This window comes from Aedes aegypti, chromosome 1, assembly GCF_002204515.2.
Source record: "Aedes aegypti strain LVP_AGWG chromosome 1, AaegL5.0 Primary Assembly, whole genome shotgun sequence".
Lineage (NCBI taxonomy): Eukaryota > Metazoa > Arthropoda > Insecta > Diptera > Culicidae > Aedes > Aedes aegypti.
In genome coordinates, this window is record NC_035107.1 from 75247780 (window position 1) to 75387107 (window position 139328).

At 38.2% G+C, this 139328-nt stretch overlaps 1 protein-coding gene across 1 annotated transcript; it reads left to right on the plus strand.

Moving 5' to 3' along the window:
• Window positions 1-2083: 2083 nt before the first annotated feature.
• LOC5569922 (EF-hand calcium-binding domain-containing protein 1) lies at window positions 2084-108816 on the plus strand. Its single transcript, XM_001658771.2, has 5 exons — window positions 2084-2323; window positions 27673-28230; window positions 64053-64533; window positions 64877-64992; window positions 108269-108816. Exons 2-5 carry the CDS (start codon window positions 27812-27814, stop codon window positions 108285-108287), a joined length of 1035 nt encoding a protein of 344 aa, XP_001658821.2. The 5' UTR covers window positions 2084-2323; window positions 27673-27811; the 3' UTR covers window positions 108288-108816.
• Window positions 108817-139328: the final 30512 nt, after the last annotated feature.

The window sequence follows — 139328 nt, forward strand, 5'->3', positions numbered from 1 at the left end:
TTCCTGGAGAAACTCCGATTAAATTCTTGGAGGAACAATTTCGAAAACCCAAAGGAATTCCCAAACGAGCTTCATAGAAATTTCCGGACAAGCTCCCAGTGGAGCTGGAAAGGAATTTCTGGTAGAGCCGCACAGAAATTACTAAATCCAATTCCTCCTGCGATTTCGTCCAGGATTGTCTCTGAGGATTTTTTCCGGAAATTCTTTCGGGGATTTTTTCAGAGAATTTAAACCAGCTCTTTGGGGATTTGCAGCAGGAATTTCTCCGAAAATTTCATCCAATAATTTCCCCAGGGAATTCAAGGAATCCTCCAGGGATATCCCCCAACATTTACTCAGGGGATTTTATCTTCAGGAATTCCTCAGGGGATCTCTTTCAGGCATTTATCCGGGGATTTGCAGCAGTAATTTCTCCGGGGTTTCGCTCCAGGAATCCCTTCGGGTATGTATTTCCTTCAGAATTTTTTTCGTGGATTTCGTCTAGAAGGTTTTTTTTCCAGAAATTTCTTTGGGGATTGGCACCAGGATTCTTTCCAAAGATTTCGTTCAGGAATTCCTCCGGGGATTTTTCCGAGAGCTATGGATTTAGTCCAGAAATTCATTAAGAAATTCCACTGAAGATTTTCTTCATAAAATCTTTCGGAGATTTTTTCAGAGAATTTTTCCGGAGATTTTCTCTAGGAATTTATTTGAGATTTAACTCCATGATTTTGTCCTAGAATTTCTTCAGGGATTTCAAGGATTCCTCCGGCGATTTCCCCAGAAACTCCTCCTGGAGTTTTCTCCAAGAATTTCTCAGGGGATTTTCAGTAGCTATTACTCTGTGGATTTCGTCCAGAAATTCTTTCAGGGATTTCTACCTGGAATTGCTCCGGGTATTTCCTCAAGGGGCCTTTCTTAGCCGAGCGGTTAGAGTCCGCGGCTACAAAGCAGAGCCATGCTGAAGGTGTCTGGGTTCGATTCTCGGTCGGTCCAGGATCTTTTCGTAATGGAAATGTCCTTGACTTCCCTGGGCATAGAGTATCATCGTACCTGCCACACGATATACGAATGCAAAAATGGCAATTTAGGCAAAGAACGCTCTAAGTTAATAACTGTAGAAGTGCTCTTAGAACACTACGCTGAGTAGCCGGCTCTGTCCCAGTGGGGACGTAAATTCCAAGAAGAAGAAGAAGAATTTCCTCAAGAAGCCACTCCGAGATTTTTCTCCCAAAACTCCTCCTAGGATTTCCTCCAGGAATTCTTCTGGAGATTTCGTCCAGAAATTCCTCCAGGGATTTTGTCCAGGAATTTCAACGGCGATTTTCTTCAGAAATTCCTTCGGAAATATTTTCTTAGAGTTCCCTCAAAAATTCCTCCGGGAATATCAAGGATTCCTCCGGAGGTATTCCTCAAAACCCCCTTGGAAATTTTTTTTCCAGGAATTCATCAGTGGATTTCACATAGAAATTCCTCCCGGGATTTTGTCGAAAAATTAATCCGGGCTTTCCTCCAGGAATTTCTTCCAGGAATTCCTCCGGGGATTTCTCCATGAATTCCTCAGTGAATTTCCTTCATGCAATTCCTCTGGAGATTTCATCCAGGATTTTTTTCTGGGGATTTCATCCATATATTCATTAATAAAAATCCTCTGAGGATTTTCTTCAAAAAATCTTTCTGGGATTTTTTTTATTAGATTTTTATCCTTCCGAAACATTTTCGGTGAATCCTCCAAGAGTTCTTCTGGGAATTTCGTCGTGTTGGTTTCCTATTGTAGGGCTATCATTGTATACTAGAATATGCTTATCTTATTTGGAAATCTAAAGGCAGGATTTCAGCTAAACTCAATACTAGGATTTATTGATTATACACTTTCTCTGTATTCTGTTTCTTTTGTTTCCCTTCGCTGATATTCATCTTTCATCGTCAAAGCTCCAATGGTTTCGCGCGAGGGCGAAGAAAGTTCTTTCCCACATCAAATCAATTTGCTTCTACCCCTCAAATCCCTCACCCAGTCACCACATTCCATCACTCACATTCGGCCCCGTATGTCGGACCGAGTTTGTTTGTATCAATAAACTATAAAATTTTCTTCTTTACAGCGGTCGGGTCGGGAATCCTCGAATCCTTGCGTAGCCTAGTTCTGTTTTACGAAGTATCCGAACCGGCAAATAAATCCCACTCAGTTGTGTGGGACCTTGGTGGCAAACTCGGACCTACTCCAGAACCGTTCCGACCGGGATCGGAACGGTAAGGTGTTTTTTTGGACCAGTGACCTTCGGCGTGAAAGATTTTCTCCATTTTTGAACGAACAGTGAAAAGTGTGTTCCGTGAGTTTTTGTGGGTGAGTGTTGGGTGATGGGAAAGTACGTGCCATGGGAAAACTAAGAAAGGGGAAACAATTCGCGTGAAACACGCGCTTTTCCTCCGAATTTAGAGTTTTGTACGAAAAGTTCTCAGATATTCGCTCGATGATAACGAATTTATTGTTTGTTTCCATAAAGCTTTGAACTGGTTCACGGTTTGTATGTTGTTGCTAATTAAAAAATTTTTCGATTCAGCACCGAAAAACTTCGTTTGCTTAGGTATGTAGTGCTAAGAAGAGTCAGCTGGAACCAGTTTCATAATTCATTATAGTTAAAAACTTTAGTAATTAACGTGACGGTTGCTTTCCAATGAAGACATTCAGTTGGTCGGTGTCGAATGGTGTTAACTCTTAGTGCGCCTTTTGCTATGCAATTCATTGTCGCAGCAGTGACGGGCGCGAGTTGTACAGCTTATTCACGTTTGGTTTGTAGCGTGACAATGTGGTGAATGAAACAGTTTGTTAATGGTGAGGAGAGGTGTAAAGAAGGCCCTTCTCGTCTGTTTGGTGTGAAAGCAGTAGTGCGGAACGAAAAGATTGTTTGTTGCATATCATGTTCGCAAAACAAAATTTGCCGCAAGGTAATACGACCAATAATGATCATATTAGAATATCGTTGACGATATCTTTTGTTCTTTGTAAAGTTTCATCATTTTTAAGGTATCACTTCAAAAATTACATTTATTTGATGGGGAGGAACTGAAATTACCTGCGACGACGTTTGTATAGGAGCTTCCGAAATTAAAAGATTCTAGGTTACTCGAATGTGCATTTATCAGTCATGAATTGTGACAAAATTTTCCGCTCATATCCACTCATTGAGTGGAGATCATCGCGTCCCTATAATTCAGGTATTATTACTCTTTTCCGCCCACTTCTACTTCCGAATTTAAATCATATAATTGAAGTTGCGCCACTATGATTCAAGAATTCTTCGATTGTTTTATTCACCACTCAATCATTTACGCCCACCTGAATAATATAATATATTGAAAATTGTGCCCCTTTTATCAGGAATTGTTTCATTCTTTTCATTCGCTTCTCATGAGGGTTTATTTACGTAATGAAAATTGCACCCCTATTATTCAGAAATTGTTACATTTTTTTTCCGACCACCTACTTTTATTGAAATGTATCGTATAATGAAAATTGAGCGCTTATGATTTTGTAATTATTCCATTTTATTTTATCCTCTATTAAAAATGGCAGCGCTATGATCCAGGAATTATGACATTTTTTTCGCGCATCAATTCAGTTATTGATATCCTGCAATAAAATTGCATCACTATGTTCATCTCTCTAGTTCAGGAATCATGAATAGAAATTTTCCTTGCAACTAGTATTATTAATAACATTTTATTACAACCACTTTTTGAAATGGAGGCCGTAAAATCTTTTGTTATGGCCCACCTACTCATTAAAAAATATAATGTTTTAAAATTTCACCCCTATAATTCAGGAATTGTGTTATATTTTTCATCCATTACTCAAGCATGTTAAACAAAACTATGTGCCCTGATTATCTTGGATCTATGACCATTTTTCCGCTCATCGCTTTATTGTATAAAATTATGACGCTTAACGTCACTCACTTCCCAAAAACGTACCGTAATCCAGTGTAACATTGATCAGTTTTTTGGATTTTCATTAAAAAGTTTATTTCAAAATACAAATGTTGAAGGTTTCATATTTTTAAATTTGATCTTCTACCAAATTGCAAAAAGTGAAATTCGTTTTCACAGCACTCGTCGTAATTATCCAACTCGACAAGCCTCCATGAATAAAAGTACGACTTGATCATTCTTCAACTTGTTGCGTAAACTTTTATTTTGCCCACCTTCCCCATCGAATGATATCATGTAATTAAAATTGCGCCCATTTGATTCATTAACAATGACAATTTGTTTAATCAACTAATCAAAAGGTTCCTATCTATCAATTACATCGTTATAATCCCATCCACTACTCAAGGCCAATACAAATATTTTTATAACTTTTTGTCTCATCGACTTTTGGGCTGGTTTAAAAAAAAAAGAATTTTAAAAAAATATTTTAAAACTTATTGATTTGTTAAGAAATTTTCAGAAAATTTACGAATTATTGTAATTTTACGGCTTTCTTAGCCTTATTAATTAAAACGGCTTGTTTGGCTAAGCCCGAGGTTTTGGTGCCATGTATTGAACCATTTTCAAGAGATAACTAAAATTTTATACATAACTTTAGAAACATAGACACATTTTGCATGACACAATAAACATACGCAACCGTCTCTCGTAACATTACGTAGAAAAAAAATGAAGGGGAGAGGTAAAGGGACAATAGGTATATTTGTATCGGCCAAAATGTTATCATATTTTTAATAATACCAATTGAAAATGTGGAATTCGGCAATAATAAATTATTTCCGCCTACTTCCCTTTAAATTTTTTTTATCATACAATGGAAATTATGCCCTTTATTATGATTCTGGTGTTCTGACATTATCTTTATCAAAAACTTATAAATTTTCGCCCATCTTCTCACTGAATAATATCGTGAAATGATAATTTCGCCTTTCTTCATTCACTACTTCCCGAGGAGGAAAGAATAACTCGAAATAACTTATGCTTAGCATATATTGGTATCATACCACAATTATGTATTGTTCAGTTATCAATACCTCATTTTGGTACAGGTCGGACTCGATTATCCGGAATTTTATACTCGATTATCCGGAATTTGTTTTTTGATGTTCTTGTTTTTCAATTTTTATACATAAATCTGAGATAATTTGGCAATGCAATATACAATATGAATGGTTTTGCAGTTTTGAACGTATTTAAGAAAAGGGGGGTTTGAAAAAGTGGTTTTTTGTGTATGCTGATCAATTTATTTTTGTTCTTGTGAAGATCTCTACTGTTCCTAGAAATAATTTCTGGCTACAGCACCCCATCATATAAATAAAAAACAACCAAAATAGATAATATTTAAGTTCTTTTATCGAAAATTTCATTTATTTTTCTCAGCGATTCGATTATCCGGAGGGAAAAAAATCGATAAGGTACCCCGGGGCAAGTGAGAATCCGGGGTAAGTGGGGCGTTTCGTCATAGCTCAACTAGGAAAAGTGGGGGTATTCTTCTAGAAAGTTGAAGATACAATGACAAGGAATGTATTTAGTACTAAACATATTGTTATTTTTATTACCATGTGGTTCATGTAACAGTTGTCAGTTCAGCGCTATTTTCAACTTGCATGACAAATTGTGACACGTTTCACGTCTTGCATTGATTTGCAAAAAAAAAAAATGTGTTTTAAATCGAATTTCCATCAGTAAGCTATATTTTTTAGTATTATTACAAGCTGCTAACGATTTACCAGTATTTTGTTTTCATTTCATATGAAATTTTCGATGGTCTATCTTACCCCAATACATATGTGTACCTGGGGTAAGTGGGACCTATCAAAACAAAAACCAGAATCAAAACTTTTCGTACACGTTTCATACATTTTGCTAGAGAGTAGCACTAAAACATTCAAACAAGTGATTTTTATCAAAAAAGATCAACCTCAAATCACATAATTGCATAAGAGGGAGAAGAAAAGTGTTATTATTCTTATTTTTTAATTAATTGTTTAATTGTTTAATTGTTTGAAATACGACTTCAAAATTGAACAAACACACAGCTGAAATTTGAAATGCATCATGAGAACGATTATTTTTCTATGGTATTTGAACTTTATTTGTTATTTCTACCAAATTAAGTAGTGGTGGAAAACAATTCCATCTCATAAGGTGGTTTTCTGCCATGCATTTAAATAATAACAAAACATATTTATAATTTCGTCAATTATTGATTGTTTATGTGCTACATTTTAATTAACAACTTATAAATGATATATTTTGAACATGTTTAATTCCTCTTTACGCTTTTATTGAGGAATTTTCAGTTTATATTAAATGTGAGGTGACATACTATTAAATAAAGGGTTTCTTCCTAAAACGTAACGTATTTTATGGTTGATCCCTTATGTACATCAAAAATCTACTTAAAATTAAAAATCTATGATTTATCAATCCTATTATTGTAATGGTTGACTTACTGATGTGGATTGACGCATGAAACTGGATGCGTCCCACTTGCCCCGCTTAGCGAGGTAACTGCGTCCATTGGCTCATTCTAAAACATTCTTCCAAGGTTTTCACAATTTCGAAATTATTCGATTAGTTTCATGCACACATCAGCAAATATGTTGCCAAAACGTGATTGTGTTATTGGATTTGAAAAATATTGACATTTGTAAATATGATTGAACAATTCGTTAGAACTATCGTTTTTTTCGTTCCCACTTGCCCCGCGGTACCTTACTCCGGATAATCGAGTCCGACCTGTATTTTAATGGTATTTGGAAAAAAATGTGTAAAACAATTAAAAATACTTCATTTTGGTATTCTATAAGTATTGAGAACTGCTAGAGGAATTGAACTACTATCAGCTTAGTATTTGTAGAATATGCAGAAGGTATTATTTGAAGTATTTTACCTCTTATGCAGGGTTCATTCATACCTCATTCAGGTTGTAAGCAGTGTTGATAGACTCACACTCAAAATCTCAATCAATACGCTCTCCCGTGAGAGCAAACTCATTAGAGATCTGCTGCGCAAATCTCACGCTTGAGATTTTGATGCGAAATCAACTCAATCAAATCAAACCGTAAAAAATGATTCAGTCGCAAAACCCGGCAAAAACTCGTGAAACCCGAATGTTGTTGTTTACGTTAGAAAGGATTAACATAATTTTACCAGACTAACAAGAAATTATTGCCGTGTGCGAGTAAACTATGGAAATACGAGACAATGAGTTAAAAAGGTGAGCCAACTCATCCATGATTTTTTGACTGCTGAGTTGCATGATTGACAACTCACGCATGTAAAATCTCAAGCGTGAGTTGTGAGAAATTGAGTTTTTCACAACACTGGTTGTAAGTATTGGAAATTATCTGGTATGGAATACCTTAATTTGGAATTCATCAGTTAATAAAAATTGACCTATTATGATTATGTAATTATTCTGGAATTAACTGCTAACAACGGTTCTAGAATCCAATGTGAAAATGCCAGGAATTATGACAATTTTTGCAGGCTCCTAGTTGTACAAAATCATACAAACAAAAGTTGGTATATTTGTACCACTTCTGAAACTTTATATGGAAATTAATAGCAACAAAGATAGTGACATTTATCTGAATGAAATAAGTATATTTGATAAATGGTGTAGCAAAAGCTTACTTCAATTAAACGTCAAAAAATGTAATTTAATCTCATATAGCAGAAAACGGAATACACCACAGATTACTGTCTCTTTAGGAAATCAACTTGTTCAAAAATGCGATAAGATTAGAGATTTAGGTGTCATATCAGATTCTAAACTTACCTTTACTGATCATTATATTACGATTATCCATAAAGTAAACAATATGTTGAGCTTTATTAAGCGTTTTAGCTACAATTTTCGGGATCTATATACGATTAAAACCTTATGTAAGATCAGTTCTAGAATATTGTAGTATTGTGTGGTCTCCGCATATAAAAACGCATGATGATAGAATCGAATCAGTACAGAAGCAATTTCTTTTATATGCTTACGCAAATTAGGCTGGACAACGTTTCCACTGCCATCATACGAGGCTCGATGCATGCTTATCGATATTCAAACCTTAAATTAGCGTCGCGAAATAGCCATGATTTCATTTATCAATGATATTGTATCGCAGCGTATTGATTCCACCAATCTTTTATCATGTTTGAATTTCTACACGCCCACTAGACAGTTGAGAAATCAGAATTTGTTTGTATCAAATAATCATCGAACTACCTATGCAAATTTCGGCCCAATGAATCGAATGATGTCTCTTCATAATCAGCATTGCACAGAAATTGATCTGACCATGTCGCGAACAAAGCGAAGACAATATTTTAATTCCTTAAGATATAATACAACATAGAATTAAGCAAATGTGTAGTCTACTATTGATTGACAAAATAAATAAATAAAGTATGTTCTTCTCAGAAGGACACTCTCTTCTAAAGAAAATTGCGTTCCGTCCATTGCACAACAGAATACGGTCATTGAATATGAACTGCGCCTCCTTGAATAGGAATAATAACACTTTGATCCAAAACGAATTCATTTTTTTACTTCTCATCTCATTGAATAATATCGTGTTATGAAAGTTGCGTCCCTTTGGTTAAGCAATTATTACATTTTTTCCTAATTCTACAATCAAAAGATTTCCATCTTCTAATGGAAATTGCGCCTGTGATCCAGATTTTATGAAAGTTTTTCCAACAACCATTCTAAAATATCATCTTATGAAAATTTGGCCCCATGTATTTAAATGCGCCCCTACGGCTCATGAACTGTGACAATTTTTCCGCCAATCTCCACTCATTGAGTAGTATCATCCAAAACAAATTCGCTCGATTCTCCTAAATTTTTATTGTTTAATGAAATGATTCTGAAATCCTGACTTATTTTTATGCAACTCCAAATTCCTCGCCTACATCCTCATGTAATGAAAACTGCTCCCTATATGGCACCATTGTTCACGAATTGTTTCAAATTCAACATTCTTTTCTCATAACATTTTTATCATGGAATGAAAATGGCCCTTATTATTCAGGAATAGTGAAAGTTATTCCGCCTGAATACTCTAATTGAATAGTATCGCATAACGCTCAATGGAGCCCACATGATTCTGGAAATAACTTCTCAAATAACTAGCAAGTAAAATTGCGCTCCTAGGAATGAGGAGTGAGAGATGATTTGTAACACTCACGTCTCAAAAAAGTAGTACTCTCTTCTAATGAAATTTGCGCTTTATTCTTGTGTAATGAACGGACAAAATATTGTCCTGAAATGAAAAGTGCATTCCCTTATTAACTTGGATTACATTATTGAATTCCAATTCAAAATGATCCAGGTATTAGTCGAACCTAGTACACGTCTTCAGTGTGACGGCCTTACAAATGAGGTAGAAATACGCGTATTTGTCAAAGGCAGTGTTGATAGACTCACACTCAAATCTCAATCAAAACGCTCTCCCGTGAGAGCAAACTCATTAGAGATCTACTTCGTAAATCTCACGCTTGAGATTTTGATGCAAAATCAACTCAATCAACTCAAACCGTAAAAAATGATTCAATCGCAAAACCCGGCAAAAACTCGTGAAACCCGAATGTTGTTGTTTACGTTAGAAAGGATTACTATAATTTTATCAGACTAACAACAAAATATTGCCGTGTGTGAGTAAACTGTGGAAATACGAGACAATGAGCCAAAAACGTGAGCCAACTGATCCATGATTTTTTGACTGCTGAGTTGCGTGATTGACAACTCACGCATGAAAAATCTCAAGCGTGAGTTGTGAGAAATTGAGTTTATCACAACACTGGTCAAAGGATACAAACTCTAGTGAAATTAAATGGTATAGTACTAAATTCGGTTTTTCATCTATTTATTGTAACATGTTTTTTCGTCCACTTCATCATTGAAAAATTCCATGTAACGAAAATAATGGCCAAATAAATTCAGGAATCAATTTCATCATCCATTACTTTGAAGGGTTATTTTTTGTAATAAAATAAAAACCGTCCCTGTGTTTCAAGAATTATGAATCTATTTTTTCTTCACTTCCTTCATTGAATTACACTCCCGTGCAAAAGTTTAGGTTCACCCCTTCAAAAACATACAAAAGTGTTCAGTTCATATCTCTGTGATTACACGTCCAATCTTTAAGCCGCATTCGAAAGGCAAAGAGTTATTCTTGCTTCGTATGTAATTTTTAAAAACCTTTTTTGAATTTTATATACTAAGTTTTTACCTAAAGTTGTGACATTTTTCAAAAATCACACTGAACAAACATTTGTAATTTCCTCATCATTGGATCGACTAAAATTTTAAAACAAGGTGTCATTAGAATCGTATTCTTATATTCTCTAAAGAGCGCTCACGAATTTTTTGCGGAAAAATCTGAAAACTATTCAAAATCAATGAAACAGTCATCCAAGTCATCGTGCAAAAGTTTGGGTTCACCCCTCAGTATGGTGTATCGTGCAAAAGTTTGGGTACACCTGAACTTACTTAATGCACGAAAAAATTGAGAAATATCAAACCAATCATGCACGAGACATTATTTGTGTTTGAAAAAGCTATGAATTATTAAAATCGGTTGAAAAATGGCTGAGATATTGACAAAAATGATTTGCGTGCGGTTCAGGTGAACCCAAACTTTTGCACGATTTGCCTCATATTGAGGAGTGAACCCAAACTTTTGCACGATGACTTGAATTACTGTTTCAATGATTTTGATTTTTCCGCCAAAATTACGTGAGTGCTCTTCAAAGTATATAAGATTATGATTATAATGACACCTCGTTTTAAAATTTTGGTCGGTCCAATGCTGAGGAAATTACAAATGTTTTTTCAGTGTGTTTTTCGAAAAATGTCACAACTTTAAGTTAAAACTAAGTATACAAAATTCAAAAAATGTTTTTGGAAAAATACATACGAAGTAATTATAACTCTTTGCCTTTCGAATGCAGTTCAGAGAGTTTCAATTGGACGCGTAATCACAGAGATATGGACAGAATACTTTTGTATGTTTTTGAGGGGGTGAACCCAAACTTTCGCACGGGAGTGTCTATCATGTTATAAAAATTGCGCTTCTTTGGTTAAGTAATTATGATTTTTTTTTAATCAACAACTATAATAACTTCTATAATCTAATGGAAATTGCGCCCCTATGATCCCATCCACTAGCTATTTAGTCACGGTAGTCTTATGAAAATTTTGCCCCTATTATCTAGGAATTTTGAAATGATTTCGCTAACCTCCTTATTGTAAAATATAATGCAATGAAAATTGTGCCCCTACGCTTCAGAAGCTATGGAAATTTTATCTATTCACTACTCAACATGTCCTTCTATCAAAAAAAATCTCGCATTGAGTATCATACAGGCGTATCTGCAGTGATTGATTTCTCTTCATCGATTTTTTCTTTGCATTAGAACGTGTATATCAAACGATTTTCGTAACATTAAACGATGTAGCATGACGAAGGACGACGAGTACTTTCTACTAAATCAAAAATAGCAGACGAAAACTGTTGCCAGCCTGAGAAATTATTTAAAGAGAAAATCGATGAAGAGAAATCATTGCAGCTACGTCATTATGATAATGAACGCAAGAAATTTCGCCTCAAATATATTAGAATTATATGAAAAAATGTTAAAAGTTGCGCCCATACCATTCATGACTTGTTATAATTTTTCCGCCTATCTCCACTCATTGTTACATAAACAAATAACTAACTAATAACTAAAAACTAATAAAAATTACGCCCTTTTGATTCACGAAATATAACTTTTCAACGCTCGCTTTCCCTTTAAAATTTAAATTATATAATGGATACTGCGCCCTTATGATTCACGAATTCTGAGGATATTTTACCCACTGCTCAAAACTCTTCGCCCACCCACTTATTGAACACTCATGCAATCAAAATTGGTCCCAATAGGGCATCAAAATTTCGATTTTGTTTTTTTGAAATTTTCCGTTCACTTCTCATAAGGGTTTTTTCGCGTTTTAAAAAATACGCCCCTATTATTCAGGAATTATGACATTTTTTCCGCCCACCTTCCCTTATTAATGTATGCACGTAATCGTGCCCTTTTGATAATGTATTAATGACCTTTAATATTATCAATTATACAAAATGCTGCACCGATGATCCAGCTATTCTTCTTCTTCTTGGCATTACGTCTCCACTGGGACAAAGCCTGCTTCTCAGCTTAGTGTTCTTATGAGCACTTATACAGTTATTAACTGAAAGCTTTCTTTGCCAAAGTTGCCATTTTAGCATTCGTATATCGTGTGGCAGGTACGATGATACTTTATGCCCAGGGAAGTCAGGGAAATGTTTATTACGAAAAGATCCTGGACTGACCGGGAATCGAACTCAGACACCTTCAGCATGGTTGTGCTTTGTAGCCGCGGACTCTAGCCACTCGGCTAAGGAAGGCCCCTCCAGCTATTATAATAAGTAATTTTCATCCACCTTTCCATTGCATATTTTTATATTACTACAATTGCAACCATATAATCCAGTACAGTGGCGTAGCTAGAGTTTTGAGGGCCCAGTGCGGAGGTGGACCTCAAATAGAGGTTTGCAAAATATTCCTTGCATTACTCACACGAAGCTTCAAAATTTTTTCAAAAACATGTACAATTTGGGAGAAAATTTCGTGATTTAAGGGTAAAAAATATTCTGCCAAAAAAATCCACCCAAACTAGGACGTACCCAGAACTTTCACTAGGAAATAGTTTTTGATGCAACGTTTTATGGAATCGAAAAATATAAATCGAGCAATTGCTTCAGAAGTTTCTAGATGTATGGATCTTCTTGGATCTTCGTATTCTTGAATTATTTTCTGTATTGTAAGAGGTGAACCAGCTGGCAGCTGCGGAAGATGTAAACCTATATAAAATAGAGACACACAAAACTTTCTGTATGCTGTATGATATATAGTAATAAACTTACAATTATACCTAGTTAAACTCTTGAAAGACTCGTGAAAAATATCAAGAAACGATTCACCAGATATTTTGATAATTTCGCAGGACATATTCTTGAAATTGTTTGTTGTGGTTTTCAATGTGAATCGAGGAGACATTCAAGATAAAATAGGTATCCTTAGATAAAATTTTGGAATATACCTTAGACGATTTCTTGGAAAAACTGTTAGAATTGCAAAGGAGTTTCTGGGGAAATCAGAGCTTTAATTACTTGAAGAATTTTTTATAATAATGGACAAATCCAAGAAGGTCTTTCTGCTTTAAAAATTAAGGAAGAATTCAAAAGGATTTCCTATTATCTGAAGTATTAAAACTTCTAAAATGAACACCAGAAAAAAAATTATCAGATAAATCTCAAGATCTATATTTGAATAAGTAAAATAATTCGTAGAAGAATCTCTAGAGTTATTGGAAAAAGAATTCTTAAGAAAACCACGGGATTTCCCTATATAGCTGGAACCACTATGCATCGGTTCAAACGCCGGTTCGAAAACCGGCCCATTTGTACCACTATTGCTAACGCGGTTCATATTTTGGTGCAAATCGTCAATTGCATCCGAGGTTCAGAACCAGTGGCGAGGGAAGTGGGTAGGACAGGTAGGACATGTACTACGCACCAAAACCCTTGGGTAGGACAGTCAAAGTATTTTCCACGATTCACTAAAACAAAAACAAGATCAGAGAGCTTTAAAAATTGAATGAAGGTCTCTAAAGTATCTATTTCATTATTCGGCTTGCATTGAATCCTGATGCAAAATTGTACAGGTTTTAAAGAAAGCTTCAGAAACTATAACGTGTACAACGGGCTCTTCAAGAATTTCGTCTCAGAATCCGCGAAGAAAAGCTTTAGGAATTATCTTCTTCTTCTTCTTCTTTCTGGCGTTACGTCCCCGCTGGAACAGAGCCTGCTTCTCAGCTTAGTGTTCTTATGAGCACTTCCACAGTTATTAACTGAGAGCTTACTATGCCAAATGACCTTTTTTGCATGTGTATATCGTGTGGCAGGTACGAAGATACTCTATGCCCTGGGAAGTCGAGAAAATTTCCAACCCGAAAAGATCCTCGATCGTTGGGATTCGAACCCACGACCCTCAGCTTGGTCTTGCTGAATAGCTATCATAGTGATGTTTTTAGAATACTTTCAGGGTCTCCTACAGGGATCTCTACAGAATTTCTCTATCAATTCTCCCTTGAGGGGTTCTTCGAAGAAATCTTTTTTTTTTTTAGAAATATTTCAAGCAATTCATCCTAGTAGTACTTCTGCAGTTTTACCGAACGTTTATTTAAAAATTCCCATACAATCTTGAAACGTTTATTTAAGTTTTCACACCAGTTCATACTACAGCAATTTTTCCAATAACTCCTCCGATCAATTATGCACAAATTTCTATAGCGATTCTGTTCAATGTTTTTTGAGATTCGATTGATTATCTTTCGATTATCTTAGCAATCGTTGTAGGAAATCTTCTTTGCTTTGGAAATTTGCTCAAGGGTCCAGGAGTTATTAAAGAGATACTTGTTCATTAAGGGGGACTTTAAAAATAACCAAAGTTTTATCGGAGAGTTTTCAAGATTTTCATTTAAAATACCTCACGGATATATTTTTAAGAAAAACCGCCTTGGTAGTTCTCTGGAAACACTCACTTGAGAAAGTCTCGAGATACTATTGGAGGAATTTTTGTAGAAATCTTAGAGGTAATCTCTGCAGCAACTGTTTAAGGCATCTTTGATGAAATCCTTAGTGAAGTCTTATACGAATCCTGAAAGACAATTTTAAAGGAAATTCCTAAACATTTCTGGAGAAGTTATTGATTGAATTTTGGAAGACGTTTTGGCCGCGAATCTCGAAGTAGGTCCCAGGGAAATAGATGGCTGAATCACTGGATAAAATCTCACAGGAGTTAAGACTTTCTTGAAAAAAATCTTAAAGTATATTTTGACGAATTAATATTATTTATGTAATAATCATTGAAAAAAATCCATTTCTATGGCTCTTCTTGAGAAAATCCAGGGAGAAATGCTTGGGAAAAAATCACTAAATGAACTATTTTAAAAATTTACAGAGTAAAATATAAAAATTTAGGCAAATTCCAGAAGAAAATTTGTGTAAATTTCTGATGAAACTCCTAGAGAACGTCATGAAAAACACATACTTCATATCACTTTGTTTTAATGAAACGAGGAGTTTTCAAAAAAATCTTAGATGTTAGAAAAATTTCTGCTTCAATGCTATGGAAAATCAAAATCTTATCTCCTATAAGGTTTCATTTTTGTTCTTGGTTGCTATTTGGTCTCTTTTCAGCCTGCTTCTGGTGCCTTTCTGGGCTCTTTTTTGGTCTCTTTTTACTGGCAATTGATCTTAAGCTTCCTATTTTTAAAACGCCCAGTCACTACAAGCTCTGTAAAAACAATAAGCTATCTTAGTCTTGTGTTAACAACTGGTTTGAAAATGAGAAGACAAATATACAAATTATATGGGAGTCAAAAAAAAAAAAAAAAACAAGCCGGTCTTCTAACAATAACATTTTTTTTATGTTGCGCGGAATAATCGTTAGAACGCTTGAAAACAGTACAATTTTCACAACTCAACTAAACTCAACTCAAAACAGACCACAATGTCACTTTCACCTCTTTGTATTTGAGCCCCTAAAATTTCCAGTCCAGGATTAAAATTTTTCTTAGCTTCACTGTGCATAAAAATTTTGCCAACGTTTGTCCTACCCACACTGAAAAAAATCCACACGCTTGATCCGTGTGTTTAAAATTATGGATCGATTCATGAACGTCTATATCGATTTGTTGTGATTTTCTTACAAACTTCGTGTGTATTACACATTCAATTCTTTAGTTTTGCTTCATGAACTGATTCATCAACCGACAACATGAATTCCATAGTTTTCCACATAAGTTCCTAAAGCTTTCCATTTCAAATTCGTATGCGTCAACCTATGGGTGCTATGGATCATCACCCAACACGGATTCAGTGTGTTTAACTTATGATTATCTTGTGTCATGATCATCATGTTCAAGTTGGTCGATTTGAAATCGATGAGCTTGATGTCGATTTTCGTGTTCCAAATTTCTAAATTATTAGTGATCAACCCATAGCGAACTAAATTGCGGATGGACCTCGTGTCGAACGACAGTCATCATCATGTTCCAACGAGAAGAAGCAAATTCTGAAGCTGAAAGTGTTAGAGGAAAATTTGCGGATTCGTTTTTCTTTCTATTAGTGAAGATGTCCGAGTGAATATGAGGAGTTAGTTCTAATTTTCTATAAATAAAATGCATAACTTCCAGCGTTGGATATAATGTATGGTGTTAAAGAAAAATCGGATTCCACTAACAGATTTTCCTAGCTTTCAGCTTCGAATAAATTGAAATATGCTAATCCCGGGCTTCTCAAATTATGGATTTGCGGCGCCCCGCTTGTTGCTGACTCACTTGTTTGGAAAAAAAAACATTCAAGTGAGCTTGCGACAAGCAGAGGAGCCTCGAAACCATATTTTGGGGAGCAAGATTTCTTCTATCAAATTTCTCCTTTCAGTCTCATGACATTCATGTTCTATCACACATGACTATCTCAAGCCACTACATTTCGAATTCAATAAGCAAATCAGTTGATTTTCATGATTTAATATTTAGACATTCATGTTTGTTTCTCATGACAACCTAATGTTGATACACATGTTATTATACCGTGAAGACAATGACGAAATCCATATGGCTACCACACTCAAGTCATGTGGTTTTCCTCATTGCGCAAATCAATAAGTAAAACACACGACCTTGGCGTGTAGATTTTTCTCAGTGCATGGTTTCGAACGTGGACGCGCCTCTGTACGGAACGAAGGCACAAACGGACAGACAGAAAACAGTTGATATCCACGCTTACAGATTTCTACTTACCGTCAAACAGGGTAACTTGCAACAGGGGTGAAACTTGCAACACAACGACATGTAACTGAATTGACGTTTTCTAAAGCATTAAGTTAAATTGTTCTAATTTGTTACACCGGTCAATAACCTGAGGTATAAAAAAAGAGGTTTTGGTGAGGATTTTGGTATTATTTCTACTTTGGTTGGTTTGCTGGAGGAGAAATTCATATCACACGTTTGATCGTATAAAAACAAGGCGGAAAATCGTTCCTAGTACCATGCAAACGGGTTATAAATATTAGTCTAGGTATTTGCTTTTTGCTACAGTATTTAATAGTGTATAAAATCACTATAAAAAAGTATTGTTAATTTCACGTTTATATACTGAAAATAATTGAAAACGTTTTTGACTACCCTTGTGGGGTAACTTGCAACAGCAACTTTAATCTCAATGGCAAGATGTTTACTGCCGCTTGTTATCAAAAACACATGAAAAAGCAAGATTGACCATTTGTTTGTAGAATTATATTAAAGTTGTTAAACCTCAACCAACTTATTACACCTTTAGTAGAAAAAAGTAACATTAATCGCATTATTATTGGGATTTATTAATTTTTATTCGTGAAAACTATGATTAATTTTAAAAATATGTTTCAAATGTAACTTGCAGATCTGTCAATATGAACTTTTTGCATGAAATATAAATATAGCTATTTTCAATGACCAACAGAGGCCATTTCAATACATGCGATCAATATATGATACGTTGAATTGAATGAAAAATATCTTATGTGATGCAAAACCTCAAAACCATTGCAGTTGAATAAAAAAGTAGCACTAAAAGTTTTAAATGGCTTTCTACTAGCCGTCAAGACTTTTGATTTGCTAAAAATTTCCACTTTTGGAACAAATAAAATACAAAATCAATCGATTTTTTAATCGTATATGGTCAATACTCATAGTTCAATCAAATATAATGATTTTTCAAAAATGGTGGTACCTAGTTTCTGTTTATTGTCATGTTTTTACTGTAGTTAATTATTTAATGATTTAAAAAACGGTATTGATAATATTTTTGATAGTAAACTTCAGTCTGTATTGTGTGTTGCATGTTACCCCACATCAGGGGTAGCATGAAAAAAGCATATTTTCAGCCTCTCCTGATCCCAGGAAAACAAATTTTAATAGAATAAATACCGCATGGCATTCTTTTCGTAGCGATTAGGATACCAGATTGTATTTGGTTCATCTAAGTCCTTTAAATTTTCGTCCAAATAGATTTGAAGTTGAAAAGTGTTGCAAGTTACCCCGTTTGACGGTACCGTTTCTTGTTGTATGGTATAGTAAAACCTTAATTTGTTTTCATAAAGTTACCGCTAAATATTACTAAATGATCTTAGTTGATCTGCTTAAATGAAACTTTTATTCAAGCCTCAGGGGTCTTGCGATTTGAACCAAAAAGTTTCATATATGATCGTAGAAATTTATCCGCGTGGATTTCAACCGTTCTTTGTCTGCCTGCTTTGTGCCATTATTTGAACCTACCCCATTAAACATTTGACAGTTCAACAGCCAACTAAATTGGTTGAAAAATCGGTCGAATGTTGCACCGACGCTTATGGAAGATTAACACAGGGATCAACCGAATATCAACCGATTTAATAGGGTGGGCCGACGCAATCCTACTAAATAGGTGGATAAATCGGTATTTTAAGTAAAATCCAAGCAAGTTGACATACTAAACATCAGATTTCCTCGGTCACCCGATTTAATCTAGCGATTAGTTAGTTGATCGCTGTGTTAAACTTCCATAAGCGTCGGTGCAACAATCGACCGATTTTTCAACCAATTTAGGGCGTGAACCATTTGGGGTCTTCGTTTAACTTTTGGTTAAAATTTGACAGTTCGGTACCCGGATAAAAAATACAATACAAAAACAATATAACGTATTGAAACAGTACCATTCAATATATTGGAAATACAATACAGTATATTGTAAAATGACAATACAATTACAGTACAATATATTGTTTTGAACAGTTCACTGTATGGTATATGAGATTTTTGCAATATAATGTATGGGTGGTTAAGTATCGTAACAATACAAATATAGATATTTTCTCATACAAACATTTTGAAAATACAATACGATATATTGTTCATGTATTGTCTTGATAAGCAATTCGTGTATTGTTGTACAATACAAAAACAATTCAACGAACTGTATCATGGTTGCATTCGTCGTTACAGCTAATGTCAAGTGACTTCTAAAAAACTACTTATTTTTACTTTTTGAATATTTTTCACCCAACATTTCTTGCTTTCTGAACTTGTTTTGTTTATTTCTTTCAGCAAAGCTACATAGAAAAAAGCAACAGTTGTTTTACGCGAAAATAGGAATTTGACCAAAATTGTAAGGTATAAAACCAATTAAAAACAATACAATGTTCTGTTACAATATATTATATTGGTTTTGAATTGTATATTCAAACAAGAATAATATTGCTTCGACATTCAATTACAATACGCTGTATTGTATCCTATACGTTATATGGTACATTAATGGTTTATTCCATTCACTGAATGATACGTTTTTATCCGGGTAGTTATTTCCCCTCCGATTGAAAATAACCCTGCTGTTGAGCATGGTTGATTTTGACCAACCCCCCCGCGAAGTGACAGATAACGCAATTTTCACGTACCTACTCTCAACGTAAACAATGGGGCCATCCACCGCTGCCGGCACAATTTTTCACTATGGCAGATCGGGATTTTGTTTCGTTGTTGACGGATGTAAAACAATGAATGGAATGATATGAAATAAGGGCGAGTCTGATATTTTCTTCTTCAAACGAAAACAAAATTAAATAAAATATTCAAGTTTTTGCACCTAACGAACTAAACAACGCACCAATTCGTTCGGTGAAAGGATTAAATGACTTATTGGTATTATGTTTATCGGGATATAATTCTTTGTGAAGTGTAGTTTCATAAAAAGTAATAAGAAGTAGTACATTTGTTTTTCGTGGACATGTTTCATGACTTGACGGAGTAAAATTCTTGCCGACAGATATAAAACTAAGCAACTAACAAAAAATCCGTAAGATTGACGCTCCGGAGGTGTAACAAGAGCTATTAAATTTTATCAATTTATTCAATTGTTCGCGGAACTTGGTACATCTTAAAGAGAACTTTTTTTTTCTTTCACATTATGGGCTGTTTGTTTCTCTACAGAACATTTTTTCAAGGATACCAGTAAAATATTGCAAGTTTTTTATATTGCGCCATGTAATTTTGATCTCGCAGCACTTTTTTCCAATCAAATAAGCCCATTGAATAAACTATCCTGCTTTTCCAAGTGGTAATGGCCGCGAAAAGTTTACCCACTTTCTGGTAGGGTTTGACGTTTGGCTTGGGTTCGTTCAATAATCCAGTTTATGAGACGTTTCGAATCATATGGTATCCGTTTGTTTACCAGCTTAGAAAGATTCTGGCGGGCCGAGTTATTTACGTTTCTTCTAGTGCTACATTTGGAAGGAGCATATTCAACAATGGCACTGGTGGCAATACAACAAAGTTTTTAATTTTCGCATGTAAAATTTAGTTCAGTAGGCAGGGTAGATATTTTTGATCTACGTTAACTGTAATACATGTAAACCGGGCAGAAACATGCGCTGAAAGAGACGGGGACGTCAACGCCAACAAAAATGTGACCAGCGCCATTCAGATATCATGCTAGTTCTTTGAACAACAACAATGAGCGGCCCGCCAGAAAACGTCATTCGAACGTCTCGTAAAATGGCTTATATCAAACGACTCAATTCAAACATCAGATCCATAGACATCAACATGAAAGTGAGCTAATTTTTAGTGGTGGTATGAACGCTCATAAAAAGCTGGATATGTTCTCAGACTGAATTCAAGCTGATAAATACAGTCAATATCCTAAAAATTACTGACAATCATCAATATCTTACACAGAAAAACGCAGACAAATTTGCTTTGTTTTGAATGACTAAATATTCAAAAAATTATTTCAAAAACCCCTCGAGACGAACCAACCAAGGGCTGAAAGTCTCGTTAATAAAGACAATAACAATAATAATAATATTTCAAAAACAAATGATCGGTTCCCGGATAAAAAATACAATACAAAAACAATATAACGTATTGTAACAGTACCATTCAATATATTGGAAATACAATACTGTATATTGCAAAATGACAATACAATTGCAGTACAATATATTGTTTTGAACAGTTCACTGTATGGTATATGAGATTTTTGCAATATAATGAAGGTATAAAACCAATAAAAAAACAATAAAGTGTTCTGTTAGAATATATTACATTGTTTTTGAATTGTATATTCAAACAAGAATTGTGTTGCTTCGACATTCAATTACAATACGCAGTATTGAATCCAATACGTTATATTGTACATTTATGGTTTACTCAATTCACTGAATCGTACGTTTTTATCCGAGTCACTATAAGGAACATCATGCGGACCACATCACATCACTATTCAAAACCCGCTCGCGGATTGTACAAAATCTTCCCGATGATCGCAAATTGGTGACCACTGGTTTATTTTGATATTTCAAATGCTAAACAAAAATTGTAAAACTTTTTTTTTTTTTTGTTTCATCAAGTTTAATTCTAATCCACGCCCTATTTCGAGCGCACTCCATGATTTCATTGAGTTTGACAGTACCACGGACCAAATTTTTTCGGTACATTGACGTTGTACTGCAGCTGTCATGATGCTCCCGGGTTGATTTTGACACTTCGATAGTTATTTCATTTTCTGCACAGTAGGCGGCCAGAAGTGAGACAGGAAAAATATTTTGTTTTTGTTTTTATAAGTTTCGCGAATATTAGAACGATGGAAGGCAAGCATCAGAAAGCGAAAAAAAGTATTATTAAAATTACTGTTGTCTAGGTATGCTTTTATAACTAATTTTACACTTGCAGTGAGTGACATTGAAGTTTCGTACTTGATCAGTGGCCGCATAAAACACAGCCATTTGTTCACGAGCAAAAATTACGATAAAAAGGAGGCCTGGCGGTAAGTGTTCATATGGTAGCGTTTACACATATTACCTAATATTATTAACATTCAGCACCATACAAGAAACATCAGGACTCCAAAACTATTCCATAGAGCAAATTAAGTTCAAATGGAACAACCTGGCCAAAAAGTACAAGGTAATCTGAATGTCATGGCTGGTGAATAAGTCAGCATTAATTATTACCTTTTTTCTAGAAACTTATCGCACCCCCAACAGGAGGCTCAACAGAGAACGGTGAGCTGAGAGCGGATCAGTGGGTACATTTTAGTAAAATGCATCAGTTCATGTCCACTCAGCATACATGCTATCCTCCGTTGGTTGTCAACAGTAACGGCGATGTAATCAGAAACTCACAGAGAAAACCGAAGGCGGAAGTAAGTGAAGGAATCGACAATTTAAGTGATTGCATTGTTTTTGAACCAGAGCCGGAAGTCGATGACCTGAACGGAGATGCGCAGGAGACAGCTGGCAATGATGAAAACTTCAACATAAGTGAGTACATTATGTTTGATCCGGAAATATCGTCTTCCGATGAGCCGGTACCAATGGCAACGTCTTCGTCTGTAGCTGGTCCTTCAGGATACCGACGAACCCGTGATAGCCCTGGTACAGAAGAGCCGGAAAATATGATGCAGTCGCAGAAAAAACGAAAGAAGCGTTACTCCCAACAGGACATGTTTGAGTTTTTCCGCAGAGAGTCGAAACGAAAGCGTAAAGAAACCAAAAATTGTCTTATGTTGCTAAAGTCGATAGCAGAATCACAGAACATCTCCGTTCCTTCATTCGACAACTCCAGTTCCTGGGAATCGGAATAAGTCTTTAATATTCGAACTTTTAAACTGTTTTTCTAAATGAATTATTGGAAATAAACGAATCGAACTGTATACTTTTTATTTCTTTATTATCAACTAAAAAGTCCGCTTACATCAATATCAATTATTCATAGAGTTGTACAATACTATGTTTTCCAGTTTGTTTAAAAGCTCTAAACGAAAAGCTATCCCTTCACCTGTGTCGGAAACGGGTTGAAAGTCCGCTTCATTCCGAATGTTTTGTGTTTGTTCTTCTACGTCCAGATCAGCTTCCATTATGTCATTCATATCCACACAGATATTATGTAGAACGCAACATGCAACGATTGTTCTTATGCTATTTTCTATTTTCAGTTCTAATTCTTTATTAAAAATACTTCTCCATCTGTTTTTCATCTGTCCAAAAACACATTCGACAATATTGCGCGCTTTACTGCGGAGATTATTAAATCGCTTTTTCATCGCAGGAAGTCTTTGTCCACCTGTTTCTTTGAATGGAGTTATTATAGCAATTGGGCTCAAGCTGCATGGATAACCGCTGTCCCCTAGCAGGTAGTATCCAGGAGGAGGATACAATCTCTTATAGTATAACGAACTGTTATACAGTACTCGTGTATCATGAACACTACCTGGGTAACCTACGCAAATATCTAGAAATTTGTAATTACTGTCACAAACTGCCAGACACTGGATCGAATAGGTCAATTTGCGATTGATGTACTGGTCATGTAAAGCAGCCGGACACTGAATACGAATTTGGGAACCATCAATCGCCCCTACAGCTTTGTCGAAGATCGGTGTTCTGGCTCAATTACAAAATTTATAGGCAATGTTTGCTAATACCTCTTCTCGCGGATTTCTCAATTTTGCTTTTTCTGGATTGAACTTTATTTGTCGAGTAACATTCAGAAATGACTTATCTATATTCGTTTATACAGGGTAAATATTTTGAGTTTTACGAAATTTATATTAATTAATTTAGGCAAATCAATTATATTAATAATTTTTTGAAGCACCGCCCACCTGAAGAAGTAATATCTTATCGTAAAATTTGCGCCCCTTTGATTGAGGGATAGTGACAAAGTTTTATTTGTTTTCTACTATTTCCTTACTTGATATCCAGATTTTGTACACATTTATTTCATTTTGGCAAGGGCCATGCTTTCAAAAATTCACACAAAAATGAAATTGCTTATATACGCCAAAAACCGCATTATCACTATTACTGGACAGACACACATTATTTCTACATCAGCCACTCTACTAGGTTTCCTGTAGAAGGTTTAAAAATATACCCCAAATGTTTAACAAACTACACTTTTTTATATTAAATTTAGGAGAGGGATTATAAGAGTATGTTTAAAACTACTAATTGAACTTTAACATTTACTTTTTGCAAAAAATAAAATACTGAAATCACTAGTAAGGCGAGCAAATACCTTTAAACTCAAATATGTGTTGCTTATCTTGACAGATAGGCCTATTTCGTCTGCGACTTACAGACTTCTTGCAAAAAGTGAAGTGTTTAACAAAGTTTGCTCATCACTTTGAAACACGTATATATTGCCCATAAAAGCATAACTGTCCCATATGGATTTTCGAACCAACACCTTTTTTCGTCGCAACATCCATGTTTCAACATGTATTTAACTATGCACATGAAAATTTACAAACTTTGTTTGAAAATGTTGTGGAATAATATGAAGTTGGTGTAGTCCCATATTGAAAAATAAAGGCATAACAGTCTCTATATGAACTTTTAACCGAAATAGCAACTGCGAAACATGAATTGTGTTCAAGTTTTTATTTTTTGATGATCAATAGAAGCAAAATGAGTTACCTGTGAGGTTGTGCTGAATTAATATGGCAAGAAGAAATGTACTAGAAAATCATGAACTGTAGCACGTAAAATACGGCTAAAGGTTTTCCGTCTCCTGTTCCGTTCCCTGGCTCAAAAAACAGACGGCTTTAGCGCCACCTCCGAAGAGGACCGTCTGTCGAGTTATGTTTGCCCGGCAAGAAACCCAACCTCAGGGCGGGTTTGTTTTATAAGAGTCCAAATAGCAATTTAGGAAACGATACAGAAAACTCAAAAGGTATAGTGGATCGAGATTTCTCAGTTGTAGAGGTCGCCTTAAGCGATTCTCAAAAAATAGTTGATACTGACCGTCGTTCTACCGACACAAAAAGACACCACTCACGAGTATCATCACTGGAAGAACTCACTAATTCAAATTTCCCTGTCCGCTTCAGACACGTGAGTGGAGAGACTGATTTCCCAGGCAGTCTATCCTGGCGTACAAAAAACAGAAAAAGAAACAGGTAGAACGACGCGAAACGTGAGAAATCTCGAAGACCAAAAAAACTGTTACAGGGAAAGCACTAACATATTACAAAAATACATAATCTGGTTGAGAACAGCAAAAACATTTAGAAATTTATTCTAATTTGATAACCTAGGTTTTATTCATAATTGTGTGTTCCTTTCCTCTTCTACTTCTTCTTCCTACTGTCCCTAATGTGTGTGCGGATTTGCTAAACTAATTCTATCGACATTTATCGATCATTTTCTTCTTATCTTCGAGCTCGGTTATTGTGTGGAGTTTTAACGCATGCGCATGGTTAGTTTGTTTTGGCTTATACTCACGGACCCTTTTAGATGCTGCGATGAATGCCGCCGGCAAAGCAGAAGCGACGGCCGTTCAATGGGCTGGCAAAGCAGAAGTGCTGGACGAAGAATGGGACGGCAAAGCAGGATTCCGAAATTAGCACATCGACGATGGTGGTATTGCGGCTACTACTCCAAATACGGCAACGAACTGCGACTTTTTGGATTTACTCCTTGATGAAGTGTCGCACGCCGGAAATCACGTGCGTCGGTGACGTAGGACGCAGTTGACGACGGTGGGGATCGTCGGGGGCTTCACACGTGGCCTGTCCACGAGGTAATAGAAATGGTGGTGGCCGCTCTGTCGGAACGGTTTGTTCCCTTCCGGCTTTCCCCTCAAACCGGGACTTTTGAACGCTGAAGCGTGGGGTCGAGAGCAGCGTTTAGCGAGTAGATGCGGTGTGCCGAGCTTGGGCCGTTGATCGCTAGATTTAAATTCTGGATGAAAAGCCGTCGAACGGCTGTTCGACGCATTAGCAAAAAAAATTCTCCACACAAAAAAAAAACCACAATTACCTTTTCTTATTCACAAACGCACACACAAACTAACTTGACCGCACGTAACCTTTGAACTTGGTTAACGAACTTTACTATACTACAGAAAGGAACAAAAAGTAACATTAATTTTAATCTAAAAGACTTCTCACATTTTGAAACTATTACCAATTTAAACACACCGCGACACTAAAAATATTCACGCACTCTCGCCTCTTCCACGGTCCAGGTCAAAATGGACGAGTAGAAATTCTGAAAGTCCTCAGATAAGGTGTGATTTTACATCTTCGTGGACGGAAGTACGTAAAATCACCGAAGCAATTTCACGACCTTTTCAAACGACGATCCTCATCAACTACGAATGAGAACCGATTGAAGCGCTATCTCTTTCGCTACCATTCCATCTGAATGACCTGTATCGTTCCGTCTATTTTTGGACTCCGATCTATTTATAACGATCGTTAACGTTCGGGCTTGAACTTTGAACCTTAGGCTTAATCGTGTTTCGTGGTGTAGTGTGTAAGGCGACAGGGACTTTTATAGTATTGGTAGATGGCGACTTGTACACGCAAAAAAATTGTGCGGTAAAAACTACCATTTTAGGGGGTTAACTTAAGCGCTCGCACCGGCAATTTTCAGCAGACCAGAAATGCGCTTGATTTTACCATGTCTGTAGTTGGAATCAGATTGTTGTAAATTATTTCTGTCAAATGTACCAGTAATGCGGTGGGGTGTACCGTAAACATAGTAAATTGGTCTGAATTTCCATGGTAGTTTTAAGAATGGGCGTAGTCAGCTAAAATTGTTATTTTTACTATAGAATTTTTTCCCGTGTATGCAAGTTTTGTATGCGGTTTTGGAAAAGTGCATTTCATTTTGAACTGTGATATTATATATCGCATATATTTAAGTGAACTATTGAATTTGTTAAATTTGACAATGAAATAATATATGATTAAATGAAAAATAATTTAACACGAATAATAAATTAACATTGAAGAACATGAAAAAACAATATAATTATTTAACAATTTATGTACATCTATATACATGTTGAATAAATCTTAAAATAATATTTACAAAAAAGTGACCATGCTACAGAACATTTGTATGAGAAGTCAAACTTCAAACTTTGAGCGGTGTTTTCTCAATGCCTACTTTTTCAATATGGGACAGTTATGCCTTTATAGAGGCAGTATAGAGAAGCCCAAAAAATGGTTTTGGAGCAAATGTTACAAATACTACAATGATCTTACATAAATATGTTCTCATTTTATTCGTCAATTATTAACTTGATGTGATACGGATAATCTGTAGAACACAAAATGATAGGCATACACTGATTGAAATATTCTATAGTTAAACAAACATTTCTTCAATTTTTTTGTAAGACATACAAAATTATGAGTAGGACGATGAATCGCCTGTTATAAGCAGGTATTTTTATGGGTTGAACATGTCCTACCCACTTCTAATAATACAATACAATCGGAGCGTTTTGCGTAGAAGAAATCATTTCGTCCTGATTGCCGCTGGGACTGAAAGCCGATAAAAAGCTCCCCGGAGCAAATGGAACAATATTCAACAAAATGTATTGCAAGTCATATAAAATTATCTTCCTTTGCTATCTTCCACAAAAACTATTCATTGGAAATGTCGCTGGTGTTCACATATAGTTATCCTTTACATCTCTACAAGTCCTGTTTACTCACCTTCAAACATTTCAAAATTCTTCGTATCTTCGAAGGCCATCTAAATACTCCAAATCCAACCTGTTCCTTTCAGGTCGCACGTGTCCCAACCAACTGGTACCAGTACCTAGCTCTCGCTCGTTCAAACCCCCGAAAAATTCCGTCCGACTCAACGGTTCCGGGTTTCCATAACAATCTCGACCCAACGCGAAAACAATCCGAGCAGCGTCGAAATGAATCGTTCCCGTTCGGTTCCCCCGGGCGGCAGCGGAGGCGGAGGTCAAGCGCAACAATCGGCCGTTACCAAATTGGCCTTTTTGGCTGGGGGTGGCGGCGGAACTGGCAAGGGTTCCGGTGGCCTAGCGACGGTTCTAAACACCCGCGGCGGAGCAATGATAATGAAGAGCGTTAGCATTTTTCTGGCCAGTGGCAGACGAGCCTCGGCCGTGCCCAGAGATCGGACCAAATCGGGTGAACGGGGACAATCGTTGGATAGACGAGGGCAGCAGCAACAGCAACAGCAGCAGCAACAAGGTGGACGGTTGCGAGATTCTCGTCGCAATCGGAAGATTTTGGCCAGGATGGACGAGCTTAACGGGAAGCTCAACCCGAAGATGCTGGAGATGTACAAGCGGAGGACACATTTTTCCAAGTGAGTGATTTGAAACAAACGGTTTTGAAAATTTAAAAGCTTATTTGAAATCATTCTTCTAAAAGATTATTAAAAGATTTTGGTTCTGAACCATTCATGATTTTGAGTAATTCATCAGATTCAAACGTGATGAGTTTATTTTCTTTCAGTGATTTGCATATATCGATATCTATACCATAGCATAGCATATATCGAAATCTATACCATAACTTCATAACTTGACTCATGTTCTTGCTTTTATTTGTTTCTTTGCATTGCCAGCTGTTTTATTACACTGGATGACAAAATCAAAACTGTTTGTAAGCACTTTTATCTGTTTGCAATAAATTCAATAGGGTTTAATAAACTGCTTTCAAATCGTTTCGCAGAATGTTTGTAAGTCGCACAGATTTTGAGGAACGTGTTTTTTTATTTAATTTTTGTATAGTCTTGGAAATTTATATCCTTCAAAACTTCATATAACGTGAAATTTTCGAAAAGAAAAAGATTTTAATTGTAACGCAACGTAACTGTTTTTGGCATGTTCCATTAGTGGCACTTATCGCAGCCCATAACGAGAGTAATAATGAAATAATTGTGTGAATCTGTTGACTTTTTTTCATGCCATTTCGTGACATGTAAACACAATTCCATACTTATTTATTTAGAAGACAGATATCAACATGTTTTTTTGCATCCTTCCTTTCAAAAACAGTTCACCTTCACATTAGTGTAACACAGTATTGTAAACGTTCGACATTTCTCGCGACGTGCGTTTCGCTTCCATGATCAGCAGTCAAATGATTTTTTGAACACTCATCTGCGGCTGATTTGGAGCTGCCGAACTGATTCGCCTGCAGTTCTTATAGCTGCCGAAGAAAATAAGGCTGCCGATAATGTTCGAAGCGGTTTAAAAACGTTACCTAAGAGCTTTGAACAGTTCTGACCGTATGAATCGATAGAAATGAAAACAAACAAACCCATAATTTGTCCGAGATTAATACGAGAAAATTACAAAAGAAGCGCGGCATCGGCTTAGACTGCCGAGAATACATAAATTTCCCCAATTCTTCAAGACAAATAAGAAAACATGGCTTTTTTGCGAGACAACTGCAGAAATACGAGGCAATAATTCTAATAGATGGGCTAACTCATCGATGATTTCTCGCATAACTTTTCAAAAGGATTTATTTGATATTTAGAGACTTTCTTTGTTCACTTTATCTGTAATCAATAACTGAGCCACATTAACCTCTTCTGTTACTGTTTGTGCGAAGTGCTAGCCAAAGACATCTATTGTGAAAAACTTCTCAAAAGCATTAGTTTTGCACTCATTTCAGTCCAGTTCGAAATCGTAACTATGTAAATCATCAGCGATATTAGTATCAAATTTTCAAAACTTACATCGGTAGGGGTCTTGGTTTTCTATTTACACTTGATTTCTGATCTACATGAGGCTAGGCCAGACTCTGAGGTTACTATTCTGAAAAAAAGCTTATTTACGTAACTATGAGTGGCCTGGAATTTGTTTCGAAAATATGTTGTTTACCACAAAAAATTCGGTTCAAAATTCCATCCTGACTAGCTGAAACTATCAAAATTCTAACTTGATGTGATATTTAAGTAATAATCATAACACCGGTTGTTATAAATCAGATGCAGGATGTTGTTGAAATAACTAAAATTTTGCACTGCAGCATATCAAAATTGTAACATATTTTATTACAAAAACCACTTTGGGTGAAAACCAATTAGGGTTAAAACTATATCTTTTTACTCAATTTTTGGGTAAATGTTTTTAAATGTGTAAGTCTATTTTTAGATAATGACAAATGATAATGATAATGATAATTAAATAAAATTGTTTTTATATTGTTTTTAAAAGACCGTCCATATTTAGAGACACAACAAACTTACTCGTTGTTGATTAATGTTTTACATATAATAAAGCACACTTCTATCATGTTTTTTTTTTTCATGCATCTCTAGGAGTTAAAAAAATCTTCTTAAGACTGGCCTGTATTTGTTCAAGCTCATGCCACAGTGTATGGTTTGGCACTGTGTGGGATTCGCAATGGGGCGCCTACCCACTAAAAAACAGTCTCCTAGGTACACCGTCACCGTAAAGAATTCTTCTCCGGCACCACCTTGCGGTATTACTTCGAAGAAGAGGCGACACATGCTACGCGCACCCTTCATTAAGCCCTTCGGCTCCATCATTAATTTGTTAGTTCCATTGTTAATTTGTTTCGCTTTCAGCGAATGCCATGCCATGCTGAGCCCTTCGGCTCCCATTAATAATTTGTTAGTATTCCTAGTTTGTGATCTAAACATGCCATATTCAGCCATTCGGCTCACGATACCATGGGTGCCAGAAACTCCCTGACGAAGGAAGTTCTCTCGGTGCTGGACGCGTGCCATTTAGCACTCCAGGTTCTCGCGCACTACTCGGATAGTCCCCGGCGGTGAATCTACCCTACCCCGACGAAGAGTTCCCCGGAGGTGGAAGTTCTTCCGGTACCGATGCTGCCCGGATAGGTGCCAAGGTCGATCCTGCGATTCCGGTTGGTGGATGACTTCCGGTTCACAGGTGCCCTGACGACCAATTTGGCAAGACAATTCACACCGTCTTCAGCTCAAGGCTGCACAGACTGAACAATCACAAACATTAGGCAACGGACAACACGAAACACCCAGTAGCCCAATGATGAATTTTTCGTTTGACGAAAAGTTTCTACCGACTGGAGTGGGAATCGAACCCACACTTCATGGCACAATATGCCTAAACGACTGACGCCGCTAACCGCACGGCCACGAAGCCTACAACTTCCGGTGCTTTTCCACGATCTACTCGGTCCGGTCCCCGATCATGCATACCTACCGGTTGGGTGCCGAGGTCGGTTCGGCGATTCCGGTTGGAGACTGACTTCCGGTTTACCGGCACCTCAACGACCCAGAACCAGTACTACGTCGCGTTATGCTCGGTCTAGTCCCTGGCGGTGGATCTAGCCATTTAGCTCTCCAGCATTTGTGCGCGGCTCGGGCAGTATACGACCGGGCTACGAAACCCGACCCGAGTTGTCGCCGCGCGCACTTGCTTGTTCCTCCCCGAGTAACACACATGTTATAATTGATACATATTAACTCTTATATAACAAAATCTAGTCATATAAGAGTTAATATGCATCAATTATAACATGTGTGTTCCTTGGGTCCCTCCACTTCCGCTGAAGCAATGACATTATTTTCGTCACCGCCATGTTCACCGCGTTCCACATCACCTCATCGCTACACATTCTATCCACTACGTTGTCTACGGTTACGTCAACACCGCAGACCGCTGTCATCTCGCTACGTTCCGCAGCAAAACGTGGACACTCGAAAATGACGTGTTCCGGCGACTCCTCTACGACTGGGCACTCAGCGCAGAGCGGCGACTCTGCGTGGCCGAACCTGTGCAGATATTTCTTGAAGCAGCCGTGACCTGACAAGAACTGCGTCAAGTGGAAGTTGACTTCTCCATGGGATCTGCTCACCCATTTCGCCAGATTTGGAATAAGGCGATAAGTCCACCTTCCCTTCTCAGCGGTATCCCACTCGCGTTGCCATTTCACCATCGTGTCGGCTCGGGCAATCTTCAGGGCTCCTCTAGTATTACTAGCTTCGTAGCACTCCTTATCCTCTTCCAAAACGTAGCCGATAGGGACCATTCCGGCAATCACGCATACTGCCTCCGAAGATATGGTTCGGTAGGCACTCGCTACCCGCATGGCCATCAGCCTATACGTGCTACTAAGCTTAACTTGGTTCCTCTTCGTCTTCATTGCGGTTCCCCACGCCGGGCTAGCGTACCTCAGGATCGACGTAGCCACGCTAGACAATAGCCTCCGCTTACTGCTGCAAATCGCCGAGTTATTCGGCATGATCCTGGACAGCGCCGTGACTGCCCTTGCTGCTTTCTCGCACGCATAATCGACATGGCAGTTGAAGTTCAGCCGATCGTCGATCATTACGCCGAGGTGTTTTAGCTCCCGCTTTGAGGCTATGGTGTGTTCTCCCACTGTAATCTCAGCCTTCTGCACCACTTTTCGGTTGCTGATAAGCAACAGCTCCGTTTTTTGGTGGGCTATCACCAGTTTCTTCTCGTACATCCAGTTTTCGACTGCGTCCACTGCTTCTGTAGCGAGAACCTCCACCCTTTCCAGTGAGTCACCAATGACCACAAGCGTGATGTCGTCTGCAAATCCAACGATTTTGACGCCTGTTGGCAGCCTAAGCGTCAGCACTCCGTCGTACATAGCATTCCACAACGTTGGACCCAGGATAGAGCCCTGTGGAACTCCCGCATTTACCGACCTCGACTTCTGTCCTTCGCTAGTGCTGTAGCTCAAGACCCGGTTTTCGAAGTAGCTTCCTAGTATCTTGCACAGATAATCCGGAACCTTCATTTTATGTAACGCCACAGCAATGGCTTGCCAGCTTGCACTGTTAAAGGCGTTTCTCACATCTATCGTCACGACAGCACAGTAACGGTTACCTCTTGGTTTTTTTGTCCTTGCTTTGTCGGCTGTGTCAATCACTGTTTTGATGGCATCTACCGTTGACCTTCCTTTCCGGAATCCAAACTGCCACTCCGACAGTCCACGCTCTCCCTCAGTGAACGCCATCAGTCTATTGAGGATGATCCTCTCCAACAGCTTTCCGAGTGTGTCGAGCAAACATATCGGCCGAAACGAGCCTGGATCACCGGGGGGCTTACCCTGTTTCGGAAGCAGAACCAGTTTTTGCCTTTTCCACTGTGCTGGGAAATGTCCCTCATCTAAGCAGATCTGGAGTGATGTCCGGAACATATCTGGGTTGGCCGTGATAGCTGCTTTCAACGCTACGTTGGGAATACCATCTGGGCCAGGCGCTTTCTTCGGCTTCATTTTTTTGGCCGCCTCTATGAGCTCCTCATTGGTAATGATTGCTCTTTCTTCACCTTCCTGGCCATACGGTGTCGGTGGCCAGACCGTTGGCGCGTGTTGTGGGAACAACCCGTCGACGATAATCTGCAACTTCTCTGGGCATGTTTCAGCGGGTACGGCTGGACCACTGATCTTGGCCATCGCCACCCTGTATGCATCTCCCCACGGATTTGCATTGGCATCGCGACACAACTCCTTGAAGCACGTTCTCTTGCTCAGCGAAATTTCTCTTTTCAGATCGGCTTTCGCCACCCTCAATGTTACTCTTCGCTCTTCCCTCTCGCCATCGGTTTTGGCTCTTTGCATCCGTCTCCTGGCTTGGAGACATCTTTTGCGGAGGTTGCCAAGTGTCTCATTCTACCAGTATACCGGACGACGTCTGTATTTCGGCTCGACCTTCCGTGGCATGGCAATGTCGCATGCTCGTACCATCGCAGCCGTTAACTCCTCCGATCTCAAGTTCAGAACCTGCTCTTCTCTTCTGAGGGCTTCTACGAAAAGCTCTTCGTTAAAACGTTTCGTTTTCCACATCTGCTCATGAGGTGTACTCGCTCTCTGTGAGCATTGTGTTCTTCCACCAATTCTATACCGGACCTCCTGATGATCGCTATGAGTGTACCCATCGCAGACTCTCCAGTTCAGGCTTCCCGTCAACACAGGACTACAGAAAGTGATGTCGATTATTGATTCCCGGCCATCTCTACGGTAGGTGCTGGTTGTTCCTTCGTTACCCAAGTCTACGTCCAGCCTTGCCAGCGCTTCTAGTAGACTACGCCCTCTTGGGTTGGTGAGACGGAGGATACCTCCCCATCGTCCAGATTGCCGCTGTCTTCGCCTTATCAGCGATCCAGTTACCGTTTCCAGCTGGTACTCGATACGGCTCGGTAAGGATAGCTACGTCGCACTTCGATTCCGATACGGACTTCCACAGCAGCTGTTGCGCTGTGTCACAGTGGTTGAGGTTTAGCTGAGTTACCTCCACTGCGGTTTAGAATTTCTCGCTCGCTTGAAGGCCGGGCACTTAGGGCCTCCCGTCGCGTGTCTGTTGCGACTTTTGTCCTTGCAGATCAGGCACCTTTGCTTATTGTTGCAATCCTGCGCCTTGTGACCTTCGTCGCCACACCATCTACAGAGCTTACTTCTGTCTGGTCCTTCGCAGTTTCGTGCCAGGTGGCCGTATTCCAGGCACCTGTAGCATCCCTCCGGTCTCTGGGAGATCTTCAGTGGACATACTGAACAACCGACCCGAATTTTCCCGACTTCCAGCGCTTTGTTGGCTGCGTCTACTGGGAGCTTTATCGACGCCGCCTGTGTTCCAAGCGGTGCTCTTCTTAGCCGTACTGTCATCTGCACCGTTTCCAGATCGCACTGTTCCTTTATGGCGGTCCTCACTTCCTCTTCGGTGGTGATCCAATCCAGATCCCGCAATTGGAGTGTCACTTCAGGGCACATGGCTTTCACCTGCACCTTTTCGCCCATGACTCTCTCGGTTAGCTCTTTGTATGTTGAGCTTTTGTTCACCGAGTCTTTTTTTAGCTCGATGAGCATGTCTCCCGTCTGGGTGCGTCTGATCTTCTGAACGTCGGCACCAAACTCCTTTAGTTGAGGGTCCGTCCTCATGGCCCGCAAGACTTCAGCATATGTGTCCTCGCTAGTTTTGACGACAACAGCTTCGCATTTTGCCTTCTTCCTGATTGGCCTTTGCTTTCTGGCACTCTCCTGTTTGCCTCTCTTCTTCTTGTTCCGGACCTCTTGCCATGGGATATCGCCAGGTCCCCCACTGAGCACTTCATCCGCCGGTTTTGGATTTGCATTTTTCGGCTTCTTGGGTACAGCCTGTCTTTCGTCTCCTGGTGACGACCTATGTCTTTTAGGGGTGAAACTTGGCGTAATTCCTATTCCCGCTGACCTTTCTTTCCCCTTGCTGTCTTTCCGAGGGGCTATGCCGGTTTTTGCCGGCTGCACTACCGCAGCTGCCAGGGCCTTTTTGGTCGCCGCTAACTCGGTTTCAACAGCATCAATCCTCTGCATCACTTTCCTCCAGTCCTTGACGGCGGATCCGAGGGTTCCTTGAATCCTTGCCACGAGGTCCTTAATGTCTTTGTGCACGTTGTGCCTCTTATCGACGAATTCCCGAAGCTCATCTACGACGGTTTTCGCCGCTTCCACCTTCGATTGGCTCGGGGGTAACTTCCACGCACTTTGCAGCTGATGTTGCTGCTGTCTCTCACGCTGCTCCGGCTCACTTTGCGACTTATCCCGCCGCTTCTGTTCACGTGTTCGCTGCTCGTGCAGCTCATCTTCGCCATGCTGGTGTTCCAGCTGCTGCTGTTTCAGCTCCTGCTGTTGGCCTTGCTTCGGTGGCGACCTCGGCAAGCCACTTTTTGCGAACGGATTCGCTGCTTCACCTACGTTGATGTTATTCACTTCCATGCTTAAGGGTCCCCCCTCCAAGCCGCTATCTCCACCCGTCGTAAGTAGTCGTCCTTGTGATCCCGTGGGTATCTTTGCTTGCAGTGAGGTCCACGCGAGGGCTGACACGGTCCTTCATGGGGTACCGGGTTCAGAGCCAGATCGACGCTAGTCAGGAATATCCATCTGAGCCTACTTCCACCAGCTAAGGTGGCGAGCTTTGAACGTACTAGGAGGCCTGCCACGGTTTTAACGGGACGGGGGCAACCGTTCCATTAGCCCACCTACCGTTTCAGAATAGTGTCACCCATTCTTACTAAGGAAGTGGAATAGAGCGATTGTCAGCTCTATAGCGTCGTGTTGATACAGTCCTTGACCTTGTCCTTGTCCTTGCAGCCAGTATGCCGTAATTAGGATCTTACTGGCATCGATCCTAATGTGCCGGTTGGCACTCCAATGGTTGGGCTAAGGCACTTTGAAAGCGGTACCAGGTCGCTTGTTCAGGGTTACTTGCAGATATGTGGTTTTTTGTAGAGATTCACCAGAGCCCACTGATGAACCCCCGCCACATCCTAGGTAGACCGTGCTTGAGCCCCTGGTCAGATGGACCAGACGCTCGGCCACCTCCCGAAGGAAGTACTAAAGGTGGTATTCCATACGGCTGTATGTACAAGTTTCGCTTGGGAAGGGTAAAAATCCCAAGCTCCCACCTGGCACCTCCTCGAGACGTTCGTTTGGCTTCCATGGTCGGCAGTCAATTGATTTTTCTACATTCTACCGCAATCGTCACCTTCCACACACAGCACGAGTGGTAGAATGAACATCGCCAAACACAGAAACTGTGGAATGAATGTCGTCTGACACGATGACATTTTCATAAATTTTGCACAGATTTCAGATATGTCTGATTTGAAACAACAAAAATAGTTTATGCTTACATGTTATGTCGAATGTGACACACATACAATGAAAGTAGATCTTGCTACCGAAAATGATAGAAATAAAAAAGGTACCGTTTTCTAGTGACGCCATCGTGATCAGCTGCATTTAATTGACATTTTTCTTTCGTACGTTCGTTTGACTGCTCATGTTGTGAATGCTGAAGGCAAAAGCTGCCAATTGTCAATGAAAACGTGTGATTGCTACAGTGTTGTTTGGGTATTTCTAATAACTCGAGAGGGAAATGGTACATCTGAGAAATTGTCGTATAAGATGAGTCTGTCTATTAGACCTTAAGTACATGTTGCAGAGCACTATAAACTAATGTTTGTTTTCCGTCTTCGCCACCATCTGCATAATTTTATTTTGGCATTTTAGCTTGAACTCTGGATCCTCTGAATAAATCTTGAGATTATACCAACCATACTGAGTATTATTTAATTTCTAGCCTAAGCTCGTTGAGATTATAGAAGAATTACTAAAATACTGGAAAAAAATTACCTACTACATTCGTCAACAGCATGTTGAATTTCGGTGATACATGTGGGATTCAAGGTATTTCGATAGGACTCCAGAAAATCTGGTAGTATGCCTGAATGTGAAATTTTAAAGAAGATGGTTGGAAGGTTGATAAAGTTACTTGGAATTCTGGTAGGAATTCTAAGATTTCAGTCGAAATATTTTTTGGAATTCTGTGATATTCTTTGGGATTTCGATAAAAACAATCTCAGGATTCTGGAAAGTTATTTTGAAGGAATCTTGAAATTACTAGATTTCATATGAATACCCAGATATTTCAATGAGATTCTTTGAGATTTTGATGAGAACCATACAGGTGACTATATACTGACAATTTGGTGTAAGTCGTGGAATTTAGGTTAGAACGTTGAGACTTCAATGTGAGGTAAGGTGACTGGTGAAAATTGTTTGAATTCTATGAAGATCCCCTCTGATTCCCCGTAATTCCTGATGAGCTTCTAAAAATTCTTAGTGGTATCGCAAAGATTCTAATCAGAATCCAGAAGCTCCTACCAAAAAGTTTTCTTGTAGAAAATTTGAAAATTTGCTCTCTGCTCGGTTAGTTTATCGAGAATAAAGTTACAGCTCGATGGTTGGAAGCTGTAAATGTGTACCGTTGTATACCGCGCGTTTTATTATGCGCACTTATGGGCATCCCAAAGGAAACTTCGCACGGAATTGTAGTTTTCGCATGAAGATGTTCCTGGGTTCGGCTCAAGTTAGGTAAGGTAAGTTTCATGGCCAACCATGATGTGCCAACCACACTGAAATGCAACGTCATCAATTTCAAATTGGACTTCGGGCGAGCGACCATTTGGTGAATGTGAAGACGTTTTTTGACGCGGTGGAAAAGCTGCTGTGCCCGGTGGTGATAAATGTGGTCAAGGACGGCGCAGGTGTGATCGCAAAGGAAGAAGGCATGATTAACGACATGAGCAATCGCGGTGTCCCCCTGAACATGCGTAAGGTGCTCTACGTGTCGGACCTTCGAGACAACGCTGACTGCTGCTGGTGTTGTGGTGCTGTTCCTCAAGAAAGAAGCGAGGCTCAAGAAGGATCGTTATGATGAGGATGAGGGGCAACCTGTACGAGATCGAAATCAAGGTGAGTGACTAAACTGCTAACGTTTGTCAGGTAGAACGAAACGATTTGTAGCACCGTCGCCTGGAACATCTCGGTCAAGATGGCATGGCCAAAATCGTGCAGAATCAGTTAACAACTGGCGTGGACTTCAAGCCGGGACAGAATCGATTCTGCGATGCCTGTGCCCAGGCTAAGTAGTGTCGAGAACCTTTCGATGGCTCAGGTCAAAGTGGCCCCTTGTGCGCATTAATTCGGACGTTAGCGGCCCCATCGATATTTCATTTCGTTCATCGACGACAAAACGCACTTCGCCATGATCTACCTGATGAAGCGGAAGTTGGAAGTCTTCGAAAAGTTCCAGGAGTACGAAGCCCTTGTGATCGCGCAGATGGGATTGAAGATCTCGATGCTCACTGTGGACCAAGGCCGTGAGTATGGTTCTACAGTGCAGAAAGGCTTCTACAAGAAGAAGGGTATCCAAATCGAGGATCATGCTGATAGATTCGTCGATGCCGAAAGCCATGTGGTGTGAAGCGGCACTAACGGTGAACCGCAGCCCAACAGCAGCATTGCTGGGAGACACCACACTGGCGGAATGATGGATCGGATCCAAACCGAATTTGTCGAATATACGCGTATTCGGATGCAGGTAATACGCGTGTGTCCCATCCAAACTCCGGAAGAAATTGAACGCCAAGAGTCAGGAAACCATCATGATCGAATCTATGACAAAAGGTCCTTTCGACCTTTTGTCCATAAGCCATCATGATCGGTTACGCCCCCAACGGATACCGCCTTTGGAACAGAAAATCCAGAAAGGTGGTGATTGCTCGTGACGTTCGTTTCAACGAGAACTGTTCCTCATACGCTTCTGAAATGAGGAAAAATGAGAAGCCGTTAGTAGTGTTACCATCTTACGAGTAAGAGGAGGATGCAGAACCAGCAGACGAGCTGGTGATTAAGGTTGGACCAGCAGATGAACCGGTGCCAGAAGAGCCTGCCGGTGATAAAAGCTATCACGAAAATACCGACGATCTCTTGCAGTATGAGCTTACTGACCCCGCTCCTTTCGCTAACAGATAGACGCGAATCGGTTCAGGGAGAGTCATCGAGGTGCAGCCAACGGGAGCGCAAGTTACCAGGTAAGTTGCTTGACTTTTCCACTGGTTTTTGAACCACCTCTGCCGCATTTTCCTCTGCTGTAGATGTTCCTGAGACTTACCAGGAGGCGCTGAGTCATGACGACCGTGAAGAGTGGTTGAAAGTCAATCAGGACGAGCTGCAGTCGATGGAGAAGAATCAGGTGTGGCAGCTCATGCCATGCCATGCCAACGTGAAGCCGTTGAAAACCAAATGGGTTTTTCACATCAAGGACGATGAGGACGGGCGTGCGGTGCGACACAAGGCTCGAATCGTCGCCAAAGGTTTTGAGCAGAAACCGGTTGCCAAGCTTGCGATGGGCGTCCGTGATGGCTTCTTCTTCAACCAGGTGGACGTAAAAATCGCATTTTTCATGGCGAGCTGTAGGAACATATCTACATATGCGTCCCCGACGGTGTGAAGGCAGCACTGGGAATGGCGTGTTAGCTGCAAAAGTCCCTATAAGGTCTGAAACAGTCGCTACGATGTTGAAAATAGAAGAAACTGGGCTTTGTACGGTCGAAGAGGGACTGCTGCCTGCACGTGCGGCATCGCGACGGTGATGAGGTGTTCATAAGTTTGTACGTTGACAGTCTGCTGATTGTCGGAAAAAAACCTGAGCACCATCAGGTTGATCGAGAAGAAGCTTGCGGCTGAGTTCCAAAATACCGACTGCCGTGAGTTGCGGCATTTTCTCAGGATACGGATCGACTACAACCGTAGTGAAGGGTTCCTTCGGCTGTCACAGGAATCGAGCATCGAAAAGGTACTGAATCGCTTCGTGATGAACGGATGCAGACCGACTAGGACTACGATGGAGAAGGTTCTCCAATTATCACGCGATTGCCCTGCTGCCTGTAGACCCTATCGAGAACTGCTCGGTAGCATGATGTACATCATGCTTTGTATCTGGTCGGATCTGTGCAACCCTGTCGGCTATATTGGATGGTTCCAGCAGGATTCTTCGACTACGCACTAGAATGCTCTAAAGCGAGTGGTGTGCTACTTGAGCGGGACCAAATCGCCAGGTCTCGAGAAGCGCTAGTCAGCTATGCTGATGCCGGCTAGGCGGCCAACCTTGAGGATCGAAAATCGGTAAACGGATCCATCTTCAAGGTGTACGAGTGCACCGTTTCGTGGAGCAGCAAGAAGCAATCTACCGTGTCGTTGTCTTCTAGCGAAGCTGAGTACGTTGCTCTCAGTGCAGCGGCAGCAGAGGCCGAGTGGATCAGCGGCATTCTGGAGGACCTGCACGTTGTTGCCAATCCAGTGACAAAATTGCGACTATTCGTGCATGGCCAAGAAGCTGGAAAGCAAAAGGATAATACACATCGATGTGAAGCATCACTTCATCCGGGACCTGGTCGAGAGAGGTACGTTGAATATCGAACCCATTGGCACTCATTATCAACTGGCTGACCTGTTCATGAAATCCCTGGATGTCACCCAAGTCCAACGGCTGGAAACCAAACTAGGTATGTCGGATTGAGAGGTGGTGAAATCAAAGCAATTTGATGTCGTAGTCAAGGAAAGCTTGGCAACCAAATCAACAACCGAAAGGGCTATACATTGCAAATTTTCTCTCATGCTCATTTCAAACCAACCATCAAGCTGTAACCTTATCTGCAATAAACTAGTTATACCGCTGTAAAACGCGAGTTTCTCTGCTACCTACAAGAAGAATTATAAAATTGCCATCGTAATTTACAAGATTTGGCAGGGATCCTATCGGAATCTCAAAAATTCCCACAGGATTACTGCAGATTCACAACCCGAAGCCCGTAGATTCCACCCAAAATTTCGAAACTGTCTATTGAAGTCCTAGAATTTGTAAAAAGGAACCCACGCAAATTCTGAAACAACTACTGGACTGCTAGAATTCCTACAGGGATTCCAGGATTTCCAAAATTCCTACAAGCAGGCCATATCCCCACAAATCGTGAGTGGACATATTTACGATTAAAGCCTGATTTGCTGCTGAACAGGAATCGCTAAAGAAATTTCTCACCGATTCCTTGCAGAAATTTTCTACTGCGACTCCCGTTTGAACTGACATCTCTTTTCAACTGCGTACTGCGATCAGAAAAAAGTGCTTTCTTGATCGATTCCTTACAGGAATTTTCAATGCATCAAGATAGGCCAAGAAATTACTTGTCAGCAGCGAATCAGGCTTAAATTTCTAAAAATATTTGGAGTCATATAAAAAAAACAGATTTTTCGAAAACGCAAAGAAGACATTGAAACACTGAATTCAATTGTTTATGTTCAGGGCTGGAGGATCAATGAATAAGGGAAAGACAAGTATTAAGCCTGTAATTTGAAACAAACCGATTATGCCATTTAATGCTGAATTTAAAGTAATAAATGAGAAGTAAATATTCGGACCAATGAAAAACTAACAGCAAGAAAAAAATTTCTAAAAATATAGCAGTTATTACTGAGATTTTTTTTCAATCTGGATCCGAACTTTTTTGTTAATCTTAATTAACAATTTGATGGAGCATGTGGTGGAGTTGCTATCATCATACATAGGCGTATAAAACACTAATTAATTTTCGTCATTTGAAACTAAAGTATTTGCAACCTTGGGTAATTCTGTTGAAACATAGCTTAGAAAATACACTTTCATAGCTTGCCTTTTCAATACACTGGGCAGCAAGTTCATTTGTTTCAAACTGACTTGCAGAAATTGATTCGTAATAAGTCAAAATTTATTGTCATTGATGACGTTTATGCCAAACATCACTCATGGAATAACTTGCAAAGCAATTCCAACGGCAGAATTTTATTTGATGAGTGCTTAACCGACTCTAGTCATCTTTGTAGCCAATTAGTAACTCATGCTGTTTTTGAGTCTGATCATGTCCCTGTTACATTTCAAATATCCCATGAAGCGATTCTCAATCCTATCAGCTCCACTTTCAATCATTTTCGAGCTGACTGGAATATATATATGAAACATATAGTCACGACATGAACCAGCCACCACAGGTGCAACGTCACATGCACCGTCATCACCTTTGGATCGGACCACTGCCACGTGCTATGCAACGTCAACACCTTTATGCCCAACAGCCGGAATTGCTAGGTCAGCAGTTCAATTCTACAAAACCACCGGACTGACCGTGACCGGTGTTCAGTTTATTTTTATCCGTGTTTCATTGCGTTTCGGCTTAAGTAATAAAGTGATTTAGTGAGGAAAATCTGTTAAGTGTTTTTTAAAAAGCCCGAACCGCCAGCAAACCCAGGATTGGCGCAGCCGTGCAGTGCTCGAAAAACAATTTCGCGAAAAACAGTGTAGTGACTCTGGTCTACCAGCCAGAATCGAAGTGAACCCGCGAAAGCATTCGCTAACATCGAGGGTGCAGCGGAGTTGAGGTTCCACCGCGTGAAGTTGGACGTCGAGAGAACCCACGCACAACGATTGCAAGGTGAGTGTTTTTTTTTTTCTTTATCCTCTATTCCACACCGAAATACGAGTGAAAGTGAAAACATCGCCTAGGTTGGCGTTTTATTTTTCCGTGAGTTTGAAGCCCGTTCTAAGAGAAAGGCTCGAACTCATTAAGAAATTAAAATTTGCTAAACCCCTGGAGTGAGAAGAGTTCTAAGAGAGCTTCCCCTCCAACCGAAATTGTGAAGTTCTAAGAGAATTACATTTCGGGAGTCATACGAGTTCCGAGAGATCGTACGGCTCAAAACAAACAAAACTATAGCTTGCTTTTATCTTCTAAGTGCATGTCATGCCAAAGGAGCATAAAGTAAGAAACAGTCTGAAGCAAACTCACCACTTGTTATCTAAAATTAGAAACAGCGCGTGCGTGTCTTCAGATTCAGACAGCTCTGAGTCTACCGATTCGGGAGACTTAGCACATATTCCAATAAAGAACATCCCTTCACTAGAAATCCTTTCTCTAAACGACAACAACAATATGGAAGAAGTCAATGCCAAACTGCAAACGATGATGCAGATGATGGAGGCACTGGCAAAACAACAAACAGAACATGCCACGTATTTCAGTCAAATTCAAACGCAAACAAATCAAACTCAAGAAAACGTTATCGCACATCAACCTGTAAGTAACATCGACCAGCTATTCAAAATTCCAGACCCGATCAAAATGATCCCCATATTTGACGGCAATAGAAAACAATTAAGTTCATGGCTGGAAACAGCAGAAGAAACCCTTAATGTATTAAAACCACATGTATCAGCTCAGCAGTTTAGAATGTACTTTACTGCGGTATCTAATAAAGTCCAAGGCAAAGCAAAGGACATTCTTTGCTTAGCCGGAAATCCGGACAAATTTGAAGATTTAAAGGAAATATTGACGAATGCTTTGGGAGATAGACACGAATTGTCAACATACAAGAGCCAATTATGGCATTGTAAAATGACCGAAGACATGTCTATCCATATTTACTACAAAAAATCCAAAGAAATAATTCAAAATATTAAGACTCTAGCAAAACAAAAAGATACATACAAAAATCATTGGGACGCCATTAACGAGTTCATTGAAGAGGATGCGCTAGCAGCCTTTATATCTGGACTCTCAGAACCGTACTTTGGTTATGCACAAGCTGCACGACCAAAGGATATTGAGGATGCATACGCATTCTTATGCAAATTCAAATCTAAACAAGTTGTAGCTCGAAACCTGAATCAAGACCAAAAATTCAACAAAAACAAAATATTTGAAAATAAATCCCAAGGATCATCAAATTTCAATCAAAATAAGAAACCTTTTATAAAAACCGAACATAAAGATACAACTGAACCAATGGACACAAAAACTACTCGGAGTCGGTTAACCATAAATAATCATGTAACGGAAGAAGAGGAAACTCAATCACATTTAAATTCAGAAACTGAATCTGATGAAGAAGTAGATCTAGATCTAAATTTTCACTTGGTCAACCCCACACAAAAAACAACCTAAATTACCTCCCATATTTGAAACTGAATCATCCTAAAACAAAAAAGCAGTTAAAAATATTAATCGATACTGGGGCAAACAAAAATATTATTTCACCAAACATAATAGAATCCGTTAAAACCGTACCGAATACACAAATCAGTAATGTTTGCGGAGTCAACAACGTCACTTCGAAAGGAGAACTCGATCTTTTCGGAAATACGTTTAAACCTTTGCAATTTTACGTAATGAAATTTCATTATTTCTTTGATGGAATTCTGGGGTCAGAATCCCTTGCAAAACTTAAAGCACAAATCAACTATGAGAATGAAACCATTACGTTAAGGGATAAACAATTTTCATATTCAAAATTCTACCCTGCAAAAAAACTTTACAATCATTTCATAACTATCGATACAATGAACAACGGAGACTGGTTGGTACCCACATACCAAAAACTTCATAAAAAAGTTTTCATTCAACCAGGACTATATAAAGCACATAATAATAAATCGACCATCCATGTTATTTCTGCAACCAAAAACATAGAAAATCTTCCAAAACTTCAACTGACAGTAAACAATTTTGAAACAATTCTCCCAGAAAAGATTGACTCTCAACATATTTCCAAAAATGATATAGAGTCTATAATTAGAACAAATCATCTTTCGAAACTAGAGAAACAAGAACTGCTTTGCACTCTCTTCAAACACCAAGAAGTGATCCAAAAGAAAGGAGAAAAACTTTCATGTACGTCAGCTACAAAACATAAAATTATAACAACAAACGATTCTCCCATTTATACAAAAAACTATCGCTACCCACACCACTTTAAAGGCGATATCCAACAGCAAATTGAAGAAATGCTAGACAATGGCATCATTAGGCCTTCGAAAAGCCCATACTCTTCACCGATATGGGTAGTACCGAAAAAACTTGACGCGTCAGGCAAAAGAAAGGTACGCGTCGTAATAGATTATAGGAAGCTGAACGAGCTCACTATTGACGACAGATACCCTATGCCTCAAATAGAGGATATTCTGGATAGCCTCGGAAAGTCATCGTACTTCACAACGATCGACTTAAAGTCTGGTTTCCATCAAATCCCGATGGATCCTGCCCACATAGAAAAAACAGCTTTTTCAACGGACAAAGGACATTTTGAATTCACGAGAATGCCCTTTGGCCTAAAGAATGCTCCTGCTACATTCCAGAGAGCAATGAACAATATCCTAGGAGATTATATCGGCACCAAATGTTATGTCTATCTTGATGACATAATTATTATCGGATATAATCTAAAAGACCATTTAGAAAATCTTAGCCTTATCCTGAAACGCTTATCGGATTTCAACTTAAAAATCCAACTCGATAAGTGTGAATTTCTCAAGCGAGAGACCGAATTTCTAGGGCATATAATTTCAAATGAAGGTGTCAAACCTAACCCCGAAAAAATAGATAAAATTCTGAAGTGGCCTCTACCAAAAACGCAGAAAGAGATTAAACAGTTTCTGGGTTTAGTAGGTTATTACAGAAGATTTATTAAGGATTTTTCAAAAATAACTAGACCTATGACCAAATATCTCAAGAAAGATTCATCAATCAATATAAATGATTCATCGTATCACACAGCATTTGATACGCTCAAAGGGATAATTGCCACAGATCAAGTTTTAGTCTATCCCCAGTTTGATAAGCCTTTCATCGTAACAACAGATGCTTCAGGATATGCATTAGGTGCAGTTCTATCTCAGATACAAGACAATATAGAACGCCCAATCGCCTTTGCATCCAGAACACTAAACGATGCAGAAACCAGATACGCTACCAACGAAAAGGAAGCGCTGGCAATCATATGGGCCGTGAATAAATTCAGACCATATCTTTACGGGACTAAATTTACTTTAGTAACTGACCATAAACCTCTGACTTTTATTAAAAGTTCAGAGAAAAATCAAAAAATTTTGCGATGGCGCCTAGATCTGGAAGATTATGACTACGAAGTCAAGTACAGAGAAGGCAAATCAAATGTAGTAGCAGATGCACTAAGCAGAATGCCTGTTGAAGTAAATATTAATGAAACCAATAATGATGAAATTCCTTATTTTTCAGGTTCCGAAGATCTTGAAGATGATGCAGATTCCATTGCCAATAACTCCCCTGAATCCCATGATTCCCTTGATTCCCAAACTGTTCACTCAGCTGATGATTCAGCTAATAACTATATTCATTTCACGGAACGCCCTTTAAATTATTTCAAAAATCAGATAATATTCCGTATTTCCCGTATAGATACTATTATCCAAGAAACCCTTTTCCAGAACTACCATAGAACAATAGTATCTCAGAAAACCTACACAAAAGAAAATATCACACATCTTTTGAAAACCTTCCACAATGGTAGACAAACAGCCCTTATGGCACCAGAAAATCTTATCCAGACGGTACAGGAGTCCTTTAAAGAAAACTTCAATCAAAAAGGTCATTTCGTTTTTACTAACAATATGGTCGAAGACGTGCAAAATGAAGAAAGACAGAATCAAATAATAATAAATGAACACAATAGAGCTCACCGAGGTATAACTGAAGTCGAAGCCAAAATTAAAAGATCATATTTTTTCCCAAATATTTACTCAAAAATCAGAACCTTTATAAACTCATGTGAAATATGCAATACCCACAAATATGAACGCAGACCATTTAACATAAAAATTTCACCCAGGCCAATAACAGAAAAACCATTAGATAGAGTCCACATGGACATATTCATCATGGATAAATGCAGCTTCTTATCTCTAATAGATTCATTCTCTAAACATTTACAGTTAATAGTTTTGAAATCGAAAAATCTTGTACATGTGCAGAAAGCACTAGGAAAATATTTCAGCTCCTTTGGAGTACCCAGAGAAATTGTCACCGACCATGAAACCACTTTTCAATCAATTCAACTAAGAAATTTCCTTAGCCAGCTAGGGGCACAAATTCATTACGCCGCTTCGTCAGAATCGAATGGACAAATAGAGCGTACACATTCTACTATAATAGAAATTTTTAATACCAACAAGCACAAATTCAGAGGAATGGGTACAAAATCAATTGTAAAATTATCCGTTGCATTATATAACAACTCTGTACACTCTTCAACTAAATATACTCCAAATGAAATATTGTTCAACCAGAATAATATTGTTAACCCGGAAGAAATTATAAGAGACGCCCAAGAGCTATTCCTTAAAGCAAAATTGAACATGGGTAAAGCACAAAAACAAATGATTTCTCAAAATTCTAATAAGGAAGACCCTCCAATTATAAATGATGGGCAAGAAGTTTATGTTATTCCAAATATTCGCACAAAGACTCAACCCAGAGCCAATAAAACAAATGCAAATGAAGTCACAGACAGAACATTCAAAAACAACCGTCACATTAAAAGACATAAAAACAAAATCAAAAGACCGAAAAAAATGTAACACCATTTACTTTTATAACTTTTTGCTTCCAGATGCTTCACTACTTTATCACATTCACCCTCATTCTCACAAACATCTCATGTCAAGACCTAACTATCAGGAATCTTCATAATGATTTGATAATGATGCAAAAAAACAGCCTATGTAGAATTCAGACAGGAAATATCCGAGTTGTACACCCGATCAACCTAACAGACATAGAAATTACTATCAATCAACTCACAAATTTGGTGTATCGTAAACAAAATAATAACGCTTTATTTGAAATTAGTAAATACAAGATACGAGAATTGTACTCTAATTTTATGCAAATCAAACCAATATCGCACAAACGGTCCAAAAGATGGGACATCATCGGCACAGCGTGGAAGTGGATAGCGGGCAGCCCAGATGCTCAAGACCTACGGATAATCGACAGAAGCCTCAATGAACTTGTCAACGAAAATAATCATCAAGTAAAAATTAATCACCAAATCGGCAAAAGAATTTCGGAACTTACAACCACCATCAACGAACTAATCGAAAAACAACAAATCAATCAAATCATTCTCGATGAACTTGACGTCATCACCACCATACTGAACATAGATACACTCAACAAAATTCTAACAAGCGTTCAAGAAGCGATACTCTTTTCTAAAATGCACGTCACAAACAGCAGAATGTTATCTGGCAAAGAAATTCATCTGATCAAGGATATACTCAGAAATCAAGGAGTCCAGCTAGACATCCCGGAAGAAGCACTCAATTTTGTTACACCAAAAATGGCAACTAGCGAAAATACTTTACTCTACATATTACATGTTCCAGAATTGGAGACAGAAGAATCGACAATCATGCGAATCCACCCATTGAGTCAAAATGATTCGATTATTAAGACTTACCCTCAATTCCTTATCAAACAAGCAAAACAACTCTTCACCACTGCAAAACCAGACGACTACGTCCAAAGACACAGTTTTATCAAAGAATTCAAGGATCTGTGTATTTATCCACTCATCATGGGAACTGAGCCACAATGTCTCATGGAAATCAACGCAGAAACTACAACCAAACTAATAACCAATAACAAAATTCTTATCTCAAATGCAAAAAACCAAGAATTACGCTCAAATTGCGGTCCTAGCGACAGATACTTATCTGGAAATTTTATAGTATCGTTCTCAAATTGTACAATCGAATTTATGGACCAAAATTTCACATCTACCGAAAAAATAAGTGAAAGCGAGTCTATTCAAGGAGCATTACACAATCTGCAGATAAACAGCGAGATTTTGCAAAATCATGACGTTGCAAAAATAGAAAAAGCCACCCTTCTGAACAGACGCAAACTGGAAAAAGTATCTCTTCAACACGAAACCGACCAGATTTGGAAATGGAGTCTATTAGGAGGAACCGCTCTGATGTCGACTCTACTATTCTTCACCCTTTACCTTATCTTCATTCATTTAAGGTTTACCCACAAAAGGACATCGAGGAAAACCCACCAAAGGAAGCCTGAAACCAAATCACCAGGACATGGTAACCAGGAGCTGAGTATCGAGGACGACACTTCTTCACCCCCCGGAGGAGTCACGACATGAACCAGCCACCACAGGTGCAACGTCACATGCACCGTCATCACCTTTGGATCGGACCACTGCCACGTGCTATGCAACGTCAACACCTTTATGCCCAACAGCCGGAATTGCTAGGTCAGCAGTTCAATTCTACAAAACCACCGGACTGACCGTGACCGGTGTTCAGTTTATTTTTATCCGTGTTTCATTGCGTTTCGGCTTAAGTAATAAAGTGATTTAGTGAGGAAAATCAGTTAAGTGTTTTTTAAAAAGCCCGAACCGCCAGCAAACCCAGGATTATATATTGATAGTAATGTAGATGTTAACATTTCTTTACAAGCAAAATTTGATATCGACAATGCTCTTGAAACTTTAACAAAGTCCATTGTTGAAGCCAGGGACATTGCAATACCAAAATGTGAAGTAGAATTTTAATCCGTGATTATAGACGATGATCTTGAACTCTTGAACCGTTTTAAAAACGTAAGAAGAAGGCAATTTCAACGCACTCGCGATCTTACTATGAAAATTAACTGGCGGGATCTGCGGAATGAAATAAAAAAATGTTTTTCACAATTAAGAAACAAAAATGTTGGAAATAAAATTTATCAAATGGACCCTGGCTCTACGCTATTTTGGAAATTATCTAAAATTTTGAAAAAAAAAACGCTCAGAAGCGAATACCAGCAATGAAAGAGAAAAACGAATTATAACTAACTGATAGCGAAAAAGCTCAAAAGCGCGCACAATTTTAATTTAGGACTTACTATTCCAATTGAAAATCAAGTTACTGAGGACTTCGGAAACATTCTCAATCAAGAGAACGTTTTCGAAAATTCATGTTAGACTAATTTGGAAGAAGCGAGAACTACTATTAAAAAAATCAAAACTATGAAACCCCCTAGCGATGATAAAATTTTCTACATCCTCATCAAGAAACTTCCAGAAAGTAGCTTATCATTCTTCATTGATATGTTTAACAAATGTTTTTAGTTGGCATATTTTCCTGACAAATGGGAAAATGCTAAGGTTGTACCAATTTTAAAACCAGTCAAAAATTCTGCAGAATCTTCTAGCAAGCGTCCAATCAGTTTGCTTTTCTCCATCAGAAAACTTTTTGAAAAGATTATTTTGAACAGAATCAATGTAAAATCATTTTTTACCAATGAACAATTCGGATTCCGCCATGGATTTTCAACCACTCATCAATTGAAACTCATTGATATTCAAACAAATTTTAGGGCTGGCCATGTTGTATATCGAATTAAATTATTAATAACATTCGCAAAAATCGTTGTTATCTCTTATTGCCACGAATAATGCTTTAGGGTTTAAATGAGCTTTTAAATATATTCCAAGTGCCGATAAACATATGTAATCGACTGTTGTAACAATATTAAATTTCCATAAATGATGTCAACTGACTAAATATCTATTGAACCTATTGAAAAAAGTCAACGTGCGTTAACCAGTGCTGCCTAGTGTCATCGGTTCAAACCTTGTTTATGGCTTATCATTCGATGTCGTTTCAATCATATATTGTACTTGCTATCACATCCAAACGAAGTATTCCACGAAATGCCTTGCTCGTCGGCTGGGAAGAGTACACACCATTACCCCAAATGGGAATTGAACGGAATCAGTGCATTATATCGATGTTAAATAGAATCATAACTTTTGAAAGCAAATCAATAATATGTAAATTTCAACGAGAAGGTAAACCTGATTCCGCCCCAACAAACCAAACCGAAAAAAGAGCAACATGATCGGGTTAAATGCTGCATATCGGTGACTTTTGTGCAAAGGGAAGCCGTCATGCGAGGAATTTGTTTGTCTTGCTTTCGATACCTGTGTACATTGCTTTGTACAGGAAGTTCAGGTGCAATGGCTTTACATTTCTGAAACGGAGGGGAGTCATTCTCAAACAAGCATAGATAATCAGACCGAGGACTGAATCAATGATCCATGAATTATTTAAAAATTTATTCTTCACAATTACCTTTATTTCCATAATTTAAATCAAATAAAACTACTAACCGAAATTTGATCAGTGTCACATTTGTTTGTCTATGATCGAGAGCAAAACCCAAAACAAATCAAACAAAATATCGCCAGGCAAAAGAAGCAAAAAACTTTCAACGTCTACAATCTCCGTAAATTGGTACTTGAAGCACGCGGGAAGTCCTATCCATAGCGCGTCTTGTTTTCGATTTGTGCCAACAGCTAGCAAAGCTAACCAGGGGAGCAAGCAAAGTCCTTGTACACTGACTGGGGCTGCTATTGAATACTGTACACAGCTATATGTGGTTGAAATTTTTATATTTAAAAAAGTTCAATCAACTTACGTTGATAGGCGTAATAAGGGGAATGACACCGTTGGAAAATGGAAAAAAAATCAATACCTGGTTAAATTGCGAAATTTTTATCAAATACATATAACGCAAAGACGACATAGTCAAAAATGCTAGCACTGATTTTTGATGCCCAGTGTCGAACATCAAAGAGTCTCATATAGCTCTTTCGGTCAAAAAAGTTTGCATCACATCAAACAAAATGGAAACTTTCATGTTTTAAAAGTGTGTTGATTGGCATATCAAAGTTTCCAAATTAAGAGCATTTTCAGCTCAAAACTCAAATCGACAGTAAATAAACTACCTCTTTCAAATTAAATGTCAAATTTATAGTCTCGGAAAGAAATATTCCGAACTTTCAAATAATCCATCAATTATTAGGAACACACCCCTTCCAATTATTTGATGCCTAATTGCTCTACCGCATGCCATTTAAATTTCAAGTTGCATGTCAGGCCTCCAACCTACCGAAAAATGAGAGCAAAATGATGGGCCTCCAAGAACTTTTACCATTCATTAGCCCAGAACCCAACGACTTGTGTCCTTGTAACAGGTTGCAACTTTTTCCCGCATCGAATCCAAACAAACAAACGAGCAATCAGCAGTGCCTCGGCCTGAGTCAATGCGTGTTCCGCTCTAATTTGTCCCCTAACCAAAAAAAAACTGAAACTTTCTAATCGTCATTTAAGGGTATGCGATATGCAACTTTATAATGTCGATGCGGAACGAAACGATACATGGAATTCCTACCAGAATGACAAAACGCAACGAAATAATGTTCCGACCAGTTCAATGCGAAATCGGATATGGTACGGAATTTTTCGAAACAAATTTCAATTTGATTTTTGTTCCAAAGTATACAGTATTTAGAATTATTAAACGACAATCAGTGCGCATCGAACCTTTGTGCTGTGCGTACACGAATTTTCTCTGCTCTTGGATGTTTTTAAAACAACCTAAATCAATAAAACAGTAATTCTCAGTGATAAAAATCAGTACTATTTATCTATTATTGATCCCTTTACGACCCTTGTTTGGACTCGTGCCTTCGATTTTTTGTTGTACCCTCTAGTGAATGCTAGCGGTTCTTGGACACTGTATTGAAAAAAAAAACCTCTCAGAAGATCTCTTCTTCTTTCGTTTATTGGTTGCAACCACGAGCAAAAGGAAGGGTAAATCTCTGAATTCATATATTCCTCCAAAATAAAAAGTAAAAACAAAAACTGTCACTTAATGTGGCAAAAATGGAACAAAGACGTTTCTCCAGAATGCGCGCTTTCCTCCAAGGATGAAATGATTAACGTTGATAAATGCATCGAAATGAGCAATCAGACAAATGCTTTAGACAAATTCTCCGAACCACAAATCAAAGCAGCCTTTAGCACTGGCTCTTTGATTCAAGTGAGGAAGCAAAGGATGCCATCAATAGTGGTTAATTTGGAGAATTTAGGCATGAGATCTTGAACTCCATTAGGGGAATGAAGGTTTCTTTCCAAATCGCATAGAAAGGAGACTGTCTCTTTTTGCCGGAAACTCTTAAAGATCACAATAGTTCTCAAACATCTTGAAGAGAAGAAGCTCAATTTGTTTTACTAATGACGACAATACTAAAGTTGTCTTTAAAGTATTCTCAAGTGACTATAAGTCACCGGAAGAGATCGATGTCCGTGTGACATGGGAACATGTCCAGAAACCTGGAGGAAATTTCCAGTACCCAACTCAGTGCCGTCGGTGCCAAAAGTGGGATCATGGGACAACACATTGCCGCATGGGTGCTAAATGCATGATTTGCGGAGGTTCTTCTCACGCTAAGTACTGAAAGTTACCAAACAGTATGTATGCGCAAATTGCGGGGATAACCATAAGTCTATCTTTTGGAATTGCCCTTCATGTATTATAATGAATCGTCGAGGCTCGTACCAGGCAGATTAACGTTAACGTTTTACGTAGCCGAAGTTCTCCAGGCAGAATCTCCAACAATGCTCATTTTTCAGTTAACGATCGTTTACTCAATAATCATAGACGCATTTGAGGACAGTTCAGATAGTGCTCCAGGAATACCTTCAGCAATTTCTCCAAGAGTTCTTCCAGGAATTCGTCCATGGATTATTCCAGGAATTACTCCAGAATGTTTACGGAGATTTATCCGGGGATTTTTCAAGCGATTTCTCCAGGTAGTCTTTTACAGAATCCTCTGGAAAATCGTTCAGAGACTTCAAGGAACAAGGAATCCTCCAGGAATATTTTTTACAAAAATACTTGCAGAGGTATCTTCAGGGCATTTTCCAGGAATTGTTCCAGGAGTTACACTAGGACGGTCTCTTTAAAGATCAATCAATATATTTCTCTAGTGTTTTCTTCAGAATTTCCTCCGAGGATTCCTCCACGGATACATACAGAGATATCCCAAAATAGTTCTCTCGAGATTCGTCGATTTCTGGGATTCTGCCATGACGCCCATCAGGGATTTTACTAGAGATTTCATCAGGTGTTCTAAAACTCATGGGATTCTTCAAGAATTTAATCCTGAAATTCTCCCAGAGTTATCACCAGGAAAATCACCACATACTTCAAGGGTCTCTCCAGATACTCCTACAGGGATCCCCCAAGAATTTATCTGGCGAGTTCCTCTTGGAATTTTTCCAGAGATTCTCCCAAGAATTCCTGCAGAAATTACATTAGGAAAATGTCTTCTCTTCCTTAACCGAATGGTTGGAGCCCACGGCTACAAAGCATAGCCATGCTGAAGGTGTCTGTGTTCGATTCCCGGTCGGTTCAGGATCTTTTCGTAATGTAAATTTCCTTGGCTTTCCTGGGCATATAGTATAATCGTACCTGCCTCATGATAAACGAATGCGATAATGGCAACTTTGGCAAAGGAAGCTTTCAGTTAATAACTGTGGAAGTGCTCATAAGAACACTAAACTGAGAAGCAGGCTCTGTCCCAGTGAGGACGTTGATGTCAAGAAGAAGGAGAAGTAGAAGTCTATACAAATTCTTCCAGTAAAATTTCTACATTAATTCCTTTCGGAAAATCTCTTCATGGATACCTTCAGATATTTCACCTGGCCTTTCTTCATAAAACTCTACATGGATTCCTACAAGGATAATTCCAAGGATTCCTTCTGAAAAATCTCTGCAGGGGTTTTTTTCAGGATTTCTCTAGGGATTCTACCAGCAAAATCTCTACAGTGATTCTTCCTGGGATACCTCTAATGATTCTCCAGGGATTCCTACAGAAATTCCTCCAAAAGTCAGTAATTAACTTAGATAATCCTTCCTACAGAAGTTACTCCAGAGAATCCAGAGAGGAATACTCTAGGAGAATCATTTAGGCAGAGATTTCTCCAGCTTTTGTTCTACAGAAATTCCTTTAAGAGTTGCTCCAGAAAATCTCTAATGGTTATCTCTTAAAATTGTTCCAGGGGTGGGCTGGTAGAGAACCGACTGTATATTTTAATGAAATATGCTTTTCGCCCACGCAGTCTTTATTACAAAAAAAATCCGTTAAAAAGTAAAGACTTCGTAGCCGGAAATCATATTTTATGTTCCAAGGATTTCTCCAGGAATTGCTCCAGAGCTTTCCTCGGGTATCCCTCTATAGGCTCCTGCAAGATTTTTCCCAAGATTCCTCTAAAGATTTTTCTAGATTTTTTCAAGAGGTTCCTTAAGGGATTGCTCCTAGCATTCTTCTAGGATTATATCCAGAGATTCCTCAAAAAACTTATTCAGGAAAGGAGTCCGTTGAGAAAGCTCTTAAAAAAATTCGCGATGGAAGCCCTGGAGGACTTCTTATTCTTTGTGATGAAATCCCTGGAGGAATTCATCGGGGAATACCTGTAGGAATTTCTAGAGGAATTCTTGGAGGATTCTTTGGAGTAGTTTTTGGAGGCTCAGAACCAATCTCTGGATTCATTTCAAAGGAAATCCCTGAAGGAGTACCTGTCATCAGAATAATTCATGTAGTGATTTTCCTGGGAGAATTCCTGAAGGAAACTTTTGGGGCATCTCTGTAGAAAATCTCAGGAATAATTCCTAGATGAACCTCGAGAGCATCACCTGAAGAAATTCTGGAGAAATCCACTGGAAAAAATATGAAGTAATCCTCTAGGAAAATTTCGTTGTGTTACCTGGAGAAAGCCCTAAAGACAATTTTGCAAAAATCCTTATAGAAATTTTCCTAGAGGAATCCTTAAAGGTTTTTCTGGAAGAATTTTCGGAGAAATATCAAAAGAAATAGTGTGAATAATCTCTGGAAGAATTTTTGAAGGAGTCTTTAAGGTATCAAATCGATGGCAAAAAAAGATTCTATCCAGTACAATCTTGCTGCTCATATCTGTGGTTTTTTAAGATTAGTTGGTGATTATCCTGTAAAATATATTCATTTATAAGGGCCTATGATCTTAAGCAACCTTGCGCAAAGTCCTTAACCGGCTAAAATGAACTCTGAGCATATTATTTGTTTTGTGCTAAGACTAATTGGTTTTGGGAGCACTGGCTTGAACCTACACGGAAAAAATCGAAAACCCAAATTTGAGTTATTTTTCCTCCCTATTTCATTTGCTCTTTAATGTTGTTGCCAGAGAGCGATGTGCAAAAAAAACAAAAATCTAACCTCGTTCAATTGACAGGCTCGGGCGCTGTAGGGCATAACAGAGCCGAAATCTCTTCGTTTTTACATTGTTTACATTTTAAAATTTGTATTTATTTTAATAACCATGTTAGTTTGGGGAAGTTTTAAGGTTAGATAATTCATTTATACAACAGAAAAGGAAAGGATTTTTTGGGATTTCTTAAGCTACTTAGACTACTTAGCTGATGAAGCTTGAAGGGACAGGATGTCCAGATCTGTAACAAAACAGAAACGGTTTGTGGGGGACACAACGAGAAGAGGACAATTCGAAGGGGAAAAAGAAATACAGGGAACGAACGACAATCAAACTCGGATATTGATACGCTTCAAAAACAGATAGATTAAATTCATATATTCTAAATCAAGGCCCACCAATACTTCCCTGACAGGCTTCTGCTGCTTTCCTCGGATCCGGAGAGTTTCAGTCAATCTGATGCCACGATGCTCACCGCATCACCATACGACATGTTCGATATCCTGGTAAGCCACGCCGCAAACACAGGCGATTTGACGCTCGTAAACATCGCCTTCTTTAGCGCCTACCTTAGCCAGGGAGTCCGCTTTCTCATTGCCCGGAATGGCGCAATGGGGTGGGACCCAAGCTAGGGTAATAGTGTAAGAGCGATTTGACAAAGCACACAATGCTTGGCGTATTCCATTCAGGAAGTACGCTGGGTGCTTCACCAGCTTCATTGACCGAACAGCCTCCAGAGATCTCACAACGGATAAGGAATCTGAGTGTTAACTCCGCGAAACGATCTGTCAGGGGCTGTACTCCTGCAAGTACCTCTAAACTCATTGTGTGAGTGGAGCACTCATTGTGTGAGTGGAGCTCATGCAGCCTAGCGCGATGCGAAGACATCGGTACTGAATCCGCTGTATCTTCAGCATATGTGTTTTCGCCGCGGATTGAAAACAAAAACTACCGTACTCTAAGACCGACAAGATTATTGTTTGGTACAGCTTGATCAGATCATCCGGATGGGCTTTCCACCATGTTCCGGTTATGTTTCGCATGAAGTTGATTCGTTTTTGGCATTTCTGTGTCATATACACAATGTGTTTGCCCCAGGTGCATCGAACCAGACCCCGAGATATTTAGAAGACATGCTATGAGTGATTATCTTACCCATGAGTATAAGCGGAAACTTGGCAGGTTTGTGTTTCTTTGAAAAGACAACCATCTCAGTTTCCTCCGTAGAGAATACCTAGATACCTAGCTTTTAGGCCCAAGTAGACAAATTGTCCAGAGTATCTTTTAAGGATCCTTGTAGTTCGACTGCTGTTGGCCCTGTGACAGAAGAGCAATTCCACTGAACATGACGATTGTTTTTTTTTAAATTTAATTTTTGTATTTTTTGAATCGCCTGAAAATTTGCATACAGATTCTTTATGACCAAAAATGTCATTTTGCACCTTCCGACCGGCATTTTGAACCTCGCCTTATTTTTGAGAAGGGCGTATCGGAAAATACATAGCAAATCTTTAAAAAACTGTAACTCGAAAACGATCGATTTGAGATCTTCTATAAAGTTGTAGGTATTGCTTAGAACTATATGGAGAAAAATATGCACGGTAAAAAAAGTTACAGATTATTTTTTATTAAAAAAAAAATTAAAATCGATTTTCTCCAGAAACGCAGTTTCGATTTTTTTTTTATTTTTAGATATGTTTTAGGAGGCAACTTATGTGATTTATTGCACAATGTTTCAAAATGGAAGAATTATGGACAAAAAAGTTATGACTTTTTAAAAAATTACAGGTTTTGAAAAAAAATCGAAATAGAGGAAAACAATAACTTTTATGTGATTATTTGAAAGTACAGAAAAATTGCAATCGATAAGTACTTAAGTATACTTTTTTAAATAAAATATTTCTGGAATGGAGAAACACGAAATATGTTTGAAAAGGGCCTATTTTACTTTTTTTATTTGAAAATTTTATATAAATATGAGTATATCTCGAAATTGATGCAACCTAGAAAAAATTTACTTAAGGTGAAGATGAATCGAAGCCAAACTTGTAATTTTCAAGAGCACGGATCTGGAGAACCAAACATCCGTTTGAGCTGAAAACTTAATAGATTGGTCACTAGCTGGTGGTGACCAATCGATTAAGTTTTCAGCTCTAACGGATGTTTGGTTCTCCAGATCCGTACTCTTGAAAATTTGAAGTTTGGCTTCGATTCATCTTCACCTTAAGTACTTTTCGAATGCAAATTTCTGTACTTTCAAATAATCGCATAAAAAATTATTGTTTTCCTCGGACAACAAATTGTTCAAAATTGATGAAAGGCCACTTGCGTGAAGTTTGTCTGAAAGGATATCAACACAAACTGAGTCGAAAGCACCCTCAATATCCAAAAACACTTAACCCATTTGCTTCAGTTGAATTTCTGAAGAAAGCAGCGCAAGACGGTCGTTAGTTCCTTTGGCTCTGCGAAAACCAAACTGCGTATCTGACAGCAGAGGGATTCCACGGAGGCATGCAAGTCGATTCTGATCGACCATTTCAAAAATATCTGAAACTTTGCACAGTTTTTCAGTTCCATCTAAATCGTCATTTTCCGATATCAAATCTTCAAGTTGAGTCACGACTAACTTTTCAAAAGGGTGTATGTGAAAATGGTTCAAAAATATTCAAAAAGCTGCACAGCAAAAACGGTTCGTTCGATTGTTAGACAACTAAAGAAACAAAGTTAGACAACTAAATAAAGATTCCAAAAAAAATACACACAGTAAAAATTTTTTTTTTTGCATTAAAAAACATCATTTTTGTCACAAAAACTCAAATATTTCAAAACCCTAAATAAACAAAAAAGTTATGACATTTCAAATATTTCACAAATTTGACACTTAGTGAAATTTTTTTTTTTTTTCATTGTTAATTTTTTTTAGGACCGCAGTTTGTTGCTGAATTTGTTGTTAAGGGTACCACATGAGGTTAACAAGTTGTTTTCATGATATTTTATTTAATTATTCATAACTATTATAGCATCTATTAGAAAGTTAGACGCGATCCAGTGTTGTGATCTAAAGTCTTGATAGTGTCATATTTTTTATTGTACGTAACTGAAGAAAAATTCTCTCAATAGTGTTGAAACCTTTTGATAAAAGAAACCTATAAGAAATCTAATATTGAAGACAAAAGCTACAAAAAAAGTTTTCTATACAGGTATACGACTAGTTTACCTGCAAAAAGTTTACCTCGTAGAGAACAAGGCGGGTCTATACCCAGGTGATCTAGTATACGTAAAGCAGGTCGGTTTTCTCGGCGCTGGTTTTCTCCACAAAGTTAGAATCTGATTACATCTGGGTATAGACCCGCCTTGGTAGAGAATAGACTTTGTTAATCATATTTAGGACAAAGCGAGTAACTTCAACAACATCAAAATCATGATAGGTACATACCATGAACATACTCACGAAAAAGCTAAAAATATACTACCACTATGGTTATAAAAGATTTAATTGTGAAATTTTTCTTCAGTCAAGCAAACGACACCAAACTAGTCAGTAAAAACTTAAAAGTGATTTTGTTTATTAAAATCTAACGAGCAACATGAGTAGTCGCTTTCTCAACTGTTGCAGGCCGTTTGCAGAAAAAAAGTGTTCGAAAGAGCTACGAAATCTCACCGAAAGCACCATAGATAAACTGAAAGCGGCTGGTTATGCTCCAATGTCTACATTGAATACAAATTTACGCATTTGTACGTCCTGCCGTTTAAACGTTGACAAACGGGCAATCTGTACATCATCGGTGGATCAGGTTGCAGGAAGTTCGAAAATAATTCAATATTTTGAAGACGATGAAGTAAGTAGAGCTATACTTGGCCAAAAAGATTATGTATCTGTAAAAAAAGATGGAAAGCGTCAAGCAATCCAAAAACGATTAATGATGACTACTTTGAAAGAAGCGTATACACGCTTCAAGGAAATTAACGAAAATATTAAGGTAGGTTTTTCCTCATTTGCAAGCCTTCGTCCAAGGCAATGCAAGCTTCTATCCAATTCAGCAACACATAATGTTTGTGTGTGCACAACACACGAAAATATTAACCTAATCTTACATAGTTTGAAAAGAATCAATTTATCAAAGGATATTAAAATGTTAACTGGTAGTCTTTTGCGTGAAAATACAACATCAAATTGCTATCTACGATCTTGTTCGGATTGTCCAGATTCTTCATCATTGGAAAATACTTTATTCGCTGAGTTTGAAGAAAATTATATTGATCAGTTATCATTTGAGCAATGGGTGACCACGGATAGGTGTGACCTAGAAACTATTGTAAAACCTGTAGATGAGTTTGTGTCATTTTTTTGCTTGAAATTAGAAAGTTTAATTCCTTACGACTTTATTAAAACAGAGCAATCCCGCTTTTTAAAAAATAAGAAAAATACATTACAAGATGGTGAATTTTTAGTCATTTGTGATTTTTCTGAACACTATAGCTTTGTATTGCAAGATGAAGTGCAGTCCCATCACTGGAACGTACAACAAGCTACAATTCATCCATTCGTTATTTATTTCAATGGAAGTACGCAAATTGAACATTTTAGTTTTATTGTAATTTCCGAAGATTTAAGACACGACTCAGTATCTGTAAATTTGTTCATTACCAAAATGATTAACTTTTTACGCGTTGATAAGGATAAAGAAATCAGAAAGATATATTTCATGTCTGATGGAGCAGCATCGCAGTACAAAAACCGTAAGAATTTTTCGAGCCTATGTCAATTTAAATCAAAGTACGGAATTGATGCAGAATGGCATTTCTTTGCTACGTCACATGGCAAAGGTCCTTGTGATGCTATTGGAGGAACCATAAAGCGTATGGCCACAAGAGCAAGTTTAGCCAAAGAACGTGAGCATCCAATTAAAACTGCAAAAGAACTATTTGATTGGGCGAATCGCAGAAAAGAAGAAGATTTAACAAAATTATCATTTTGTTTTACTACTACTGAAGAGTACGAATTAACGGCATCAGAGCTCAGCGAGCAATATAATAACGCGAAAACGATCCAAGGAACCCAAAAATTTCACTGTTTCATTCCATTGTCAGAAAATAAAATTAAAGCAAAACTATACTCGAACTGTACTGATAATGATGCAAAAGTGTTCGATATTGTAAAAAAATTGAATAACAATAAATAAATAAATAAGTATTAATAAAATGTTTTCATGATCTCATAACGCATACCCAAATCCAAAACTTTTAAAGTTTATGTATAACATTTAGAAACTCATCGATCATACTCTTAAAAAAAATATCCTGGTAAAAAAAAATTTAATTTTCGTGTAATCTGTTAATTCATTTTAATTTATACATATATACATATACATATAATATTTATACATATACATAATATTTATACATATAATATACATAATACTAATGAATACATGAAAAGGACTTGTTTAATTCACGCAAGGCCCTTAACAATAAAATCAGCAACAAACTGCGGTTCCCGTAATAATTTACACCGAAAAAAAAAAATTTTTTTTCCACTAAATGTGAAAATTGTGACATGTTTGAAATGCAATGGACCGTTTTCCCTCAAAAAATTACGTTGATATTCCGATAGGGTTTTGAGATATTTGAGTTTTTGTGTCAAAAATGATGTTTTTTAATGCAAAAAAAAAATTTTTTTTTACTGTGTGTATTTTTTTTTAGAATCTTTATTTAGTTGTCTAACTTTGTTTCTTTAGTTGTCTAACAATCGAACGAACCGTTTTTGCTGTGCAGCTTTTTGAATATTTTTGAACCATTTTCACATACACCTTTTTGAAAAGTTAGTCGTGACTCAACTTGAAGATTTGATATCGGAAAATGACGATTTAGATGGAACTGGAAAACTGTGCAAAGTTTCAGCTCAATAGAAAAAAATGAATTAAAAAATTTACTAAATTTTGGTGCTGTTGCTTGGAATCACTCAGCATGCCATTCGATTCAACCCATTCATCCAGTCGAAAGAGAATCATCTTCTCTTGCGAATACACGATAACATCGCAATTGGACGGTACGAATTATAGTTCGACGAGGGTTTTCCGGGTTTTTGAGTGAAAACAATTCAGCCAGGAGAAGATATTTTTTACATGGAAGTAAATGAAAAATCAAAATTAGGTTAACGAACAAAAAGTCATAAATTCATAAAATTTTATGATTCATGATATCATGACTAAAAGTCATGAAATCGTGACTATTATGCAAGAATTTGTAGGCTCCGGGCGTTACACAAATCTAACTGTCACTTTATTCATCTTAGTCAACGTGTCTCATGGCGATCGGCGATCTTTTCTAGTGAAATTATAAAAAAAGTTTAAATTCTTCGGATCGGATCGATCGGAGATTTTTTTCTAGTGAAATTATAAAAAAAAGTTTAAATTGAAGACACTGCTCTTCGGAACCTTGCCATCGTATCGATGACATTCCGTAAGTTCCCACATTGTGTCACGACACAATCAATTTACTGGAGCTGTTAGATGCTCCAAAATATACTTACTACCCTTCATCCTGATTTTGCAGAACCGGGCAATGTTTGACTTTGAGCGAACAATTTCAGAAAGCAAGAAATGTTGGGTGAAAAATATTCAAAAAGTAAAAATAAGTAGTTATTTAGAAGTCACTTGACATTAGCTGTAACGACGAATGCAACCATGATACAGTTCGTTGAATTGTTTTTGTACTGTACAACAATACACGAATTGCTAATCAAGATAATACATGATCAATATATCGTATTGTATTTTCAAAATGTTTGTATGAGAAAATATCTATATTTGTATTGTTACGATACTTAACCACCCATACATTATATTGCAAAAATCTCATATATCATACAGTGAACTGTCCAAAACAATATATTGTACTGTAATTGTATTGTCATTTTACAATATACTGTATTGTATTTCCAATATATTGAATGGTACTGTTACAATACGTTATATTGTTTTTGTATTGTATTTTTTATCCGGGTACACCGCTTTCTCGAAATCAACAAACATACCCAAAGTTTTAACAGAAGCACTTTAAAATGCCTACAAAGCATTTCACTGCAAATACTGCTCAGCGCTGTTCAATTCTTTGTTAAATATGTTATGATTGATTGCAGCTCTAATAAAACATCAGTGAATAACATCTAAGACTAAAAAGCATTAAATTTGTTCCTTGGGGGATAATCTAAGTTTTGTTTAAAATAGACCAAAAAACGGAATAAATAAAAATCACTCATCAATTCAGCTCGCTATTTCGTAAAATTCCATAATATTTTAAGTAGATGAAAAAACCGAATTTAGTACTATACCATTTAATTCCACTAGAGTTTGTATCCTTTGTCAGATACGCGTATTTCGACCTCAACTGTAAGGCCGTCTTCAGTGTTGTGTACTAGACTCGACACGTACTAAGTCGAGTCTAGTACACGTCACTGAAGACGGCCTTACAGTTGAGGTCGAAACACGCGTATCTGTCAAAGGATACAAACTCAAGTGGAATTAAATGGTATAGAACTAAATTCGGTTTTTTCATCTACTTATAGGTATTCTACTAAACAGCTCGAAGATTTATTATCGTAATATTTTATTTTTACCAGAAAAAAAAGATGAAATATTTCCATTTTGACGAAATGAAACGACATTGAAAATTCAAAATATCACCTCATTTCAGTCCATGGAATTCCACGGAAATTTGTTTCTAACGTTACATAACGTAATCATTCCAGGCATCGCATACCCTTATCGCCAACTTCACTCATTACCAAGAACCCCGAATCACGCAACATTGTAAAAGCCCCGTTACCGTTTGGTTTCTCCTCTAAAAAATCGTTCTCATTCTTTCGTTCTCGCGGGCAGGATCGAGGTGGAAGCACTGTGCAAGATCTTCCGCAAGTTGGTAACGAACGCCTCGCTGAATTCGAAAGCCCTGGCAGCCAACAATGCCGGCGTGATTGCCAAGGCCGGTTCTTCAACCGATGGCATAGATCGGTCGGTGTTTCGCGAGCTGCTGCACAGCACTTTCGACATCGTCACGGAGGAAACACTGATGGAGAGGATTTTCTGCGCCTGGGAAAAAGGCTACGAGGGACTGCCGATTCGGCTGGAGGGCTGGATTCTGGGGTTGTCGACCTTTCTGAAGGGGACCCAGGCGGAGAAGACGGCGTTCTGCTTCAGGGTGTACGATCTGAACAGCGACGGGTACATTACGAAGGACGAGATGTTTGCGCTGTTGAGGAATTGTCTGATCAAGCAGCCGCAGGACGAGGATCCGGACGAGGGCGTGAAGGATCTGGTGGAGATTGCGTTGCGGAAGCTGGATATGGATAAGGATGGAAAGGTGAGGGAGGTGTTTTAACCCTTTATCTGAGTTCTGGGGTCAATATGACCACGGAACACTTTGAAGCGTTGTCTATACCTTGGGATCATATTGAGCCCAAATTAAAATCGCTGTCTCTGTAGGAATTTTGCTGCTCTGAAAGAAATTCTTAGATTCTTGATGCAGTTTATGGTGTTTCCGTAGGAAACGCTGAAGGTCCGCCTGGAGTTTTTCCCAGCAATATCTCTGGAAGAACTTTTGGAGAAATCATTGTATGATTTTCATTAACAATCTCAGGAGAAATTTATCAGGAATGCTTCCCATGCCTACCATTCATATGTTATAAATAAATTCTCTCTTACAGGTCTCTTTCCAGGACTACCAGGAAGCGATAGCCGAGGAACCGCTGCTGTTGGAAGCATTCGGCCAGTGTTTGCCATCGGATCGCTCCACCGTGTCGTTCCTGTCAACCTTGCAAGCGTAATGTCCTTTTCAACACACTAATGCTTACTTTCCATATGTCTTTTTTTCCGTTCCAACCGCCCTCCCCCCATTTAAAGTCATTATTTTTTCATCAACCGACACCACCAATAAGCCAGGAGAGTGATCGATTTCGACTCCCTCCAGTCAGTCGTGGAAGGTAAATGATTTTGGCGCCTCCGTTCGATGAAAGAGGCCAACACCCTGCGTATATGTGCTTTTCACTGTGTTTTGTGTCCAGAAAGCATATTCTAGTGGGCTGTACGGTAAGGTGGCCCATTTTTGCATGAGAAAAATCAAACTTTGGAAATCTCAAGTATAAAACTTAATTCAACTTTGTTCATTTGGACTCTCAGAAGCTAATGTGAAACTTGACTGCAAGTGGTAGTCGAAATACGCGTTTCTGTCAAAGATTAACAATTAGGGAGGAATTAAAAGGTTCAAGGTACTCCAATCTACTTTTTTGTTTCTCTACTGTAAAATTTAAGTGGTAAACGTCAGCTCTAAAGTATGAAGAAAATCGATCGAATATATGCAAAAAACGGGTCCAACTGCATTTTTGGTTAAAGGAGTGTTTTTTGCATATATTCGATTGATTTTCTCCATACACATTGCAAGTTAGATAAGCTCCCCTTAGAGTTGAGGAATTCCGGCCAGACTTGCACAGTAGCTTCCGGCGGTCCAAATCAACAGATTCTGGGAGAGTGTAACTTAAAGTTTTCGTAATTCGATCATCATGGGCCACCCTACTGTACGCTGTGTTGAGCTTCCCTGTGGCGTTGTTGGAATTAATGTAACATAAATATTGTTACACAAGCTTTGATATTTTACCGCCAATAATAATCGTGTTGTTCGTGTTTTGCTGCTTTTGTCTTGTGTCACGCTCGATGTTTCCACATTACCATATGCTGCAGCTAGTGCCGTCCGTCAATCTGCACATACCTAGAGGAAGGATGTATGCGAGCATGTTATTCAAATTATGGCACCTTTCGAGAAAATTTAGGGGAAATTCAGACCTTTTGGCGATAGGAAATGGTTTGGAAAATTTTATTTTACAAATCAGTTTGTTCAATTTCAACTTAGAAGAGTTAGAGGAAGTATCGCAATCCTTTGAGTGCTACAGACACAATCGTTTTGAAAACTAGCAACAGTGTTCACCTAAAATGGAAATTTCATCGAAATGGTATAGGATATGGGCCATTCGGTAAAATGAAATTCAGCAAAATGGGACATAAGAGTCGAGGAAACGACGCTCTGAGAAAAACACACTTTCGTATAAAACAGGTTTGTCGAAATTCGGTCAATCTCGACTAATAGACATTGCATAATTCATTCTCATCATATGTACCATGGTCAGCAATGATTCGCAGATTGTAACAAGCTTGATAAATAGCAGCAGCGAACGAGAGCCACAAAGTTATTTAACTCGCTTGTTTACCAGGAGTAGGTTTTTTTTCTACAGATGTGATAAACAATCCTAAAAACATCCAATAGCAGAACTGCCTGGTTTGGAGTTTTTTAGAAGGGTTTCATTGAGCACTAATATCCCCCTAATTTAATCAAAGCTGAAGCAAAAGATGATAAACAGATTCTCAGACTGAGGATCATGATTGTTGCAGAGAGCAAAAAGTGAGAGATACTCTCAATTGGCTCAATATTCAATCCCTGCGACTAAATACGTACTGCCTGCGAACGGTACAATTCGAAAGAACCGCCAATCAAATGAAGAAAGGGGCATTCACTACCTTGAAATATGTAAGAGTTATGAGTGCTAAATCATTTCGGGGAATTGGATTATTGGGGAGAAGCGGGGTATTCGTGGAACTGGCGTTCGGAGAAATGACATTCAGTGAACCGACATTCGGTGAAAAACAGCACAACCATGTGTATAAGTTCACAAGAGACAAGATTTGGAAAACATAATCATAAAATTTCTCCACAACGTTACATTTATTAACATTATTTAGAATTCCTACAAGTAATCATGAAAAGATTCGTCTAGGAATTCCTCCAACAGTTTTTCTTCTCATATTTTTTTTTCTTGCATGAGTTCTTCCAGAAAAATCTCTTCAATTTCCCTGTGATTCCTTATATGATTTTTAAGGATTCTTGCTAGCATTACAGCGGCGCTTTCTCTTAATATTTTGTAGAAAGTTGCTAAGAATCTTTTCCGAGTTTCCTTAATGAATATCGCGGTTGGTAAATTGCTGGGCATGGCGTACCATTGTTACCTCGCGTACCTGAAGGAATAAAATAGACCCCTCTGTGCGGTCCTTAGCCTCTTGCCCAGCAACTCCTATCCCTACCTCCTCGCGGTACTGGCCGGGGTACCAGTAACCTTAGGGAAGGTTGGGTAACCAACCCCCGGTGGGAACTTTGGTCGTATGCTGACAGGGAAGGGGGGGGGGGGTTTGCTTTTGCTTTTGCTTCTGCAAACCTTGAGCGTCTGTACTCCATATTAGGAGCGGCTCACAACAGCGTCTGCTCCCCATGTCAGGGGCGGCTGATCATCGTCCGAGTGCCAGGGAAGGACTCTAAGCTAAACTGTGCACTATGGTCCTCCGAACATTTAGGGGGAATGGTCCTCCGGAAATCTAGTGGGTTGGTGTCAGGCCCTGAAAGCCAGCCTTAAAAAAATCAAGCAACAAATAATCAACGAGAGAATACGAACCGGGACAATCGGCGAAGACCACAGCGACGTAAAGGGACTAGCGATTGGAAGCTCGGTACGTGGAACTGTAATTCTCTCAACTTCATCGGGAGCACACGCATACTCGCCGACGTGCTGAAGGACCGCGGATTCGGCATCGCATCGGCGTTGCAGGAAGTGTGTTGGAAGGGATCAATGGTGCGAACGTTTAGAGGTAACCATACCATCTACCAGAGCTGCGGCAATACACATGAGCTGGGAACAGCTTTTATAGTGATGGGTGATATGCAGAGGCGCGTGATCGGGTGGTGGCCGATCAATGAGAGAATGTGCAAGTTGAGGATCAAAGGCCGGTTCTTCAACTTCAGCATAATATACGTGCACAGCCCTCACTCCGGAAGCACTGATGATGATAAAGACGCTTCTTACGCGCAGCTCGAACGCGAGTACGACAGCTGCCCAAGCCACGACGTCAAAATCATCATAGGAGATCTGAACGCTTAGGTTGGCCAGGAGGAGGAATTCAGACCGACGATTGGAAAGTTCAGCGCCCACCGGCTGACGAACGAAAACAGCTTATGACTAACACCGATCCATACCGATACACCTGGAGATCACCATAGCAGACAGAATCGCAAATCGACCACGTTCTGATTGATGGTCAACACTGCTCCGACATTATCGACGTCAGGACCTACCGTGGCGCTAACATCGACTCTGACCACTATCTGGTGATGGTCAAACTGCGCCCAAAACTCTCCGTCGTTAACAACGCACGGTACCGACGGCCGTTTCGGTATGACCTAGAGCGGCTCAAGCAACCGGATGTCGCACTGGCATACGCGCAGCACCTCGAGGCTGTATTACCGGAAGATGGTGAGCTGGACGAAGCCCCTCTTGAGGACTGCTGGAGAACAGTAAAAGCAGCCATCAACAATGCAGCTGAGAGCAACGTCGGGTACGTGGGACGAAGTCGACGGAACGATTGATTCGACGAGGAGTGCCAGGAGGTTTTGGAGAAGAAGAATGCAGCGCGGGCAGTCACGCTGCAGCAAGGGGCCCGGCAGAACGTGGAACGCTATAGACGGAAACTGCAACAGCAGACCCGCCTCTTTTGGGAGAAAAAATGCCGCATGGAGGAGACGGAGTGCGAGGAGATGGAACAGCTGTGCCGGTTTCAAGAAACGCGTAGGTTCTATCAGAAGCTCAACGCATCCCGCAACGGCTTCGTGCCGCGTGCCGAGATGTGCAGGGATAAGGATGGGAGCATTCTGACGGACGAGCGTGAGGTGATCGAAAGGTGGAAGCAGCACTTCGACGAGCACCTGAATGGTGCAGAGAGCACAGGTAATGAAGGACGGGACAACAGAGGAAATGCCTTCGTCAGTACTGCGGAAGATGGAAACCAACCAGCCCCCACTATGAGGGAGGTTAAGGATGTCATTCACCAGCTCAAGAACAATATAGCTGCTGGTAAGGATGGTGTCGAAGCTGAACTCATAAAGATGGGTCCGGAGAGGCTGGCACAATCTGGGAAACAGAACATCTACCGGAGGAGTGGAAGGAATGGGTAACATGCCCCATCTACAAGAAAGGCGACAAATTAGATTGCGAGAACTTTTGAGCGATCACCATTCTAAATGCGGCCTACAAAGTATTATCCCAGATCATCTTCCGTCGTCTGTCACCTGTAGTAAACGAGTTCGTGGGAAGTAATCATGCCGGCTTCGTTGACGGCCGATCGACAACGGACCAGATCTTTACTGTACGGTAAATCCTCCAAAAATGTCGTGAATACCAGGTCCCAACGCATCACCTTTTCGTCGATTTCAAGGCGACATACGATAGTATCGGCCGCGTAGAGCTATGGACGAGAACAGCTTTCCCGGAAAGCTCACGAGACTGATAAGAGCGACGATGGAAGGTGTGCAAAATTGTGTGAAGGTTTCAGGCGAACATTCCAGTTCGTTTAGATCCCACCGAAGGCTACGACAAGGTGATGGACTTTCGTGCCTGTTGTTCAATATTACGCTAGAAGGTGTTATGCGGAGAGCCGGGTTTAACAGCCGGGGTACGATTTTCACGAGATCCAGTCAATTTGTTTGCTTCGCGGATGATATGGACATCGTCGGCCGAACATTTGAAAAGGTGGCAGACCAGTACACCCGCCTGAAACGCGAGGCAGCAAAAGTTGAACTGGTGGTGAATGCGGCCAAGACAAAGTACATGCTAGCTGGAGGGGCCGAACGCGACAGGGCTCGGCTCGACGGGGATACTTTCGAGGTGGTCGACGAGTTCGTCTACCTTGGATCCTTGCTGACGGCTGACAATAACGTTAGCCGTGAAATACGGAGGCGCATCATCAGTGGAAGTCGGGCCTACTATGGTCTCCAGAAGAAGTTGCGGACAAAAAAGATTCACGCCCGCACCAAATGTACCATGTACAAAACGCTCATAAGGCCGGTAGTCCTCTACGGGCATGGAACGTGGACGATGCTCGAGGAGGACCTGCAAGCACTTGGAGTCTTCGAACGTCGGGTGCTTAGGACGATCTTCGGCGGTGTGCAGGAGAACGGTGTGTGGCGGCGAAGGATGAACCACGAGCTCGCCCAACTCTACGACGATCCCAGTATCCAGAAGGTGGCCAAAGCTGGAAGGATACGATGGGCAGGGCATGATTCAAGAATGCCGGACAGCAACCCTGCAAAGATGGTGTTCGCTTCGGATCCGGTTGGTACAAGAAGGCGTGGAGCGCAGCAAGCTAGGTGGGCGGATCAAGTGCGTATCGATTTGGCGAGCGTGGGGCAGAACCGAGGATGGAGAGATGCGGCCAAGAACCGAGTATTGTGGCGTGAAATTGTTGATTCAGTGTTATCTGTGTAGATGTTAACTAAATAAATGAAATGAACTATTTATTCCTAGGCATCACACCATAAATTAGGGGTCACCTATGAGGTGGGCTTTTACCACCCGAACAGGCAGTCCGTACTACTAATTCTTAGTCAATTGAAACAATCGCTACCGACACTACGCGGCTACCTAGGCTGCTCGGGAAAATGAGGTTAATATTGATGATTTTTTTTTTTGTAAAGATTAACTCCTGACGTGCACAAGCAGCTATTGTTTGCATTGAAACATGTTTTGGAACATTCCAAAAATTGAGGGTGAAGTTATTAAATAGAAATGGTTCAGCACATCCTATGGTAGTCATAAGGATTAACGAATTATTGAATAACCAATTCAATTATGGTACAAAGATTGAGATTGATAGAAATTGTTTGTAATAAATCGTATATTACTAGTCTGTCCAAAGCGAAATATTTGTTGACATTAAACGATGTATGGCCAACCATTTGAGCAATATTCGGATTGACCCAGAAATAGATTATCTGTGTCTGATAGTTTTGCTATTAACAAAAACTAATACGTAAGGCAGCAAAATATTCAACATGCTTTGCATTTTTAAATCCTACTTTATGAATGAAAAGCAAGGTGGTAACATGAAAATAATCAAGAAATTATTCATTTTCGATTTTCCGCACCACTCAAAATATTACACAGTACAACTGCAACTTTTTGAAATTTCCTCTAAAATGGTCAACTGTGGATGGTTAAAGAACAGATTAAAATGAATGTGGTCCACTATGCTGTACAAAACGTGAATTTCCACACATTTTTTGTTTAAGTATTTCATGAGTCAGAACGGTTTAATAATTATTATTTAAAGGCCATATTTTGTTAGTTTTATAATTCAAAAATACGAAGAATAAGCTTCAGCATAAAAAAAATCTTCCAGAACCTGTATTTTACCGGTACTGAGTGATACAGTACCGTAGAATCGGTATTTGTCCAAAGGAGCCGATGCTAGGATCCCTACTCACGTAGTCTTTTATGAAATTGCAAAAAATGTTGTGCGCAACTCGATGCAAAACTTGATTTGTAAAGCCCACTGGCTCGTATATGTTGTATGCGTTATGAGATAGCAAAGTACTGTCTTCGGGAAAGCACTCAGTAGCCCGACCACCTAGAAAGATGGCTTCTTCGGCAAAGTTCCGTATTAAAATGACCGCATGTCAGCTCTTGAGCTACTGAACAACTCTTCCGAAGACACCAACCTTCCAAAACATCATGATCTAAAGATATCATATGTTACAAAGTTCACATTCTTATCCTTCACTTGGGAACTAGCCTGGGACACGGTTATACGAAAAATTTAGATTCTCGCTCCAGTCGACTTTTTGGGTTGCATTTAGGTCCCATAACAACTATGCAAAATTTCAGCTAGATAGGAGAAACTTTATTTTAGCGCCAGCCGTTCAAAGTTTGTATGGGATTTACTATGGGAAAACTTATTTTGCAAAGAAAAATCCTTCCTATTCCTCACTGACACATGCTATGAAGAAAAAGAAATTTTAACATGAATATCATTAAGTGTATCAATAATATGCTTGCAAAAAAATCACATCCAAGCAGGGAAGTTTGTCAAAAACAGTAAGCGTTACAAAAGGTTGTCCACAAGAAGAAGTCTTTTCACCTTTATTGTGGCCTTTAGTAATTGATGATCTTCTTAACCTTCCGCGGATGTTAAGAAAAACAACTTAATAAGATACTGGGGTCATTATGACCCAGAAATGTATACCCCTATAAATCAGCGAAATATCAACCGAATAATGAAATTTATGCCGCATTCGAAAGATATACTCCTCAAGATTCTGATCACTACCTGTAATACCGGTTCCGGATCCAGTGGCCACCGGGAATCGGCTACGAAGGGGACCATGTTGGCCACGTGGAATTTCAGTACACTCAGTCCAGAAATCTGCAGTCATCACCAAATTGTATAAGATGCAGGCCATATAGGAATTTACTGTCTTCAGCAAACTTGCTTCGGGGACCAAGAACTTCCACATGGGATACAATTTAGTTCAGAACTCGACCACTGCGTGGCGCTAGCGTCGATATGAACTTCCTGTAGAGGCTAATTATGCGATAACTCGAGATTGCGAGCACATAGAAGGATGCTGTCTTCGGCAAAGTTGCTCAGGAGGATAAGCACTTCCTCATGAGATACAATTTAGTTCAGAACTCGACCGCCGCGTGGCGCTAGCGTCGATATGAACTTCCGGTAGGTGCTAATTATGCGATAACTCGAGATTGCGAGCACATAGAAGGATGCGATCTTCGGCAAAGTTGCTCAGGAGGATAAGCACTTCCTCATGAGATACAATTTAGTTCAGAACTCGACCGCTGCGTGGCGCTAGCGTCGAAATGAACTTCCGGTAGGTGCTAATTATGCGATAACTCGAGATTGCGAGCACATAGAAGGATGCAGTCTTCGGCAAAGTTGCTCAGGAGGATAAGCACTTCCTCATGAGATACAATTTAGTTCAGAACTCGACCACCGCGTGGCGCTAGCATCGATATGAACTTCCGGTAGGTGCTAATTATGCGATAACTCGAGATTGCGAGCACATAGAAGGATGCAGTCTTCGGCAAAGTTGCTCAGGAGGATAAGCACTTCCTCATGAGATACAATTTAGTTCAGAACTCGACCGCTGCGTGGCGCTAGCGTCGAAATGAACTTCCGGTAGGAGCTAATTATGCGATAATTCGAGATTGCGATTACATAGAAGGATACTGTCTTCGGCAAAGTTGCTCAGGAGGATAAGCACTTCCTCATGAGATACAATTAAGTTCAGAACTCGACCACCGCGTGGCGCTAGCGTCGATATGAACTTCCGGTAGGTGCTAATTATGCGATAACTCGAGATTGCGAGCACATAGAAGGATGCTGTCTTCGGCAAAGTTGCTCAGGAGGATAAGCACTTCCTCATGAGAACAATTTAGTTCAGAACTCGACCACTGCGTGGCGCTAGCGTCGATATGAACTTCCGGTAGGTGCTAATTATGCGATAACTCGAGATTGCGAGCACATAGAAGGATGCAGTCTTCGGCAAAGTTGCTCAGGAGGATAAGGACTTCCACATGAGATACAATTTAGTTCAGAACTCGACCGCTGCGTGGCGCTAGTTTGATACTGGGGTCATAATGACCCAAAATCGGATTTCAACCTGCAATATCTCTGTTATTATCGAACGGATCTTTCTGAAATTTCCTGACTTTTAATATTTTGTGGAAACGAAGCGCAAGGCCAAAAAAAGTTTTTCTTAAGGTGATTCTAAGATGGCGCCACAAAAAAACAACTTAATAAGATACTGGGGTCATTATGACCCAGAAATGTATAACCCTATAAATCAACGAAATATCAACCGAATAATGAAATTTATGCCGCATTCGAAAGATATACTCCTCAAGATTCTGATCACTACCTGGAATACTGGTTCTGGTTCCAGTGGCCACCGGGAATCGGCTAGGAAAGTGACCATGTTGGCCACGTGGAATTCCAGTACACTCAGTCCAGAAAACTGCATTCATCATCAAATTGCTTGAGATACAGACCATATGGGAACAAACTGTCATCAGCAAACTTGCTTTGGGGACCAATAACTTCCGCATGGGTTACAATTTAGTTCAGAATTTGACCACAGCGTGGCGCTGGCGTCGATATAAACTTCCGGTAAGGGCTAATTATGGAATATCTCGAGATTGTGAACACATAGAAGGATGCTGTCTTCGGCAAAGTTGCTCAGGATGATAAGGACTTTCACATGGGTATCAATTTAGTTCAGAATTTGACCGCAGCGTGGCGCTGGCGTCGGTATAAACTTCCGTTAAGGGCTAATTATGGAATATCTCGAGATTGTGAATACTTAGAAGGATGATGTCTTGGACAAAGTTTCTCAGGATGATAAGGACTTTCACATGGGTATCAATTTAGTTCAGAATTTGACCACAGCGTGGCGCTGGCGTCGGTATAAACGTATCAACTTCCGGTAAGGGCTAATTATGGAATATCTCGAGATTGTGAACACATAGAAGGATGCTGTCTTGGGCAAAGTTGCTCAGGATGATAAGGACTTTCACATGGGTATCAATTTAGTTCAGAATTTGACCACAGCGTGGCGCTGGCGTCGGTGTAAACTTCCGTTAAGGGCTAATTATGGAATATCTCGAGATTGTGAATACTTAGAAGGATGCTGTCTTGGGCAAAGTTTCTCAGGATGATAAGGACTTTCACATGGGTATCAATTTAGTTCAGAATTTGACCACAGCGTGGCGCTGGCGTCGGTATAAACTTCCGTTAAGGGCTAATTATGGAATATCTCGAGATTGTGAATACTTAGAAGGATCATGTCTTGGACAAAGTTTCTCAGGATGATAAGGACTTTCACATGGGTATCAATTTAGTTCAGAATTTGACCACAGCGTGGCGCTGGCGTCGGTATAAACTTCCGTTAAGGGCTAATTATGGAATATCTCAAGATTGTGAACACATAGAAGGATGCTGTCTTCGGAAAAGTTGCTCAGGATGATAAGGACTTTCACATGGGTATCAATTTAGTTCAGAATTTGACCACAGCGTGGCGCTGGCGTCGGTATAAACTTCCGTTAAGGGCTAATTATGGAATATCTCGAGATTGTGAACACATAGAAGGATGCTGTCTTCGGAAAAGTTGCTCAGGATGATAAGGACTTTCACATGGGTATCAATTTAGTTCAGAATTTGACCACAGCGTGGCGCTGGCGTCGGTATAAACTTCCGTTAAGGGCTAATTATGGAATATCTCGAGATTGTGAACACATAGAAGGATGCTGTCTTCGGAAAAGTTGCTCAGGATGATAAGGACTTTCACATGGGTATCAATTTAGTTCAGAATTTGACCACAGCGTGGCGCTGGCGTCGGTATAAACTTCCGTTAAGGGCTAATTATGGAATATCTCGAGATTGTGAATACTTAGAAGGATGCTGTCTTGGGCAAAGTTTCTCAGGATGATAAGGACTTTCACATGGGTATCAATTTAGTTCAGAATTTGACCACAGCGTGGCGCTGGCGTCGGTATAAACTTCCGTTAAGGGCTAATTATGGAATATCTCGAGATTGTGAATACTTAGAAGGATCATGTCTTGGACAAAGTTTCTCAGGATGATAAGGACTTTCACATGGGTATCAATTTAGTTCAGAATTTGACCACAGCGTGGCGCTGGCGTCGGTATAAACTTCCGGTAAGAGCTAATTATGCGATATTTCGAGGTTTGGAACACATAGAAGGATGCTGTCTTGGGCAAAGTTGCTCAGGATGATAAGGACTTTCACATGGGTATCAATTTAGTTCAGAATTTGACCACAGCGTGGCGCTGGCGTCGGTATAAACTTCCGTTAAGGGCTAATTATGGAATACCTCGAGATTGTGAATACTTAGAAGGATGCTGTCTTGGGCAAAGTTTCTCAGGATGATAAGGACTTTCACATGGGTATCAATTTAGTTCAGAATTTGACCACAGCGTGGCGCTGGCGTCGGTATAAACTTCCGTTAAGGGCTAATTATGGAATATCTCGAGATTGTGAACACATAGAAGGATGCTGTCTTCGGAAAAGTTGCTCAGGATGATAAGGAATTTCACATAGGTATCAATTTAGTTCAGAATTTGACCACAGCGTGGCGCTGGCGTCGGTATAAACTTCCGTTAAGGGCTAATTATGGAATATCTCGAGATTGTGAATACTTAGAAGGATGCTGTCTTGGGCAAAGTTTCTCAGGATGATAAGGACTTTCACATGGGTATCAATTTAGTTCAGAATTTGACCACAGCGTGGCGCTGGCGTCGGTATAAACTTCCGTTAAGGGCTAATTATGGAATATCTCGAGATTGTGAACACATAGAAGGATGCTGTCTTCGGAAAAGTTGCTCAGGATGATAAGGAATTTCACATAGGTATCAATTTAGTTCAGAATTTGACCACAGCGTGGCGCTGGCGTCGGTATAAACTTCCGTTAAGGGCTAATTATGGAATATCTCGAGATTGTGAATACTTAGAAGGATGCTGTCTTGGGCAAAGTTTCTCAGGATGATAAGGACTTTCACATGGGTATCAATTTAGTTCAGAATTTGACCACAGCGTGGCGCTGGCGTCGGTATAAACGTATAAACTTCCGGTAAGGGCTAATTATGGAATATCTCGAGATTGTGAACACAAAGAAGGATGCTGTCTTGGACAAAGTTTCTCAGGATGATAAGGACTTTCACATGGGTATCAATTTAGTTCAGAATTTGACCACAGCGTGGCGCTGGCGTCGGTATAAACTTCCGTTAAGGGCTAATTATGGAATATCTCGAGATTATGAACACATAGAAGGATGCTGTCTTGGACAATGTTTCTCAGGATGATAAGGACTTTCACATGAGTATCAATTTAGTTCAAAGTTTGACACTCTCGTTCTCTTGGTGTCAGTACCTGTCAAATTTGACAGATAGTGGCACCGTTGTTTCATATTTTATTGAACAGCAAAAAAGAGAGAACTTCACCATGATGTGCTATTACCGGGAAAAGCGTAAAAGATATCAATGAGTTAAAACTTTACTGCAAACGCATACAAGTAAAGTGCACAAATCTCCCAACTGGTGGGGAACGTGCCTTTGGAGCCGGCCTTCTGATACCTGATACAAGTAAAGTAAGCTGTGTAAATAAATCATCGAACAGATGGAGCTAGTGATTGAAAAGGGAATTTCTTGCCATGAAAAATAAAGAAACTTGCATGAACAGACATGTCGGTAATAAGGTTACTGTGATAATCACCACAGATGATCCATGGAGCTTTGTTTTTTTTTTTCACATGAGAAGGTATAGGAAATCAATTTTCAAATGTTTCTAAAAATTAAAACAGAATAAAGCATACAATTCTGCTATAAAATCAGCAGATCATTGAGAAAATAATATAAATTAAAAATAATATGTCCATAATGTAGTCCATCAAAAGTCTGTCAACAAATACAGAACACAGTTTATTTAACTATTGTGATAAATTTAATATAAGCATATGAAATTTCATTTCCTATGCCACGCCGAGTAAAATTTTCGACGCTATTGGTAGATTCAAATCGATAAGGACTTTCTGTCAGGGTGGGTATACGGCTGTCAACTACGAACAAAGCTCGCCAATCTATCATCTCTTACACGGGCCAGCACGAACGTCACAGGTTGAAAACACGGGTCAAGCCAGGCGAAAACGATAATGCTTTTCAATGGATAACCTGCTTAATCAGCAGTTGATCAGCAGAAGTTTTCTCATTTAATTTTGTATGGGGAAAGGCATCTAACTTCAAATAAATTCTGAATGGAAGCTTTATTCGGGAAAAAAATTGGCTGGCGTGATAGCCGTCATCATTATGCACAACCGGTACCAAATATTTTTTCGCAAATAGTACCCAATTTTGAGAAATAATTCGTTAGATGCATTTCAACATACAAATATTTTCCGCGTTACCTTATAGCGACTTTTCGTGCATAGACATGTGCCATGCACGTTACCTATTTTCAACCAACAGGATGTCTAGTACACAGGACTGAAACGGCTGTCATCCACGAACAACTGGAGTGAAGCCAAAAATTTGGTGCTGAAGAAGGTGCTGATTTGACAGCTCGCCCAAACATACCGATTTAAGCATGCAACACACTCGTTTTCGAATTCGACATTTATATTTCACCAATTATTCTAGTGTCAAGTACGTATAATTTTAACCAGTTTCTGAAGTCGCAAGATAATTTAGCCACATTTTATTAGGCTTAATGATAAATGATTATAAATTTTTCACTCGTACGACATTTGTCGCTACCGCGTGGGATTTCATGAGGGCAAAGCCTACATTTTGTTTACACAGCACTAGCGCCACGCAGAGAGTAGCTGGCTTCAAGAACACACTCACAAAACATGGACGGTAAGCGTACCCAGGCTTCTACTACAAGCCACAGGGATGCCATGTCAATTTTTCAAATAACTCAACTTTCAGAACAATGCCACTTATTCAAATTTGAGGTAACGCATTAAGGCTCTGTTTTTGGTGTTGTTTTGCTCTACGCTCTCTGAAAACAATTGCCCATTGCACGGTGACGTCATCAGATAATCGCTCTCTTTTTCTCCTTTGGGAAATCTGAAAACAACGGTGCCAGTTGACAGGTACGCACCATTGTTTTCAAGTTTTGTTGAAGAGCGAAAAAGAGAGAATTTTTCCGTGATATGCCTAATAGAAGGAGCGAATGGAACAGGTAGAGAAAAATAACTCAAAATTAAGTTGAAAAATACTCGGTTTTATGAGTTTTCCGTATTCTCCGTGTATAGGATTGATAATGAAAAGTGTGCATGCAATCGAAACAAAACATGCGAGTGTTATGAGCCTATGCATGCTATAAAACGTTTGACTTTTACTGTGCGCCCTGTTTTCAAGTTGCCCGTGAGAGAGAGCGAGACAGCACCAACACACGGCGCACAGTAAAAGTCAAAAGAACAAAAGGATTGATGGGGCGTACAGAGGCTCATCAGAGGTTTACATTTTCATGCACATGGTACATGCATCACCTGATTCGCTACTCACCACATAGTAACGCACATGCTAGTATAGTGTATATGCATGAAAAATCGTTGAAAGGAAACGCGTAAAATATTTGTATGGTGAAATCGGTGAATAATTTCTCAAAAAATCATTTATGAGAAATTCGCAATTGGATGCCTTTCTGCACACAAAATAAAACGAGAAAACATCTGTTGATCACCTGGGAACATGAGCATAGCAGGTAATCCATTTGGCAAAGAAAGCTCTCTAGCAGTGGAAACGTAAGAAATAAGATAAAGTTATTTAGTTTTTAAATCACTATATCGTTTCATCAGATGCTCTTTTTAATAAATGTTAATGCATTCAAACTGGTAATATTCGAAAAAAAGCCACCAACCACCGACAGATAGTCTTGATAACATATATAATAATAATAATAATAATAACAATAATAATGACAGAACGACATATTATCCCTACATGATGATCGAGTCCTCCATATTACGGAGAGAATTGATCATCCCTATCAGTATAAGAAGCGGAAAAGCATGAGCACGAGAGAACTCGGAAGTTAGTTCGAAAGTGGGTAGCTGCATTGTTGTTTGGTCTCGTTAAATCCACCGTTTGCTTTGTCTGTGACAATTTTGTTTTTTTCCTTCTGAAACATAATAAGAAAAGGTTCAACGATATGCAGGTAAATTTTAAAGACAAAATAAATATACATATACATTTCAAATTGATCTTCGTACAGATTGTTTACGCCTTTACCAATAGTCTCAATAATGCTTATGGGTGTTCTACTTGAGATTTTTGTAGGGTGATGTGCTAGTATTCATCGTATTAATTCATCGCATTGATCAGTGAGAACTACAATTTTCCCAGTATACACAGTACCAAAAAATAATGTGATTTACGTCTTTTGGGATGCACATAAAAGAAGCGAGCCGAATGACGTAAATTGGTGTCCAATTTCAAATACGTTAGTGTCTGATTCGGGAAATGACGATCACAGTTCCATCGTTTTCGTGTCCTTTAACATGTAAAATTACATTTTTTGTTCAATACATCTTCAAGGACACGTTTTTGTGTCGTTCCATCACTTACATCATGTATCATTCAGTCATAACCCGTAATTCCAGAGTAATTTTCATTATTTTTAAGAGTGTAGGCTGATATTTTCAAAGCTAAACGATTACTTCGACGTCTGGTGGCTAGTAGAAGAACCGTCATAAAAGAGGTTGGATTGAAATGCACCGTGTACAGCATAGGAAGTAGCACACAATTTACACTTTCTCTCGGAATAGTTATTTTGTAGACGAAAAGAGATCACTGAAAAACGTAATAAGGTACCGCGGGGCAAGTGGGAACGAAAAAAAACGATAGTTCAAACAAATTGTTCAATAAAATTTTCAAATGTCAATATTTTTCAAATCCAACAACACAATCACGTTTTGGCAACATATTTGCTGGTGTGTGCATGAAACTAATCGAATAATTTCTAAATTGTGAAAACCTTGGAAGAAAGTTTTAGAATGAGCTAATGGACGCAGTTTCCTCGCTAAGCGGGGCAAGTGGGACACATCCAGTTTCATGCGTCAATCCACATCAGTAAGTCAACCATTACAATAATAGGATTGATAAGTCATAGATTTTTAATTTTAAGTACATATTGGATGTACATAAGGGATCAACCATAAAATACGTTACGCTTTAGGAAGAAACCCTTTATTTAATAGTATGTCACCTCACATTTAATATTAACTGAAAATTCCTCAATAAAAGCGTAAAGAGGAATTAAACATGTTCAAAATATATCATTTATAAGTTGTTAATTAAAATGTAGCACATAAACATTCAATAATTGACGAAATTATAAATATGTTTTGTTATTATTTATATGCATGGCAGAAAACCACCTTATGGGATGGAATTGTTCTCTATCACTACTTAATTTGGTAGAAATAACAAATAAAGTTCAAATAACATAGAAAAGTAATCGTTCTCATGATGCATTTCAAATTTCAGCTGTGTGTTTCTTCAATTTTGAAGTCGTTTTTCAAAAATAAAAAAATAATTAATAAATAAAGAATAATAACACTTTTTTTCTCCCTCTTATGCAATTACGTAATTTGAGGTTGATCTTTTTTGATAAAAATCAAAAAACGAAAAGTTTTGATTCTGGTTTTTGTTTTGATAGGTCCCACTTACCCCAGGTACAAATATATTTTGGGGTAAGATAGACCATCGAAAATTGCATATGAAATGAAAACAAAATACTGGTTTATAGTTAGCAGCTTGTAATAATACTAAAAATTATAGCTTACTGATGGAAATTCGATTTAAAACACATTAATTTTTTGCAAGTCAATGCAAGACGTGAAACGTGTCAGAATTTGTCATGCAAGTTGAAAATGGCGCTGAATTGACAACTGGTACATGGTTATAAAAATAACAATATGTTTAGTACTAAATACATTCCTTGTCATTGTATCTTCAACTTTCTAGAAGAATACCCCCATGAAAAACTTTTCCTAGTTGAGCTATGACGAAACGCCCCACTTACCCCGGATTCTCACTTGCCCCGGGGTACCTTAAACTTTTTTTCTTTCGAAAATGTACAGATCCGGTCGGTGTTCATGTTCGTTTAGTGGAAGAAAATTTGAAAATTGCTGTTTGGCAATATAAGTTATAAACTTCCGGATTCTTTGTTAGTGGTTAAATTTGTTGTGAAATCACGCGTGTCGCAAGAATAAAGGATTAAAATGAGTATGCCAATGGAAAATAGTTCAATAATTAATTGATTACGACCTAATTTTTGGGTAGAAAAATTGAATTTTGGATGTAAACAAACATTTTCCGTGACATTTTTCTCATTCTTCCCCAGCGACATCTATGATGGTGGGGCATTATATTTGCCTATTGCAGTGAATGATGCTGATACAAACCTAAGATAAAGATAGGACAACTGGGAATAAAATTGAATCCAGTTTGTGATCCTATCGCAGATTGGTTGAATTTGATGTCTGCGAGTGTGTAGCTGCGTGTGGAAAGTTACCATCGGATGCGTTTGTTTTGGTTTTGCCCGTGTTGCCGGATTACTATATTGGGTCGTTATTTTTTTGCGGTTATGCATAAAAGTTCGTAGCCGACTGATCTAAACCTAACAAAAAAGTGAAACGATATCAGATCGGAATGAATAAAAAATTTGAAACTGTATGCTGCAAAACTACAAGTAATAGTAACATTTCCAGGATAAGACGGCACAAGGCGAAGTGACAGAACTATTGCGACTGATAGATATGCCTTTTTCTTCTTCTTTTTGGCATTACGTCCTCACTAGGATAGAGCCTACTTCTCAGCTTAGTGCTCACTGAACACTTCCAGAGTTATTAATTATGAGCTTTCTATGCCAAAGTTGCCATTTTCGCATTCGTATATCGTGTGGCAGATAAGATGATACTCTATGCTCAGGAAAGTCAAGAAACCGCTAACCGCTTGGCTAAGGAAGGCCCTATAAATATGTCTAAAGTAAATATATGAAAAACTGAATCGATTGAAATTATTCGAATTGAAAAACAAATTGATAAAAGAAACAAATTTTAGTGTCCGCGGCTACACAGCAAAGTCATGTTGAAGGTGTCTGGGTTCGATTCCCGGTCGGTCCAGGATCTTTTCGCAATGGAAATTTCCTTTCCCTGGGCATAAAATATTATCTCACCTGCCATACGTATGCGAAAATGGCCACTTTGGCAATAAAAGCTCTCAGTTAATAACTGGTGGAAGTGCTAATTGAACACTAAGCTGAGAAGCAGGCTCTGTCCCAGTGAGGACGTAATGCCAAGAAGAAAAATACACTATAATTCACCTAATCAATACAATTAAAAAATAAATAATAATTCGGAATATTTTTTTGTGATATAGTGTACCGTCTTCCATACAAATGGCAACACTGTTTTTACGTAACACGCAATGGTGGAAAATTCACAACTGGGCTCAAGGATGTAAAAAAGAACAACTAAAAGAAGCCAGGTGTCCGATCTTATCTTTGATACAAACCAATGTCAAACATTCCTTTCTCAAAACGGCTTTAGCATTGTATAATTAGATTTTGATAAATCTTGATCTATTTTTTTGAAAAAATGCAAAGAAAATGCATCTTGCAGTATTCTTAATTCGTTGTATTGTTTTAATTTCTGTCGCAATCAGTTTCCAGGTTCGTCTCACAACTTACGGCTCACTGTGATATAGTGAGTGGTCGTAACACAACATATAAACGCTATAATAAAATGTTTTACTAAAATATATAGATCCACGGGCATCTCCCTCCATTCCTTCAGCATGATGGAATTATTACTATTTTTACGTCGAGCAACGCGCACACATAAATGTGCACAATCTTTTTTTCTTAGTACGACGGATTTAACTTAGTTTACATTCTCAATTTTACGAGATCGTTGAGGAAATTTCATCGAATTTCGTGAATTATAGAACTTTTACTTTTACTTTTTTGTGATTGGAATAAAATCCTTCAGTGAAGAAGTACGAAGGTTTTTCATAGTGAAAATAAGTGCCCGGCGAAAAAGGTCATACAGGGGGCGGGAAGAAACTTGTATCATAAAGTAGTGTGACTGGTGTCGATAGTTAAGCATTTCTCTCAAATCGTGTTCGTCTATGCGATTTCGGTGAAAAGTGCAAAGTGGGTAATTGAACTGAAGTTATTTGTCGAAATACAGTGGTTTTATTGCATTTCTGGTGTACAATTGTACGAACCATGATAGCTTTCACAAAATTACACTTGGAAAATGAGTCTATGTTGCAGGTAAGTTGAAATATCCGCCGTAGTGGAACATTTAAAGTTTGATACGACGAAAAATAGCGCTTAAGACGAAGTAGAACGAAACCCTACCCGAATTGTGGTTCTCGCAACTCAAAAGTCATAAACTAAAGCATAAATTCTCGTTATTTTGTCTTGTATTTATTTCTTGGTTGATTTATAGAATTACATCAACACTATCAACGTAGTGACTGTACGTTTGATGGATTTCGTACGGTTTTTTTTTCACAGCACTCGTTTGGAATTTTTAATTGTGCATAAAAATCTCAAGCATGAGATTCATTATTAAGGGATTTAGATCATCATGAGGGAACTCAATGATTGAGATATGAGTGTATTGTACCGATAATTCATATGACATCACATTTTTTAAACGTTGTTTGGATGCTTCGTAAGTTTTATTCAAAAGGGAAAACGGGGCCCAACTATAGGTATACGGGTTTTTGTGTCAAAGTGGACCGTCCTGAATTGTTTGCCAATAAGCCATTGACGAACCCAGTTGAAAGGCGGATCTGGATATTAGAGTCGATACAGTTGATTTATTTCCACTAAACTTAAGCATAATACACCATAACTATAATGTCTGAGATGAAAAAAAAACGATGCAATGTCTTGTGCCACAGCACTAACAGGGGAAAAGCACCAATTTTCGACTAAGTAAAATGAGAACAGCAATAGCCCCTCTGGTCCCGAGGCCTTCAAAACACAAAAAAAAAACGGAAATTATTGATTTTTTTTTTCATGTAATAAAAAAATTGTGAAATTTTATATTTTTTCTGAAAAGACAAAATCTTTAGCTTTCATTTCGTCCAAAAAGGTTGAAAATCGGTCAAACGGTTCAAAAGTTATATATATTTTTTTAATTTTGCAAAATCGCGATTTTTCGGAAATGGTTACCCTAATCAAATAATCCAAAAACACGTGTATCCTTATTTCGGATAAGAAACAAAATAGCAAATTTTCACGGAACTCAGTGACCCACTAGATCGGTTTTTCATGGAATGGCTGCATATAAAGATTGAACATACAAAAATCACGCTACGTCAGAATCTTCATAAAAAAGTGTGAAATCGACAGAACGCAGGTATGAAAACTGGTAAATTCTGCATAACGTAATTATTCACGTTTTCTAAGAGTCAAATATATGGTCATTACAAGAGTTTCCTTAGGAATTGTACTGAAATTATACATTTATTTATTTTTTTTATTTCATGTCGTCAATCAGAAGTAGACCATTTTGTTACAATAGAAAAAAATGTACGATTATTCAAGGATTTAAATAATTATTTCTTTGAGCAATTCTCTTCACAGAAATTCTTCTAGGAATTTTTAAACTACGAATGAAAAAATAAAAACCGTTTGTCGTAGATTTTAGCTGTGCATCAATATCCGAACATACAGTATTCAGTGATATTAATATTTTAACTATATTTTACTTAAAACGATAATGAAGTTGCTTGTATTGAGACAAAATTTTACGATACTCATTATTATTGCATCATTTTTTGCAAAAAAAAACAACGCATATTTGGATTTTTTGATTTTTTTAAAAAATAAAAATAAAACAATATTTAGCAGATTCTCCAAATCAGAAAACATGGAAATTTTGATTAGCAAAAAAATTTTACCTAGACATCATCATAATTCAATATCACATAATTTAATGGGTTATTTGGAAAGGTTAACAAAAATGTTGAATCTTCGAAATATTTGGGAATAAGTTCTTTGCAGTTTAACTTAAATAAAAGAATGCATTTCTTTGTTTGCGTGAGATCCACAATAATGGAACAAGTATAGTACAGACGCTTGAAAATCATATATAAATTATAGAAATCAATAGATTTAAAGCAACAGGACGACACGTGCTATGTTTTAACCAGGTAATTATTAATCTTCAATATACGGTCGTTGGGGATGAGATTGGGTCAAAATAGGATATTTTCAAATTATTTATTGAATAACTGTCGAAATTCAACTTCAATAAATTTCAAATTCTATGTGTGTTTTTCGATGGTACAATAACAACAGTATAAAAAAAATCATGAAACATATTTATTGACCATGGTACAAATGAATAATAATTGCTAAAAAATATTGATGAAATACGATGCAAACATGACGAAAAAAACATCTGAGAAGTTTTACAAGTGTGATAATCCCTCTTAATAGTACGATTATACCAAAAAGTGAATAGCTATGTGCAAAAAGAATGCAAATACCAGCATTTATCGTTAATTCAACATACTTTTTCTTGTTTTTTTTTCTTTCAAATTGTTTTTAAAGTATTATTTTCATTGCCATATAGCCTATTCAGTTTTTCCAAAGGTGTACGAAAGCCATGAATATTTAAAAGCTTTACAAATAGTTGAATTTCTGTGCGACATTCCGTAAACAAAAGATTTAATGAAGCGTGACTGATGTCACAATCCCGGTATTTTCGAAATCAAACAATTATCTTGTGCTTCCGCAAAATGTTATTATTAAATGAAAATACTTATAATGAATTTATTTTGAAAAAAAAAAACATTTGATAATTTTACGATGTTGCTGCGCACGAAAAACAGTTACTGGTTTGAGAAGCTGTCAAAATGCTTTGCATTATTATTTAATTCACGGAATCCACAAGTACTTGTTGGATGTTTCAGCGAAATTGTATTTAGAAAGAATATGTAAAAACATCTTAATGAGGAAAAAGCACACGGCACCGTAAAATATCATAAAGGTAGACTGTACCATTCAAGCTTGACCCAATCTCACCCCCATTTTCAATCTTTTAGATACCGATCCAGAAACATTTTTTTGTGAATAAGTGAAGTGTATCGAAAAGACTTTCAACCTTCTACCTATACATATTAGGTAATAGAGGTTAAAGTACATGCATGATACTTTGCACAGGAGAATCGAAATGTTGTAAATTCTCTCTAGTTTCAACATACAAGTTTATTACTTTTGCTAAAAGTGCATATTTTGATTAAGAATGTGTTATTGTAAATTGATTATTGTTTTGCTGGAGATCAGTAGTTGGTTTCAATTTTTATAATCTAAAAATATTGAAATATTCTATCGGTGAAATTTGTGTATGGGCAGATATAAGTCACAAAGAAGATTATCATAATTTCGCCGATATAATATTTTGAAACCTTCCGATTATGATAATAAGGACCAATTTCTAATATCTGGTAAGAAAAAAAAAAAGGATGTACATTTGACATTTATAATCTCTTGATTCAGACATACTGTACGAGAGTTTGATTTAGATGTCGAAAAGTGAATAAAAATCCATGAAATTTGAAAAGTTTGTTTCAGTATTTTCCTGTAAGTTTGTTTTGTGCAACTTCGCCAAGTGTACCGATTTGCTTTATACATTTTGAAATTATTTAAATCACATTGAGCCTTCCAAATCTTTAGATTCTGTGTTAAAAAGTTTACGTCATTACATTGGTTTCTACAACTGCTTTAAAGTTTCATCATAAATATTTTGAGTCATGATTTACAAAAGCCACTTAAATATTGGGCCCAGATCATGAAAAGTTATATTTTTTCTGACAATAAAAAAAAAAAAATTAAAAGATGTATCCAAACAATACTGTAGAGTGTAGACCTTCAAATTACTAGAAAAAAAGAAGAATTAGATTTGAATAATTACAGATGAACGGCATAGATATTTATATTTTTAAAGGATTTGATTTGTATTTCACTCACTATCTAACTCTTACTTTATCAAAGCCTTTATAGAATGAACATGTTCCAATTCTATGTCATTTAAATTTTTTAAAGATACTGTTTTTATTTTATTACGATTCAAGTGATTGGTTTTTAAAATAGTGAATATTTTGGTTGGTTTCATTTTTTCTGTATATATTCTATATGAAATAATTTACTCGTATAAAATGCATGGAAAGGCTATATACATACTAAAGTAGAGAATCATATACGCTCTTCGCACGATTTTTTTCAGACTTTCCATGGTCAGCTATATGACGCCACAAAATTTCGATGAAAAAATTATTTACATTGACTCAAACACGGAATCTCTTGGTTCAAAACCGAAACATTACCATTTCACCATCAAGAGATACATGACGCTGAGGCGATTATTTGCCAATATGAATGCATGTTTTCTATACAGCGACACTTGCTTCGTTAGTCTTCGAAGCCCATCTTCAGAAGATACCAAGCTTGGATGGGAAGTTTTGGCTAAGTTACTGCGATTTCATTTGATGCTTTTTTATTTGGTATATTATGCGATTCTGATTTTTGACGTACGAATATGTGATTTTAACCCACATTCTTATACTACAGGTGGTTCAATGAAAAGTCATTACTTAGTAGTATCATTTATAATATTTTAGTATCACAACATATTTTAATTGTTTTAGGATGTAGAAAATTTATTCAAATCCTTTATAAATTTAATTTTAGGACCCTCAGTCTTCGTTCGATTGTGATTCGTCAGACGATGACGAAGTACAGACGGATTCTGAACCTTTTGATAACGGATCTCAATCTGATGATGATTCTGTAGTAGAATGGGAAGCATCGATGATTTCAAAAGATGGCACGGTATGGAGTGAAAGCCCATTAATTGATCAGCAAGGAAGAGGTAGAAAACGGGCTGCTGAAGTTATGAAGACTCTGCCCGGAGTTACGCGATATGCTACAACCCATGTTGTCGATGAAAAATCGGCATTTAGGCTATGCCTAACCGAAAACATTATTAACGATTTGCTGCAACACACCAACGAGAAAGGCATTGAAAAACAAGGTGACAGTTGGAAACCCATCGATGAAGAAGAGTTCGATGCTTTTCTTGGGCTGCTGATTTTGGCAGCAGTATCAAAATCAAATAAAGAGTCTCTAGATACACTGTGGCATGAAACATACGGCCGACCAATATTTAGAGCCACAATGTCGGCTATTCGATTTAAAACGATTTTTCGCATGCTTAGAGTTGATGACAAGCAGACGCGAACCACTGAAATGGCAGCAACGATCACAAACTTATTGAATACCTGGAATCATCGCCAAGCATTGCTCTTCAATCCGGATGAAGGGGTCACGGTAGACGAACAGCTTGTCCCCTACCGTGGTCGCGTATTCTGCCGACAATATATGCCGAACAAACCGGCTAAATACGGAATCAAATTCTTTAACTGCTGTTGCAGCAAAACTGCATTTGTGCTGAAATCACAAATGTATACCGGTAAATCTGCCTCCGGTAAAGCGGAGGTTAATCAAGGAAAACGCGTGGTCGAAGATCTGGTTTTGGGCATGGGATACGAAGGAAGGTGTGTCACAGTGGACAACTTCTTTGCGTCATACGAGCTGGCTCAGTCTTTGTTGAAGCATAACATAACTTTGGTGGGAACCCTTCGGAAAAATAAGCGGTGCATCCCGCCAGCGCTTCAGGAGAATCAGGGAAGAGAAATTAACTCTTCCGTGTTTGCACACACGAAGGATACCACTGTAGTATCATACGTACCTAAAAAGAGGAAAAACGTCATCCTTATTAGTACCAAGCATAGGACGAACACAGTTGGGTCAGACGTGAAACAGAAGCCTGAAATTATCGAATACTACAATTCTACAAAAGGAGCTGTGGATACAGTTGATCGAAGACTTGCTTCATACTCTGTCAAAAGGGCATCGTGGAACTGGAGGATTATTGCAATTTGCAATATTATTGATCTGAGCATCAATAACGCGTTCGTGATCTTTGAGGAAGTGGATAAGACATACAGCACAAAATCAAACAAAAAATCCCTTTTCATGAGAGCTCTGGGAACAGCGCTCTTGAACTCAGCAGTAACTAACCGTGAACGGGTCCCACGATCTGCTACTGCCAGCCATGTTGTGAGAACCATGCGGTTGGAACACCTAGATGAACCGTCTACATCACGAGCTGCTGCAGCGGTTTCACCATCTCCGGATAATAAACTGCGTGGGCGATGTTCGTTCTGTAAGAAATCTCCCAAAAAGGACACCAAGTACTACACAACATGCACAAAGTGTGAAAAATTTGTTTGTAAAACTCATTCCGAAGTTCTGTGCCCAGACTGTCAACAATAAGATTAATTTTATGCTATTCTGTCAACAGTAAAAACATATAAGAATAACTCAGAGAAGAACATATAAAATAAAAGATAAACCTCAGAGAACAGTGGAAACACGTTATCATCAGTTATGGAAACAATTGAGAAATATTTTATCTATAATAGTGAAACATACGCAATAGAGTCCTAAAGCCTTGTCCCAATTTCAGTGCTAAACGCTTCACTTAAGGCCAAAATTCTGAACTAAGTTCTATCCTACGTGGAAGTCCATAATCTCGAAAATGCGATATATGCGATTATCCCCTACCAGAAGCTCATATTGAGGCTAGCGCCACGCGGTGGTTGAGTTCTGAACTAAATTGTATCCTATGTGGAAGACCTTATCCTCCTGAGCAACTTTGCCGAAGACAGCATCATTCTATGTGTTCGCAATCTCGAGTTATCACAAAAGTAGTCCCTAATGGAAGTCCATTTCGACGCTAGCGCCACGCGATGGTTGAATTCTGAACTAAATTGATACCCATGTGAAAGTCCATTATCATCCTGAGAAACTTTGCCCAAGACTGCATTCTTCTATGTGCTCATAATCTCGAGTTATCGCATAATTAGCCCCTACCAGAAGTCCATATTGACGCTAGCGCCACGCAGTGGTCGAATTCTGAACTCAATTGTATACTTTGTGGAAGCCCATATTCTCCTGAGTAACTTTGCCGAAGTCAGCATTCTTCTATGTGCTCACATCTCGAGTTATCGCATAATATGCCTCTACCGGAAGTCCATATTGATGCTAGCGCCACGCGGTGGTCGAGTTCTGAACTAAATTGTATCCTATGTGGAAGACCTTATCCTCCTGAGCAACTTTGTCGGAGACAGCATCATTCTATGTGCTCGCAATCTCGAGTTATCACAAAAGTAGTCCCTAATGGAAGTCCATATCATCGCTAGCGCCACGCGATGGTTGAATTCTGAACTAAATTGATACCCATGTAAAAGTCCTTATCATCCTGAGAAACTTTGCCCAAGACAGCATCCTTCTAAGTATTCACAATCTCGAGATATTCCGTAATTAGCCCTTACCGGAAGTTTATACCGACGCCAGCGCCGCGCTGTGGTCAAATTCTGAACTAAATTGATACCCATGTGAAAGTCCTTATCATCCTGAGAAACTTTGTGCAAGACAGCATCCTTCTAAGTATTCGCAATCTCGAGACATTCCGTAATTAGCCCTTACCGGAAGTTTATACCGACGCCAGCGCCGCGCTGTGGTCAAATTCTGAACTAAATTGATACCCATGTGAAAGTCCTTATCATCCTGAGAAACTTTGCCCAAGACTGCATTCTTCTACGTGCTCACAATCTCGAGTTATCGCATAATTAGCCGCTACCGGAAGTCCATATTGGCGCTAGCACCACGCGGTGTCTGAATTCTAAACTAAATTGTATCCTATATGGAAGTCCACATCCTCCTGAGCAACTTTGCCGAAGACAGCATTCTTCTATGTGCTCACAATCTCGAGATATCGCATAATAAGCCCCTACCAGAAGCTCATATTGATGCTAGCGCCACGCGATGGTCGAATTCTGAACTAAATTGTATCCTATGTGGAAGACCTTATCCTCCTGAGCAACTTTGCCGAAGACAGCATCATTCTATGTGTTCGCAATCTCGAGTTATCACAAAAGTAGTCCCTAATGGAAGTCCATATCATCGCTAGCGCCACGCGATGGTTGAATTCTGAACTAAATTGATACCCATGTAAAAGTCCTTATCATCCTGAGAAACTTTGCCCAAGACAGCATCCTTCTATATGTTCCAAACCTCGAAATATCGCATAATTAGCTCTTACCGGAAGTTTATACCGACGCCAGCGCCACGCTGTGGTCAAATTCTGAACTAAATTGATACCCATGTGAAAGTCCTTATCATCCTGAGAAACTTTGTGCAAGACAGCATCCTTCTATGTGCTCACAATCTCGAGATATTCCGTAATTAGCCCTTACCGGAAGTTTATACCGACGCCAGCGCCGCGCTGTGGTCAAATTCTGAACTAAATTGATACCCATGTGAAAGTCCTTATCATCCTGAGAAACTTTGTGCAAGACAGCATCCTTCTAAGTATTCGCAATCTCGAGACATTCCGTAATTAGCCCTTACCGGAAGTTTATACCGACGCCAGCGCCGCGCTGTGGTCAAATTCTGAACTAAATTGATACCCATGTGAAAGTCCTTATCATCCTGAGAAACTTTGCCCAAGACTGCATTCTTCTATGTGCTCACAATCTTGAGTTATCGCATAATTAGCCCCTACCGGAAGTCCATATTGGCGCTAGCACCACGCGGTGTCTGAATTCTGAAATTGTATCCTATGTGGAAGTCCACATCCCCCTGAGCAACTTTGCCGAAGACAGCATTCTTCTATGTGCTCACAATCTCGAGTTATCGCATAATTAGCCCCTACCGGAAGTCCATATTGACGCTAGCGCCACGCAGTGGTCGAATCCTGAACTCAATTGTATCTCATGTGGAAGTCCATATTCTCCTGAGCAACTTTGCCGAAGACATCATCATTATATATGCTCGCAATCTCGAGTTATCGCATAACTAGCCCCTACCGGAAGTTTAGATCGACGCTAGCGCCACGCGGTGGTCGAATTCTGAGCTAACTTGTATCCTATGTGGAAGTCCATATCCTCCTGAGCAACTTTGCCGAAGATTGCATCCTTCTATGTGTTCGCAATCTTGAGTTATCGCATAATAAGCCCCTATCGGAAGCTCATATCAACGCTGGCGCCACGCGGTGGTCGAGTTCCGAACTGAATTGTACCCCATGTTGTAGTTCTTGGTCCCCGAAGCAAGTTTGCTGAAGACAGTACGTTCCTATATGGAATGCATCTCATACAATTTGGTGATGACTGCAGATTTCTGGACTGAGTGTACTGAAATTCCACGTGGCCAACATGGTCCCCTTCGTAGCCGATTCCCGGTGGCCACTGGATCCGGAACCGGTATTCCAGGTAGTGATCAGAATCTTGAGGAGTATATCTTTCGAATGCGGCATAAATTTCATTATTCGGTTGATATTTCGCTGATTTATAGGGGTATACATTTCTGGGTCATAATGACCCCAGTATATTATTAAGTTGTTTTTCTTAACATCCGCGGAAGGTTAAATTACTCTTTAGGTCTTTTTGGAGTTTCTCACGAATTTCTTTCAGCAATTTGTTTCTTTGTTTTCATTAAAAATTAGCCACGCAACGGTCGAGTTCTGAACTAAATTTTATCTCATGAGGAAGTGCTTATCCTCCTGAGCAACATTGCCGAACACAGCATCCTTCTATGTGCTCGCAATCTCGTGTAATCGCATAATTGGCACCTACCGAAAGTCCATATCGACGCTAGCGCCACGTGGTGGTCGAATTTTAAACGAAATTGTATCTTATGTGGAAGTCCTTTTCCTCCTGAGCAACTTTGCCGAAGACAGCATCGTTCTATGTGTTCGCAATCTCGAGTTATCGCATAATTAGCCTCTACCGGAAGTTCGTATCGACGCTAGCGCCACGCGGTGGTCGAGTTCTAAACTAAATTGTATCTTATAAGAAAGTGCTTATCCTTCTGAGCAACTTTGCCGAAGACAGCATCCTTCTATGTGCTCGCAATCTCAAGTTATCGCATAATTAGCTCCTACCGGAAGTTCGTATCGACGCTAGCGCCACGCAGCGGTCGAGTTCTAAACTAAATTGTATCTCATAAGGAAGTGCTTATCCTTCTGAGCAACTTTGCCGAAGACAGCATCCTTCTATGTGCTCGCAATCTCGAGTTATCGCATAATTAGCCCCTACCGGAAGTTCATATCGACGCTAGCGCCACGCGGTGGTCAAGTTCTGAACTAAATTGTATCCCATGTTTAAGTTCTTGGTCCCCGAAGCAAGTTTGCTGAAGACAGTACATTCCTATATGGCCTGTATCTTATACAATTTGGTGATGACTGCAGATTTCTGGACTGAGTGTACTGAAATTCCACGTGGCCAACATGGTCCCCTTCGTTGCCGATTCCCGGTGGCCACTGGATCCGGAACCGGTATTCCAGGTATTGATCAGAATCTTGAGGAGTATATCTTTCGAATGCGGCATAAATTTCATTATTCGGTTGATATTTCGTTGATTTATAGGGTTATACATTTCTGGGTCATAATGACCCCAGTATCTTATTAAGTTGTTTTTTTGTGGCGCCATCTTAGAATCACCTTAAGAAAAAAATTTTTTGGTCTTGCGCTTCGTTTCCACAAAATATTAAAAGTCAGGGAATTTCAGAAAGATCCGTTTGATAACAACAGAGATATTGCAGGTTGAAATTCGATTTTGGGTCATTATGACCCCAGTATCTTACTAAGGTTAATAGCTTGGAAGAAAAAATTTCGATTTTAGAGATTTCTCCAGAAATTCATTCAAAGATTCATCCAGAGATTTTACCAGAAATCCTCCAAGATAATCACAGTAAACCCTATAGCGATTTCTCCAGGGATTCCATTGGGGCTTTCGTCAGAGATTTGTCTATGAAAAAAAATTATTCGTCATGCAACATTTTAGATCGGTTCTGATAGGGCTCCAGGAATATCTTCAGTAAATCCTCCAGGGGTTCCTCCTGGTGCCCATTCACAAATTCCATAACACTGGAGGGGTGGTTGATCTGTTAAAAATGTTACAGCCAATCAAAAATTTAAATTATTCGTACAAAATGCGTTACGAGGGGGTGGATCAGTATCAAAAATGGCCATTTCCTGCTTTATGAAATTTGTGAATGAACCCCTGGGACTCGACAAGTGATTCCTCAAAGGATTGCTACAAGAAAATATCCACAGGGATTGCTTTAGAGTCTTCGTTGAGAGTTCCTGTAGGATTGTATCCAGTTATACCCTATAAGATTGCTACAGTAAGATCTTTACCATAATCCATCCAGATTTTTTTTTTCAAGAATGACTCCAAGATCTGTTTCAGGAATACTCAAGAAATTCTCTTGAGATTTTTCCAAGGGCTTTGCAAGCGAATCTGGTATTTCTTCAGAAACTCTTCTAGAAAATCTTCCAAGGATTTTTCCAAGGATTCATCCAGGAAAATCTCTACAAGGATTTTAGCAAAGATACCTTCAAGATTTTTTCCAGAAATTTCTTCAGGGGTTCTACTGGGGCAAACTCTTCAAAGATTATTGAAGATATTTCTCTAGTGATTTCTCCAGAATTTCCTCCTAGGATTCCTTCATGGATAATGGATTGGCCCTCAAACAAAAAAGTTGCAAAACTCAATGGGGCACCCTCTAGATATGAGCCTTATTGTAAGAAAAAAGCTGTCTCAAAATTCCAACTCAGTTGGCTGCTCCGCCAGCTGGCGCCATTATCGATGGCGATCGATCAAATTTTTGGGATTCAAAACATATTAGGAACGCAAAAAGACGTCTAAATGTTAATTATTTTCTTGGTAATGGAGTGATTTTCTATCTAGTAGGGTGCAGAGCTACTTGGGCAGTTCCATGATTCACTTTGGCATGAGGGGGGGGGGGGTGGATTCTCGGCTGAATTGTCTGAAACATTGCACTAAGAAGCACTTCAATACGACGCATATTGTGGCCAAATATGAGCTCAGCAGCAGTCAATAAACCCCACTGCCGAAGAGAATCAAAAGTGCCAAGAATAGGATCCGGCTCCCTATTCATTGACAATTTGTTCTTTGTATCGATCTCCTCCTATCTCGATGGTCCCTTTGATATTGAGATGTGCATGGTTGGTGACCATCGGTTGACGAAACCGTTGACTGACCGATGGCGAAAAGTTAAAAAAAAACAGTTGAGATTGTCATTTTCTTTGTCTTCAATAAGTGACAAGGACACCACGACGAAACAAAGCCGCAAAAAGTCCACGAGTAATATTTTTCGTCACTCCTCGCGTCATCACTCCGCACTGAACCAACATCCCAACTAACATTTAGTGCAAATGTAAACATTCTCTAGGCCCTCTTTATACGGCTTTATGCTGAATAAAGGCGCTGTACATACGAACGAAAGCTTCTATGCGATCCTTTTACCAACAAATCTGGCGAATCTACTCAGCTACTTTTAAGTTGTGTTGGCAGCTCTTATTCACATCGATCATTGCTTTATCTCGACAGTTATACGACAAGTAGCTGTGTAACATCTTCGGAAGGCGCTTTCTCAATCATTTCGCAACTGTTGAATAATTATTATACAGCTTCGCTGTATTGTCGATTAAATATTATTTTCAAACTGTTTCACAGCTTCCGGAATTCATATCATAAGTATCTGAATTTAATGTTCCCAACGTTACCTGCCACCGCTTGGAATCGAACTCACGATCTCTGCATCCACAAGTCTCGACACTGTCCTTGTTGCCACCACCGTCTATATCGAAAGGCAAAGAAAACACACCGTTTTGTTCTACATCGAAAACGGTTCACACAATATTTTATAATGATCGTAAAAGATGCCATAGCCGCGCTTACACCACTTCATCAGGCTGTAAAAGGGTGCGAAACGTCAAACGCAATGTTTACACCCAACAAGCTGAGTAGATGCGCCACAAGTTGTTGTTTTATAGCATACTGCTGTATGCTCACTGTATAACTAACGACAAAGCGCTTCTTAAATATATATTGAGCAGCATAACAAATCATATTGTATAGAAGCAGCAGGATTGATGATGGCGAGTTTTATTCCACATCATTAGGTTGCTATCTTTTACGGTGTTGAGTTACAGCTTAGTGAAAGCAGCAAAAGCGATAACTGACGAAATTTATTCAGCTAAGATTTGTAGCTGCAAAACGTTTGCGTTACAGCTGTATTAACGCACATCGTTCTATTTTTGACAGCTTTCATTTTTTGCTGCGTTCGCTGCTTCAATTCAACTGTTATATAGCACAAAGCAAATAATCTTGGCTTATAGCGCTAAAATTGTTAGTTGGGATAAGCTTCTAATCGTCTCCAAGCGCAATGCAGACTAAGAGGGTCTGTGTTACGAACTATTAGCCAACAAGGTGTCTTGTGTTAGCAATTGGGCAAGCACATTTTCAAGTAGTTGTGTTAGCGCTGCTGGTATGCGCGTGCAACGGATAATTTAAAGGTTTTTGGTTCAACTCCGGAAGGGCGCCGATTAGTTGTCTGCCTTTCCATTCAAGCTGAACGTGTTCAACGAAAATACAGACAGAGAGAAACGGCAAATTCGGCGACTAATAACAACTCTGGTGGAGAGGCGACTGTATATTGAAAATTGACCTCATGTCACTGTTTCGTTCCCAATACTAGTTGACCGCGTTCAATTGATCCCAGAATGACAAATACACTTGTTGATACCCTAATGAACATAATTGCAGAAGGTTGTATCTAGATTTAATCTTATTTTCATTACCGTTTCAGTTGTTGAAAGTTAGGCTTAGATCAGCAATCCCGTACAACCATTTATAGCATGCACCTTAAGCCGCAGCTCGCCCAGCGTCGTAGGTGGCTATGATGCGTTTAGTGGCTACCTCCAAGCCACGGCATAAAAATTAACAAGGCAGGCTCTTTACTGATGTAAATATCAAGTTTGATTGTAAACATGTGACGTCACTCCTATCGTACCATATACCTTCCGGACCACTAGATCATTGTTTTCGCAAATTTGTTCTAGGTGGATAGGGATGACGTCGTCGAGTAGCTGTCAGTTTTCGGAATATATCACCTTCTTAATATAGTACACCATGCTCCAAGCTATGTTTAAGAAACACAAAGCAGTATTGCATGATGTACTACAGAGAGCTGAAACACCAACTTTATCAATTTTAATCATGCTACAAACTTCGGCAATATTATTTGGTATTATATAAGTAGTGTTTTTGACATTCTGGGTCCAATTGAACGCGATTAACAATTTTCCTGAACCAAACAGTAGATGATGTGCTGTTTTCCATATGTTTGAGCTGAGAATCCCATATTAACCTTCCACCAGCTTATGGAACGACCAAATAAGCATATTTTTTCCGAAAGGCTTCCTCCAAAGAATAATCCTGGGGGTGCCACGTGGAATCATGTTTTTTTTCTGCCATACTTAGCTGGGCCAGTCTAATGGATTAACATAAAGATATACCTAAGTAGTCCTTTCAAGATTCTTCCAGGAATTATTCCGGGATTTCTCCTCGGATCGATCCAGGGAATCCCTCAGCAATTCCTTCAGGTGTTATAAAACTCACGATTCCCTTGAAGAAAAAGAAGAAAAAGAAGAAGAAGAAGAAGAATTTCCTCCTGGAATTCTCCCAGAGTTACCACCAGAAAAATCGCTAATAGATATATTCCAAGGATTTCTACAGATAATCCTCCAGGGATTCCCTTGTAATTTCTTCAGGGATTCGTTCTGGGCCTCCGAAAAACCCTCCGGGGATTTCCTCAAGAATACCTTGCACCAAAGGTTCTCCCATTATTTCCTGTAGGAATCTCTGGAAAATCCTCAATATAATTGATATGTAGGGTAGGTGTACCAGTTATGGCCATAGTGGTTCCCTATTTCGCCATACGTGATATCTTGTATGCTTTTACATTTTGAAAAATCTTTTGTGTTTTAGCAGTAAAATTAAGGACAAATCTTGATGTTAAAACATTCAAAAAGATTAAATATGTAAAAGTTATCCAAATTTTGCATATGGCCAAATAGGGAACCACTATGGCCATAACTGGTACACTTTCCCTATAGAAAATTTCCTGGAGGTATCCCTGGGAGAATTCCTGAAGGAAGCTCATGAGGAAACCATTTATAAATTCATGAAGTTTTTCTTGTACATTCTTAAGATGGATTTCTGGTGGGATCTCCAGAAGAATCCCCGGAGCGATCTCTGGCAGAAATCTCAAGAGGAATCTGGAGAGGACTGTCTGAGGATTTTATGGAGAAATATCTGAAGCACTCCTTGAAGAAATTGTCGTGGAGAAATCACTTACAAAATCTTTGAAGGATTCTCTGGAGGAGTCTTTGAAGTAATCTTTGCAATGATTCGTGGGAAGGTTTCTTGGAGAACCCTCGGATAAATTTCTGGAGAAATCCCAGTAAATATTTGACTGGAGTTCTCCATGAAGGAATCATAACTCCTACGGAAACTCCTGGCGAAATTGCTAGAGAATCTCTGTAGAAATATACCTGCCCAAATTTCTGGATTAATCCTTGGATGAATCCCTGAAGGAACTTCAGGCAAAATTCTTGAAGGTATTTCTAGAGCCCTATCGGAACCATTCTAGAAAATCTGGTAGCAAACAAAAGTTCTTTTTGGAGGAATCTCTGGTAGAACCGCTAGTGGAATTTCTGGAGAAATCGCTACGGAAGAGATTATCTTGTAACTTGGAGGGACTTCTGGTGTAATTTCTAAAGGAACCTTCAAAGAATTCCTGGAGAAATCTCTGTAAGAAGAGTCCCTGAAGAGAGGAATTCTTGAAGGAATCTCTGGAGGTTTTCCTTTCCCCCTTTTTGAACTGATCCCAAAATTTTGATTTCTGTTAAAAGTTATAATTCATCAGCGATTTTTGTTTACTTATAGGTAAAAAAAATGGTTTTATGACATAATAATGTTATGATTGGTAGGCCATATAGCCGTAGCGGTAAACGCGCAACTCTCCAGCAAGACCAAACTGATGAGCAATGGTTCAAATCTTCGTACTTGCCACACAATACACACATGCGAAAATGGCCAATTAGCAAAGGAAGTTCTCAGTAAATAACTGCAGAAGTTCTCATACTAACACTAAGCTGAAAGGTTGGAACATAATGCCACGAACAAGAAGAAGTAATCTTATTAACTGTGCTCCTGATGTTCTTGTGAATCGGAATGCAAATCATGACATTAGAACCTTCGTACCATAGATACGGATGACAATCAAACAGGTTCCAGATGCCCTTGTACCCAGAATGGCCATGCTCACAAAAAATATCCGGAGTTTCATTTTAAAATTCCATTTTTCACATAAAGCTGGATCATTTTTAACCCCTAATGTCACATTTTTTGTAAAGCCTTCTTTAAGCACGAAAATGTTGGTTTGCAGAAGATAGAAGAAGTCAGAAAATTTCAGACTTTTATCCCTCTTCTCCACAAAGCTACTACTTCTTTACCGTGCCGATGCCAATGCACAATGAAGGTTAAAATTGTTCTACTTCTTGGCATAACGTTTCCACTGGGACAGAGTATGCTTCTCATATTAAAGCACTTATTATTTATTTATTTTAACTAAATAATTTAGAAAGAGGGAAAAGCCCCTTTGATTGATTATCATTAAAGAAATCGTTCTCAAAAAGGCATAAAACCTCTTTATCTTTTCTAAAATCGTTATAAAAAAATATTATAAACTAAAGGCTCAAACGGCATTAATTCATAGCAGAGCCACAATCTTCAAGGAGGACCAGGAACCAGAATCTACTTGAAATCATCAAAAAGGGACAGATCTGGGAACATTTTCTTCAAACCAATTCTGAAATAAAAAAGAAACAAGTATCAAACATAATATGAAATATCATTCAAAAATCTATAAAGTAATTTCAAAGATGGTAGAAATCTACTTCCTAATATGTCTCGTACAGATGAAGGAAGATGATCATGATAATTCTTTAAATCACTAACAAATTTATTTCTCGGAATAATGTATCGAGTACAGTGGAAAACTATATGATCAATATCTTCATAAGTTTCACAACAATCACATAAATTAGAATCACTTATATCAATACGATATAAGTGACTATTACAAATATAATGATTAGAAATTATTCTTGATAATGTACAAATAAAATTTCTTCCAACAGATATTTTTCTGTACCACGTAGTTTGATTGACAATAGGAAAAATAGAATGACACCAACGTCCTTTATCACTAGAATTCCAAGAAATCTGCCAATTGTTTAAAGAATGTTTTCTTAATTCATTGTAATATTCAGATGATGCAATTTGACGATCATACCATATTCCACAGCGAACACCCAAATTAGCTAATGAATCAGCCTGCTCATTACCATAAATATTGGAATGAGAAGGAACCCAAACAAATTTAATAATGTATCCCTGAGTATGTAGATAAAATAGTTCTTCTTTAAGTTTCAAAATGATATGATGAGTTTTAGAATTAAAATTGATAGTTTTAATTGCATTCAAACAACACAAGCTGTATGAACATATGATAAAAATATTGGGTGAAAATTGTTTAATCAAAGAACACGTAAAATATAAGGCTGTTAATTCAGCTACGAAAATTGAACAAGGTGATTGGAGTTTGAAAAAATATGCTGAATAATGATTATACACTCCAAAACCAGCAATACCTTGGGTAAATGATCTGAAAAATAAAACTGTTTGGCATCAAGACCTATAAATTTACGTTTAAAAAATAATGGAGCAAAACGAGAATATTCATTATTTGAAATTTGTTTCAATTCTTCATGCAATGACAAATCAATATTAGGTTGAAATGAATGAATATCTATACCAAAACTATGAAAATGAAGAGAATGATTTGAATTTAGTGCCACATTTATAGAACAACAATAATTGTAAGAATCTAAAATTCTACAAGTAGGATTTATATCATGTAAACATTTCAGTATATTAACTATTGGATGGTTTATACTGAAGCATTGAATCATAAATTTACAATTCAATTCATGTAAACGAATTTTCAACGGATGAATTCCAGCTAAAACTTCTACAGATTTTGTGTGAGTAGAGTTCATCAATTTCAAACAAATTCTTAAGCATCGATATTGAATTTTTTCAAGTTTACAAAACTTGGATTGGACCGAACTTGCAGAAGTAAAACATCCATATTCCATAACAGAACGAATAGTGGTTTTATAAAGTGTAATTAAATCAGAAGGATGTGCACCCCACCAGGTACCAGTAATGGTTCATAGAAAATTTTTTCTCTTTGCACAAACAACTTGAATGTATTGAATATGTTTATTCCACGATAATTTCGAATCGAACCATAATCCTAAATACTTATACTCATCAACTTGTTCAATTTCGTAACCATCAAGATACAAATGAATATTAACAGGGGAACGCTTGCGAGAAAATAAAATGAATTTGGTTTTAGACACGGAAAAAGAAAATCCATTATTATGAGCCCAAATAACATTGTTATCCAATGCATTTTGCATAAAATGACGAATGATTTCTCTATTATTACCACAAATAGAAATAACCTTATCATCAGCAAATTGATAAAATTGACAACCGTTTGGAATAACAGAAGAAATATCACTCGTAAATAAATTATATGAAAATGGACTCAAACAAGAACCTTGAGGAAGTCCAAAGTAACTATAACGAATAAGTTTAGAAGAACCATCATGAAAAAAATGCATTATTTCAAAAGAGAATAAATTTTATAAAAAAAAATTGTAATTATAAATGGAATTTTAAAACTATTTAATTTATAAAAAAGTAGATCAATTAAAACAGAATCATAAGCTACTGAAACATCGAGAAAAGTAGAAACCATATCCTGCTTTCTATTAAAGCAAAGATTAATTTGCGAAGCTAAAAGGACAGTGCAATCACGAGTACTAAAACGTTTCCTGAATTCAAATTGAGAAGATGATAAAGTTTGATTATTTTCAGCCCATAATTCAAGACGATTTAGTAACATTCTTTCCATGAGTTTGCGAAGACATGACAATAAACTAATTGGTCTACGACTATCAACCAACGAAGGATCCTTGCCTGGTTTTACAATACTAACAACCTTAATTGAACGCCATTCAGAAGGGAAAATGTTTTGCTGAAGAAATGAATAATACAATGCCAATAAATGAGACTTTCCTTCATGGGGTAGATTTTGCAATACAATGAATTTTATGTTATCTATTCCTGGTGAAGTGTTTTTAGTAATAGATAACGCTAAATCAAGCTCTTCTAAAGAAAACAATGCACAAAGCTCAGGAAAATAATTATATTTTTGATTATTTTTGAAAGAAGTAGCGTGAGGAACTAAAGCTGGACAAATTTTAGATGCAAATGTATCAATCCAATCCTCGGAATACTCTAAAATATTTGGAGGAGAAAAATTATAATTTCTCATATTTCTAGCTACCGACCATAAAGAAGACAAACCAGAATTTCTATCAAGATTCTCAACAAAATTTCTCCAATAATTTATTTTTTCATATTTAGTAACTCGAGTAAATTGAGCTTCAGCTATACAATATGAAAAATAATTTTCCCTTGATCCAATACGACGGAATTTTTTGAAAGCTTCTGATTTATTTTTAAGTGCTATTGAACAATCATTATCCCACCAAAATGAATGACGTCTGTTTTTAGTGCAAATATTTGATTTAATTTTTTTACTTTGAGATTTCAGTAAACAATGATTTAATGTCTTCGAAAATTGTTTATAATTTTCTAGTGGTGGTAAAGAATATTAAAAACTGATTAATGAAAAGGAAATTAGATCAGAAAATTTTTCCCAGTCTACATTTCTATACAGATCAGGAACAAATGATTCATTACATGTAGAATTACAATTAGAACAAGAAATTTCAATTAAAATAGGTAGATGATCACTACCATTAGGATCATTGATAATTTTCCAAGAAGAAAAAAAAAGATAAAGTATTGGAACAAAGAGATAAATCAATACATGTATGATGGGCAGGTGTAACAGCAATTCTAGTGAATGATCCATCATTAGGGATATTTAAATTGAGCTCATCAACCAATTCCATTATCAAATTTCCCCTACCATCAGTATTATTACTACCCCAAGCTATATTATGAGCATTAAAATCTCCTAATATATAAAATGGAGAAGGAACACTATCCAAAATATTTTTAATTTGTGTTAAAGAAATAACAAAATTTGGAGGAATGTAAAAACAAATAATCGAAAATTGAATGTTATTATGTTTAATAGTAACAGCAATGCATTCTACAGATGAATTAGGAGGTAAATCCAAATATTTAAACTGAATACCATCACGAATCCCAATAAGAACCCCTCCAGATGGAGTATTTCTATCTTTCCTAATAATATTATATGACGAAATATGTATGTTTTTGCATTCAACCAACCAAGTTTCATTTAAACAAAATACATCAATATTGTAATTTGACAGCAATGATTTTAATCTATCAAGTTTAGGAATTATACTACGACAATTCCATTGTAAAACATTCAGGGTCTTAGAATCGATTGAAGCCATTAAAAAGAGAATAATGAAGAAAAGAGGGACCCAAAAGAATTTAATTTATCAAGAAGAAAAGCTAAAACTGGTAAACATTTTTTAATCAGTTTTTTTTTTTTCAAAAATCATTTAACTCTAATAAATCTATTACCTGTTCCAAAATGCTCAAAATGGAATTATCATGATTGTCAATTTTTTTTTGCAGAATCATCAATATTTTCTTTAGAGTTTTTATTGTTGGAACAATCATCATTTACTCTTTGAAATCCTGGTATACTTTTGGGATTTGAAGTAGTATCAAGAGGAGGAAAACTTTTATCAAATGAAGTAGATGGCTGAGGATCACAATTATCATTAATTTTACCAGATAATAAATTTGCTCTCTTTCTCTTGGTTGGAGGTTTGTATAAAAATTGATTAGAATTTTCATTTAAATTATCATCATCATAATCTGATAATGTTTCAAAATCTCAGAAGCTTTTAAAATTTGTGAATAAGAGAAACGATTTTTTAATTTAATTTGTTGATTGAACTTTTGTTGATTTGCTTTGTAAACTGAAAACTCTTTGATTGAACTATGATTTAATTTACAATAAATACAAACATCAGAATGTTTATCACATTCTGATGACAAATGGGATTCACCACATTTCGAGCATTTTGGTTTGTTTGAACAATTCTTTGAAGTATGTCCAAACAAAAGGCAACGAGTACAATGCATTAGCCTAGGATAATAAAGCCTCACACTGTATGTAACATTGTGAATTGATACAAACTCGGGAATCACAGAGCCCGCAAAAGTAATTTTCATACAATCAGAATGGACATAATTTGTATTACTGCCATTAAATGATAATTTGGATAATCTATTACAATCAAGAATTTTCACAGGCAGTGTTGCGAAAAACTCAATTTCTCACAACTCACGCTTGAGATTTATCATGCGTGAGTTGTTAATCATGCAACTCAGCAGTCAAAAAATCATGGCTGAGTTGGCTCAACTTGTTGACTCATTGTCTCGTATTTCCACAGTTTACTCACACATGGCATTAATTTATTGTTAGTCTGATAAAATTATAGTAATTCTTTCTAACGTAAACAACAACATTCGGGTTTCACAAGTTTTTGCCGGGTTTTGCGACTGAATCATTTTTTACGGTTTGAGTTGATTGAGTTGATTTTGCCTCAAAATCTCAAGCGTGAGATTTGCGAAGCAGATCTCTAATGAGTTTGTTCTCACGGGAGAGCGTATTGATTGAGATTTTGAGTGTGAGTCTATCAACACTGTTCACAGGTGAAATTGATTTATTTTTAAAAATTCCTAAACCATAATCAATAACATCATTACAACTCAAAAATTCGTCATAAATGACACCACTAATTTCGCATGAGTCGCAAGGTGCGTACACTCTATATAAATTTGAAAATAAGTTAGATTCAAGTAGAGCATTCGCATCTCCACGAGAACCAAAAACTACTCTTAACTTATCCAAAGATATTTTTTTGATTTCTTTAACAGATTTGTATTGTTTATACACCTCTGCAGAAATCAACAAAACATTTATAGGTTTGTCCTTTTTCCGAAAATAAACTGTATATGGATCAAGAAAACTGGCAGGAAATAACTTAACTCGAAATGGTTTGGATGCTGCCTCAAGAGGTGCAGAATGATCATCCTCTTTTGAATTTAGTGAATCCCCGTCGGTTTCCATAATTGGAAAACAACGGGGAATATTAATCAACAAAAAAAACCTAATAAAAGCTACAAATGAAGAAAATTGTAGAAATAAGAAACAAAAAAATTGTACTCAGCTCAATCCAAAAACGTCAAAGTTTCTCTTCTTGAAAGTCAACTTCAAACTTCAAAATCCACGCAATACAGAAACTGGAACGCTTCTAAAGCCAAAAGTTCTCTTGAACAGCTTGCCACCAACAGTTCGAAAAAGAAGTCCTCAGTCCAAAGTTCACAACAATTCCTCCTCAGTGGAAAATACAGCATAAACTTCAAAGAAATCTTCACCCTCCAAAAGTTCGCAAAAATCCAAGACGAAACGTCCTTCGTAAACACCAAAGCACTCACGAACTTCAACTCTTGAGCAGCCACAGAAAAATTTTCTCCTCCTGAAAAAAGAGAAAAAATGTCAGACGTTGAAAAAAAAAACACGTCCTGTTACTTCAAGGCCTACTACAGCAATGATTAAAGCACTTCACACTCTAACAAATATGAACTGAGAGCTTTCTTTACCAAAATTTCCATTTTGTGTGTATTGTATTGCAAATTGTGTGGCAAGCACGATGATGCTCTTTGTCCAGAAGAGTGAAGAATAAATATTGTATATTTCTTTTCCTGCTGGACTGCGAAGTGCAGCCTCATAAGTGCGAAAGTGTGAATAAAAGTGCGGGATTGCATTGAACTCTGTTGGTATATTCAGAGCACTTATTCTTTGCTTTACGAAGAGTAAGTCCCCCGAAGACACCTACCCGACTTGATGCAATTGCGCACTTTTATTAGCGTTTCCGCACTTGTAAAAACTTCTGAATTCAGTGATGAAATAAATGCGCAATACTTCCATTAGAAAAAAAAACTTTCTGTACCAACCGGGAATCAACCCCATCCACCTAGCATGGCTTCACTTTGAAGCCACAGACATTACCATCAGGCTAAGTAAGATTTATGAGTATGTAAATGACGGTTAGAATATTGGTCAATATTGCTATACTCCACAAGTCGACAGATTCGGCAACAACTTTCTATACTTTTTTAAAGTCAAACTCTCAAATCCACTTTACTTATTTACACATTCATTGTAATCACCTTCATGCATGACCCAGTCCCAAGCCGCAAACAACAAATTCCCATTCCAAAAGAAAATCGCAAAAAACAACAACGGAATTTCCTCATTGAGCATCCATCCTTTTGGATCTGTTCGAACTTCACTACGCGCTGTAAATACACCTCACCGCTTCTGATATTGTCTCGCGTCTTGTGCCGCAATTCCGTCGTCTTCACTTTACGCACACCCGGAAGCCACTTATACTTGCTCGTATTGACGAGTTAATTTATTAACAATCAACATACACTGCCGTGCAAAAGTTTGGAGTTACCCCAAAAAAAAAAACACACAAAAGGGTCTTGACCATATATCTGGGATAACACGTCGATATTGAACCTAATTGTGTCTCATTTGAAGGGCATTGGATTAATCTTCCTTCGAAGGTATATTTAAAAAATATGGTTTTTGGATTTTCTACATTTTAACTTGAAATAGTGATATTTTTCAAAATGACACAGGCTAATTTGTTTAGCATTGGATCGATAAAACATACACTCCAGTACGGCAATAGGGGGGTGGGACATTTCGCATAAGGACGTTTCGCATAATGGGCATTTGGCATAATCATAATAATATGCCTTCTTTAAAATGCTACCTGTTCTTGTATGAAACTGCTTTATGCGAAACGTCCATTATGCCAAACGTCCGTATGCGAAACGTCCTTATGCGAAACGTCTTTATGCGAAATGGGTCACCCCCCGGCAATAGAACCTTCGTTTCAAAACAGAGCACTTAAAAGATTTTGGTGGAAAAATCTGAAAACTTTTCAAAATCAATAAAACAATCACACAATCACATACATGTCATACAGTGGGATGACACTATACTTTTGCACGATAACTTGAATGACTGTTTAATTGATTTTTAATATTACTCAGCCAGAATTTTAAAAGAAAAAGATAAAAAAGAATAAGAGATTATGGTTTTAATACCGTATTTAAAAAAAGGTCAATTCAATGCTAAGGAAAAAACACGTTTTCCCGTGTATTTTAAGTAAAAATTTAGTAAAAATTTTTTTTTTTTTTCTTAAAATACCTACGAAATAGGATTACCTCATTGTCTTTCAAATGCGTTATATATAGTTAAAAATAAATGTGTATTTACAGAGTTGTAGATAGAACGTTGATGTATTTTTACAGGAGGTGGCCCCAAACTTTTACAGTGTGATAACTTTTGTTACAAAAAAACGTATTTTACTAATCGACTTTTCATTCTGTTTTTCTCCCCGCAAACCCTCTTTTTTCCCTTCAATCTAAACAGCCAAGAAGAGTCAACGTAAGTCACCCGGCTACACAACTTCCTGTACCCCTCACGCGCGTAATTCCTCCCATCCCCGTACGATATTGATGCGTATATTTGATGGCAGTTTCAATAATAGTAAAGAAGGACACCTCAATAAGCCGATGACCTCCATTACCGACACGAGAAGCATGCAGTACACCGCAAGCCGAAGGAAGAAGCGAGCTCACATCAGCACGTAGCACAAAAACTGAACGAGACTTGAACGAGGAGGCAACGAACTGCGAGGAACCTGCACAAATCCCGTTCCACTAAATGGGGGACCTTTTTTGTGTGTGAAGTCTGAAGACGCGACAGGTGAAGATTGATAGATTGGGTTAATCGATGTTTCGAAGATTCTAGATTGGTTTCGGCAATGATATGTGAGAATGGTAGATGACCTGCTTTTTTGCGCGTTTCACGAATTTGCGAAACTAGTTGAATCTACACAATGTGATAGATGCTTTATGAGATTGGAAAACATGATGTAGCATATTATTAGACACGTTGAAATAAAAACGCGAAATTTATTTGATATATGATGCCTCATCCGAATTGTCGTTTCTCATTTGGTTTTTACTTTCATTAAAGGGTTAACTGCGGATTCAGTAATTACACTCAACTCTCTTTTGCTCGATATTTCGTATCTAGATATAGAGTTAAGCGTGGGCCACAATGGTCCGTCAACTTCAACTAACAGCTCAGTTTGAAGCAATGATTTTCTATCAAGCAACCCATAAATGATGCGTTGCGTCAAATGCACGCATGTACTAAAAACTCTGACGCTGTTCTTAACTTTGAAAATTGTCAAAGGGATCGTTCAAATATTACGTAATTCAACAGGGGGAGAGAGAGGGGGTCTTACATAGTGTTACTGTCCATACAAACATTTAAAATTTTTCATACTGAAGCTGTTACTTGGTGGAGGGAGGTCAAAATTCTCAAATTTTGAACCCAAAGCTGACGCATCTGATGCGTGTTGATTTTCCTTTCGAGTGTAGTTGTGTGAACTGTTATTAAGGAACTATAGAGGAAATCCTGGAGGAACTCTGGAGAAGAATTCCTGGAGGAGCTACGAAGAATTTCTAAAAGAAATTCGAGTATATTCTACAGAAGCTTTGAAAGAATCCCAAAGGAACTACGGAGAAAATTAAAGAGAAACTCTGAAAGAAAATTCCTGGAGAAATTTCGAACCTAATCTTGGAAGAACTCTGAAGAAATCCATGACATCTTAATTCTTAAGGCATCTCCGGAGGAACTATGGAGGAAATTTCCGGAGCAATTTCTGGAGGAATGTCTAGATGAAACCCCCGGAGAAGTTTCCACAGGAAATCTCCGGGTAAATTCTCTACAAAAATCCCCAGAAGAAATCTTAGATGAAATCCCTGGAGGAATTATTGAAATCCTCTGAAGAATTCCTGTATAAAATCTCCGGAGTTGTTTTTGAGGGAAGTCCCCGGAGGAATTCTTGGAAAAAATCTCTGGAATAATCTTTGGAGCGAACTCCAGGAGGGATTGCTAAAGAAAATTCCCGATGGAATACCGAAAGAAATCCACGGAGGAATTCCTGGTGGAAATCTTTGGGAAATTCCTGGACGAAATCTTCGGAATAATGTATGGAGGAAAACTCCAGAGGAATTCCTCAAAAAAATCTCCGGAGACATTTCTGGAGGAAATCCCTCGAGCATTTTTGGAGCAAATCCCCATTGGAATTTCTGCAGGAAATCCCCGGAGGGATTTCTGGATGAAATCCACGTAGAAAATCCTGATGGAAATACCTGTAGGGTTTCCTGGATGAAATCCCCGAATGAACTCGTGAAAGAAACCCCCAAAAAGAAATTCCTGGAGGAAAAAAAAATTCGGGTGGAAATCCATGGTGAAATTCCAGGTGGAAAACCTGTAGGATACATTGCAGGCACTTCGGTAGAATGCCTGGAAGAGCTCCTGAAGATTTCTGTAGGAGGACTTCGTTGAGGAACTCTGAAGCTTTCCGGACGAAATCTGAAAGAATTACTGAAGCCTATCTGAGAAAAATCCTAGAGGAACTCCGGTGATATGTTTGGAACACGCTAGTACTGTAATGTGAGTACAAACTTACTATCTCATAGTAAAAACTCATTCTTCAAACCATAATAAAGAAATTTGCTCAAGAGAGAAAGTCAATCCGACGGATAACAGAAGAGATATTCATGAGCTTGTTTGCTATTTTTAAGCTTAATATGTGCCCTGCCAACATGTATAAAAATCCCTAACAAAATAAGTTTATACTTACATTACAGTACTAGCGTGTTTGGAACATTTCTCAAAATTTTTTCATAGTAATTTTCTTTGTCGTTGGGCTACCTTTAAATCACCACGTAGAAAGCTGAAAATTTCACATAACTCTATTTTTATGGTAAGAATGGTAAAATACATATGGCAGATTGGATTTTCAGATTGTTTTTAAATTTGAATCGCCCTAATACACTGGCATCATCATGTAATCCATGTTCGCTAAATATCAGTTCCTCATTTATTATTCTCACTAAAAAAGAAGAAATTTCTTTTTTGACTTCAGCCCTGACGCTAGTACCCTAATAGTAGAAAAGTCTTATTCAATGAGTAGAACTAGTTAGGGGTCAAGATGTGTGCGAAAATGGTCGCTCGTCGTGAGAACATAATGGAAATTACGAACACGCGGTATTAATAAGTAAATGCGTGTATGAACTGGTATTCATGCTATTAGCGATTTTTCGCGGTCACCACCGCTCATCATTGTCAGCAGCATCAGCGCCATCATCATTATTCGTGTGAGTATCCATCAACACCGCACAGTGGTCCAAAGTTTGTCAAAGGTCATTAAATCAGTAGAAGAATTGTTTTGAAGATAGTTGTTTTCTTGTAATCTTCAGCGGCCAAATTAATCCAGATGCCGTAAAAGCTTGCCCACGATAACTTATATGAAATTTCGCCTGAAACTCTCATCAAAATCGATCGAACGATGGCTAAGATCTAGAATTTTGAAAGATTGATGTCGGCACCCAGTACTGTGTTAATAGAAATAGCATCATTTAGTCTGTTGAAATCATTCGTCCATATTGATGTAAGCTAGTGCCAAAACAAATTTCTTGGGGGATCATTAGGGTGCGGCTTATTTTTCAAAAGTTCTCAAAATTTTGTGAGCTCTTCTGAAATCAAATCACGTGGAAACAGAAACTTCAAAATTGGAACCAAGAATACTAACATTTAGAAGTGGCGCAAACGACTTGAAGGTAAATTTTCTAGTTATAAAAAATGACCTTCAGTGAAGTATACATAACATTGTTATTTTTCAACCGATTTTGAAATTATTTCGGCTAAATGGCGTTCGGCAAATGACCCGGAACCAATATCACTATCCTTCTTGATCACTATTGTTGCGGTTTATTCTTCAAAAACTCTCAAATCCAAAAAATTCGTGTGCTTTTCTGAATTCAAATCACATTGAAAGAGAAACCTCAAAGTTTGAGCTAAAAATATTAAAACTTTTAAAAAGTTATTAAAAATAGCCTTCAGTGAAGTCACCATAACTTCGTTATTTTCTAACAAATTTTGAAACGTTCAGCACCATCTTCAAAATTGAACTTATGAAAAGTTTGTAGAATACCAAATTTGTCTAAAATTGAAACTAATCTAAGTAAACTATTACTCCATTTTTTTCCTCATTTTACTACAAAAGTAAGAGGTTGTTTCCGAGGTACAACCGCCAAGTTGACGTTGGATAACGTTAGCTTCTTTTATTTCCTGGCTTGAGACCGTCACAAGCTTATGAAAGATATTTACTGATAAAATCCATTCAATTTTCATACTGTTTGTTGCATGTCAATTCTGACCTATCATGGACATTGTGTGTTATTATTTGGTTGGTTCGGTTAACACTTCAACGCCGATAGAGTCGGTCGATGGAAGAAGAAGCATGAGCGGTAGCTCTTGCTCTTCAAACAAATACATATTCCGGTTGAACGTTAGGTCCACGCATGACCCACTAAAATTGTTGCTTTAGTGGGTTCCGAAGCCAGTTTGAGGTTGAGGTATTTCTCCATGAAGCCCGCGAACTCCATGTTCTCCTCTTTACTCAAATCGATGTTAAAGTTGCCAGTCACGATGATTGGCATGATCTCCTTTTGATACTCGAAGAAGTTCCGCACCATGAAAAACTTCTTCTACTTCGTCGCTTTATCATGCATTAACATGTTAGGTAGCGACGGCGACAACGGCATAATTCAAAGCAAGTAAAGTTTGTAAGTATGCTTAAAATATATCCCCGAGCCCGATTTCATTTTCTAAACTCGTACCAATTAGCTCATACGTTTGAAATAATTAAATTTCTGTTAGATATCATTTTTTCTTAGGAAATTGCCTAAATTTAAGCGTTTCCATTGCAATTCTTGAAATTAAATATTCATTAATTCTTTATATATTGCATTATTCGGATTCCTGGAGATCATATTCCTTATGTAGAGTTGTTTCAAAAAATAACAATGATCGCATTGACCAGTGATCAATTTCACCCCGATATGGGATCCCCGATTTTCTATTTGGTCGGCGTTAAGTCAGAGTGGACCAAGTGACATTTTTCATATTTTGAGAAAAATGGGTTTAAAGTCTAACGCTCTGTAATTTTTGAACTCGTTTAAAATTTGGTTCAATATTTCTATACATTAATGTGTTACTTTCAAACAATATAATGTGAAGCGATAATCTTGAAAAATCATAATCCAAACCTCTGATAGAACGATTTTTTGATGGACTATGTGTACTTGGTCCACTCTGACTGAACTAAAGACCACCGTTCAGTGAGTTGGTTCACTCAATAGAAATATTAGTAGTAGAACGCTAATGGCGTTGTTGTCACAAAACTGATTTTAATTATTATTACCTTAAATTATGGATTTCCATTGTTTGTTCAATACCATGCCGTTGTTTTGGTTACTAAAATTAATCTGACACTTTGATACCCGGTACTGAAGCTGTCAGTTCGTGGCAAACTAGATGTTGGTAACACGATCAGCAGCGACATTAGCATTCTTAGGTTAATGCTTCTACTGTTCACTCTGACTGAACAATTTCAAGGAAAATAACAATCATTCAATGCTTGCATGGTCAAACTGGGTGCTCATCTCTAAGAAAAACAGATTATCAAGACCCTTCGACACCTGTATCGTAAATTCTTCAATAATCCATATCGTCAAAACGAAATCAGTAGCATTACGATAGCTAGAAAAATAAGGTGTTGCAGGGTCAGAGTATTGAAGCCCAGAAATAATCAAATATGTGTTCAGTCAGAGTGAACCAAGTGAAAATCTTTTGTAGTGAGCAAAATATACTGGTCTGATAAGCGGATTCTAGCACACTCCATACATAAACCATAGAACAACCATAAACTTCAATCGGAATTTGAAATTGATTCAAAATATGCAATAATCAATCAGTCCATTGCTTTTCAACACTTGGTCCACTCTGTCTGCACATAAATTGTTGCAATTTCTGACCACCCATCCAAATATGGTAAATGATCAAAAATCAATATCAAATGCATCGAATTAAAAAATATTTATAAATTTCTATTGATGGATAAGACGACGAAGCATTCGATGTCGAGAAATCTGACAAATCTCTTAAAATGTTTTTTATTCCCTCGCATTCATCAGCGCGTTGATAATTTTCGCTGATATGGTAATAAGCACTTGGTCCTCTCTGACTGCACACTTATAACGATTTATATTGATCATCCAAAGTAAATTTGTAACATATCTCTCGCAGTTTACAGCATTCTTAAAATCTGGTCAAAGTGAAACAGAGGTAAGGTAATTTCGCATCTAATGAGAGAATAATTCAATTTTCCCAAGTTTTGTACTTGTTCCCCTCTGACTTAACGCCGACCATTTAAGGGATGATTTTTAGCACTAAAACTAGAGTGTCCATTTCCCGGCCATTTTGCTCGTCCCGGGATTCGGGACAAAAATCTGTGCTTGTCCCGGGAAATCCCGGGATCCCGGGGTTTAACAATTTTTAAATAAAAATAGCATTTCGGTTGAAATAGAAGTACAAATTAAACAATACATATTTTTTTTTTTCAATTAAATAAACAGATAATGTAACTTTTCAAAATAATATGTTAATTATAGCAAATCATATTTCAGATAAGACTTTCTTATTTTGACAAAGTAACCTAACAAAAATCAAAACGTAGCTTGACTAATTACGGGTCTTCTATGTATTTTTTTTTAATTCTCTATAACATTTATGAATGCAATATAATAAAAACTTAAGTCATAATTTTAATGCAATTTGCTTCAAACATTTGAAAACTCAAGCGAAAGAAACGATTAAGGCCCAAGTAAAAATGGTGCAAAATTCAAAACTGAAAAATCAGTTTTCTCTTTTTAAATAGGCTAATCGAGGAAAATAAAAACACACAGCTCTTTTATTTGCCAAATAAAAAGGCTGTGTGTTCTTATGTTCATCAATTTATTGTTTTAAAAGGAGAAAACTGCTTTTTCAGTTCTGACTATTGAGCCATTTTTTCTTGCACCTTAAAAATCGTTGAAGATATTGTAGATCATGCTACAAGTTAATTACTGAAAATTATTGACTGAAGTTTACTGCCGTGAATCGCAAGTCAGTCCCATCTGCATTTCTGTCAAAATTGAGCTGATTTCATTAGATCATCTAATGATCTTTCAGCTGCACTAACGTGAAATCACTTTTTGTTCAGTAAAATTAGGGAAAAAAAACACCAAGTCGAATTGCCTCATAATGAAAAGTAAACGCATGTCAGTCCCTGTTTCAATCTCTTGGAAGTTTTTGAATATTTGTATGGAAAACGAGATTGAAAACTTCTCAGTCAATTTTCTCAATGCCTACTTTTTACAGGTGGTACTGACTTGTGAATTGCGGCAATTTAGGTGTACTAATGTTTAAAAGAAAAGCATTAAAACTTTGCAACGAGACAAATAAACATATGTGTCTCTTACTTGGTAAATTGATCTTTTCATGACAATAGTTACCGTAAAACGGGGTAACTTTGTTAATGCGGGTAACTATGATAGTGCGGGACCCACCACATACTAAACGAAATAACAAAGTTTCTGTTAATCAGAGCAGCAAGACGAATGCAAAAGTTAAGAGTATTAGAATGATACTTCATGTCAAAGCTATTTTCGTTGGAATAAAGTACATTTGAGGATTTGTATGCAATTGTTGAAAAATTATAAGATTTTAGCATTTTTGAAACGCTTAAAACAATATGTTCTACGATCACTATTTGATGAAGTCATAATGAGTTCGTCAGTTATCCTGACAGCCTAGTTATAATAGAACTTGAATTCGGTCTCAAATCTTTTAGTGAAACCCATTTTTACAAACTGGGACCATTTTAGTAATCTAAGTCAGAAATGTCCATATAGCGTTAAACGCCTAGAGGTATGCACCGCCCTATAAATGTTCCGTAATTCATTCAATTTTGTTCGATTCATACCCCATTATCAAAGTTACCCCAAAACAGAAAACCGACTTTCCATTCTATGAAAATTTATATATCCATTCAGAATAAATCGTTTGGCAATCTATCAAGTGCAATCGATAGCTAGGATGTCAGTACTTGTTTTAAAAGTATCAGTTGTAATTCTTTGAAACAACAAGCATAAATATTGAAGTTTTCTTCGAAAAAAAAAACTATCAAAGTTACCCCGTTTTACGGTACTCGTTTATTCTATTTTTCATTATGCTTTTCTACTTTATCAAATAAGGCTGATAGTGAGGAAAAACGTCATTGTTGTCAGAAATGAAATCCCGGGAAACGGGAAATCCAGAAATTTGTCAAATCCCGGGATTTTTTGTTCCGGGATGGACATTCTAACTAAAACACATTTGTTGGAAAATTTTGGCACATGAGCCAAAAAGGCTGACCGTCAAACAGTCAAGAAAAACCATGAAGAATAATCAACCCGAAATTACGGTACATATAAACTTCAAAACGCCAAAACCTTATAACAGCAAAAAAATGTGCTTTTTTATGGAAAATAAGACATGCTTCGATATTTACCCATTTATCAAGAGTTTAGTCATGAAATTAAAAGGTTTTATTATTGGAGTCGATTCGCAGAAAGATTTCCAATCGATTGGTGCAAGAATCTCGGAAATCTATCCAGACGTTAGTTTGTTATTAACAGTCAAAATCTAACCACTTTTCGTGACGCGAGCGATTTTCGTTTTTTGAAATTGTACCCCAGTATGTTGCCGTACGACGTTATCCAACGTCAAAAAGCTGACTTACGAAAGATGGAAAATGTGATGAAAATTTTATCGATGAATTTTACGCACCATTCCACCATTCACATTAGAGACGCATACATGAATGGTCAATCCCAACTAACATTTAGTGCAAATGTAAACATTCTCTAGGCCCTCTTTATACGGCTTTATGCTGAGTAAAGGCGCTGTACATACGAACGAAAGCTTCTATGCGATCGTTTTACCAACAAATTTGGCGAATATACTCAGCTACTTTTAAGCTGTGATGGCAGCTCTTATTCATACCGATCATTGCTCTATCTCGACAGTTATACGACAAGTAGCTGTGTAACATCTTCGGAAGGCGCTTTCTCGACCATTTCGCAACTGTTGAATAATTATTATACAGCTTCGCTGTATTATCGATTAAATATTATTTTCTAGCTGTTTCACAGCTTCCGGAATTCATATCATAACTATCTAAATTTAATGTTCCCAACGTTACCTGCCACCGCTTCGAATCGAACTCACGATCTCTTAATCCACAAGTCTCGACGCTGTCCTTGCTGCCACCACAGTCTATATCGAAAGGCCAGGAAAACACACCGTTTTGTTCTACATCGAAAACGGTTCACACAATATTTTATAATGATCGTTAAAGATCCATAGCCGCGCTATGATCGTAAAAGATCCATCATCAGGCTGTAAAAGGGTGCGAAACGTCAAACGCAATGTTTACATCCAACAAGCTGAGTAGATGCGCCACAAGTTGTTGTTTTACAGCATACTGCTGTATACTCGCTGTATAATTAAGGACAAAGCGCTTCTTAAATATATATTGAGCAGTATAACAAATCATATTGTATAGAAGCAGCCGGATTGATGATGGCGAGTTTTATTCCACATCATTAGGTTGCTATCTTTTACGGTGTTGAGTTACAGCTTAGTGAAAGCATCAAAAGCGATAACTGACGAAATTTATTCAGCTAAGATTTGTAGCTGCAAAACGTTTGCGTTGCAGCTGTATTAACGCTAATCGTTCTATTTTTGACAGCTTTAATTTTTTGCTGCGTTCGCTGCTTCAATTCAACTGTTATACAGCACAAAGCAAATAATCTTGGCTTATAGCGCTAAAATTGTTAGTTGGGAATCCTTTATAACAGTATGGTAAACATTTTTTGTTCGCTAATCAATATACTGTACTGCTTCTCATACTATTCTGAGTAAAGGCTCATTCGAGGTAGTGGCGTTCAGGGTAATGACCCATTCGGGGTAATGGGATGGAGCCATTGATGATGTTGGAATCTAGCACCAGAGATTACCTTCGACTGTGGACAACTCTTAGGCTCCAACACTTAGTAGTTTTGGGGATTCCATACGGGCTTCATTTCCGAAAGTTGGTGGAACAATGAATTTCTTCAGTTCTTGAGTAGCTTCTTCGCGTTTCCAATGATCCATAACAATCCGATAACTTTCACGTAAAAGATATATTTTGCCTTCACATTTATACACTTAACATGGATTTATTTTACACTATTTACAATTACAAAGGTTACTAGTTTACATTCAACATTCAACACTTATACTGCAGTCCATGTAGACTCTGTCGTGGTTTCCTGCGCACTGAGTAGCCTTAAAGTATTTCTTGCCTGTTCCCTCTGTGGTGATATTAATCATATTCTTCTCCGTGGGGATGATGGGGTGAGGTGGAACCAGTGAGTTTTATAGAGAATGAAGCCTGGGATACAAGCTTGACATACTCCCGAACATCCTCACCCACCCAGAAATTACACAAATTTCTGAATATATCGAATGAAATGCCTCCCTAATCGTAAATTATGGTTTTGACTTGAAGTCCCTGTTCTAGCGTCATATAATGAAACTGCAGTTTTCTCTCCGTGCCTATTGGTCTTCGTTGTGTAGTAGGAGTAGCCGACTCCCATGTTGACCTTCGTGATTCCCTCTCCATCGTGACCGTTGATAGACATCGGCGCGTGTAGTATGATGGTACCCAGAGAGAAAAGGTGGTGTAGTATACACAAAAAGCCTTGACTTCGGCCAGGCATATACTGCAAACTTTACCTGTTGAAACAGTCTGATGAGCCCAACTAGTGTTATTGTCGCGTCGTTGTATTGCAAATGCCTCAGGGTGATCTACATGTCAGCCGATATGCGTTTGTGGATGTAACTCGCCTAATCTCTGTTTGTTGATACCCAAGATCTCATTCCGGTTTGGTGCGGGTCGCGCATTGTGTATTGGAGAGGAAATTTTGGTTAGAGGAGTACGAGTGGTCCGTGCTTCGGCCGTACATATATTTAGGTAGTACTGACCTGAAAAAGCAGAAGGTATTGCAGTTTCTCCATACCCCAATGTACCGATCAGTTGATCATTTGGAAGTGTTGAATCACAAGAACGTGTTGTTCTCCCGTACGCCAATCTGTTTACCATTTCTCACCCACCACCAGGGGAACACTCCGTATGTCTGCGTGGTGCTCTTGAAAATGTCTAAAAAACTAACAAGGCAGGATCGTGATGCTGTAGCCTACAGTATTTCTGACCCGTTGCGAATTACCGACTAAATGAGTGCTTGCCGGTGATCTGAGCACCATCCATATAATCGATAGTTTCCGTGTAGTGTGCTTTTGTGAATATTGAGCTGTTTGACTTATCGGTGGACACGGTTAGTACACCGTGTACCGCCGCGAATAACGTTTCGAAACCATTCCGTCATGTATAGAAATTGATTTTCCTTATTGAGTATACTTTGATCGCCGTGTCTCCGTTAAATGCTTGTGGTAACTATGAATCAGCACCGTTGCTGATTCAAAAGCCAAATTGTGAAAAGTTCATGTGCTCGCTGGGATTAAGACAATTAGTTGCACAATGCAACAGACGAGTCCCTGTGACCCGCATCCAGTGAGATGAAAAGCACCCTATGTGCTCCGAATAACGATGAAGAAGAGTGGATACTTCATCGCCAATACGTAGTCTCCGCCGTTGGAAACTATTTCGATTACCTTCGGTTCTCCTAGTATCCGAAGAAGGGTTTGGACACCCCTAGTGTCCATCCAATGCACTTGAACTCCCTTGAGCTCAAGCATCCATCGTTTCCACCGTAGGAAACTATTTGGGTTTGATTCGAATACCCCCAGTATCCGAAGATGGGTTTGAACACCCTTGTGTCCATCCAGTGTACTTGAACTCCCTTGAGCCCAAACATCTGTATAGGTAAATGAACACCCATGTGTCCACTGGTGAAATATTTGAACATTCGTTATGTTCAAATCCATGATCCTGATGTGCTCAGATGCTCCTAGCATCCAAGCCCGTGGTACATTTTGTGTTGGAGAAATGTTAATGTGTTGATTACAGCTGTGTTAGAATTCCATCCACATCAGTATCGCTGTTAGCCGCTCAATTATATAAATTGTAATCGGTAATCGCAGTATTTCCTTAATTGCCACGACAGAGCTGGTTATTTGTATAGGATACTTGCGCTTATGCCGCTGGTGATTCGTTCGTGTTGAACATCGAAGAAGACACCATCCATAGAGTGAGTATGACGTTTCAGCTAAATGAGTGACCATGTGCTTGTGTCTAGTGTTTTTGAGAACCGTCGAGCTGATCGTGATGTAGTAGTTGATGAAGCCAACTTGATCGATCGCCAGTGATGTTTTGCTCGCCGTAGTGTTGTGGGAGTACATAGGAGTTGAAGAGGATAAAATTCCAATTACCAATGGTAGATCTGGGTGTGCTTCGGTAGACACACACTAAATCACTAACCTGGAAAACCATTGATATAGCTGCCTCTTCGTACCAGTGCATATTCCAGATTTATCCAATGCCATGCTGGATGAGTTGATGATCGAGATAGTGTGGGTGAGATTTGCTGCCGCCCCACCGATGTTTGAGCTGAGAACCCCTTGAAGTTTCGCCAAACCGTATGACGTTGTGATGCAAACTAACCAGCCATGTTTGCTATCCCGAGGTGTTCAGAGGATTTTGAAAAATGTACTCCGATCCGATTCGGTATGGTCCGATGTTCCAATCCGATGTTGGTATGTTGCTCCCAAGTAAGTAGTGAAATTTGATCGAAAAACGGCGTTAGCATATAGAAAGGCGTAGCTTCGACTAGACATACACTAAGTGTAAATATTTACCTGTAGAAACAGCAGGGTTCGCTGACTTAGTGTTGTCCTTTGGTGATTGTGGTCCGATTAGTCTCCCATAGTCGAGTATTGCCGTAACACGTCCACCAGTGTTTATGTAAAAATGAGTGATTACGAATTCTGACATAAGCGAGTTGGCGCGAATTGCTTCAAGTAATGGTTGCTTCGGATAATATCCTTTGTCCTCTGTGTCCAGCCATTTTAACAGATGTTCTATTCGTTTTGCTCGCTATCCTTGTATCCATATGATCTCACAAATGATTGTTTGTAACTATTGGCTTGAAGATGGTGTCTTTCAATACATCCCGTCCTGTTAGCACCTTTTTCATACGATGTCTAGCCCGTCCTGACCTAAATCCGGCTCGAAGGACCATTATGTTGGAGTCTAGCACCAAAGATTACCTTCGACTGTGAACAACACTTAGGCTCCAACACTTAGTAGTTTTGGGGATTCCATACGGGCTTCATTTCCGAATGTTGGTGGAACAATGAATTTTTTCAGTTCTTGAGTAGCTTCTTCGCGTTTCCAATGATCCATAACAATCCGATAACTTTCACGTAAAAGATATATTTTGCCTTCACATTTATACACTTAACATGGATTTATTTTACACTATTTACAATTACAAAGGTTACTAGTTTACATTCAACATTCAACACTTATACTGCAGTCCATGTAGACTCTGTCGTGGTTTCCTGCGCACTGAGTAGCCTTAAAGTATTTCTTGCCTGTTCCCTCTGTGGTGATATTGATCATATTCTTCTCCGTGGGGATGATAGGGTGAGGTGCAACCAGTGAGTTTTATAGAGAATGAAGCCTGGGATACAAGCTTGACATACTCCCGAACATGTTGGATTACCGGACCCTTACCAACATCGATTGGGGTTTCATTGGGGAACACTGCCTGAGAAGGGGTCCTTTGGAGTTGTAAGATTCTAAGCAGGTACGTTTCCTTTATTCCATCCAAAGAGGGGGGGGGGAGTCTTGTCCAAAGCACGAAACTTTACATCGTCCAACATACGACACAATAAGCACACACAAGCAGATATATTTCCACATTTAATTACACTTAAGTCCATATATGACACTATTTACAGGTCACAATTACAAAATACAAACTTATCACATATTGAGTTATAGGTCATCCTCGACCTTTCCTTTTACCAACAGAGAACCGACTGATTAGCCTAGACTTTGAATTCCTTCTTTTGGTTTTAATAAGAGAGAGAGAGATTCCTACATTTTACAGTGGCGTTGCTAGAAATGGGTGGTTGGTGATATATTGGCTTTTCAGTCTTGACAAAATTAAAAACTGTTATTTTATTTTGTCCAACGTTTCGGTCCGTTTGGGACCTTCCCAGTGTTGACCAGACTCATTTCCCCGAAATTCGAATTGTGAAGCCATGAACTATTATAACTGTGCGTTGCATTCCTGAGATGGAGGGGGAGGTGGTTGGGCTTGAGTGTTGCACATGGGATCCGACAGTTTCGATCTCGGTGGGCCGCAATACAAGTTTCGGTGAAATGATTCGCACTCACTCACTCACTCATTTCATTTCACCGAAACTTGAATTGTGGCTCTCTGGGATCAAAATTGATCGATTTTGTGTGCAGTACTCAAGCTTAACCATCTGCTTTTCTATCTTAGGAGGATAGAGCATGGTTGTAGTAGTTCGTGGCTTCGTAGTTCGGAAAATGTTATTTTCGGGGAAATGAGTCTGAACAACACTGGACCTTCCTCAGGGACTCTGGAAATTTATTATGTTTTCATATAATTTTATGTTTAGTTTTAATGTTATTGAATTTTTACCAATTGTTACAGTTCTTTCGTCCAGTGTGGTTCGGTAGAACCTGTAACTGTCTGGAGGATCGATTTTCTGTTTGAATTACAAAAAGTTAATATCGACACTCATTTTACGCCTACGCATTCTTTCCGTGTACTTACTCCCGCACGACCGCAGCCAGTTTAGGATGCTTTTTCGGTGGGAAAATCGAACTTAAAGCTGCGCACCGGAATTTAGTACCTGATCCAATATCGATCACCATTGCTTTTCGTTTTTGTTGTAGTGTTCGTGTGGCATGTCGTATTTGTCAGTGTGTGTAATTAAAATCTAAATTGCAGTGTGTGTGTGTGGGGATTTACAATTTGTTTTTCATGTTCGTTTTGATCGATCTGTTCTGTTTCTCCGGTACAGCTGATTTTCTGTCTATTATGTAATTATAGTCTAGACTACAGTGTGCGTGTGGGGATTCACAATTTGTTTTGTATGTTTGTTTTGATTAGCTTGTTCTGCCTCTCCGGTCCGGCTGATTGTTTCTCAGCCAGTGTAGAACTCCTCAATAACATTAAAACTAAACATAAAATTATATGAAAACATAATAAATTTCCAGAGTCCCTGAGGAAGGTCCCAAACGGACCGAAACGTTGGACAAAATAAAATAACAGTTTTTAATTTTGTCAAGACTGAAAAGCCAATATATCACCAACAACGAACTACAGTCGAACTACCAACGATACAAGAAATGGGTGGGGCTGCTCCCCAACATCCTCACCCACCCTGAAATTTCCTTAAATTTCTGAATTACCGTAATCCGGGGTAACATTGATCATTTTTTTGAATACTTCTTAAATATTTCGTTCGAAATTGCAAATGTCGCAAATTTTATATTTTTAAAACAAGTACTGCCTTCTATAGCTCGTGACTATGTACTGTATTTTGTTTTTTGAAAGATTTAAGCATGTTAAAAAAAATGATTAAGGCGATTTTTTGATTAAGCTGATATGGGGTAACATTGATCACCCATGTAAACAATATTCGGTAGTATTGAAAATGTCGTTACTTACTTAAATCATGGCTCCCGAAGCCGAATATGAAGGCCAAACGCTTACAAGTCATTTACTTTTTAAGTTATTTTAAAATTAAAAACACCTCGAACCACGGAATACGCCTAAAGGTAGGAAATTTCCTAAGGGAATTCTATATTCTTAATAGTAATTCGGTAATGTTGATTAATTGAGCATACTTATAAAGGTTTTGACAACGGAATCGTTTTCGGCGATGCCATTTTTAGTAAGAACCACATTTTCCTTGCTTATATCGTTTGCGGAACTCATGTGAGACATGAATATTCGGTAGTGTCATCCTTACCAAGTAAAATCATTATTTCGAAAAGTTAACAAATTTACGCATAAGATGAATGCTATTTTCGCAAAAATATTAACTTTTATTAGCTCATGAATATAAGAAAGAGAAGCACCATTCATGGTTTGGAAATATTTCATCAATAAATGATAATACGAACTTTTGATGAGATAAGTCATTCCGATCAATGTTACCCCGCTGATCAATGATACCCCGGATTACGGTATCTTCCTACTTTTCTTTGGCCACATCACTTAAACCTTTCACAAAGTTTTGTAGTTCATAACGTTGCACGGGGCTTAGCTCACCCACTATCGAAGAATGCTATCGCAAATGTTCTAGGCATATTACGAATCCATCAATGCTATTGGTTAAATTCTTCCTCCAACACTGTGAAGGTATGATGCTCCTCGTTCCTTTCTTCCTCATTTGGTTGTAATCAATACTCTCCTTCATGGATGACAGATGCTCGACAATACGATGTCAATTAACCGGTAACAAGAAGTTCGTGTGTAATACGCAATAGAAAGGCTAGCTTCATAAGGCATATACTTATGTTTTACCTGGACAAAATCTGCTTGTTCAAGGTAAGTGTTCCATTTACGTCCGATCGGTTGTTCCACGTGATGTATTCCTTCCTCCAGTTTCCTTCGCGTTGAACATTGATTCATAGGCTTCAAACCACACTTTGTTGCTCGTCGTTTAGTTTACATGTGAAAAAAATTCATTTGTGCATGATATTAGAATTCAGGGTTATGTCATTCGGGGTTATGGGTCATTCGGGGATTTGGGATTCGGGGTAATGGGATACAATATTTACAAGTGCGATAATGCTAATAAAAGTGCGCGATTGCATCAAATCGAGTTGGTGTCTTAAGCGGGCTGATTAGAAAGAATAAGTGCTCAGAAGATACCAACACGATTCAATGCAATTCCACCTTTTTATTCACATTTTCGCACTTATAAAGCCGCACTTCGCAGTCCAGTAGTGATAAAAATATATAAAATTTTGTTGGCCTTTTATATGGAGTGAGACCACTGTGCGCCGCCACGCTATGCTGAGTGCTGACCGGTCGCGTTTCGTCCGAAGGGTCGCAAGGTGAGAGTTATGGCGATTCGCGTCGCGCGTGATTCCAACAGGGCTGTATTTGCGGTTGATCATGAGATTATTCATAGTTCAATATGTATGTAGGTATCGGCACACAGGGTGGACATTGTTGTGATTACAAAACAGGTTCCGAGAACTTCAGAACCAGAACCGCAGACGACAACAAAGTCTGCCAGCCAAGCCATCAATGTCGACCGAAGTCAACCGCAATCCGGTTGAAGGTCATACATACGTGGATTTATTTTTGTTGTTCAGCCCTGATATGACCGGCATCCGAGCCAACCGGAGAATAATGGTCAAGTGTTGTTTGACGGTTCTAGTGGTTCCATCCATCTGCGCAGAAGTGCACTTCATGTCATCGTCGCTATCGTCTCTGCAATGAAGCACCGCGTTGGACACGAACGGCAGTTTTCGTGATTAATGCAGTAGTTATGGAATTCGCTTTACGGTCGACAAGTAGGTAAACCTTTTCGACAAGCGTTTTCATGAATGCATCTAATGATGCATAAAACGCCAAAGCTTTTGGAAAATACAACAGCTGACTGCAACGGCGCACTCCCATCAGGGTGTCTTCGTCGGTTTTCCGTTCATTGTGCAAAGAGCTGGGTGGTAGGTACTCATTTATCAATGGTTAGTAAATTGTACGGAAGAGTAAAAACGGAACCCACATGGGAAAATATGTGACGGCAGAGGCAGCGTGAAATCTAGCCGGCTCAGTGGAGTCTACGAGACCTTGAAGGAAGAAGAACAAAGCTACCCATTACAGTGGCTATGAGATGGCGCTAGAATGGTTAGTTTATGAATAATTAGTGAACACGTGTTTCAGGGGGAGGATCAATGTGTAATTGAGCGTGTATCGTCGTGGGAAATGGTTATTAATAATTCATCATCCTCGACGAGTATATCGGATTGACGATGCAACAGTATTATTGAGATAGCAGATAATATTTATTTGATAAATGTTGTTGAGTTTTCGATTGTGAAATCTATGATTATGTACTTATATTAGGAAATGTTAATGAGTAAGATATTCCTATGATTTTTCAATTTTTTACGATATTTATGGAATTTACTACTAGTTACAACCTGAGACGAGACTCGCAAAGACGGTCTTCTTTTTCTGTGGTTGCTGAGTTTTTTTTCTTATTCCACTTTGTGTTTATGCCAACCATGCGCAAGCCGTTCAAACTTTCACATGAACCTCTAAGTAAAAAATGATTGCGTTTGCATCACATCGAATCATAAATAGCCTTTTGAGTGAAATTTCAATGCCAAATTTCATCGTAGCAGATATTAGAAATAACTTATCTTGTGTTGAGATTTATCAGCAACTTTGGAAAAAACTGCTCGGTCGATGAAGGTTTTTAATAACTGTTTATTGTGAATACAATACTTTTCTCTTTTGCAGCCATAGAAACAGCGGGCTGTATTTGACGTTTGGTGACAGCGAAATCTGGGCTGCATATGACGTTGATATTTTTCCTCTTCGCGAGTCTCTCTTAGGTTACAACTAGTCTCACGAATTAGTTTGCTATAGATGATAGACGACGGAAGGTTATCTGGGATAGCTCTTCGTAGGCGGTGTTTAGAATAGAGATTGCGCGAAACTTTTAACACTCCATCATGTAACCTTTGCTTCCACTTCTCCGTTAACGTAACCCCTCCCAGTTTTTGACTATCAGCCGATGCAGGCAAGTGTCCAATGACCATCTTGATGAGTTCGGTTCCAATACCATCCTTGCCAGCGACCTTGTTGCCCTAAAACTGTAGCATAATATCCTTAACTTACTCCATCGTTGGAGCTGGATGGTTTCCAATGTCCGCTGTACTGCCATAGACATCACCATTTGCAGTGCTGAACTCAGCCGAATACGCTTTTCAACAGATCCAGTCAATTTGTTTGCTTCACGGAGCCAAACATTTAAAAACAAAGTGCACCTGTACACTAGTGTGAGATAAAATTCAGAATCTCGCTCCAATATTAGCTTTTGGGGTTTTATTTTCAGTTCGATCGGAATGAAACTATAATTTAGCGCGCCAGCTGCTTATATGGGATTTACTAGAGGTTACACAATTGACCTCTATAAAAATTCAAACGCCGTACACGATAGGTATTTTAACGATGGAAAACATTAACGAAGACCGCAAAGCAATCTGTTAAATAATCTGATAAAGCTGAGAAGCAGTCTCTGTTCCAGTTGGGACCGTAACGTCACAAATAACAAAAAAAAATATAATTATTGTTTCAAAAGTAATATTGAATTTTGATGGTAGTTCAGAACTATGTTGCATTGCAATTTGGTGTACCACTAATTACTTGTTGCATCGATAAGACATTTTGCGGAATTCGGTACTATCCATTGCAGCTACTACCTACTGACCAAACTTCCACCATCAATTAGTCTCATCCGAACGACTATTGTTATTACCTACTATTTTGAATGGACAAAACGCGATATCCGACACCAAATCCAACGCGACGATGCCGACGACGGATGGGGAGCATCATAGCTAGCAGAGAACACAACACACCTGACGAGACCGCACCTCCCTCCGTGGTGTGACTTGCGCCTGGGGGTTGCCTCGCCTCCGTCACGTCGTCATCGTACGCCATCCATTTGCTACCACGACGACGCCGACGACGACGATGACGACACACAGTGGCCCAAAGTTGACCAAAAAATGATGTTTGCGAATTCTTTCATCGAAATTTTTCTTTGCTTTCTTCGACAAAGTTTTAGAACGGTTGGTGTATGGTTCGATTATTTACATCATTTGAATCATTTGCTATTTTAAAACAGCTGTTTCTGTAGTAGATCTCAATCAAATTTTGAGCTCAACCGGGCCCGTTTAGAAGAACATACCATACAGTAAAGAATACAACTTGAAGAAAATTCAGATTTCAGTGGAAGAATGAATATTTCCAGAAAAACTATTACAAACGAAAAGAAGTGAAAACCACGCGCCTGAACTTCAAAATATTTTCAACAGTTTTGAAAACCAAACTTTTGTCGAATGCTTTCCCATTTGACGCAACAACGAACTTTTGTCCCTTTGTTGAGGCAACAATTCGAAAGGTCGTCTTGTTTTTCTCACCTTATTTAAAATTATTAATAATTCAAAATACCTTCATCCAGCCATCATACTTTTCACATGGTAAATAACACACTAATATGGGAATAACTTTTTTGTTTTTTGATAGATTTTGTTCAAAGTTTCAGAACATACCGAAAAACTCTTCTAATTTATGGTCCGAAGCATATAAGGTGGATCCGGAGTCATTCCCGATTGACCATATCAATCATTCGACGGATATCTCAAAAACCTGATGAGCTACAAGGATGGTGTCTTTGGCAAAGTTGTTCAGTGCTTCTTCTGGCAGTGGCAAACCTGATTGGGAATTAATGCGCTAGGAGACGTTAGTAACACATTTTCTTCAATTTTCTATATCTCATGAATCTGATGAACTAGAAGCTTGGTGTCTTCGACGAAGATGATCAGCAGATCAAAAGCTATCTGGTAGTTGCAATATTGAGAATAATTGAGAATTCATCCGCTAGGTGGGATAAGTAACTTTTTTTTCATCTATCTTCCATATCTCGAGATTATGATACGTTCAAAGTTGTTCAGTAGTTCAAAGGCTATATGATAGTGATAAACCTGATTGATAATCTATCCGATAGGTAGCGCTTGTAAGTTTTTTTCAATATCTTCTTCTTCTTGGCATTCACTTCACTGAGACCGATCCTGCTTCTCAGCTTAGTTTTCTTACGAGCACTTCCACAGTTATTAACTGAGAGCTTTCTTTGCCAAAGTTACCATTTTTGCATTCGTATATCGCGTGGCAGGTACGATTATACTATACGATTATGCCCTGGGAAGTCAAGGAAATTTCTATTACGAAAAGATCCTGGACCGACCGGGAATCGAACCCAGACACCTTCAGCATGGCTTTGCTTTGTAGCCACGGACTCTAACGACTCGGCTAAGGAAGGCCCCCAAGTTTTTTTTTTCAATATGCTGATGAGTTATCAGGTTGGTGGCAATAGCAAGTGAGATTCCACCTACTAGGTGGCACTAATCGTATTTTTTTTTATCAATCTCTAGTATTATTCAAAAATAATCTCGAAATTTTCAGAAATTTCAAGTATAAGGCCGTTTTTAATTTTCAAAAAATTACCCATGAATTTCTCATATCAGTTGATTTTTTTCTTGTTACATATATTGTATCAAGAGTGATCAACATTTACAAAAAAACGGACAAAACAGCAATCCGTGCACTCCCAGTCATCTTTATACTGTACCATCTCGCAGAATTGTTTTAATAGTCAGCATATCTTTTTTAGAGAATGTTATATATTTTCACGAATTCACTCACAGTTCTGAAACAGTTTCAGAATTTTCGACATTTTTTCTTTTTCGCCAACAATTCATTCTTTTTCATAATCGCAGTTCCAATTGCCCTAAATAGCCACCAATGATTCAGAAAGTATCTTCAGTTTTGTAATATTCCTCCCAGAAGCTCCAACCAATGCTACAGGAACCAAACTTATAATCAATTGAGTAAATCTTGAATAAATTTCTATAAATAACGCTCTTAAAGAATTGTTTGAAGCATTCCAGGATGCATTTCATCGAGAAGTCATTAGAAAAATCTCTGATAGTTAATTATGAATTGAAAAAAAGGATATAAAAATTTCCCAAGTTTATCAAAATTTTACATTTTGCTAAAAATTTTCAAAGAGTGCAATAGTGCAATCCCATTGAAGACAAGCCCTGATACCTAATGAGGACATTGGAGGAGTGTTATCTGATAGTAGTGGTGATTGGAAGTACCAACAGAAACAAGTATTTTGATTTTTGTTTTCGAATTTTCGAATTTAAATTTCGTTCATCAAAACCACGTGATCAAACGGGGAGGGATGGGATGGTATTAGCCAAATCCCGCAAAGCTACGTAGATGGAGATGTTTCAAAAGGTTAAAAGAAAATGACCACGTGGTTTATGGACGACCTCTGAACAACTTTGTCGAAAACTCCAACCATCTAGCGCATCTAAATGTTTAGATATAAAAGATCGAAGGAAAAACTTTACCAGCAACACCTAGTGGAAGGATTCTGAATCAGGTTTGTCACTGCTAGATAGTCCTTGATTAGCTGAACAACATTTTACCGAAGGCACCGACCTTCTAGCCGATCAGAATTGTCACCAGCACCACCTAGCGGATGAATTCTTAACCAGAAATGTTACTGCCAGATTAGCCCTTGATCTACTCAACAACTTTGCCGAAGACACCAACCTTCTAGCTCTTGAGACAGTGATGTATTTTGAACCGAACGCGAGCCAAAAATGAACGGAGCACGTTCAAATTTTGCACTAGAACGCAGTAGACATTGAACTCTCGAGCCAGAGCCTCCCGCTGCTCTCAAAGGGCCTTTCAGATCGCAATGCATTACAATGGTAATCAAAGAATGGATTAAGGTTTTGAACTAGGAATGTTTTCTTGAATTGACGATAATTTCAATTTAATCATAAAAGAATATATTATTTCTTGCTTTGAGCATCTTTGCAACAACTTTGGCACGTTAAGAAGTCGTGATATCTGTTTCACGTTCAGTTTTCTGCTCTCTAGTTTTTTTTTTTTTTTTGAAATTTTCTTCAGTTGGGAAAAGGAACTTAAAATTTTTGAGAACCAGAGCTCAACGCCTTGATAAAAATAGATGATTGTGATGGCTTTGACCGTGGTCATCATGTAAAGAAAAAACGGGCAATGCTGTATTGCGTCAGTGTTGAGGAGGTAGCACGATGTAGGTAGCGCAACCCTGGTTAGGTGGCGTTTTCACCAACCAAGTATAACTAAGTATGCTGTTGCGCTCAAGAAAAGTAAAAATTTCTGCCCAAGAAATGGTCAAGAGATTTCCTACAGTGAGCTCCATTTGAATTGGCATTGCTTTTCAACTGCGTACTGCGATCAAAGAAAAATGCTTTTCTTGAGCATTTCTTGCAAGAAATTTCCCACGCATCCCACCCAATAAAGAACAGCTTGTAACGTGCGAACTTCGAATGAACCCGCGCCCCGAGCAGAAGAAAATAACTACTGAATACCAAATTGAGGTATTCCATACCAGATAATTCCCAATACTTACAACCTGAATACCTCAAATAATACCTTCTGCATATTCTAAAAATACCAAGCTGATAATAAGATCAGGTATTGTAATACCTAAATGATACTTGATGGATTTTCATATAAAAGTGAAATTTTTCAATACTAGTTCAATACCTCCAGCAGTCCTCAATAGCTGTCGAATACCAAAATGAAGTATTTTTAATTGTTTTAAACATTTTTTTTCAAATACCATTATAATACCAAAATGAGGTATTGATAACTGAACAATACCTAATTCTGGAATGATACCAAAATATGGTATGCATAAGTTATTGGCGAGTTATTCTTTCCTCCTCGGGGCGTGTTGGGCTCCTGGCTAGTGAACTTGAATTTTCGGCGTAAATATGGCAGCTACCTACAGTGTTGTGAAAAACTCAATTTCTTACAACTCACGGTTGAGATTTTTCATGTGTGAGTTGTCAATCATGCAACTCAGCAGTCAAAAAATCATGGATGAGTTGGATCACCTTTTTAACTCATTGTCTCATATTTCCACAGTTTACTCACACACGGCAATAATTTCTTGTTAGTCTGGTAAAATTATGTTAATCCTTTCTAACGTAAACAACAACATTCGGGTTTCTAGAGTTTTTGACGGGTTTTGCGACTGAATCATTTTTTACGGTTTGAGTTGATTGAATTGATTTTGCATCAAAATCTCAAGCGTGAGATTTGCGAAGCAGATCTCTAATGAGTTTGCTCTCACGGGATAGCGTATTGATTGAGATTTTGAGTGTGAGTCTATCAACACTGGCTACCTAGGAAATACGCTGACCCAAAACCAGAGAACTTTATCCCGAGCGGTGGATCCCATCATTCATTCGTTGGTTTAGAGAGGCTTTAACAGCAAAATTGGTCATTCGCCTCTCAGGTGGATCCCATTGCCAACACTTCCTTCAAGTATTACATTTACTACAGCGGTGGCGGTAGAGAAGAATGTGGAGTTGGCTTCATAGTGATTGGGAAGCAGACAAAGCGAATCATTCGGTGGAAACCGGTAAGTTACCGAATCAGTGTGTTAAGCGTTAAGGGCAATTTCTTCAACTACAGCCTGATCAGCATGTATGCGCAAACGTACAATAAGCTCGATAATAGTATGAAGGATGAGTTCTATGTGAGCCTGGATAAGGCCTACGGAGAGTGTCCAAGACTTGATGTCAGTTAATACAAATGCACAGATCGGGGAACGCCGCACTTCAACGCTTGTTGTAGAGCCAGACGAGCAGTTGGTAAGCAAGAGCATGTGGTGCCCACACCGGTGCGGGATGTGATTGGCACTGATCACCAACGAAAGCAAAACGACTGGTTCAATGAAGAGTGCCAGAGAGTGGCAGATGTGAAGCCGTATGCTTGTGGCCGAAGAAAATCAAATCCATCGCCGAAAGAAAAGACAGCACGAAAAAAATGTGGTAACTGAAGCACAAGACAGCATGAACCGGAACAATATGCGGAAATTAGAAAATAGAAACATGGCGAAAATAGATGATAACGGTCGAGCTGTGGACTCACCGAGCATTAAAGAGTTTAAAAAATGCTGACAGCGAATTGAAGAACTGTAAGTCTTCTGGGGCCCAGATAACCGTAGCGGTAAACGCGCAGCTATTCAGCATGACCAAGCTAAGGGTCATGGGTTCGAATCCCACCGGTCGAGGATCTTTTCGAATTGGAAATTTTCTCGACTTCCCAGGGCATAGAGTATCTTCGTACTTGCCACACGATATACACATGCAAAAATGGTCATTGGCATAGTAAGCTCTCAGTTAATAACTGTAGAAGTGCTCATAAGAACATTCATAAGCTGAGAAGCAGGCTCTGTCCCAGTGGGGATGTAACGCCAGAAAGAAGAAGAAGAAGAATTTTTCTGCAAATGACTAGATCCTGCCAAAGCTTCTCAAGCACGGATGCGAGCAGCTTTACCAATCGATCCATCGAGTACTTCTGAAGGTATGAAAAAAAAAACGAAGAAGTGCCTACCAATTGATAAAACTGCCTCATACACACGGACAAGAGTGCGCCAATTACAAAGAGATGACCTTGCTGAATTCGGCGTACAAAATATTATCCCTTACAATACATGTAGCATTAGGGCAATTCAATATTTAAAAAAGTTTGAAAATCCAATCTCCCATATCTTCCCTACCATCCTTACTATAAAAATAGTGTTCTGTGAAATTTTCAGCTTTCTAGCTGGTGATTTAAAAGTGGCCCAAAGGCAACCTACTTTGCCTATATGGAAATTACTATCTATCTATATAAATAAAAATGGAGTGGTGGTTGTATGTCACGAAAAAACTTGAGAACGGATCAACGGATTTAGGTAAGTTTCTCACTATTGCACTCGAGAAGGGATGCGACGTGTTCGTGCAAGGAAAAAGTTTGGGAAAGTCTTCGGAAAAATCGAGAAAACGGGAGTAGACTCAGGTGTCATTTTGTATGAAGGACATGACGTTTTGCAACAGCCTACTTGATGGAAAGACGAAGTTTGCCGGGACCACTAGTTTTTACAATAAAATGATTAAATATTCGAGTTGTAAGAATTCTGACATCATTTTCAGATTCAGTAGACCCAAATTTAGTAGATAGGGAAGTTTTTATTCTTAAACCTGCTTTGTTGTATTATGATCAATTTCGCCCCAATGTGTCATTTTAATTTTTTGATATTAAAACTATTTTTATGACGTGTTAAATATTATTTCATGAAAAGTCTTTTACATAAACTGATAAAGATCAATGAAGTACTGATTTTATCGAAATTTATTTGACAATATTTGAATTCTGAAGGACAACACAGCCAAAAGTTGCAAAATAGTGATCAATTTGCCCCCGGATTACGGTACTTATATTACAGTACTAACGCGTTTGTAGCATTTTTTAAAATTTCTCCATAGTAATTTCCATATAAACCTACTTTGTCTTTGGGCCACCTTTAAATCACCAGATAGAAAGCTGAAAATTTCACAGAATCCTATTTTTGTGGTAAGGATGGTAGGAAGATATGAGAGATTGGATTTTCAAACATTTTTAAAATTTTGAATCTCCCTAAATTGCTACATGTAAGTTCGGTCAATCATTAGAAAATGTATTAGGAAGTAGGATTTTTCTCGGTATCCATGCAAGATACCCTTCTTCGGAATTAAGGCGCATTCGAACGCATCCAGATGCGAATCGAATGTACCACTTCCGAAGTTAGGTGTCTCCCATAGGCTCTGAGAAAATCCAACTTCGGCGAGTAACCATTTGTAATTTTTTACCGTGTCGATTGTCCATGCCTGTCCGTTTTTTTTCGTATTCGATGTTGATGTGGCAGCTTTCGAAAATCGGTAGATTCCTACCTCTATTGCCCATGATTGTCCATGATTTCGATTACCGCTGCATCAATGAGTATATAAACCAAGATGTGGAAGAAGGCATTTAGTGTGCGTGACATCCGTGTACGGTAAAAATTGTTTCTCAACTACAAGTGAGCGAGGTCCCATAAGAAGCCGTGTAAATTAGAGACGTACTTATTCTTGTTTACGTTTTTTCTCTTTACTAATACATTGTCTTTGTTTCTTCTTTCACATCATGGCCAGTGCCGCATTTGGGCTTCGGGGGGGCCGGGTCAGATCTTTTTACGGGGCCCTTGGTACAAAATGACCGAAAAGCTTAGTATTATAAAAATAAGATACAGTGATACCTCCATGAGTCGATGTTCCATGACTCGATATCGACTCATGGAACCATACTAAAAACAAAATTTCATGGTTACTATGATGGTCTCTATAAGCTGCTTTCCAAAGAATTGCTGTTCCATGACTCGATATTTCCATGAGTCGATGGTCTTTTCAATATCGACTCATGGAGGTTTCACTGTATTCAGAGAACTAAAAAATAAGTTATAATACTCGAATTCGACTTTACCCACATAACTTCGTAAATGTTAAATATAATTATAATTTTAATCCAGATATTTTAATTTTATTTACTTGAACGACAGTCGTTATTGAAGCAATAAGCAAATCGTTAAGTGTTTTATTTTATTCTGTAGACATTTTCGATTTCCATTATTGTTAGAAAAATGTATCTATCGCGACTAGATTAAACTATATGCTTTTAAATACCCAATTTGATTTTCGTAGCGGTAATAAGGAAAAAACGATTGTCTAGCGTGGCTTCAATCAGACATTTAACTAATCCTTCGGAAAAAGAAGCAATTGCTTTCAGAAAAGCACATGTGCTCCACTATCGTGGTCAACTAACAGGCAAAGTCTTAGTAACTTGCTTTATAATTTTAACGTTCCCGATGTTGACAACAGTTTGGATAATTTGCAGATAATGCTCTAGTATGTGTAAATAGGTTATCGAATGAATATCCGGTAAAGACCATATCAAAATAACCTTGATAATTTGTCCATTTAAGCTAGTAATTTAGAAATCGAGGAAAATATAAGTATAAAAAAAATGTGTAGATTTAGGTCCAAATAATAATACATTCTAAACTCTTAGTGAAAATTGCAATATTCAAATAATTATGTGGATTTATCAAAATTGTAGTAAATTCTAAACTAAAAGTAAAATTTTCTATATTACAACAAAACCATGAAAACATTAATACAAGTTTTTTAAAATCTGGCACAAATGGAAAAGAATACTGTAGAATATGGAAATATCGAAATTACGGTTGGGTTTCAGATGTGTTTGATAGAATAGAAGCTTCAGTATCGTGTAAGTAAAATCATGAAAATCTATGAATTATCGAGTGAAGATCATTCCAGGACAAAGAGCACTATAATTTTGGCAGTATCTTTCTAAAAAGTTGTGAATGTTTGCTTTTATTAACCTGCAAAAAGTTTCAAAGTTTTTTATATAATCTTGATGATTTTCATTAGCGAATAGAAGGATTTTCATTTCATTTTCAAAATTGAGAAAAATATCTTACTGAATTTGATATTCTCTTTAAAAAAAACATAATCTCATGTCATAATATCTCTGCTCAAAATGGTGTAATTTTCTCGGACATCAGCAGATAAATTCCGTGTTTGTCTATTTAGATTTATGCGTTGCTCAATCCTCTATCGATTTACACCGACAGACTTGTCAAAATGCTTTTGGAAACGTTTTGAAAACGCACGAACATCCCTTGTCAGTGTGACTATTGTCGGCAGCCTCATTCTCTTCGGCAACTTTCCCATAACAACTGCTGGTGAATCTCTTCGGCAGCTCCAAATCAGTCGCATTTTTAAGCGTGCTCATTTGAATTGATGGCATCTCCGGCGATATCGTTTGTTTAGTCTCGGAAATCTGAACAAAGAATCATCTGAATGTTTCCACTGATGTGTAAACCTCGTTCGTCGCATATGCTTCTAGGCTTTTTGGACGACATTGACCCTATTGGAATCGATCGCTGATCAGTGTAGGAGGCATTCGGGCCTCTGAAGAGGGAGACAGAGTGGATATGCCTGATCTTTCATTCTATCAAAGCGAAGTAGGTACATGGTTGAGATAGAAGTAGAAGTAGGTGTTGGTTAGACCTATTCATATTTTCAAAAATGTCTGGAAACTCCCCAGTCAACCAATACTTTGATTTTTCATTGCGAAATGAACTTCTGGCCAAAATTTCACTCAATTTAGAGTAAATTTAGTTGTGCTTCAAATCAATTATGTGTTTTTGGGCTATTTTCAAGCTTTAAAAAATCATAACTACCGAACGAAACATCAAAACTTATCGGAAATACTTCTACATAGTAGTTTATCCAATTCTACGAACTTTTGCCGAACACAATTTTAAGATTGAAGCAAGTTTTAACATAGTTTGGTTGAAGTTTGTATCTCGAGGTTCTTGAAAATCTCTTTTTTCGGGAATTGTTTTCACTGAACAGCATGCCTGCATGAAAATTTCGGATTTTTAATTTTCAGACATGATGACAATGCATATCAAAAAGTCAATCCCGTTCAAAGTAACCATGTATCTTACGAAAATAAATTGTAAAAAATAGGTAATTATGAAGCACATTTATAAATCCACTGTGGGTGAGCCAAGAGCACCACCGTGAGCTTCAATGAATACAAAAAATGAACACGTTAGCACTGCCTTTTCTCAGTCGATGATGATGATTGTTTTCAAATCGTTCTAAATGATCAGTGAAATGCGATCAAAACAATCATCACTCGGAAAGAAAAAGCAATGCTAACTTGTTCAATTCATTCGTTTCCGGTACATGTGTCATGCATGATTTAACTATCATCAGGTTGCGATGCGGTGCTCGATCTTTGGGCATTTATTGTAATTTATTGCCTTTAGCAACATGTAATCTGATGATGGTCAATGAATTTATAAATGTATTGTGTTTGATTCCCGTTAACAAGGGCCTGAAAAATAATACCAATGCATGTTTTATATACCATGTATATTGAGAAAACTGTAATTTCTGGGTACAGCGGAGTTCAAATTTGGATCAAACAATGTTAAAACTCAATTTAATCTTGTTAGCGTGTTCGACAAACTTTAACAGAATAGAATTAGCTTTCAAATAGTGGTAATGGCAAGTGATTTTGATTTTCCACATGCTAGTTATGATTTTTCAAACCCTGAAACAAGCCCAAAAACACATTTTCAACTTGAAGCATACTGAAATCTTTATCAAATGAGCTGAAAATTTGACCAGACATTGTTCTTAGCATGAGAATTCCGAATACTGCTTGACCGGTAGATTTCCAGACATTTTTTTAAATATGAACAGGTCTATTGTTGGTGCTGATGTAAGTTTTGAAGTTGCTGAAGAGTTTATTTATATTGGAACACTTTTGACATGTGACAATGATGTTTCCCGCGAAGTGAAAAGACGTGTTTCTGTTGCGATTAGGGCCTTTTAAGCAGAGCTGGGAATGGTAATAGTAATAGACTTGAGTTTTTGCGAAAATCACGTGACTCTTCTAATACAGTAGTTCAAAATTGTGAATCTCATCCAGTAGTGTCATTGAAGGCTGTAAATGCGGGAAATGCAGCAAGAAATAGAACATTTTTCTACAGTAGTTTTGGGTTGCCCTTAGCAACGGGTGTTTTGCTAATTTCAAGGCATTTTGCCTACAGCAGCGATACGCGTGAGTTTCATTGCCTCCGCTGACTGTGATTTGTTACGCTTGCCTACTGTAGTGTGAATTTCAGAACTTTTCCCAACTCTGCTTTTAAGGATTAAGTAAGCAGATTAGATCCCGCAATTTGCAAACGGAAACAAATTTTGTCATGTATAAAACATTGATTCTTCCGCTGATGCTCAATGGGCATGAAGCGAGAACGATGAAAGAGGCATACTGGTGTTTTCGAGCGTAAAGTGCTGCGGAAAATACTCGATGGAAATCTATAATATAGTGTGTGGCTTAAACGCATAAACATGCTATAAAGATGCGAATAACCGTGTAAAATACGGCAGATTTCAGAGGGCTGGTCCCTTATTGCGAATCAGCTATGCGCAGTGGCAGAGCACCTGGTAACCCTAAACGTTCGGGCCACTGGAGAACTCAAGACCGACGAATATGGAGCTCTACAATGCACAGTGGTCCAGGAATCAGTTTGTTTGTATTAGTTAAGTCCTTTGATTGGTGTTATTGAAAATTAGGATGGACCACATTTTCATAGAAATTGTGTAACTAACTTTCTTATTTGTAGAAATTATATTATACATGCTTCAGCAAAGTTGTAGACCATTCAATTTCAAGCAACTTTGCCAAAAAAGTTTTTTTGTATCTCTTGAATTGACCGATTTAGAGCTATTTTCCTACGTGGCATAGGGTGGTCCGAACAAAACTGGTTTGCTGGCTCTAGAGTTTTCAATTCAAATTTCTCATCAAAGTAGTCTATGAAATCCTTTTAAAGCTTTAAAAAATGCGTAATTTGGTGAGTGAAGTAACTCGCTATCTCCTTCCGTTTGGGATTTATTGTTGTTTTTCTCTCAAAAATATGCCTACTTTGATTGTGAATATCTCTGATTGGGGCAAACATAAAAAATATCTTTTGATAGCATTCAAAAGACAAAATAAAATTGGGTACTATATCAAAAAATTACAGTTGTGTTATTTTTGTAACTCTAATAAAATGCCCTGAAAAACAAAGGATTTTTAGCAGAAAAACTTCAATTACTTTTGAACTAAAATAGATATCATCAATATTTTTGCATGAAAATTTGCGTTTTGTTAAGTTCTTAAAGTCGTTCATAGACCGC

Excerpts from the sequence above, each read along its gene's own strand:
- LOC5569922 (XM_001658771.2), top strand. The coding sequence starts at position 27,812 with ATGAATCGTTCCCGTTCGGTTCCCCCGGGCGGCAGCGGAGGCGGAGGT. Across the intron at positions 28,231-64,052 it reads CGGAGGACACATTTTTCCAA|GATCGAGGTGGAAGCACTGT; the intron begins GTGAGTGATTTG and ends TCTCGCGGGCAG. Across the intron at positions 64,534-64,876 it reads ATATGGATAAGGATGGAAAG|GTCTCTTTCCAGGACTACCA; the intron begins GTGAGGGAGGTG and ends TCTCTCTTACAG.